Genomic DNA, 144,179 nt, shown 5'->3' with positions numbered 1-144,179 from the left:
TCTTATCCCCTACTGGTCGCCTTACTGTTGAGGATTCTGTGATGAAGAATGACATGATCGCTGTGGTGGTGGCCAAGAATGTTCTCACTCCCAAAGACAACAGACTACTTTCCAAACGGTCCGATGAGTTGGATGTTCAGGATTCTCTGGTTCTCAGTGTTTGGTGTGCAGGTTATGTGTCTACTATGGCCCAACGCCTATTTGCTCGAACCCACCAAGTTGAATCATTGGCGGCTGAAGTGATAAGTCTCAAACAGGAGATCATAGGGCTCAAGCATGAGAATAAACAGTTGCACATGCTCACACATAGCTATGCTACAAGCATGAAGAGAAAGCTTGACCAGTTGCAAGAATCCGAGGGTCAGATTTTAAGTGATTATCAGAGGTTTGTACGTTTGTTCGAAAAGCATTTATTGCCTTCGTCTTCTGGGGTTGTACCATGTACTGAAGCTCCAAATGATCAACCTCTGGTACCTCATCTTTCTGGGGTTTTGCCCAATACTAAGGCTCCAAATGATCACCCTCTAGTGCCTCCTCTTTCTGGGGCTCTGCCGAGTACTAAGACTTCTCATGAGAAACCTTTGTGAAGGCTCCTTCCTGTTTGTTTATTTTGATTCATGTGTATGTACATATCTGTAATTTATTGGAAATATCAATAAACAAGCTTTTCTTCATTCAACGTATTGTGTTAAATACATTAGGGCATCCTTCACTAAGTTCTTTGAATTTTTTCTTTTGTTGAAGTTTGCATGTTGAAACTTCGTGGGTGGACCTTGTAGGTTGAAATATTGCTCCCTTAATTTCTTGAGTGAGGAAAGGTTCTTAGTTAGGGACTTGAAAAATCCAAGTCATTGACTAGTCACAAAACTTTTGAGTACCGAGGTGTAGTAGCATATGGTAGGAGTCCCCCAAGTCTCCAGTTGAGGGAGTTGACGAAGGAGGTGTCTTACTAGTAGTCAAGTGATGAGCACAAATTATACTACTTATTTTGCTTGAAAAATTACATTTTTCCTATGATGTGTTGATTTAAATGAAAGAATTTACTTGTCTCTGTACCATGATGGCTAGGGAAAAGAGATGACTGAATTGCAATATAACTAGCTTGCTTTGTTTCATCTTTTGTTTAAAAAATAACCATTGTATAATTGGCTCACACAAAAGACTTGTTAGGCTCCATTTTAATCTTGGGAATTATTTGTCATCTTGTTAAGCTCTAGTATTAAAAAGCTAAATTTGTTTAAACTTTATCCAGGTTTGCCCTTTTGTCCAACAAGTAGCAACATTTCTATCATTTTGCAATAAAAGGAGGTTGACTTGTCAACCTATTAGTGCAATAAATTTGTGCACGTGACTACTAGGCTGGTTTTTCTTGAATTCGAACCGACAAAAGAAAGAAGAATTTGTATTGTTCTATCTCATATTCCTAGACTCACAACTGACACACCGAATTTCTGTTTCAATCTCTTGTTTTTGGGTTATCAGTGGACGAATAGTATGGGCATATTCAGTTTTCATATTTTGGCTACCTGTTCCGTTCACTTGCAGTGGGCAGTTTGGTTACTTCAAGATTTGTTGGAAGTGGAATTGGAAGATGAAATATCAGTTACTAATCAAGCGGAGAGTGAAAAGAGGCAACATGGGTGCTTGAGTGTACGAAGTGGCTGGTGAAGAATTCAATTTCCACTTCTTATCTGCTATTTTTTATCAATAAATGGGCGTTAAGGTCTCGACGGTTACGAAAAAGAAACGGTTAATTGGAGAGTTAAAGGAGGTTACCTGGTCATGATTGAAAAAGGGGAAGAAGAAGGAGACACGATTGGAAAAGGAAAGACAGCGGCAGCAGCAGAGCACAAGGATTTTTCAGTGTTTTTCTAAACCCAATTTTCTTCTCATTTTTATTATGAATTCAATAATATTTTCAATTATGTTTCAAAACTAATTTTCCTTAGCTAGGGCTACAATGTAGCCATGACAATGAATGCTTATATTCTCAAGTGAATTATTTCAAGTTTTCAGTTTCATTGAGTATCGTTTGCTATGCTTATATGCTTGGTTTTAGTCTTGCTGATTAGCTACCATCTTGACTTTTACTTGGTAAATTTGATGCAAGTTGTGCAAATGCCATGTTTTCAACTTGAGTGATAGCTTCTTGTAAATAGATACTATAAATTTCCTAGTAGTAGATGCCATACTCTAGGATTTGTGTAGTCTTTATATAAATTTCCACTGATCGTAATGAGTTTCATGATGTTAAACTATTCCAGATGCCATGGATGGTTGCAAATTAGGATTTACGTAATAGTCTAGATGCCATAGATATTACATGAATTAGGGAAATTTGACTATCAATGAGATTGAGTATTTGTTAATAATTCGTGGCAGGAAATAAGTAGGATTGGTTATGGTGAGTCGGACGCTCTAGTGTTTTACTTGATTGAATTACAACTTGTTTTTCTTGGCTGCCACTTTGTGCATTGTGATCAAACTTTCTTATTTTCATTTGTTTTTATTATTAATTTCAATTCTCAAGTCCATCTTTCATCAATCTTTGCCAATTTTACTTCGTGCAATTGGATTTAAGTTAGTTGATAAGAATTAAATCATTTTCTAAGGGATGATATTAAGTGCTTGATTTCTATACTATCGAACGATTCGTACGCTTGCGAGCATAAAATTTGGAACTAAGTTTGACTAATTTTGGTTAGTTTAAATTTTGCAATAAGTTTTTGACGCCGCTGTCCGGGATTGAAATTTAATTCTATCTCTTTCTTATTTTGATTGCTACGTGTTTTTGTTTTATTTTAATTTTTGTTTTCTTTCATTTTCAAGTGTTCTTATGAAGTTCATGCATGGTCGTTGTTCTCGAAGTCGAGCTTGTGCCATATAATCCTGAAATTGACAGGACGTTTCGACACCTATTGAGGAAGCAAAATAAGCAAGAACCAACCGAAAGGATGGCCCTTCAAGACCCAAATGAAAATTTTGCTCTTATGGATTATTCGGCTCCTACTGTTGGAGCTACATCGTCTTGTATTGTGCGTCCAGAAATAACGGCTAATTAATTTGAGTTGAAGCCATCTTTCATCCAGATGTTGCCATCATCTTATGGTCTTACTACTGAAGATCCAAATTTACATATCAGCGACTTTGTCGAGATATGTGAAACTTTGAAGATCGATGGGGTAACTAACGACGCTATCAGATTGCGGTTGTTTCCGTTTTCACTCAAGGACAAGGGAAAGTCTTGGTTTAATTCTATAACAACTTGGGATGAGTTGGCAAATCAATTCCTTCAAAGATTTTTTCCTCCTTCGAAGACTTCTAAGTTGCGGAATGAAATCATGACGTTTGCCCAGTTTGATTCTGAAGCTTTTTATGACTTGCTGGAATGGTTGCAGCTGCAATCATTTCATCAAGGATTGACTCCCGAAAATAAGAGAATGATTGATGCCGCTAGTGGAGGAGCTCTAATGACAAAGATAGTTGCCGAGGCGTTCGCATTTTTCAAGACATTAGTGACTCACTCTCAACAGTGGGGAGTAGAAAAAGGACCATCCAAACATGCTGGAGCGCACGAGATTGACACCATGTCTACCATGGCTGCACAGATTTCTAACATAAATAAAAAGTTTGATAATTTGATGACTGTTAAATCTGTGAAGTTTTTTGATGTGGTTTGTGAAATATATGCAGGTATACATGCAAGTACCGAGTGCCCGAACATTGGTTCATTTCCGGAGTATATGTAAGAGCAAGCAAATCAAGTGAATGATTTTTCTCGTCAACGGAATAACCCATATTCGAACACTTACAATCCAGGTTGGCGTTTTCATCCAAATCTTCAATGGAATAACAATCTGAATGTTATGAATCCTCTAGCTAGGCCACCAACTACGAATTTCCAGCCACAAGAAAAGAAGACATTGGTGGAAGACTTGATAGCTCAACTTGCTACAAACATAAATAACTTCATTCAAGCAACTCAGACAACGCTCCAAAATCAACAAGCTTCAATTGGGAAGCTGGAAGTTCAAGTTGGTTAGATTGCTAATGCTTTGAATGAAAGAGAGATCGGGAAATTTCCAAGTCAGCCGGAAGTGAATCCGAAGAACCAAGAGCACATTAAAGCTATCACATCAAGGAGTGGCAAGATCATAGAAACCGAGGGTGCAAAGGAAGCAAAGAGGCCTGAAGAACCTGAGAATGATTCACTCACATTGCCAGATTAGGAGCTAGCACAAGAAAAGATTTATTCACCACCCGTTCCATATCCTCAGCGTTTGCATAGGGCTAAGAAAGACAAGAACTTTTCTGAAATTTTAGATTTGTTTAAAAAGGTACATATTAACATTCCTTTGCTTGATGCAGTGAAGCAAATTCCGAGTTATGCAAAATTCTTGAAGGACATCTGCACTAACAAGAAGAGGTTTGTGGAACATGAAAAAGTGATGTTATTGGAAGAGTGCAGTGCCGTCTTGCAACAAAAGTTGCCCCCGAAGTTAAAAGATCCAGGGAGTTTTACTATTCCTTGTACAATTGGCAAATTTTCCTTTGAAAAAGCTTTGTTTGATTTAGGAGCCAATGTTAATTTGATGCCATTTACTATTTTTAAACAGCTTGGTCTTGGAGAAATGAAGTCAACTTCGGTATCTTTACAACTCGCCGATCGTTCGGTTACATTTCCAAGAGGAATCATTGAAGATGTTCTAGTTCGAGTTGATCAATTCATTCTACTGGATGATTTCTTGGAACTTGACATGTTCTTTATACAACAATTTGTAAGTGAAGAATCAACAATTTGAGGGCACTTATCCATGAGATGTCCTTGCATTGAACAAACGCCACAAGCTGCTACACTTTGTACCTTTGGTATTTCAACCACCTATGAAAGAAGATAAGTAAGATTAGCCATTTGATTTTGAAGTTCGGAAATAGCACTTACCTCATTTACATGTGGCTGCCATGGGATGTCTCTTTGGCCAACGCCTTCATATTGTTGAGCACTCAATGCTCGGTTAGCAATTAATGTCTTGGTAGCCATGGGTGTTTTGTCCACCAAAGCTTCTCCTGCTGAGGCATCTAGCATTTGGCGTTCAATAGGTAGAAGCCCTTCGTAGAAATATTAAAGAATAAGCTCCTCCTTCATTTGGTGCTGTGGACATAAAGCAACAAGAGTTTTAAAACATTCATAATAAGTTGGAAATGATTCACCTTGATTTTGCTGAATGTCACTAATCCTTTTGCGTAAAAGAATGATTCGAGAAGTTGGGAAAAACTTCTCCAAAAACGCCCGTTTCATACTCTCCCATGATGTGACAGTTCCGGGGGCTAGTTCATACAACCAATCTTTAGCCTTTTTCAAGAAAGAAAAGGGAAAAGCCTTCATCTTCAAAATGCTCCCATCAACATTCACTAGGGTCATGCTTGAGCAAACAACCTCAAACTCGTTCAAGTGTTTATTAGGATCTTCCATGGACAACCTATGGAACTTAGGAATATGGTGCAGTAGGCTAGACTTTAATTCGAACTCGTCGGTCTTGTCTGGGGCTGCCCTTGGATATTGAATGCATAGGGGCATGGCATTGTCCAATCCCGAAGCGGAAAGCTCCTTGATTGTGCAATTGTCTGCTGCCAGAACTTGTTCTTCCTAAAAAATCTGAGTCGTGGCCTCCTTTTCCACTTGTACTTTGTCTTCTTCAAGATCTGGTGCAGGTTGAGGTGGTTGGGGCTCTTGTTGATTCCTCTTCCTTCTCAAAGTTCGCTTGAAATCGTCGTCAAAGTCTAAGATATGCTCACGAACCGGTTGAGAACTCCGAGTCATAAACTAGTACCTAAAAACAAGAAAACAAAACAAGGTCAGCAACTAAAACCAAAACACACGAAAATAAACAAAAAGAAATAACAAGGGATTAGCAATGTTGCTAATCCCCGACAACGGCGCCAAAATTTGATGCGAAAATTAACTTAACGCACAAATTAAACCCTCTTTTGACAATTATAGTATATATGTAAGTAGGGATCATTCTTAAACCGGGGATTAGGAGGGATTGCTAAAACACTTTAAACTGACCCAAATAGATAAAACTAAGCTTTAAAACACTTAACTAGACTTAAAAGACTCTAAACAAGTTCACAAGACTCAAAATAAGCTAAAAACACTCAAAACTGCCTAAAAACACAAGCTGGGCAATTTCTGACTCTAAACATAAATTTGGATGAATTTTAGTTTTACCTTAACTCAAAACACTTAAAAACACAATCTAAAACAAATCCTAACTAGTTAGACACTCTAAAGTAAAGGGGATTTGGTTTTGGACGAAAATAAAGTAAACAAAACAAGAACTAAAACTAGGCAGATTTGCACGAATTTGGTGGAATTAGATGGATGATGGACTAGCTAGGAGGTTTAGTTCCTCATACTCATGAAACAAAGATTATTGAATTTAAACATTGAAAACAAAGAAAGATTACATCTAAAACGTTGCAGCAACTCCAATTCGAATGGCAGACACGTCTAAGGGCTCTCCTCATTCTTCCTTGTTGCGGCACAAGGTGTGGTTGGTGGTTTTGGGGGTGATGGATAGTGTATTCTTGTTTAGGATGATGAATGATGGCTGATGAGGGTGAAAGGTTGCGGCAGGTTGTATGTGGAAGTGAATGGATTGAATGAATGATGTAGAATGGTGTTTAGGGTTGCGGCACAAGGGTTTCTCAATGGTAAGGGGGTGGTCACGAATTTATGGCTGAAAATATGTATATATAGGCATGGTACAAACCCTAGGATGAATCATATTAGGTTTATGAGTCAAAACATTAAAAGTATTAGGGCCCTAGGGTGCGGCATTGAGTTTAAATCCACCAAGAAAAAGGATTTGTATAACCCAAATCCACAAGGAATAAGGCTAACAAAATTAGAATCTAAGGGGAATTGGATGAGGAAGGGTGTGGCACAAATTGGAGGGAAAAGGAGTGTGGATTGCAAGGCAAGGCAAGGCCTTTTAGAAGGGAATAGGCACCACCTTTGTAGGGTTTCTAGAACAATGTGTTTTGTGGCTGATTTGGGACTTCTAGAAGGGAATGCTTCTAGAAATAGCTTCTAGAAATAGATATTTAGGTCCCCTTGCAGCTAGATTTAAGGCATGATAGGATTAGGATAGGATAAGATAAGATTGGTTTGGATAAGATAAGGTTGGATAAGATTTTGGATAATGTTTCTTCTTTTAAGCTGATTCCTTATCTTCTTTGTTTTGAATTTAATTTCTTCATCTCCTTATTAGATTCCTAGCCATCTTTGGTCTTCAATTTCGTCCAACTCCCTTGCGCCAAGCATATGATATTAATTCCATGCCTAAAACTGCTCCAAAAAGCTCCAAAATGCACCTACTTGATACTTTAGCCCTTTGGTCCTACAAACACACGAAAATGACTTGAAATACTAATTTAACTAAGAAATAACCACATAAATGCATAAGAACAAGCTAACTAAGTCGCATATATATGCTCCTATCAATGTGTCAGTTTGGTATCAGAGCATAAGTTAGGCAACATTGCATCCATCACACGCATGATGAAAGAATTCTAGGTTCTTGAACCTAAATATCGAATCTTGCCACCTCGTCGACTGCGAAAAATGTGCTAGTTTTTCCTAAGTTTTGGGCAGTTTTGTCGACTTGTCGCATTTTGGAAGATTACTTTGGCAAACGCTTTTAGACTTAAGGCGACGAACTTCCCTACCAAGGAAAGATGTAGATTTGAGACTAGTTTATGGCCCTAAAGCAAGGTCAATGTATTGATAATGGTGTATCACCAGGGATCTATACATCAATTCCATCACTATTCTTAGCCATCATTATTAAAGCTTTTGAGATTGGAAATAAGAAAAAGTTTGGTTCCTTGGCAGTGTCCGTTAGAATACCACTTATTAGAATTCCTATGAAGTCTACTCTCGTCAAGACTCCAAAAATGTCCTAAGTGACAAGGGGGTGCTACAAGGGTAGCACTCGATGGAAGAACATCTTGGGACGATCACTCTTAGCCCCTGATAACACTAATCTTTCTGAACGCATTATGATAATTCCAGAATCTTCAGGACGAAGATCGACTTCCATTTAAGTTCGTCCTAAAGTAAATTGTCAGAAAATTCTTTCTCTGGCCTTAGGACGTTCCAACCAACACTAGTTTCAGAGTTATCTTTTGGTGCTATACACGTCATTTCGATGAGTATAGGCACATGTGTACGAGTTGTTACACTTGCGGTTAATAGAAATCCCCGAAGTAGAAAGTATTTTTCCTAGAATTAATGAACCACCTTACAGGACCAATTCCCTATTAATTGTCCAAAACCAACTATCCGGGCGAGCTCTAACCTGTAATTAACCTATGGTGGCGCTATCAATTGACGATAATGTTCGATATCTTGAAACTGTTAACCAGTATTCAAGCAATATGATTTCTGATACCAGACACATGCTAGTATCTGGAAGTGATACCCTTATGCCAGGACGCCGTTTACAGTTTTAGGGTAGCGAACAATATCAAAATATCGTATATGTGTCAATTAGCGGCGCGACTGGTAAACTGATATACAGTGACTACTTGAGCCGAAGAAACTAAATTGTGGAAACTTAGAAGTAAACCTTGCATTAAGGTAGTAAACTCACAGTTATGTTAACCATATTACCTATTTAGGTAATCAAAACTTCTTTGACTAGCCACCTCTCGATCACTTCCACAGATAAACAGTAGGATCGAAATATGAAATGACATCTTACTGTTAGAATGTTTTGAGTGTCGAGAAAACTGTGAAGACTTTTTAGTTCGTGGCGTAGAGTTAGTTAGTAGTTTAGTACATTTCGAGGATGTATATCTTTGGCGTCTCTTCTCAAAATTCTACTTAGGATGCCGCTGAATGTGAGAAATAGAATACACTAGTGAATTACTTTGTTAACACCACATTTATTCTCCTTATTTCTTATCGAACCACTCTTATATCAGTTTTCTTTGTAACTTTTCGAACAAATCCTACCTTATTGAGAGAACTTAGTCACTAAAGCTTACTGATTAGGGAATTACCTAATCAAACACTTTATCCAGGGAACTTCAAACCTATTCACAAAAGCGAAAGACTGAACCCTAGGTTTATACCTAGATTTTAGCAGCTTGATCGGGTGATGATTAAAAAAAACACCGTTATTCCCTACTTTGAGCAGATGGTCTAGCCGACCAACCTTTGTAATTCGAGTTTGCCTCCATGGTCTGATGAATTCATAGTGGTCTTATCGGTGATCTTCTTATCTACTTCGATAGTGAGACCAAATTCTTTAAGCTCTGTTAGTCAGCTTTATACCAGATTCCTCGATTGTATACTTTGATTAAATTGGTACTCTCCTTGGGAGACGTGATCTTAGTGGATGAGATTCTTTTCTTTTCCCAAAAAGGTTGTAGCGAAAGCAAGTTGAAATTCTCACATAGTATTGTGGAATTTCAAGATATCTATGGTCTTTTTGATTTTATCGACAATTGGTCAAAGATTTTTCGATTATAGTATCCTTTTTCACTTTTCGGCTGAGGAAAGTTAACTTAGTTGGAAAGTTGGATAGGAATAGAGTTTCTAACAACTGAACTATTGTCTCACCTCACAACCATTTTACACTCTTTGATTATGTTGAACATTTTGGAAATCCTTGATGATGCGTCCTTTGGATGTTTCGGCTGTGTAGAGGCAGCATGGCAGATTATCACTTATATTTTCAATGTGTAGAACTATTTTGAATAAGCCATCTTATCCATGACTTAGAGTTAACAATTACCATCGTTGTTTGAAAATCAAATGACATTTCTCTGTGGAGAACGTGTCCAAAATTTTTTTGGAATGAGCTAAGTTTCTGACAATGGCAGTAGAAGGATTAAATCAACATTTACAAGTGCATTATCATGTATTAGTCTGGTTGTACAAAAATGACATATCTACCCTTGAACACATTCAGCTTATCCTATTCTATTTTAGTTGGAAAATACGAGTATCGATATGGCGTTATCTTTAACCTATCAAGAAATAGTTTGAATGATTATAATGACTTTTTGTATCTGATCAAAGATGAGGAATTATCACTATAAGCTTCCTATATGAGCTATTTTGTACATGTAGAGAATGTGAAAATCTATAGTCATGATGCTAAACCAATTCTTCGCTCAAGTGGTGTTTCAATTGGTGGTAGCTTTACTTATGTGGGAAGCCGTATTCTTCCAACCCCAAATCTTAAAGTATTGGCGATGTTTTCTTTCCTTAAAATGGGCGCTAGACAGCAAAACACTTGTGAAGCCAACTAAGATAGAAGTGGGTTGTTGTTAACTTCTCTGCACGCCATGATCTAAAAGCCCTTGTTTGCGATTTAATCAAATGTGGAGATATGAAAGAAATTAAAATTGAGGCTCCATTTGAGGTGTTTGAAAACAATTCTCAGTCTAAGCGCGCCCCGCTTTTGGTTAGAGGTGAGAAAATGTTAAGAATATACAGTTTAAATTTTCTGGATAGCCACAATTTCTTCTCTGTTTGCTTCTAGAGGATGATGGCATTATGAGAGAGCTGCTTCTGGATTTCGACACTAGTTTAGACAAATAGAAATCAGACCAGATTATTATCTTGATATATTTATATTTCACCGTGTTACACATTTCACTTCTAAGCTTTGGGAAGTCTTTCTAAGGATTATGAGTACTAGATTTTGTCTAGTATCACATTACCAACCTGAGACCAAGGATTACTTTGAAACGAGTTACTCAGACCTTAGCAGACGTGTTGCATTTTGTTCGTCCCACCATTAGTTGGTTGCAACATAACATTATCTTTATTTTAGTTGCTTGTAACTACGTTTACAATTTTGGTTTAGCTGTGGTACCATTGGGGCTGATATATAGAGATTTTACACCTGGTACATGATTGGTAGACACTTACTTTTATTAGAGTTATGCATAACTACGGTTACATTCCTGGTTATGAGAATAACATCATTTGAGAAATGGTATAAATATTTATGCGCAGTATGTGATATTCAGAAGAGAATTATGAGCAGGTGTTTAAATGATCAAGATTATGACATGGAAATTTTATGATATTGATTATGTTACCTGAGAAGGTAGTGCGTGAGCGCAAATGAGGTTTTATTTTATCGATGTATGTGTATTTCCCAATGAGGGGCAAGACGGTAATATTGCACCCTCGGGAATTCCTTACTTGCTTGTCGAGACAACAGTGAGTGATTGGTATTGCAGGCTACAGACTGTAATATCAAAAACTTATTGCTGGGTTCGTTAAGCAAGTGGACAATTAGGTCTGTTTACGAGAGCATAGGTGAAATCTTTCGATGTTCGGTCTTTGATTTCAGTACAATTACTTTAACTTTACATTATTATATATATATACGTAATTTAACATTATGTTTTTATATATCTATTTTTTACTTGATGTTTTTGTAAAGGGTTTTATATTGAAGTATTGTACTAAGGGAGAAGAAAAGTATGAGCTTGGAGGCATGAAAGAGGAATAATTGCAATCCAATCACTACGGAACGACATTATCTTTTATGCAGCCACTCTAACTTGATATCTCTTTCACGTATTTATTTTTCTATCGTCTTTTCACTACTTTTGTCTAGCAACTGGTTTTAAATTTCGGTGACGAAATTTTTTTAAGGTGGGTAGATTGTAACGACCCATCCCTAAAAATTATAGTTTTTGTAATTTTAATAAGTGAATTTATGAAAATGCCCTTCGAGGCAAATACGTTGGCTTTGTTGACCACTTATTCGTGACACGTAAAATCTGTTTTCTTAGCGTATCCTCGTATTACTCGTCACTACGGACACGTGGGTGCAAGAAGAATTGAATTCGGAATTATAACGAAGAAGTTATTAATGATCGAAGTCGGGGGCAAAATAGACATGTTTCCATTTATTTGGAAGACCCCCGAAAATCTGGAGTGCCACATGTGTGGCTGATATGAAAAGAGAAGTAAGATGGGCGGTGGAGATGGAAGGACAAAGAGAGAAATGAGGGAGTGTGCGGCTAATTAGGAAAGGAGAGAGAAATAGCATGGCCAATCCGAGAGGGAAGAAAGGAGGGGAGGAGAGAAGAGAGACCCATCAGATCCATTGCCTAGTTTCCTCCTTTGACCCGACTTGACGGAATTGAAGAATTTCAACAGTTTTGATGCTATTTTTTCGGTGAATTGAGACCTCCCATCACCCGTAAACATCACCATAAGGTCTCGGCATCCAATTATAGCCTTAATCAACGAAGTTTCATCACGGTTTCCATGAAGAACAACCCACGGGTCCGAAGACCCATAGTTGGAAATCCTCCATTTTCTAAAATGTTTACCCTCGATCCACACCATCAAACAACTCCTCTTGGACCTAGGAACAAGCATTGGTTGGAGCGTCGGAGTTGATTTGAGTACAAATCGACGAACACCCATTCTAGGGTTTTCTGGTGGGTTTGATGAAATTGGGGCCTTTCTCGACCAAACCATCCTTGGCCACATATATGAAACTTACTCTACTCATTGAGATATTCATTCTAGTAAAATTTGAGAATTTTTGGAAATAGTTGATTTTTCCGACGAGTCAGGGCGGTCGACCACCACCCACAGCGGTGCTTGTCCAAGGGGTCGTCGATGCTACGTTTAGTCTAAATTAGATGCATTAAGTTCAGTTTTGATAATTGTATGACATAGGTTGATCGTTAGAACCTCAATTCTGTACGATACGTGAATAGGTCATTATATGAATTGACGATCTGACCGTTGGATCATCATCAAAATTTAATAGGTTATTATTCATAATATTTGAGGACCGTAGGAACTTATAGATTAGGAATCTGACATACGGGTCTTCTCGAATTGGATTTGTAAGTTCATAAAATAAAACGTCGGTCGCCAATTGGTTTTGGCAATTGGTGGAGATCCGACCGTTGGATCGTTCCGAAACTTTAGTATGTTATTCTAGAAACATAATGCGGATCTTTGGAATTTATGGATCGGAAATCTAATATGTGGATCTTTCGGATTGAGTTACGTACAGTTGTGGACTCTACCGTCAATCTTTGATCGACGGTTAACTTTTGGTCAATGGGTCTCAAATCATTCTAGATCGACCTTGGGGATATGCTTTATGTAAATTACGTGTTCTATCAGTAAGGATTCTGAGATGTCATTTGATATTTGCTCTATGCAACGATCGTTCGAGACATCTTGATATTCGTGCTAGGGAGTTATTGTGCGGACTCCAGGTGAGTGGGCTTTTGGGTTTTCTATATATATACGTATGTATGCTTTACGTTTTTCCCATAAATTTTATTAAATGAAATGTGGTTGAAATGCCATGTCATACTTGCGTTTTATTTTAATATATAATGTAGTTATGCATAATGTTGCATGATGTTGCGGAGGCCCAGGTAAGCTACAGGTGAGTATAGTATGATGTTAGTGGTTTTGATGTATATGGTTATGCTTGGATGCATTTAGTGCTCATTATCCTGCACCCCAGTGTTAGTGCTTCCGCCCGTGGCCATGGCTTAGTCCTTCACGTGATGTTCATCTCCCGCACCGCACGCTCACCTTAGATCCAAGTTTGGTGCACAGCCCTATGGTACAGACCACATTAGGTGGTTCCAACTCGTAGGTGACTTGCAATTATTCGCACATCCTTTGTGTGATTGTAGCACTTGAGCGTACATATTTACACCTAGCCTTGTCGTACATACCACATTAGGTGGTTCCAACTCGTGTGGAGGAATATATTATGAGCTATAGGTTCAATTGTATAGGTCACGTTAGGTGACTCTGGCTGACATATCATTTTACATTGATTTATATCACCTGGCTTACATATTTATTGTTGCGATAGTTGGCATGGCATATACCTTGTTTCCAATGCTTTCGAGAATGATTTCTATATACGTATGTAGTATTATTTTCTGGGAAATTTTACCAGTTTTACGGTGATGGGTTATTATATTTTCTAAAGAGAAAGATGTTTTCAAAAACTTTGTTTTTGCCCACTCACATTTTCTGTTTTGCGCCCCTCCAGGTTTTAGCTGCTGAAAGTTCATATTGGCAAGGATTCTTGACGAATCTCCGTATAAGTGGCTACCTCTGATGGTATGATCTTTACCCACACTACTATTCTTTACTTATGCTCTGATGACACGTATGAAGTGGGTGCATACCCGCTTACCAGCGCACTCTAGTATTTAGGCACTTTTAGGTTGAAATTTACTCACATTTTCTATATCACTGTACTTTGTGGCGTCGTCACCTTTTGGATCAGGGTGTGTCATCAGAAATATCATTCCAACTTGCACCCCTAATTGCAACACAGGATACAAGTTTCAAAGGGAAAACTAGCAATTAGTGTATCTCTCTTTGCGTAGTTGAAATATGAGATTTTTCTTTTTTTTTTTTGTATTAAAAACACTAAGATATTACAAAGGATAGCTAAAAACAAACAATTCAACACCAAGACCCCTTCCCCAATGTCATTTCGTACTACAGTCTAATGATATTGTTCTTCACTTGTATGTGAAATGTCTTAGATTTGCTTCCCGCCAAAAGGCAAATTTTGAAATGAAAAAGAAAATGTCATGGTTAAACCTCAAATTGTCATGAGGGAAGCGCATGGGGATTGGCAACGTGCACTAGCTGGATGTTAGACTGCCTACGTACGTAAAGACGAAATCATGCCATTCGTAGTTCACTTTTTAAATTAAATTTTTCTTTCCAAGTAGAAACTACAATTACCAATCTCCACCAACCAAATCTATTCATTCACAGCCAAAATTCCATAACCTTTAATTAGTAACCTAATCGATTACTACTAAAATTACTGAAAACGGGACTTGAATTTCCAAATTCAATGTTTGAAACCCACATTCACTGCCGTACATATTTTTATTTTATACACTAGGTTGGAGTGCATAAGACATTTTCAAAGTGCTAAGCACACTACTTTTAATCAAACTACTAATCTTTTCCTTAATTATGATTTTTCGTCAAATCACTAATCCTTACCTTTCTTTTAATGGTTTTCTTCGAGTTATCAAAAGTCATGCCACCAAGCTGTAATAAAACTAATTCTAACTTTGATAAACTTTTGTTAGTCGTGGAGGTATTATGTATATTAATTATTAATGAATCATGCGTAAACTGAATGCACTTCACCATATTCTTGTTGAAAAGTCAATGGTTCTTTCACAATTCATATCCTTGATCAACGTCAATAAGGGAAAGATCAACGTGAATTAGGGAACAAATAATGGAATTGATCATATTCCTTCTTTGTAACATATAGCTAGTTTATAGAAATCATTTGTAATTATATATAGATGTAGTATTATACAATTTAATTAATATGAGTGAAGTAAGTTCAGAAATTCTTTCCAAACCTACATTTAAGATGGTATTAGAGTCCCTCTGGGCTCTTGACCTATTTTTTTCTACTCCTTCCTCTCAGAAGTTGGACGTTTCTTTTTCACCATGGGAGATGCAACAAACACTAAGAGTGATTCAAATGACTCTTCTAGCCTGTTTTTTCATTCATCACTTTGATCATCCCAGAATGATGCTTGTTTCCAAACCCCTCACGGGCGATAAGTATGGCACTTGGTGCCGTTCCATAACAATTGCACTCGGTGGAAAGAACAAGTTGGGGTTCGTAGATGGAACCGTTACAAAACCATCTGCAAAGAAGGCCACTGAACTTGCTATTTGGCAACGGTGCAACGACATGATACTGTTCGTCGCAGGAATCTCCTGGCGGACGAGCACACAGCTCCCCTGGGAGAATGGCGTCGGTTGAGGGTATCTGTCGTACTTCTGCTTTCTTCTAGGGCTCGCTCGGGCAAGCCTTTGTCGGGCAGATCTTGGTCGGGCAAGACACACTTCGGGCAAGGCTCGTCGGGCAGTTCTGAAAGAGAAGGACAGAGTTAATTTGAAAGGGTGCCTTTGTGGGGCCTTAGATGTAGGCCTTAAGGCTCACAATCAAGATTAACTTTGTCGTGCTCAGGCGTGCCACTGCCATCTTCAGTATGGCAGATGTTGAATGGGTGTTAAGCTTTGATTGAATATGTATACGCCCGAGAAACCAAGTTAGATATAACAGGTGCCTTTGTGAGGCCTTAAGTATAGGCCTTGAGGCTTCCTGTCAAACTAAACCAGCACTTGGATGTATCATATTTGGTCTTTTATAGTTGCCAGAGTCTTATCACTATTATACTTTTGATTATCTGAATCCAAGAAGTAGGACGAACCCAAATGAGTACCTTTGTAGGGCCTTAGGTATAGGCCTTGAGGCTTCCCATCAGAGTTAATCCTTATACTCGGACCAACTAGACCACAACATGAAATGAAGCTAAATAGATGCCTTCGTGGGGCCTTAGGTGTAGGCCTTGAGGCTTTCTATCAGAATTCACTCCCTGCTTAAGCCCTTTCTATGAATCAAGATATAATAGCAACAAAACGGAGAAATAGGTTGATTACTTGCGCCCCAAGTAACTTCGGACTTCTCGCTTATCAAGGATTGTCGTGGATGGGTTAAGTCCACATAGAGTTCTTTTTTATGCCTTGAGGCCAAGGACTTTTAAACTGATCTTTAAATTACATGCCCGCGGGCTTAAGACTTAGATCGGATTTGAACTCTGACGCGATTTAGATCGGATTCAAGTGCTGAAGACTTACTTTCATTATGACTTTGCTAGAAATAACTTGTATATAACTGGGAATATATAACATGTTACTGTGCTTTTAAAAGAAAGAAAAGACAAAGGCAGAGCAAAGATAGTCGGGTAAGTTTGAACCTTATCGGCCAAGGCTGAACTTCTTACAAAATCTATCCTTGTGGCTCTGTCAGAGGTCTGAAAGCTTTTAGAGGGGTTGACGGGGGAGAAGAGGATACAAAATGAATCGATACCACCATGAACAAGGTAGCAGAGCTATTACAGGGGTTTGGGAAGGTTTATCCCGAATGGGATGAAGACTTGTGCTGACTACAGCTTTGTTGAAGGCAAATCTGGCTTGAGCAGAGTTTTGGCTTTTGTTTGTTTGATTGAGTGTCCTTAATTCTGTCTTCTCTTCTTCCTTTTATAGACGACTTCAGCTTGGGTTCCTGTAGCAATAGCGGTTGCCCGAATGCGGTTTGGTGATGACTCACTAGCTTTTTTACATGAATGCCACCAATAAAGTACTTTATTGGGCTGTGCAGTGACTGAATAACCTACCCCCTGTGGTCTTTGAGCAGGTAAGCAGGTGGCCTTTGTAACTTGTGCCCAGCCGAAAGCCTCTTTCCTGCCTCCTAAGTTTTCCTCTGGGCCTTGGGTTTGGGCCGGCTTTCTCTCTGGCCCAAAGTTCAGATTTTATCCCAAACAGTGCCCCCTTTAATTGATGTTAAGGTTGGGATCCCAAGCGCCAACATTAATTGAAAGAGACCCCTGTTCTAAACCCTTTAGAATTCTTAAAACCCTTGTGAGTGAACTTCTCCGTTCTCTGTGTTTCGTAAAAAGAAAACCTTCTCTGATACAACAAAACTTCCCCAATTCTTCCATCATTTCTTTCTCGTTGTCTGACGAGGTTGCATCTTTACCGTTCTCCTTGTTTTTCTTCCCTACGGCCTTCATTAAATGGCCTCAGGATCCGGCCAAACCCTACCATCCTACGAGTCTGGTGAAGGAATTGCCACTCTACGCCGTCTGCTCAACGGGCTGCATCGTCCGCGGGCAGGTCTGCATTCTGAACTCTTCTTTGAGATGCATGGGGTTCAATCTTTGGGTCCTGCCTGGACTTCTCGGGTTCCCTCAGTAGTAGAAAGTAATATGCCTAGGGGAAACTGGTTTACCCCAAATCCTTATTTGGCCGACTCGGGCATTTCTTCTTCTAAGTGGTCTTTTCATCGTCGAGGCTTTCCCTTGATGAATGATCTTGCCTGGGCCTAGTGGATTGACGAGTTGGAACCTTCCTTCAAGCAGAAATGGATGAATAATGGCATCTACGAACTGATTATGCTTTCGAAAATTTCAATTACTCCTAAGCCCGAATTGCTTGCTTCTGCCCTCCTCTTTTGGAATACGGGCACAAACACCTTCGATTTCCGTATGGGTCCCATGTCTCCTACCATTCTTGATATGGCTCAAGTCTTCGGGTTGAGGCCATCGGGAAGGGTGATAGATGTTACTCAAGATTGGATTCCATCCTCTACCACCGGGGGCTCAAGTTCTTCCACCTACTTCCTTCCTCTCAGCTACAACTCAGTTACTTTCAAAAATTATGGGACCTCCTTTAAAGGATTCATCCCTTTTGTCAAGAAGAACTTCGGGGCAGGCTCTCCTCAAGCCGACAAAGATCAAGAGCATATGTACTTTCTTCTTTACTGGCTTAACAAGCACGTCTTCCCCAACAAATCCAAGGGGGTACGGGTAGAATGGATCCCCTTGGTAGAGGTTCTTCATAATTTTGATGACGTTGCCACAGGTCCATTCCTTCTCTCCCATCTCTATCACCTTCTTTTTGACATGACCCGGGATGAGCCCTTTGAGACCAATTTGAACGGCCCCATCTGGATGATACAGATTTGGCTACAATGGTATTTTCCAGAATTTCGGGCTATTAATCTAGAATTTCCAGAGGGTGTGGCTCCTGCCCGAATCCTGGCTGAGGCTCCTCTTGTAGATCATTCCACCTTTGCATGCTTCTACTTTTTCCGAGTCTGCAGGACTCGATCAGACTTGGAATGGGGTACATCGGTCTTGAGGAGATATCCTTGGTTTTCTGACCAAGCCTTCCAAGATGCCCCTGGTGAGGATGCTGCTCCCTTCTGCAAGGAAAAGTTTATCAGCTGTATTCAGCCAAGAGACTTGGCCTGGGGGGTCCGGGGAAATCGGTATGATCGAGGCTTGGAGGTGTATCATCCTAACTTCTGCAGCAGGCAACTAGGATTTAGGCAATCCATACCTGTCCCATTCTTCGATTCCATCCATTGTGGCACCTCATTTCGGTTACAGACTCCTTCTGAAGCAATATTTCGAGCTGCCTGCCGTAGTTTGGACGTGATGAGCCAAGCAACCCGACATTCCGTTGTTCTTAATTTCGAATGTACCTCGCTGTTTTCCTCTTGGTGGGAGGAAAGGTGGACTAGAAAATACGGAGGAGACTTGAAAGTGAACCACGATCGCATTTTTAGCCAGCTTTCTCTTAAATCATATCCTAGCTCGGGCGAGCTTGCAAATTGGAAAGATATGATCCAAGAGAAAAACCGATTACTCCTAATAGGTGACTTTCTTCCCATCCGATTTTGCTTTCCCTGTTGTTTATCTTCCTCACTCTTTCCTGTTTCTGCAGCTTCAGTTGATACTGAATCCGAAGCCAATGAATCAGAGAATGATTCTGCTGATGCCGCAGTTCTTCATGGTGCTGCAGCAGAAGCTGAAAGGCGGGAAGCCGGAGAAGGGACAGACGTCTCAGAATCTCTTGGGGATTCAGGAGCCGAAGAAACAATTAAAGAAATAGCCAAGGATACGATCAAAGCATCTAAATGAAAGAGGGTGGCCATAACTAAAACCACAAGCTCTGATCCGGCATTTCCTTCAGCAACCACACGACCAATTCTTACCCGAAAGAGTAAGCGGGCAAGAGTCACCGTGCCTCCTAAACCAGCAGCCCCATCTACTCCTGTTTCTGAAGCGGGTAAAGAGACAGAACAATCTTCCAGTGAGTTTCTCCTCTTCTGGATCAAATGGCTACCTTTCTCCCTTATCTAATTATCCCTTTATCACTCAACAGGACCTCAAGCTTCTAAAAGGTCAACCCTTGCTTCTAAGAAGGAATCACGAAAAGCTGCTACACCTAAAGAGGTATGACTTCTATCTTTATACTTTCTTATTTTCAAACCTTTCTGAATTTTGAATAATTTGGCTTAGGCTACAAGGAAAGAAAGCCTTTCTCCGCAACCTGCCCTAGATGCAACCCCTTCTTCTCAATTTGATCCTTCCACAGGAATCATATTGCATTTTGTGGATGAGGATGATACTTTGGTGAGTTACTCTTTCTTTTCATTTCAACTTTGCACATTGCTACCCAAGTAACTCCTATCCATGTTCTTTGCAGCCATCCTCGGGATATGAACCCCTTCCCCCGTCAGTGGCCTTGGATAAAGAACCCATAGTTCCTGAGATCCCTGTAGCTTTAGACACAACTATTTCGCAAGCGCTTACTCGCCAGACGGTCGATGAACCTCCTTCTTCTCCTCAAAATCAACCTCAGGTGCTGGAATATTTTCTTCTTGTTTCTTCCTCTGGTGACCTTTTGCTGATCATAACTACTTTCTTCGGACACAACCAGGATGTAGGCACAGGTTCAGGCACAACTTTCCCATCTGTCGCTGGTGGTGAAAAATCTTCACCTCGACCAGGAGTTAGTGCATTCTCTGGTGAAACCCCGGGGTTAAGTCAGGTAACTTTCTTCTCTCCAAAGCCTCTTTTGCTTTGACTTGTGCATAGTTCATCTTGTCCTGATCCTGAAGTTTTGTAGCGAGCTTCCCCAAAAGAAACTTCCCCTCCTCCAATGGCCCGTAACCCAAGGTGCTTTCAACCTCTTTCTTCCTCTGGAGATGTTGACACCTCTCTGTCTAGAGATGAACCGATTGAACAAACAGAAATTGCCCCTTCCATAGGCATTATCTCACCAGAAGAAACTGTTATGCCGGACCCTTCTCCTTCCTCCTCTGATCCTGCCAAGTTGCCCAAACTCTTCGAAGCACTCGGGCGACTTGAGACGCGGTTGAAGTCTTCAAAGCAGGCTTCAACAAAATCTATGTCTTCGAAGCAGCAACAAATCTTTCAAACATGGGCAAAGAAAGAATTCACTGCATCATTTAGCCTCAAGGCTCTCTGTGACCTCGAGAGAGTCATTACTGAGTTCTTTAAAAACGATCGCTTATCCAAGCCTCAGTATGATTCTTTCCTTTCTTTCTTTGAAAACTTGAGGGCCCTCAGGGAGCAATATCAGAGAGCAGACAGGTTGGCTAACCGAGCAAAATGCTTCATAGAGAGAGAATCGAGCTCCTCTACCCAAGTTAGTCGGCTGATGGAAAAGAGTAAGCAGACCAAAGAACGGATTGAAGTTGTTTCTTCTGAAATTCAGAAGTTGGAGAGACAGCTGATGATCCTCAAGGCGGAGCAAACAACTCTTCTGGATAACCTTGAGCAACAGATCGAAGGGGTGGAAAAAGCGACTTCAGAGTTAGAGCAAACCAAATCTGAACTTGTAAACAGCCATACTGTTTTGGCTGAACCAAATAGGATTTTTACCATCATGCGAACATACCATTCTAGAATAATCACCTTATGTGAAGATGTAAAGTTTTTGGAATAGAATTACTTTGTAATCTCTTTTTGTTTTAGAATGGATATGTAACATTCCTCCTGTTCTGCTCCATTTGGATAGGCCTCAGGCAAATCTATGCCCTCTTGCCTACCTGCTTTTCTCCTCCATCCTTATTGTTGGCAATCTTAGCCCCTGCCCCCGGGTCCTTTCAATGGCATTTTACTCTGTTGATAACCCCGACTCCTTGAAAACGAGGTCGATCATGCTAATAGGAGCTTCGGGGAAAGGGTTAGTATCCACTATCATACTAGCCTGAGGTGAATCGAGTAGTAACTTCCCCTTCACTATAAGATCCTGTACCCAGTCCCTAAACTGGACACAATTGACTATAGAGTGGTTGAAGGTATAATGCAACTTACAATACTTCTTCCCCCTGAGTTCCTCGGGCTTGGGCATTTTTTTGGTGTTGTCGGGCAAAATGACTCTTGCCCGCACAAGTTCTTCATAGATTTCTGGCGCCTTGGTTAGATCGAAAGAATAACTTTGATACTTTGGGGGTTTCATGGGTACGAACCCACCATCATTCATCACGATCTTCTGGTCCTTGTCTGGTTGGACTAACCCTTTGATCGTCAATGGCTTGAAGGGTGTGGTCATCTTAGCAGCACACACATCTATACTCTTCTCCTCATGATCATCTCTGCATTCGGGTCCGGCTTCCCCTACCTCTACATGGTGAATAGTAGCTTTATTTTTGTAGAACATAGGAGTTTTGGAAGTATGTTTTACCTGCTGTTCCTCCTGTAACAGCCTCTCATACTTAGTAGCAGCAATCACCAACTCTTGTAGCTCATTAAACTGTGCATCATAGAACTTTTTCCTCAAAGGTAATTTTAAAGCCCTTTGAGCAATGGATATGAGCTGTGCCTGGTTGACAGGGAACTGACATCTCATCCTGGTCCTTCTGAACCTCATCATAAAATCTTCGGTGGACTCATGATCATATTGTTTCACTTCTACCAGATCATTAATGGTGAGCTCTGGCTCTATCCTGTAGAACTGTTCATGGAAAGCCATCTCCATTTGCCCCCAGTTAGCAATGGAATTGGGGGGTAATAGAGAATACCATTGAGATGCCAATCCTGCTAGTGAATTTCCAAACAACCTCAATTTGTAGTTTGGATTGTCCTCATACGCCACACAGTGATTAGAAAATTTGAAAATATGATCTCTGGAGGATACACTGCTATCTTCCCCTGTGAAAGTCGGGAATGCGGGCATCTTGAAATTAAGAGGGAATGGATTTAACTCATCGATATATTCAGGATATGGCTTTTGGTAGGTAACCCTGAATATTGGACGAACTCGAGGCTGGACGTTTTGAATCACCGTTCTTCTTAACTCAGCCAATTCTTCTCTTAGTTGCTGAGTAGCTAAATTATCATTCTGGCCATGGATAGCTGACTCAATCTTCGGACTCCGGTCATTGCCCGCGTTTGCTTCCCTCCTGGTTTCAGATTTTCTCCAGTTAGATCCTCCACCTTTGTTGACCATCGGGGGTGGCCTATAAGGTAGAGGTTTATCTGACGTAGTAGTGGTTGTTTCTTTCCCGCTAGTTTCTCCAGCCGTGGCTGGCATTCCAAACTTCATTCTTTCTTGTTCGCTCTGCCTCCTATTATTACATGATAATAATGGGAAGCTGGGAAACTCCTTTTCTGAAGCTGACTCCATCACTGCTTGACTTCCTTCAGGTATCACCTTCTTCTTTCCCCTATCCTTTTCTTCTTCTAGTAGTGGAAATAAAGGAATGATTGGCTCACTTCTTATAACAACTGGACTCATTCCACTTCCTTGAGCACCCTTTGGAGTAGAGAACTCCAAATCCAGCCTCCTTTGTAGATTTCCTGTAAGCATACAGAGTCTGCTTACTTCTCCCTTAGTCTCCAAGGAAATTCTTTCCATGCTTTTCAACACTTGGATCATTGTAGCTTGCAGTTCTTCATTAATCTCTTTCCCCTGTGATTTCTCAGATGTAGTCGAACTACCTGAGACCACCTGTCCGGATGGGGATAAAGGATTTTTTGATTGTTCTGTCATCTGGCAAAGATCCTTCTTGGCTTCTTTTTTGGCAAGTTTATAGCTTCTCTTTTTGGACATGTAAGATCTTAGAAGTGTAGCTGTTTCGAATCCCACCGGGCGTGCCAAAACTATGTTCGTCGCAGGAATCTCCTGGCGGACGAGCACACAGCTCCCCTGGGAGAATGGCGTCGGTTGAGGGTATCTGTCGTACTTCTGCTTTCTTCTAGGGCTCGCTCGGGCAAGCCTTTGTCGGGCAGATCTTGGTCGGGCAAGACACACTTCGGGCAAGGCTCGTCGGGCAGTTCTGAAAGAGAAGGACAGAGTTAATTTGAAAGGGTGCCTTTGTGGGGCCTTAGATGTAGGCCTTAAGGCTCACAATCAAGATTAACTTTGTCGTGCTCAGGCGTGCCACTGCCATCTTCAGTATGGCAGATGTTGAATGGGTGTTAAGCTTTGATTGAATATGTATACGCCCGAGAAACCAAGTTAGATATAACAGGTGCCTTTGTGAGGCCTTAAGTATAGGCCTTGAGACTTCCTGTCAAACTAAACCAGCACTTGGATGTATCATATTTGGTCTTTTATAGTTGCCAGAGTCTTATCACTATTATACTTTTGATTATCTGAATCCAAGAAGTAGGACGAACCCAAATGAGTACCTTTGTAGGGCCTTAGGTATAGGCCTTGAGGCTTCCCATCAGAGTTAATCCTTATACTCGGACCAACTAGACCACAACATGAAATGAAGCTAAATAGATGCCTTCGTGGGGCCTTAGGTGTAGGCCTTGAGGCTTTCTATCAGAATTCACTCCCTGCTTAAGCCCTTTCTATGAATCAAGATATAATAGCAACAAAACGGAGAAATAGGTTGATTACTTGCGCCCCAAGTAACTTCGGACTTCTCGCTTATCAAGGATTGTCGTGGATGGGTTAAGTCCACATAGAGTTCTTTTTTATGCCTTGAGGCCAAGGACTTTTAAACTGATCTTTAAATTACATGCCCGCGGGCTTAAGACTTAGATCGGATTTGAACTCTGACGCGATTTAGATCGGATTCAAGTGCTGAAGACTTACTTTCATTATGACTTTGCTAGAAATAACTTGTATATAACTGGGAATATATAACATGTTACTGTGCTTTTAAAAGAAAGAAAAGACAAAGGCAGAGCAAAGATAGTCGGGTAAGTTTGAACCTTATCGGCCAAGGCTGAACTTCTTACAAAATCTATCCTTGTGGCTCTGTCAGAGGTCTGAAAGCTTTTAGAGGGGTTGACGGGGGAGAAGAGGATACAAAATGAATCGATACCACCATGAACAAGGTAGCAGAGCTATTACAGGGGTTTGGGAAGGTTTATCCCGAATGGGATGAAGACTTGTGCTGACTACAGCTTTGTTGAAGGCAAATCTGGCTTGAGCAGAGTTTTGGCTTTTGTTTGTTTGATTGAGTGTCCTTAATTCTGTCTTCTCTTCTTCCTTTTATAGACGACTTCAGCTTGGGTTCCTGTAGCAATAGCGGTTGCCCGAATGCGGTTTGGTGATGACTCACTAGCTTTTTTACATGAATGCCACCAATAAAGTACTTTATTGGGCTGTGCAGTGACTGAATAACCTACCCCCTGTGGTCTTTGAGCAGGTAAGCAGGTGGCCTTTGTAACTTGTGCCCAGCCGAAAGCCTCTTTCCTGCCTCCTAAGTTTTCCTCTGGGCCTTGGGTTTGGGCCGGCTTTCTCTCTGGCCCAAAGTTCAGATTTTATCCCAAACAGATACTTTTGTGGATTGTCAATGTCGTCCCATCCGATATTCCATCCAGCGTTGTGTATTTGAGGACAACTAAAGAGGTGTGGGATGATCTCAAAGAGCATTTCTCTCAGCAAAATATATCTAGACTTTTTGAGATTCAACGTGATAGTGCACGCATAACCCAAAATCAGTAGCCCATCAATGTTTATTTCACCAAACTGAGAAGTTTATGGGATGAGATGGAGCCGTCCAGTTGGTGGAGCCATGTTCTTGTGGTGCTGCCAAATCTCACAGTGAACAAGCTGAAACTTCCAAAGTCTTGCAGATTCTCATGGGTCTTGATGAATCTTATGGGGCGATTCGTGGTCAGATCCTCCTGATGCAACCTCTTCCGTCAGACCGCAAGAGTTACTCACTATTGAACCAAGAAAAAAAGCAAAGAAAACTTGTTGTTGGACAATCCTTGATTGAACCCGCAACCATGGCGGTTCAGTCGTCGTGAAATGGTGGTAAGCAACGTTCGACAGAACGCAAGCCCTTCCACTGCTCATATTGTGATAAGGACCATCATACCTCTGACACTTGTTGGAAACTACATGGTTATCCTCCCGGTCATCGACTTCATGGAAAAATTGGAGGATCAAGCAGAAGCAATGGTGGTGAGCGGAGAAAGGCTGATACTGTTGATGCAAATTTCCACCGTTAGTCTCGACGAAAATGCACCTGCAAAACAATCAACACCTTTGATCAGAGACCTAAGCCATACGTGCCCACGAGGTGGGGGGTTAGGCCAATGGATCTCCGATGCCTAAGTCAATTTCCCTAAGGAGAATAAAGGTTTAGGGCTTTTTTTAGGGTAGCAAAAGCTTCTGAAATTTGGTAGATATGGGGTATTTATAGGGGATAAGGCTGGCCATAGTGTTAGGGTTTTACCCTACACATGGCAACATCCTATTGGCCAAGGTTTATGGAGAAATATTCTCAAGATATTAAATAGGAAATAATATCTTGAGATAATGAAGTAATTATCCCTAATTGATTTAAATTGGGATTACTTACTTGATTGGAGTCAATCTTCAATTGGGAATGTATTAAAGATAGGATTTGGGTAATTAATCCTTATCTTTAATGCTTTGACTTTTCCTTGCCAAGGGTAGGTGAGCTGTAGGCAGTCGTATTCAGCTGCTGGGACCTTCAGGGGTGTGAGCTGTGCTTGGGAGCATCTGAGAAGTCTGCCCATTTAGTGAGGGCAATCTTGTCTTTCTTGAGCAAAAGTCCATGTGTCGCTTCTAGAATTTTTGGGATTATTTTAGGCTCCACAGATACCAACAGCACACCAACAACAACCAACGTCTAGGTTGCAGGGAATACTGTTGTAGGACCTAGTCCAAGTAATGAGCAGTTCCAACAACTACTCACCATGATGAGTCACACTTGACAACAAGGTCAATATCGTCAATGCTGCAGGTGGGATTCCAGATTCACCACAAAAGCTTTCTACTCAATGGGTAATCGATAGTGGCGCAACAGACCATGTTTCTGGTCTTCCCTTGGCCCAAGCAACTATTAATCAACCATTTCCTCCAATAGGCTTACCCAATGGCACTAGGGTTCCCATCAATTCTATTGGAAATTTTCATTTTAGTTCCAAAATTTCCCTTCAAAATGTTCTTGGGATTGCTTCATTTTTATTAATTTGATTTCAGTGAGTCATCTCACTTGATCATTGCGATGCTCAATAACATTCTATCCCGATTTTTGTATCTTACAGGACCTGGAGACGGGGACGATGATTGGTTAGGGGCAACAACGTAATGGGCTCTACTATTTGGTGGATTCGAAGAGGAGTTCATCTCCACCACTTGTTCCATGTCCGAAGGCATTCTTTGTCACTTGGCATCGTCATTTGGGTCACCCATCACCATTGAGGCTTTAATTACTGGCTAAGAATTTTCCAAAAATTTCCCTTTCCAATAAACCTTATGAAGTTTGCCCTTTTGCCAAACAAACTCGAATGTCTTTTGGATTAAGTCATATTAATACTAAACATGCTTTTGAATTTATATCTCAGGGTTTAAACTATGGTATTCGGGCACAAATAGAACGAGAAACGGTGTTGGCATCATCGTGGACAAGACCTTGACACAAGATGTTGTAGATGTCAAGAGGGTAGGAGATAGAATCATGGCAATCAAGATTGTAATAGGACAAGAACTTATCAATGTGATTAGTGTGTACGCACCTCAAGTAGGGTTGGATACGAGTTCGAAGGAGAAATTTTGGGAAGACCTTGGAGACTTGGTGCAAGGAATTGCTCAGACGAAGAAGTTATTTATAGGAGGAGATTTAAATGGACACGTGGGCAGGGAGACTGGCAACTATGGAGGTTTTCACGGTGGCCATGGTTTTGGGGAGAGAAACGAGGATGGGGAAGCTATCTTGGATTTTGCAATGACATATGATCTCTTCTTAGCCAACACCTTCTTTAAGAAGAGAGAAGAACATGTGATCACCTACAAGAGTGGGTCGTCAAAAACACAAATAGATTTTCTTCTAATGAGGAAAGGGGATCGTATAACTTGTAAGGATTGCAAAGTTATACCAGGAGAGAGCGTGGCTAATCAACATCGCTTGTTGGTGATGGATGTACATATCAAAAGAGTGAGAAAAAAAGAACAAGACTTGGAAGTGCCCAAGGACTAGATGGTGGAATCTAAAAGAAGAAAAACAAGACATTTTCAAAGAGAAAGTAATCACCCAGTGTGTGTGGGATAGAGAGGGGGAAGCTAACCAAATGTGGGATTCCATGGCTAGTTGTATCCGAAAAGTAGCAAAAGAGGTATTAGGAGAGTCCAAGGGCTTTGCCCCACACCAAAAGGAATCTTGGTGGTGGAATGAGGAGGTACAAACAAAGGTGAAGGCTAAGAAGGAATGTTGTAAAGCCTTATACAAGGATAGGACCGATGAAAATGGTGAAAGGTATATGATGAGTAGATTTTATATTATATATTTTACCCTAATCTTAGTATATTTTGGTTAATATTTTGGAAGAATTTTGATACTTTGAATTGTATTTTCAATATAGGACTTTCGGCTTCCTCTGGAGCAAAACAGGATCAAATGGACGAATTTTGGAGTAATTCCAGTTGGAGGACGTTCGTGAGTCACTTAGCTTGATCGTATCAAAATTTGGGATTTTTCCACCAAGCGGTGATTTTCTGACGATGAAATAAAGAAGCAGTGCGCAGTGCTGGAAAGTGACGTTTTTGGGCTTAAATTGCGTTTTTGGAGCCCAAGATGACCTCGGATGGGTTCGTGGCCTTCTGGAAAAGTGTTCAGAATAGTCCAAACATTAAATCCAGCTATATTGGGCCAGTTTTGGAGCAGCTTATGGGCCAAAACGTGGCTGTTCAGATTTTAGACTAATTTTTATCATTTAATTTAGGGTTATGTTTTCTAGGGTTTTTGGGGTGGTGGCTTGGAAAATATATTGCTTGGCCGTCTACAGTTTTGGAGGACGCTTTATTTTATGCAATATTGGAGACAGAGAGAAGTGCTAGGGTTTTGAAGATTTTCTACTTGAAGGTGTTTTCAATCCTTTTCTTAATAGATATTTCTATGATTTCAATTATGAATATGCGGAACTAATTTCTTTTGCTAGGGCGAAGCCTTGAGCCTTAGCATGAATATGTGATTTTTATTTAATTGCTTATGATCGATTGCATGCGTACTTTGAATTGTTAATCACCGGGATAAAAACTATCTAATTGTCGTAATGCCTGATCACCATTAGGATCTTTAGAAAAGTAATTTGATGCAATTTTGGTCGGAAGGTTCCCTGAAATTGACGCTGGCTTCTTGTGATTAATAATTGTAATTTCTCTTAGGATGAATATCACGTCTTAAGGATTGCATGGTTTTTCAAAGGATTTTCATAAAGCATAATGAGTCTTTCATGTTCATATTTGATCCGAACGTCCGGACGGGTTGCATGTTAGATATACGTTCTACGTTGGAGGTTCCAAGTAGAATATGAATTAGGAAAATCTAACCTTCAAAGTGGTATGTGTAGATCATAAGTAATGAGTAAAAATTCATAGGATTACTAGGTGATGGTGGAACCCTAGTGCCTTCTCAATTTGATTTTCTCAAAACTGTTTTCTTCTCTCTAGTTTTAATATTGCAGATTGTCTTATCATTAATAGTTAAATTCGTTTTTAATTTAAGTAAATTATAAAATCAATCATCTAAATTTCTACTTTACAATCATTAATTGGAATCTGATTTGTTTCGAATTATTTAATAATCCCTGTGGAGAATGACCTTGCGAGATCCGTTTATACTACAATAACCTTGTGATTCTTGCAAGTAAAATAGAAGGTTTTTATCGCATTCACATAAGCAGTAAAAATCCTATCAAGAAAATGGCGCCGTTGCCGGGAATTATTTAAAATAATCCCTACGAATCAGATTTTCAATTAGTTATTGCTGTTTATACATATATAAAAAATAAAAAAATATTTAATTTTCGTTTTCATTTATTTTTACAGATTACAACAGTACAGATTTCAGAAATCTGTGCATGGTCAGCACCCGTTCAACAGTGCAGAAATTGATTCCATTTGATCCAGAATTTGAGCAGCATTTAAGGAGGAAACGCAGGGAGCAAAATTTGCAGCGGGTTCGTCCTCCGCAGGAGACTTTTCTGCAATCAGACTTTGACCTGCACAACAAAGAAAAAATGGCGTTTATAATTCCAGAGGCAGGTCTGCCCCTGAGTGATTCACTGACTGCCCATACCACAAATATACCCAGTTGCATCACATATCCGGCAGTGGAGGAAGGGACTGCATTTGAAATAAAACAGCACATGTTAAATATTCTACCTACGTTTCATGGGTTGTCATCTGATGATCCTAACATGCACATTGCAGAATTTTTAATGGGGTGTAAAAACATTTTGGTGAGAGGATTTTCAGCTGAATCTATTAAGCTGCGGTTATTTCCATACACTCTAAAAGATCAGGCAAGAAGATGGCTCCTCACACTCCCATCAGGAAGCATTACAACTTGGGCCCAACTCAGTGAAAAATTTTTAAACAAGTATTATCTGGCTTCTAAGACCCTTGACATGAGAACTCAGATTTTATCTTTTGCCCAAAAACCAAATGAAGAGTTTCATGAGGCGTGGGAGCGATTTAAGGAGTTGATTAGAAAATGTCCACATTCGGGTATTAACACTACTGATCAAATGCACATATTTTTCAGAGGGTTGAATATGACTACAAAAACTCTTGTCAACGCTTCATGCGGAGGTACGTACAAAGACAAAAATGCACAAGAGGCTTGTTTGTTATTTGAAAAAATGGCAGAAGATACTCAGCAGTGGGCAGTGGAGCAACCACAATCTAGGTCAGCTTTTGAGATGCCAAATGGTTCTCCATATGTTACAACACAAATTGAAAAAATGGAGAAAAGGCTAGAAGCAAAATTTGACATGTTATTACAGAGAATGCCAGGTTCACAGGTTGCTGTACAGCAGCCTTTACAAGCTGCCTGCAGCATTTGCAACTTGACAAATCATGATTTTTTGAGCTGTCCACATAAAGATGCTTATCCGGAATTTACAACAGAGCAGGTTAATTCATTTAACAATTTCCAGCGTCCCCGATATGACCCGTATTCTAATTTCTACAACCCAGGTTGGAGAGATCATCCTAATTTAAGGTGGGACAAGGAACAGCACACTAGGCCTCAATTTCAACAGCAGGTACAGCAACCTGCTGCACCTAAGGCTGCTTGGGAAGTTGCAATTGAAAAATTGGCAAATACTACCACTCAAGAAATTCAAAATCTACATGCAGCAGTGAAAAACATCGAAAAACAGATGGGGCAGATTGCTTTACAGGTTTCAGAAAGAGCTCCGGGTACATTTCCTAGTCAAACAGTACCTAATCCAAGAGGACGAGAAGAATGCAATGCTATACGGACTCTACGGTCTGGCAAAAGTTACAACAACAAACATGAAAATTCTGTTCGGAATTCACAGGCAGCAGAACTACCCCAAACTAAATCTGCAATTATTGAAGATTCTGAAATTTCTGCAGATTCTGGGCAGTCCCAAGACAGATCCGAAAATACTGCAGAAGCTTCCACAAAAACTGCAGAACGTGTTTACGAACCCCCTATGCTTTATCCAGAAAGGTTGAGACCTAAAGCTAAAGATCAACAGTTAGCAGATTTTATGAAAACTTTGGCTAAAGTTCAAATTAATCTGCCGTTAATTGATGCCATCAAGAACATTCCGTCTTATGCCAAGTTTTTGAAGGATGTTTGCACAAAGGAAAAGAAGCTTGTTGATTTTGAGAAAGTGATTCTTACAGAACAATGCAGTGCGGTCTTATTACATAAATTGCCTCCAAAGAAAAAAGATCCAGGGAGTTTTACTATCTCTTGCACCATTGGAAATTGTGATTTTAGTAGTGCTTTAATTGATTTAGGTGCTAGTGTAAACTTAATGCCATATTCTGTTTTCAAACGTTTAGGTGAAGGAGAGCTGAAGCCAACCTCCAGTATTATTCAATTGGCTGACCGTTCAATTACCTACCCTAAAGGAGTCATTGAAGATGTTATTGTGAAGGTTGACAATTTATATTTACCAGCTGATTTTATGGTGTTGGACATGGATGAGGATTTGACAACGCCCATTATTTTGGGCCGCCCATTTCTGGCAACAGCCCGAACTCTTATTGACGTTGAAGCCGGAACATTAACATTCCGAGTTGAAAATCAAACTGTTGTTTTCAAGTTGTTTGAAGCAAGCATACATTCAGGTGACAAGCAAGAATGCATGCGTGTTGATGCATTGGATGGTTTACCAAGTGCCAAGTTTATGAACAGATCATCAACTGACCATCTGTCCATAAAGCCCCCGAATTTAACTCCTGATTTTACAAGTCCTAAACCACAGCAGCAAAGGGTGCTACATGAAGACCAGCCAATGAACACATTGAAAAAACATGAAAATTTGCCAAGCAGCCCAAATTTTAAGAAAATACAGCCTGGTAAAGAAGTGTGGTTATTAAGTTCAGATTTCAAGTCATTTCCAGGGAAACAAGAGTCTAGATGGAAAGGCCCTTTTCTGGTTACTAAAGTTTTTCAGAATGGTAATGTGGACATTAAGGCTAAGGGCACAGATTTCTCATTGAAGGTGACCAAACATCAACTAAAACCATGCATAGAGAAATTTGGTGTAGGTGAGTCTTTGACTCTAAAGGCACCAATGATCTAGCCACCGGACTTCCGCAACGTCTAGCTACAGACTTAAAATAAAGCGCTTATTGGGAGGCAACCCAATTTTTCTAAACTCTTTCTTAATTTTAATTTTCGTTTGATTTTCTCTTTAATATAAAAAAATAAAAAATAAAACATACATAAAAAAAATAAAAAAATAAAAATAAAAAAAACAAAATTTGAAAAAAATGGAAGATTGCATATTGATTTTATTTACCCAGTTTATTTGATTTTATTTTAATTTTTAAACGCATATTGGTTAATTGCAGGTTGCGAACGTGGAAAATAAAACGCGTCCTATGCTGGAATCCTGCACCCAGCAGCAAGTCTATCGTTCACATCAACCACATCTACACTATGCTGGAAATTGAAAGCAGTCAACATAAAAAGTCATTCACAGATGCAAGTTTGGGGGTGATTGTTGCAGATCCAGCACATAAACAGAATTTAGAGCAGTTAATTTCTGCAGCTCAATTTTGCGATGCATGGAGGAAGCACAATTAAATCACAGATCCATACACCACAGAACTGAGTACAGATATTATTACCAGATCTACAACAATTCCACTTGCAAGGATATGAAATTTTACCTCCCAGATTCACCGATCTGGGTTCTTGGAAGCTTGTCCCGTTTTTGTCTATTGCAGCTGAGGTTTCGCCGTCCATTTTATTTCCCACGGATCTATCAGTGACCACATTTCCTGCACAGTTCACAACAAGAAGACTAATGACACTTTGATTTTCATGATCCAGGTTATGTATCACTTAAAACACACAAGCTTGTGAAAGTCATATTTTCTGAAGGTCTTATTAGTGTTGTTATTTGTTCATCAGTCTCCCGCACTTCAACTTCACTTTCATCATATCATGTTAGTCAGTATGTTGTTCGTTCGATTCATGTTCATACCCGCATATACATATGGTGTTTGTTATTATTTTTCAAAGTTCCATGGACGAAATAAATCATGACATTTAACCAAGAACAGGGATGAGTTTATACCTTCATAATCGAAAGATCAAAACCTTCATGATGGGCCATGCTTTATGTCCAGTGGAGTTTCAGTTTGAGAGTTCTTTCTCGGGTCTGTCACAGATCTGAGTGTTGTGCACACATACCACACCATTATAATTATATGCATAGGTGATGAAGCTATTTTTGTCATTAACCTACGGAGTACAAGATTTTTACCTTTTGCAGGAACCAGATCTGCATGGTAGCTGGTTTGCATTGCGTTTTCCTTGTCATGGCTAAACTTCCAGATCGAGAACCTGTGCACATAAACAAGATACCACATCAGTCTACACATGCAGTGTGGAGTATATGAGACGCAAAAATGGACAAGGTTTACCTCTGTGGTAGGGCTGTTTTCGGATTTTTGCAGAGGAAGGTGTGTGTGGTTGCGCGGCTAAGGGTGAAGAGGAGTAAGGAAATGAGAGACAAATGTGATAGAAGGAGAGCTCTTTTTCATTTTAGAGAGCAATTTCTGATTTTAGTGAGAGCGAGGGCTGAAAAATAAAATAGAAGATTGGTAGGAAAAGGAATGCAGAACTGAGATGGTTTAAAAGTTTTTTTAGCTTTTCTAGAAAGAGAGATGGACAAATGGGTTTATCTAAACCTTTTATTTGGAATCCTAAGGTGTGGTGAAACGGATGCGCGACACGTGTGCCTATTTTCAGCTTCACGGGCTACTCAAGGAGGATGGTTTTGCAGTGGTAGAGAGCCGTTGGCTCTGTGGTACTGACTGACACATAAAAAAATAAAAAAAATAAATCAAAAAATTATCACTGAGGACTGATAAGGATTTTTTTTCTGACAAGAGACATTGCTCACGCCATATGCAAATTCGCATGCCAGCTGCATGCCAATCAAATATCTCAGAGCATCCAATGCCATTCAAAATCTCAGAGTTTCTTTAATCCAATGGACGCCAGCTGCATGCCCTTCTCAGAGCAAGGCCCTGATGTAAGCCACGTGATGCCCTGCTGATTTCAAATACTGTGTACAGCAGGCGTGCAAGTGAAGGTGGCGTGCAAGTTGGTTTTCATTGCATGGGCTTTGTGTGGTTTTTATTTGGCCACACCTATATCAACCACAACGTCACTTCCAAAGCCAGGTAGTCTTTTTTCTTTTTCTTTGGTTATTGTTACTCATTTTCCTTGTTATAATTATTATTTGTTAGTTTAAGTTTATTTTATTTTTGTCATTTTTTATTTTAGTTTCTTTTATTTTATTTTCTACACCTTGAGGACAAAGTGTGACATAAGTTTGGGGGTGGGAAAGTAAATTTTAGTTTTTTTTGTTGTGTCAAGTTTAAAAATTTTCATTATTCCTAAGTTAATATCCATAGAGTATTTTAAGCGTTAGAACAAATGGACATGGTGAAAGTTAATCCCACATTAGAGTCTTTTCTATTTATCGTTGCTTAGACACTAATTCATGAATTATACTTTGAACTTTGCACATCACACCAACATGGTTTGTGGGGAGTGAGATTGAAATACTTGCTTTTAGTCTAAGTTTATTTTTAATTTTTAATTTTTATTTTAAGTAAAGTCAGTTATTAGTGTGAAAAAAAAAAAAAATAAAGTAATAATTGTCTCACCCGAGGTTCTGCCTAGTAACCGGGCCAGTCCTGCCTAATCAGCAGTGATTCTCGCGTCAAACGGTAGAGTTTTGGCATGAGGCAGGGTGGTTAGTTGGTTTCGTAGCCTTTTCAGCTTGGGTTAATAAGTCCTTAGGGGTGTTCTACACCTAGTGTCCTAAAGCCCTAGTGGTTTGGGAGTCATTGACCTAAAGCTTGCTACATGGGTTGGATCGAAAGCTTAAGTAAACCGACATTGCACGACCACTACTGTTACTGGAGAAAAAAAAAATTGTTATATATGAAAAAAAAAAAAGTGAAAAAGAAAAAAAAAAGAAAAAGAAAGAGAGTTATATTTAAAGTTACTATGTGTGAAATAAATAAGGACGAGAGGTAAGGGTTTTAGTCGAGTCTCCTTAATTATGTTGGTTCACTTTACACCAAAGGAAGTTTGTGAATTCTTTTCTAATTGATTCTAAATGGCTTAGACTCTGTGGTGGGATTGGTTGGAACTTTTGAAAAGATGTTCTAGTTTTTAAAATTTGCTATGGATTGCAACTTTGAAGGTGAAAATTTTTGTCAGTTAAGTTTAGCTAGTTGTCTAGTTTGTTAAGTTTTTATCTTTGTTTGAGTCTTGTTTTGCTTGAGGACAAGCAAAAAGCTAAGTCTGGGGGTATTTGATGAGTAGATTTTATATTATATATTTTACCCTAATCTTAGTATATTTTGGTTAATATTTTGGAAGAATTTTGATACTTTGAATTGTATTTTCAATATAGGACTTTCGGCTTCGTCTGGAGCAAAACAGGATCAAATGGACGAATTTTGGAGTAATTCCAGTTGGAGGACGTTCGTGAGTCACTTAGCTTGATCGTATCAAAATTTGGGATTTTTCCACCAAGCGGTGATTTTCTGACGATGAAATAAAGAAGCAGTGCGCAGTGCTGGAAAGTGACGTTTTTGGGCTTAAATTGCGTTTTTGGAGCCCAAGATGACCTCGGATGGGTTCGTGGCCTTCTGGAAAAGTGTTCAGAATAGTCCAAACATTAAATCCAGCTATATTGGGCCAGTTTTGGAGCAGCTTATGGGCCAAAACGTGGCTGTTCAGATTTTAGACTAATTTTTATCATTTAATTTAGGGTTATGTTTTCTAGGGTTTTTGGGGTGGTGGCTTGGAAAATATATTGCTTGGCCGTCTACAGTTTTGGAGGACGCTTTATTTTATGCAATATTGGAGACAGAGAGAAGTGCTAGGGTTTTGAAGATTTTCTACTTGAAGGTGTTTTCAATCCTTTTCTTAATAGATATTTCTATGATTTCAATTATGAATATGCGGAACTAATTTCTTTTGCTAGGGCGAAGCCTTGAGCCTTAGCATGAATATGTGATTTTTATTTAATTGCTTATGATCGATTGCATGCGTACTTTGAATTGTTAATCACCGGGATAAAAACTATCTAATTGTCGTAATGCCTGATCACCATTAGGATCTTTAGAAAAGTAATTTGATGCAATTTTGGTCGGAAGGTTCCCTGAAATTGACGCTGGCTTCTTGTGATTAATAATTGTAATTTCTCTTAGGATGAATATCACGTCTTAAGGATTGCATGGTTTTTCAAAGGATTTTCATAAAGCATAATGAGTCTTTCATGTTCATATTTGATCCGAACGTCCGGACGGGTTGCATGTTAGATATACGTTCTACGTTGGAGGTTCCAAGTAGAATATGAATTAGGAAAATCTAACCTTCAAAGTGGTATGTGTAGATCATAAGTAATGAGTAAAAATTCATAGGATTACTAGGTGATGGTGGAACCCTAGTGCCTTCTCAATTTGATTTTCTCAAAACTGTTTTCTTCTCTCTAGTTTTAATATTGCAGATTGTCTTATCATTAATAGTTAAATTCGTTTTTAATTTAAGTAAATTATAAAATCAATCATCTAAATTTCTACTTTACAATCATTAATTGGAATCTGATTTGTTTCGAATTATTTAATAATCCCTGTGGAGAATGACCTTGCGAGATCCGTTTATACTACAATAACCTTGTGATTCTTGCAAGTAAAATAGAAGGTTTTTATCGCATTCACATAAGCAGTAAAAATCCTATCAGTATAGAAAAGCGAAGCAAGAGGCGAAGAAAGCTGTGAGAGAAGCTAAGTTAGCGGCTTATGACGATATGTATAAGCGACTAGATACCAAAGAAGGAGAGTTGGATATCTATAAACTAGCTAGAGCAAGGGAAAAGAAGACAAGGGACCTAAACCAAGTGAGGTGCATCAAGGATGAGGATGGAAAGGTTCTTGCTACAGAGAACGCGGTTAAAGACAGATGGAAAGGTTATTTTCATAATCTTTTCAATGAAGGACATGAAATGAGTGCTTCTTTAGGGGAGTTGAGTAACTCAGAAGAGGGTAGAAACTACTCTTTTTATCGTAGAATCCGGAAGGAAGAAGTGGTTGTAGCTTTGAAGAAGATGAAGCATAGAAAAGCAGTAGGCCCAGACGATATACCAATCGAAGTGTGGAAAGTTTTGGGAGAGACAGGTATAACATGGCTCACTGACCTTTTCAATAGGATTTTGACAATGAAGAAGATGCCAAATGAGTGGCGAATGAGCACTTTGGTGCCTATCTACAAGAATAAGGGCGATGTACAAAATTGCATGAACTATAGGGGTATTAAGCTAATGAGTCATACAATGAAGCTCTGGGAGAGAGTCATTGAGCATAGATTGAGGCAAGAGACACGGGTTTCGGACAACCAATTCGGGTTCATGCCAGGGCGCTCAACCATGGAGGCAATCTATCTCTTACGAAGATTGATGGAAAGATATAGAGATGGGAAAAAGGATTTACACATGGTCTTTATAGATTTGGAAAAAGCGTATGATAGGGTCCCAAGAGACATTCTTTGGAGGATTTTAGAGAAGAAAGGAGTACGAGTAGCATATATCCAAGCTATACAGGATATGTATGAAGGAGCAAAGACTGTCGTAAGAACTCATGAAGGACAAACCGAAAGCTTTCCCATAACTGTAGGATTACATCAAGGCTCATCCTTAGGTCCTTACCTTTTTGCGTTGGTAATGGATGAGTTAACAGGACATATTCAAGATGATATTCCTTGGTGTATGCTTTTCGCAGACGATATAGTGTTGATAGATGAAACTCAGGAAGGGGTAAATGCAAAGCTTAACCTTTGGAAAGAAGTGTTGGAATCTAAAGGTCTTCGCCTAAGCCGATCAAAGACAGAATATATGGAGTGCAAGTTTAGTGCAAATGGAGGCCAAAACGAGTTAGGGGTGAGGATCGGAGATCAAGAAATACCAAAGAGCGACCGTTTTCGTTACCTAGGATCTATCTTGCAAAAGAACGGAGAATTAGATGGAGATCTCAACCATAGAATACAAGCTGGATGGATGAAGTGGAAGAGTGCATCTGGCGTGTTGTGTGACCGTCGTATGCCACTGAAGCTCAAGGGAAAATTTTATAGGACGGCAATAAGGCCGGCGATGCTGTATGGCACAGAATGTTGGGCGGTGAAGCATCAAGACGTACACAAAATGGGTGTAGCGGAGATGAGGATGCTTCGTTGGATGTGTGGGCACACGAGAAAGGATAAGATTAGGAATGAGGATATCCGGGGTAAAGTAGGAGTAGCCGAAATTGAAGGAAAGATGAGAGAAAATCGGTTACGGTGGTTTGGACATGTGCAAAGAAGGCCTACTGACGCTCCGATTAGAAGATGCGACTATGGGACAGAGGTTCAGGGCCGAAGGGGTAGAGGAAGACCTAGGAAAACTTTGGAAGAGACCTTGAGAAAAGACTTAGAGTACTTGGATCTAACGGAGGACATGACACAGGACAGAACACAATGGCGTTCTAAGATTCACATAGCCGATCCCACTCAGTGACTTGGATTTTCCAAGTCTCCAACCGAGAAGTTTTCCTCACTCGGGAAATTAAGGGAACACTACCTCAACCTACATGCTCCACTCACAAAGCTTCAACATACAAGCTTCAACAAAAGAAAATTCAAAGAACTTAGCGAAGAAGGCTTTGGTGTATTTAACACAATACGTTGAAATGAAGGAAAGCTTATTTATTGATATCCCCGATAAGTTACAAATATGTACATATACTTGAGTCAAAATAAACAAACAAGAGGGAGCCTTCACAAAGGTTGCTTAGGAGAAGTCTCAGCAGTCGGTAGAGCCCCAGAAAGAGAAGGCACCGGAGGGGGATCATTCGGAGCCTCAGTACTGGACAAAACCCCAGAAGGAGGAGGCATCAGAGGTTGATCATTTGGAGCTTCATTACGCGGTACAGCCCCAGAAGACGAAGGCAATAAATGCCTTTGGAACAAACCCACAAATCTCTGATGATCAAGTAAAACCTGACCATCAGATTCCTTCATCTGGTCAAGCTTCCTCTTCATGTTTGTAGCATAGTCATGTGCGAGCCGGTGCAACTGTTTATTCTCATGCTTGAGCCCTCTAATCTCCTGTTTGAGACTCATCACTTCAGCCGCCAATGATTCAACTTGGCGGGTTCGAGCAAATAGGCGTTGGGCCATATTAGACACAGAACCTGCACACTGAACACTGAGAACCAGAGAATCCTTAACAGCTAACTCATCAGACCGTTTGGAAAGTAGTCTGTTATCTTTGGGAGTGAGAAGGTTCCTGGCCACTACCGCAGCGGTCATATCATTCTTCATCACGGAATCCCTAACGGTAAGAGGACCAGTAGGGGAGGCGAAGGATGGGCGCCATATGTTGTCTAGAGAAGGCGGGGCTGCCTCTTCAACAAGGTTCAAGTCAAAACGATGGTCGGAGGGGCCAGACATTTTCAAAGGTGTTGAAGAGAGAAGAGGTCGGACAAATCAAGATCTTAGAAGTGCAAGAATGGAGCTTCTACTGGTGGATATTCAAGTGTGCTTTGGAACTTAATGTCAGCCCCTACAAAAATCTGCACTCGACGAAGCTTTAGAAATCGAAGAGGCGCCTGCTCAGAAATCGAAGAGGCGTTTGCTTTCTCAAAAACTGGGCTGCTCAGAGACCACGAGGGTCGATCTCAGAAATCGAAGAGGTGTTTACTTTCTCAAAAGCTGGGCTGCTCAAAGACCACGAAGGCCGATCTCAGAAATCGAAGAGGCTTGCTTTCTCAAAAGATGGGCTGCTCAGAGACCACGAGGGCCGATCTCAGAAATCGAAGAGGCACCTACTTTTCCAGCCTTGTCAGCACCTGTCACACGCACACTCAGCTTTGCGGAAATTATGGGCATTCTGTCGAAGATTTTTGGCGAAGTAGAAAGCACATGAATCGTACTGTTCAATCACCCACTTCCCACACGCAACAGTAACTCATGGGTACCACAGATAACTTTGCCAAAGTTCTCTGACAAAGTTGAGACTTGTGAAGCTTGCAGCTCCCGCTACATCGCTCTGACCAAGAAGAGTAAAAGAATTGCAAAGAAACAACACTAACAAAGTTTAGACACATAAATTTTGAAGGTCTAGCTACCATATTATTACCCACAAGGGTAAAGGAACAATACCACTGCTGGATAATTGGAAAGTCCCGGTGTGTCAACCTCTGTTCTTCGTGGCAAGGTAGACTAGCAAACATGCCCAACCTTTACTCACATTCGAGAAAACACTCCCAACAGGATTGCTTGCTCCAAAATCGAAGACGCACCGCCCTCCGAATCTCGAGAGCCAGACTCCCAACATGATTACTTTCTCAAAAATCGAAGAGAGGGTAAAGGAACAGTACCACTGCTGGATAATTGGAAAGTCCCTGTGTGTCAACCTTTGTGCTTCGTGGCAAGGTAGACTAGCAAACATGCCCAACCTTTACTCACATTCGAGAAAACACTACCAACAAGATTGCTTGCTCCAAAATCGAAGAGGCACCGCCCTTCGAATCTCGAGAGCCAGACTCCCAACATGATTACTTTCTCAAAAATCGAAGAGAGGGTAAAGGAACAGTACCACTGCTGGATAATTGGAAAGTCCCTGTGTGTCAACCTCTGTGCTTCGTGGCAAGGTAGACTAGCAAACATGCCCAACCTTTACTCACATTCGAGAAAACACTCCCAACAAGATTGCTTGCTCCAAAATCGAAGAGGCACTGCCCTCCGAATCTCGAGAGCCAGACTCCCAACATGATTACTTTCTCAAAAATCGAAGAGACACCGCTCTCCGAATCTCGAGAGCCAGACCCCCAGCAGGATTGCTTTCTCAAAAATCGAAGAGGCATCGTTCTCCGAATCTCGAGAGCCAGATCCCCGACAGGATTGCTTGTTCGAAAACCGAAGAGGCACCACTTTCCCAACTTCAAGAGCTGGATCACCTTGGATAAAGCTTGTTTGTAATCTTCACACGCAACATCAGCTTTCCAGATACCACAGACCACTTTTTCAAAGTGCTCTGACAGAGTTAAAACATGTGAAGCTGGCAGCTCCCACTACCGTGCTATGACCAAGCAAGGTAAAGGAATAGCATTATTACTTGATGTTAGGGAGACTCCTATATATGTCGACCTCTATCCCTAACGGACAGGCAGACCTGCAAAAATGCTCAACCCTTTCTCTTATCTGAGAGGGCACTCCCAACGAAGCCTTTCGAAATATTCAGCTTTCTTTCCCCCCGATAATACCTCTGTAAACAAGCTATACTAGAGCAAGAATATCTCATATCATCAGGGTTAAAAGCAAGAGTATCCCATATCATGCTTTTTCCCTGTCTTTTCCTTTGGCCTTGTTCTTACCTGCAAGACAAGGAGAAAGAGAGCAATTAGTCAGCACTTGGAATCAAGCTTCCAGCCAGGAACTGACTGCCTGGAACCCCTTACCTGATTACTTACCTGGCATTGCTCTCGAGTACTCATCTTCAACATCTTATGCTTCTAAGGAAGATACCGCATCTGCCTGTGAAACAGATAGGGCAAGTGAGAAGGATACAAGGAAGCATGTGGAGACAAGCGTAACAGCACACGTGCCGATACATCCACTACTCTGTCAAAAGAAAAAGTATCCCATATCAGCAGGGTCGAACGTACTCTAGATTTGATGGACTTGTTTTGACCCTCAAATTCTTCAGTCGGCCTTATACTCTGGAGGAAACCAGAAAACCCTCCAGCCCGGTTCAAGAATAAGCCTGTGGAAAGTTACTTCTTTAAAAGCAAAAGTATCCCATATCATCTCTTCTCATTTTTCTTCTCTTTATCCTTCATGCTGCCTGCAAGATAGGGAGAATGTGAACAATCAGCCGGAGCTCTGATTGCTTACCTTGTCTGTCACCTCTTTCAGCAGATCCTCTAGCCCGGCGACTTGGGGGACTCCTACTACATGGTTTGTATCGCGCTTGACCAAGCCTGAAACTACAAGTAAGCTTCAAGTGAAATTGATACATTACCTTGTGCATCTCCACCAGTTACAGATACCACCCCTGGATGGAGGAAGAGTACTTCCAGAGAAGATGCCACATCTACCTATGAGACAGATAAGGCAAGTCAAGACGATACCACACTCCGAGACTTAGAAGTTTCGTGGTTACAAGATCATTCTCCCACAATATTTCCTAATGTCATTTGTACTAAATCATTCACTTGTACTCACTAAAGGAAAGCTTGAACCTATGTACTTGTGTAAACCCTTCACAATTAATGAGAACTCCTCTATTCCGTGGACGTAGCCAATCTGGGTGAACCACGTACATCTTGTGTGTGCTTTCCTATCTCTATCCATTTATATACTTATCCACACTAATGACCGGAGCAATCTAGCGAAGATCACAAAAAGTGACCGTTTTCGCTACCTAGGATCTACCTTGCAAGAGAACGGAGAATTAGATGGAGATCTCAACCATAGAATACAAGCTGGATGGATGAAGTGTAAGAGTGCATCCGGCGTGTTGTGTGACTGTCGTAGGCCACTGAAGCTCAAGGGAAAATTTTATAGGACGGCAATAAGGCCAGCGATGTTGTATGGCACAGAATGTTGGGCGGTGAAGCATCAAGACGTACACAAAATGGGTGTAGCGGAGATGAGGATGCTTCGTGGGATGTATGGGCACACGAGAAAGGATAAGATTGGGAATGAGGATATCCGAGGTAAAGTAGGAGTAGCCAAAATTGAAGGAAATATGAGAGAAAATCAGTTCCGGTGGTTTGGACATGTGCAAAGAAGGCCTACTGACGCTCCGGTTCGAAAATGTGACTACGGGACAGAGGTTCAGGGCCGAAGGGGTAGAGGAAGACCTAGGAAAACTTTGGAAGAGACCCTAAGAAAAGACTTGAGTACTTGGATCTAACGGAGGACATGACACAAAACCGAGCGCAATGGCGTTCTAGGATTCATATAGCCGACCCCACTTAGTGGGAAAAGGCTTTGTTGTTGTTGTTGTTGTTGTTGTATGCTTTTGAATTTATACATTGTGATATTTGGGGACCTCATAGAATAGCATCTCATTCTGGTGCTCGTTATTTTCTTACAATTGTTGATGATTATACACGTAGTACAAGGGTTTATTTAATGCACCATAAATCTGAAAGTCAATAATTGCTCAAGTCCTTCTTTGCATATGCCAACACACAATTCAGCCACAAATTAAAACCATCCACACAGATAATGGGGGAGAGTTTCTTTCCACGCCCATGCTTGATTTTTTTTTTTCGCACTCATGGTGTTGTTTTTCAAAGATCATGTGTCTCCACCCCTCACCAAAATGGGGTTGTGGAGCACAAGCATCGACATATCCTTCAAACAGCCAGGTCTTAACAATTCCTATCAAATTTGCCTCTTAGTTTTTTGGGAAGATTGTATTCTTATGACGGTTTATCTCATCAATTGTATACCTACACCACTATTGTTTGGGCTCATGCTCTATGAAAGATTATTTGGTCATTCGTCATCTTATACACATCTTCATACTTTTCGGTGTTTAGTATATGCCACCAATGTTCAACCTATGCATAAATTTGACGTTCAGGCTAAGAAGTGTATATTCATTGGGTATCCTTTTGGTTAAAAAGCATATAAATTGTATGACCTTTATTCGAAAAAAATCTTTACAAGTCATTATGTTGTTTTTCACAAGGATATTTTTCCTTATCATATCCCAAACACTCAATCATCCCTAGTCCTACCCGCACTTGTTGAACCTCCAAACATTTTACCACCATTAGACATCCTCCCACAAATATCACCATTTCACAACATGGCCTATTCCTCTTCACCAAACCCAAAGCAACTAGTCATTGAGCCTACACCAACCCCATATGACTTGGTAGTAGCTACTTTAAGCCCAATGGACGTCCAAATTGCAAATGAACCCGCACCAGCTGCACAAACTGCAAGTGAACCCACACCAGCTGCTCCTTTACGATGATTTGACTGTGTATCAATTCCGCTAATAAAACTCCAAGGTTATGTTTTCTATAATATTACGTTGCCCCTTGCTCAATTCTCGTCTGCTAGTCCTAATACATGGTACCATCTTTTGAACTATTTATCTTATCATGGTTTATCTCACACTCATTTGGCTTTTCTTGCAAGCATTTCACCCATTATTGAGCTTACGAGTTAGGCCGAAGCTAGTCAAGATCCTTAGTGGCAGCATGCCATGTATTGGTTGTGAAGATTTTCGTGGGGAAGGGTCCTCGGCACCTCAGCACATCTCCCCAAGGGATTGCCACTTTGGATGTGCAGTAAGGCTTTTGCTTGTTGATGTGCTACAAGAAGAGGACAAAGTTAGTTTTGAAAGGTGACTTTGTCAGGCATCAGGTGTAGGCCTTAAGGCTCGTAATAAAAACTAAGTGCTAGGCATGCCATTGCTATCTCAGTATAGCAGATGTAGAACAAATGTGTTTTAGTCGATTACTTGCTCCCCAATTTATTCGGACTTCTTGTTATCAAAGGATTGTTGTGGATGGGTTAAGTCCACATTAAGTTCTTTTTCTTGCCTTGTGACCAAGGACTTTTAGTTCATAGTCTTGTATGTTCGAATGAAGGGAGTCCAGATCCCCTTTAAGCCATTTAGCCATTTGCTTGGTTCTTGATTGATTTTAATGATAACATATCCATTAAACTAACCAAATCTAGATGCAAATGAGACTGTTAAAGTAGGAAAACAGGTGAATATAACTTGAACACATACTAGAGATGAATTATGTAATAGGTCTACAAATATAAGTACAAACACATGGAAGTCAGGCAAGATTTCACCTTGTCTATCAAGGTTGAACCTCTTGCAGCCACTTCTCTTTGAGTTTACAGAGGTTTATATGCTGGAAAGGGATGGATGGTAAATAGGTTTACATAAGGGAATCGATACTATGCCACTGAGGGAGGTAGCAGAGCTCTTAAACTAGAGAAAGATAGGCTTTCTAAGGAGATCTAAACAAGAGATAACTTGTTGCTAAAAAGATTTGAGATCTAGGCTGATTACAACTTTTAGATGCAGATTTGGCTTGAGAGCATAGTTTGTATGTTTGTTTCTTTGATTGGTTGAGTGTCCTTGTCTCTAGGGCATTTTCTTCCTTTTATAGACCTAGCCCAATTGTTGTAGCTTTGCTCTTGCCTGAAAGCATTTGAAGGGTAGTGAGTCACCAACGTTTTACTTAGAATGCCACTGAAAAGTGTTCTTTAGCTGGTAGCAAGTTAGTCTCCATCAGTTATCATTTAAATCATAAGCACATGGCCTATACATTAATAGGAAGGCACCAATTTGTCTCTGGACCTGGTGCTGGGCTTCAGGCAAGTCTTTTTCTAATTGGCATCTTTGGGCTTTCTCACACTTGCAGCTCAATGTTCAAATATTAACCCCAACAATGCCTCCTTTAATGATTGTTGATTTTGCAACCTAGGACGTTAATAATGATTAAATAGTCGTTGCATGCACTTACTCGGGACTTGCACTAAGCAACCGTTGTTAACAAAACCTTTGCACTAACCCACGAACTCTATCGTTAATCATCCACTTACTATACAAACCTCACTTAACCTCTTTGGCAAAGTATGTTAGCCATTTCAGGCCTTCAAATTTTAGAAACTTCTCTTGTTCTTCAGTTCTTACCCCCCAATTCCGATTTTCTTCCCATCTTCTCCTTAAAATCATTCAATGGCACCCAAAGTTGCTTGAACTTCATATCCTTGCGAGACTAGTTAGGGGATTTCCACCATGTGCCGCTTACTCAACAGCCTTCATTGCCCTTGGGTAGGCCTGCAGACCTCTCTTTTCCTCGAGGAGGGAGGAATGCACTCCTTGGGACCTGCATGGACTTCTCAGGTCCTAATTGCTGTTGAAAACAACATGCCTAAGGAGAAATGGTTCACCCCGAACCTATTTTTGGCCGAGTTGGGCATCTCCTCATCCAAATGGTCAAACCATCGTCGTGGGTTCCTTCTGATGAAGGATGAAGGATGGATGCAATGGATAAATGAGCTCAAGCCAACCTTTAAGCAAAAATGGATAAACAATGGTATCTATGAGCTGATAATGCTCTCTAAGAGCATCGTGACCGTTAAGCCCGAGCTTCTTAATATAGCCGTCCTCTTCAGGAACTCAGGCGTCAACACTTTTGACTTCAAGGTGTGCCTCATGTCTCTTACCATCATTGACATGGCACAGGTCTTCAGGCTAAGGCCTTCGTGCAGAATTGTGAACGTTACCCACGATTGGGCTCATCTCTCTCAGCCGACTGCTGAGAGCTCGAGCAGTCCTCCCTCCTTTCTTTATTTGGAGTATAACTCTGGAACTTTCAAGAGTTATGGAACTTCATTCAAGTGTTTTATCCCGTTTGTCAAGGAGGAATTTGGCCCCTCTTTTTCCAACGCCAACAGAGACCAAGAGCATATGTATTTTCTACTATATTGGCTCAATAAGCATGTCTTCCCAAACAAGTCCAAGGGAGTAAAAGTTGAATGGATCCCTCTGGTGGAAACTCTACACAATTTCAATGTTGTGGCAACGGGCCCTTTCATCCTCTTACCTCTATCATCTTCTTTTCAAGATGACTAAGGGCGAGCCATTTAAGACCAACCTGAATGAACCTGTTTGGATTATCCAATTGTATAAGCTTCGGGCTCTTAATCTTGAATTCCTTGAAGGAGTGGCCCCTGCCCGAATTCTAGCTAAAGCCTCTCCTACAAATCATTCCACATTCTGCTATCTGTACTCATTCAGAGATAGTCGTCAAGCAAGATAAAGATGCAGCAGACACCTTCATCTTCCAAGAAGTCACAGCTCAGGCAGAAAGGCAAGGTGCTGGAAAGGGCAGAGATGTCTCTGAGTTGTTTGAAAACTCAAGATGGTGAGGTGGAGATTGTAATGGAGCCTCAGGCAACTCAAAGGACTCGGGCAACTGAAGGAAATTTTGTGAAAAACATGTTCATTTAAGCAACATCTATAGCATGCAATTAACAATTAAAAGGCGGAATCATGCTTATATGCACTTAAAAACAAAACATTAACCATGAAATTCAAAGCCTAGTAGATTGGTGAACCAAGACTCAACTCAAATCAAAGTGAGTTGAAAAATTTATACCTTTGTTGATTCCTCTTTGCATAAGCAAAGGATAATCACCCAAGAGATAGGGCCTTCATTCCTTGCTTCTTAGCTCCATGGATTTGGATGGAAGAATTGGTTTCTCCAAGTTCTCAAAGTAGAGAACCTCTAAGTCTCCACACCAAGGTAAGATGTGAAGAAGAGATGAGTGACCTTGGAGGAGAAAGATTACTAGCTAATCCCTCCAAGGGGGCCGGCCTCTTTAGAGAGAAAGGAGAGCATCCTTTCCCCAAAAGAAAAACCCTAAATGAATTTTGGCTATAAAGTCATATTTATACCTTTATTCATTAGAGTGGCAAACTTGTAATTAAAGCAAGTTCACTACCCTTCCTCTAAATGGCCAGCCATAGGGTTCTATTGGGCTTTTTGGGCCTTTGTGAATTAAGTTGTCATACAACTTAAGTTAATGGGCTTGACGTTCGAAGCCCATTGGGCCTTGAGGCCCAAAACTAACCCGTGGTCTTTTAACGAACTTTATTCGTTTGATTAATTAACATATTAATTAATCCTTGCCATAAATAAATAATCAAACCATTTAATTATTCTTACTCATCTCCTTTGTTTCTTCAATCTCTACCTTACACGGTGTACGATCCATTAGGTTCCTTTTAGCGAGGCAGTGGGCGATTAGAACTCTTTCAAATCGATTGTGAATTGAAACTTACTTTCAATTCTCCCTTTAGTGATTATACACGTTTAGGGCTTCCACAAACCATGAGTGACACCTAGCAGTATGTCATGGTTACCCAAGCTAATCAGAAGAGGTGGAGAACCTATTCAGTTTAGGATTACAATGCAATACGGTCTTTCTTTAATACAATACTCTTGATCACATTGTTTGGTTTGATAGTTTATTCATGTCTACTATCCAATGTGATTCATTTTACTTATATGATTACTTTGAATGTGATTTGGAATGACTTCCTAAATCTCATTCATACTCTGGCCAGAGATTCTTAATCATATCATATAGTATTCTCCCTCAAACGGTTTGAAGGTTAGAGATCCCTTGTTGCGCATTCACTTGCCTCCATGGCTAAGTGGCTTAACCCCAACTATGCCGTGGACACCCGCGAATGGAGTGACTTTGACATAATCAAAGATCAAGGACCTAACCACAAAATAACTATGATGTCTCAGGTCAAAGGACTACTTTGCATTATCCCAACCTTGAGTTCTCATGTGACATGAGTATGAGAACTCTTCGTTGATCTTGTTCAGTAAACTCATTCCTTATTGAGCACCTACGTACTTGTCTTGGTGTCAGTCACTCGAGACCAGTCACTCTCACTAAGAGAAGACATAGCACATACTGATCTTAACGGACTGTCAATGCCCAATTGGCAATCCTATGATCAGGAACGTTTAGGATATGTATACAAAAGAGAATGGTCTCATGAATCTAACTTCTTTAAATTACATTCTCCTAATTACATATTCCTTGGACTTATCGTTTAAGCATATAACATTTATATGAGACGGCTTAAAACAATAATCTTTGCCCTTGATATTAAACTAGATTAGTTTAACATGTGAAATGTCCGTAAATTATCATCACATGATTGGTTTTAGGGCACATTTCCAATAGCAACTGTAGTGGAGACTTCAAAGTTTGAGCCTAAAGAGCGACCTCAGGCTCAGCCCTCAATTCTTGAGTCGCAGGCAACCCCCACCAAGAATAGAACAAGGGCACAGACTTTAAAATCTTCCAAGTCTTCCACTACTGTAGCTGAGGCGGGTGTGGGTAGGAAAAAACAGAAAGTTTGTAATAAATAAACCTTGTTTTATTCCTTCATTCTTATTCTTAATTTTGTGAAAATAAGAGCTGACAACCCCATTTTTTCTTTTTAGGGCCCCGAGCAACCAAAAAGGCAACTGTTGTTTCAAAGGGAGATCCACTAGGGGCAAGATGTATCAGAAAGCCAAGGATATGGAAGAATCCACTCTTGCAGCACTGGAGGTATAAATTGTATCTTAAGCTTTACTCTTTTGAGTTCCCCCCTTTTCTTCTTTCCTAATCTCTTCTTGATTCTCTGCTCGATTTCTGAAATAGGCCATGAGGGAAGAAAGGATCTCTTCGCCCGAGGCCTTTTCACCTTCAACCTAGATAGTACAAACTTCTCGTCCACAGGCTAAGTCTTCAGAGGTATATATTTATTTTTCATTCTTTAGACTTGTATCTTTACTAATCTCAGAGCTTTAACACTTATCTTTTACTTTTGCAGTTTAAGGTTGGGCATCCTGTGTCCTCAATCGAGCAGGGCTCAACTCCCAAGTCCTCCATTCCTTCTCCTGCATTGGTGGTGGCCTCAACCTTTCAATTAAATCTAAAAATAGGAGAAATGCTGCATTTTGTAGATGAGGATAATAACTTAATGAGCATTTGTTAACACTTCTATGCTTGAAGTCTTCCTTTTTTTATACTTATTTTACTTTCGACTCTTTTCAGTCATCCCCTGTACTAGCCTCTCATCGACCAACAACATTTCCATTTGGGGAGCCTGTAGTCCCTAAGATCTCGGTGGTCTTAGAGGTGACTAGCTCGCGGGCTTCCCGAGCAGCTTCTCCAGATGTAGTTGTTACTCCCGAAGTGTCCATCTCTTAAACTCAGGTACATTTTTTGTTCAAGCTTTTTCCCCTTTTTGTTTTATAAACGATATTATTGACACTTGTCCTTTCTGTTGACGTGTGTAGGTATCTGGTGATGGTTCAGGGAGCGTCCCTTCATCTTTAAGCAAGAAAGATTCTTCCCAGCAACCAAAAGAAAGAACTCCTCCTCTTCCTTCTAAAACTTCGAGTTCAACCCAGGTATACCAACTTCTTTCTCCAACTTTGTTTCAATCTAAACTAAAGACTTACCTCTCAACGAACTCTTCTTGGTTTGTAATAGGGACCTGGAAAAGGCTTGGGCCAATCTCTTCCTCCCTTGGTGGGCAAAACATATCTTCCAAGGCCTTTTTTATCCTCTGGAGTGACTGAGACCCCCATTCCTTGACCTAAAAAGAAGGTTGAAGCTGCTGCTGCTTCCATTCCTGCTTCGATTCCTGAGATTCTTCCTATTCTGCCAACTAAAGCTGCCTCTTCTAATTGAAGGAAATTTTGTGAAAAACATGTTCATCTGAGCAACATCTATCGCATTCAATTAACAATTAAAGGCGGAATCATGCTGAAGGAAAATTTTTGTCCTAGCTAAGAACATGTGAGAATATTTGAACACATATGCAAACTATTAACACATTAAAGTAGGCATGCATTAAAAAACAATTCTAAAACCCAATAATATCAAAGCCTAGTGAATGGTGAACCACAAGACTCCTTAACAACATTAAAGAGAAAGAAGGTTTTAGAGATTCATTACCCTTGAAGCTCATCCTTGTTTACACAAGGGATTCACCCAAGTGCAGGGCCTTCAAGTCACCAACTAGCTCCTTGGATCTTCCTTGTGATTTTCTTCCTTTTGATGCTCCTTTGCTCCTTGAGGATGTGAGGAAAGGATCTCCAAAAAGGCCAAAGATTTGGTGTCTCTAAGTCTCCACACCAAGGATGAGGTGTGAAGATGAAATGGATGACTTAGAGAAGAAAAGATTGCTAGCTATATCTTCTCTAAGTGGCCGGCCTCCTTTAGAGAAAAAGAGAGAAAATGTTTCTCATCTTTGCCACAAGAAAACCCTAATGAGGTAAAAGCTATAAAGATGCTTTTATATCTCTTTTCTTAGGTGAGTGGCAAACTTGCAATTAAGCAAAACTTACCACTCCCTCACTATGGCCGGCATCTTTTAAGTGATTGGGTTATTTGCCCATATTTGTTTTAGTTGCCCATAATGGGCCTAGTGGACCAAATCCTTTCGGACCTTGAAGCCCAAAACTAACTTAAAAGCCCAATACGAACCTTTCGTATAATTAATTAACTAATTAATTAACCTTGACCATATTTCAATTAAACCATTTAATTGCTTATCCATTTCATTTATATTTCTTCACTTTCATCCTTACTCGGTGTACGATCCATTAGGTTCCAATTAGCGAGGCAGTGGGCGATTGTTACTCTTAACGATCGATTGTGAATTGAAACTACATTTCAATTCTCCCTTTGATTAAGATTAGTGTTTGCTAATCTTCAGGGCTTCCACAAACCATGAGTGACACCTAGCAGCATGTCATGGCTACCCAAGCTAAATAGAATTGGTTGGAGAACCTATCCAGTTACAATTACAATGCAATATAGTCCTTCTCTAATACAATACTCTTAATCACATTGTTTGAGTGATAATTTGTATCATGTCTACTATTCAATGTGATACTTCTCTATATGATTCAATTGAATATGATTTGGAACATACTTCCTAAGTCATATTCGTATGCTTTGGCCAAAGAATCCCGAATCATATCTTAGAGTATTCTCCTTCCACCATGAAAGGTTAAAGATTCCTTGTTGTGCATTCATATGCCTACATGACTAGATAGCTTGACCCCAACAATGTCGTGAACACTCTCGATGGAATGCCTTTGACATGATCAAAGATCAAGGACCTAACCATTAGACATCTATGATGCCTCAGGTCAAAGGACTACTTTGCATATTGCAACTTACGAGTTCTTACATGACATGTATGTTCGAACTCTCTTTTGATCGTTGTTCAGTGTACTCGATTACTCTTTCAAGCACTTATGTGTTTGTCTTAGTGTCCAACACTAAATGACTTGAGACTAGTCATACTCACGCTTGAGTTGACATAACACATACTAACCTTAGCGGATTGTCAATGCCTAATTGGCAATCCTATGGCTAGGAACGTTTTAGGAATGAACATAAGGGAAAGGTCTCGCTAATCTAACTTATTTAAATCACTTCTCTCTTAGATCAAATACATTCATTGGATTCCCTTATTGCTTAAACACATGATACAATAAATAGTGATTAACAATAAGCTTTGCCTTTCATTAAACATATAATAGTTTAATACAATAAGTATTCCAAAAGCTATTATATCAAATGAGTGGCTTTGTGGGCATACTTCCAACAATCTCCCACTTGCACTCAAAGCCACCTTCCCATGTATCTAATACCCATCTTTTCCATATGGCGGTCAAGTTGGATTTGAGACATTGGCTTTATCAGTGGATCTGCTACATTTTCGGCTGAGGCAACCTTGAGGATGTTGACTTTTCCCTCGGCAACATATCTTCTAATGATATTAAAGCGCCTGTCAAAATGCTTGTTCTTTTGATAAGCCCTAGGTTCCTTGGCTTGAGCTATCGCCCCACTATTATCACAGTACAAAGTTACTGGTGATGTAATGGTTGGAACCATTCCAAGTTCAGTAATGAACTTCTTCATCCAGAACGCTTCTTTGCCGGCTTCAGCTGCAGCAACATATTCTGCCTCCATCGTGGAATCAGCAATTACATCTTGTTTCTTGCTTTTCCAGCTAACAGCCCTACCATTCAGAGTGAATACATATCCGGAGTTGGAACTTCTATCATCGACGTCAGATTGGAAATCCGCGTCAGTATAGGCTTTCACTCGTAACTCTGTTGCTCCTCCATAAACGAGGAACATGTCCTTAGTTCTTCTTAAGTACTTAAGGACCGTCTTGACAACTGCCCAGTGTTCTGATCCTGGGTTAGATTGATATCGACTAGTATTGCTCACAGCATATGCGATATCAGGCCTTGTGCATATCATGGCATACATGAGACTTCCTATGGCAGAAGCATAAGGAATAGTACTCATCTGCCGTATCTCTTCAGGAGTCTTAGGTCCCATGGACTTAGAAAGGTGAATTCCATGTTTCACAGGAAGAAGACCTTTCTTAGATTGTTCCATCTGGAACCTACTTAGCACCTTATCTATGTACATAGATTGGGATAATCCAATTAATTTTCTAGATCTATCACGATAGAGCTTTATCCCAAGTACATAAGATGCATCTCCTAAATCTTTCATGTGGAAGGTTTTGGACAACCACACTTTTACAGAAGAAAGTATTGCAGTGTCATTCCTGTTGGAAATGTGCCCTAAAACCAATCATATGATGATACTTTATGGACATTTCAAATGTTAAACTAATCTAGTTTAACATATAAAGGGCAAAGATTATTGTTTGAGCCGTCTCATATAAATGTTATATGCTTAAACGATAAAGTCCAAGGAATATGTGATTGGGAGAATGCAATCTAATGAAGTTAGATTAATGAGACCATTCTTTCGTAGACACATCCTAAATGTTCCTGATCATAGGATTACCAATTGGGCATTGACAGTCCGTTAAGATCAGTACGTACTGTGTCTTCTCTCAGGGAGAGTGACTAGTCTCGAGTCATTGGTGTGTGTGACATCAAGACAAGTACGTAGGTGCTCAATAAGAGAATGAGTTCACTGAACGTGATCAACGAAGAGTTCTTATATTCCATGTCACATGAGAACTCATGGTTGGGATAATGCAAAGTAGTCCTTTGACCTGAGGCATCACAGTTGTCTTGTGGTTAAGTCCTTAATCTTTGATTATGTCTAATTCACCCCCTCGGGGTGTCACGGCATCGTTGGGGTTAAGCCACTTAGTCATGGAGACAAGTGAATGCGCAACAAGGGATCTCTAACCTTCAAACAGTTGAGGGAGAATACTCTATGATATGATTTGGAATCTCTGGCCAGAGTATGAATGAGATTGTGGAATGTGTTCCAAATCACATTCAAGGAAATCATATAAGCAAACGATTCACATTGGATAGTAGACATGAACAAATAAACTATCATACCAAACAATGTGGTCAAGAGTATTAGATTAGAGAAAGACCGTATTGCATTTGTAATCCCGAACTGAATAGGTTCTCTATCCTCTTCTGATTAGCTTGGGTAACCATGACATGCTGCTAGGCGTCAACCATGGTTTGTGGAAGCCCTATACGTGTATAACCACTAAAGGGAGAATTGAAAATTGTTTCAATTCACAATCGATGTAAAATGGTTTTAATCGCCCACTGCCTCGCTAAAAGGAACCTAATGGATCGCACACCATAAAAGGTAGAGATTGAAGATTAAACGGAAATGAGTAAGAATGATTAAATGGTTTAATCATTTATTTATGGCAAGGATTAATTAATATGTTAATTAATCAAACGAATTAGTTCGTTAAAGACTTCGGGATAGTTTTGGACCTTAAGGCCCAATGGGCTTCGAACGTCAAGCCCATTAACTTAAGTTGTATGACAATTTAATGAATAAAGATTCATTAAAGCCCAAAAGCCCATAAATCCCTATATGGCCGGCCATGAAGATGAATTAGGGTTGTTTGGTTATTTAGGTCACTTAAAGAAGTGACTATATAAATGACTTTATAACAAAATATTCATTAATGTGATTAAGGGTTTTTTTTTTGGGTGAAAATGGGTGAGAATTGTCTCTCCATTTTCTCTCTAAAGAGGCCAACACCTTGGAGGGTACATCTAGCAATCCTACTACTCCAAGGTCACTCATTTCTTCTACAATCAAACCTTGGTGAAGAGACTTAGAGGTTCTCAATTTTGGGAACTTGGAGAACCTATTCTTCCATCCAAATCCATGGATCTAAGAAGCAAGGAATGAAGGCCCTATCTCTTTGGGTGATTAGCCTTTGCTTATGCAAAGAGGAATCTACAAAGGTATTAATTTCAACTCACTTTGTTTTGAGTTGATTATTGGTTCACCAATCTACTAGGCTTTGAATTTCATGGGTAATGTTTTGTTTTTGAATGCATACAAGCATGATTCCGCCTTTAATTTGTTAATTGCATGCTATACATGTTATTCAAATGAACATGTTTTTCAAAATAAATCCTTCAAGTGGTATCAGAGCCTAGGTCTAGTAGTTGGTGAATCCTTTTGGGTTTTGTAGTTCATAAGTTTATGATTTAAAAGTTGTAATTGTTACAAGCTTTATTCTTGCTTCTTTGAATGTAAATTTTGTTTGAAAATTTGCCATCTCAAATGTTGTAGATGTAGTTCATATGAGGATGAATATTGGAGCTAAAATTTGGTGCCATGATTTTTGGGATTTTCGGCCAAATCCAAAGGGTGATTTTTTGGGTTCATGTTTGTCTTGTTAAAAATGTTTTAAGGTGACTTTTGGAACCCCTAAGTACCCTAGGATGTTAACACCATTTTGAATGGTGAAAATTTGAGTTTTATGGCTTGAAAACATTCATGGAGCTCTTATGGGTTTTCATGGATGTTCTTCATTGTTCTTGATGTTCTTGCCAAGAACAAAAAGGTTTTGTGTTTTGATTCAAAGTTTTGAATATTTCATAAAGTTTATGTTATATGTTTTTCAAATGATTTATCATGTATTTAAAGTGTTAAATATTTGAATAAATGATGATGGAAACATCAATCATCAAAACATATATTAATTTTATGAAAGTATTTAAAGTGTTAAATATTTGAATAAATGATGATGGAAACATCAATCATCAAAACATATATTAATTTTATGAAAGTATTTAAAGTGTTAAATATTTGTATAAATGATGATGGAAACATCAATCATCAAAACATATATTATTTTTATGAAAGGTGAAAGCACTACTTGATTGTTTTTTGACAAAACTAATAAATCAAAACACCCATCACTCATTTTTATCCCTAAAAACCGGCCACCCTAATAAAATAGGGTATTTTTGGGGCTTTTATGCAATTACATAAAGTTTTGATACTTTTGTGTATTTGTACTTTGACCCGAAAGTTTACGTTTTGACGTTAAGGCCTAAAAACGCTAAAGGACAAATTGTTTTGCTCCTTTAATGAAGTTTTTGAATTTATTTAAATTTTGGGTTCTAGTTGTATTTACATGAAGTAGTGACTTTTGTGTTTTTACAAAGTGACCCCAAAAGTTTATGTTTTCGCAATATGGCCCAAAAAGTTGTGGTTATTGCATGATGGCCCAAATAGGATGAGAACAAAATTGTTTTGTCTCTTTAAATGAGAATTGGATTTTCATTTTGTTTAGCTCCACTTAAATCAATTTTATGGATACAAAAACCAAATGAAAATGTTGCATTCAATTAATTAGTTAAAGCGTTAATTAATTAAAGGATGATTATGAACCTAAGCCTAATATAATTGAGCTATGTGAAAGGCGTTTCAAATTTGTTTGAACCATGGGAATGTGTAGATTAGATTTTGGTTGTAATTTGATTTAATCAAATGTTGTAAAAGGGCATAAGTCCTTCTTTACTTTAAGGTAATTTGTTTTATGCAAATGTTGTAATGAGCATAAGCTCATCCTTTACTTTGAAGTATTTCTTTCTTGCTTTATATGATATGCATGAAAATGAAGTAATTGGGTCCAACGCCCCTAAGACAACACGCCTTAATGTGATTAAACGCGTAACTAAAATCAATCTCCATCCCTAGACCGAGATTCAACACAAGGCTCGTGTTGAATCTAAACAAAGGTTCATAGTCATCCTAAGGCCCTAAGGCAACTATATAGTCCATTAAATGAATGCAAAGGTTATGATAGTAGTATCATATACTCTTGCTTTAAAAACCGTTTTATAAGCATAGTGGGAGTATTATATACAACTAAAACAATCCAATGGACCAATAGTTGTAATAGGACCAAAATTGTTTTAATAGAGATTAAAATGTATGTTTATATGTGATGAGACCAAAAACCCTCAACCAAACCAATATTAAGTTGATAAGCGGAGAGTGCTTAGAACACTCTTTCGTGGCCTTCCACCGTGGTGGGATCCAATCGTTTATGACTTGTACACCGGCTTCACCCTATCATGGGGGAGTACAAAGTGCATGCTTATACTCAGGAGGAATCCATATACATATGATGAGGTGAGTGTAGGCAACGAGGATAGCCGACATCGTATCATCGTGAGGCTATTCTTGAACCCCTTCACAAACTAAGCATGGTGGGAATGACTTAACTAAGTGCAATGGAACCAACATCATATCATTGTGAGGTTACATTCTCTAGAGGCCAAATAAGATGGGTACTTGCATTAGTTGCAAATGAGTAAGCGTACTCTCTCATTATTATTGTTGCTAGCCATATATCGTATCATCGTGAGGTGGGCTTGGTAATAGTGAGCCTCCCATAACCTACTAAGAGTTTCATCCAAAACTCTCGAATTCCAATGAGGGATATGGAATTTGCCAAAAATAGTGGGTGATGCTATTTGATTTAAAGACCCGAATCAAATGGCTTAAAATCAATCAATTTATATTCGTTATGTATTTGTTTACCAATATATTTGCAAACGCTATCCAACACTTGACAAAACCGAATGTTTTAGTTTCCGGACTTAGGTACCACAATCCCAAAGAATGTCTTAAAAGGATTGCATATGTATCTAAGTAGTCTCATCCTCACAATCTTACTATTGATAATGTATCATTAGAAGAATATGTTAGAAAAGGTCTATCATAAAGAGGACAACACTTTTAAATGTCATAATTCTTCAATTACAATTTGTTGTATGAAGAAATAGGAGTTGCTTTGAACAACTCTTAGTCAATGCAAACACTTAGTGCTTGTTTCTTTGTTAAATGAACAAAGAACTTGAGAAGAAAGCACAAAGGCATGAATACATTATGTGCCATGATTCTTCACTTACAAATTGTTGTATGAAGAAATGAGAGTTGCCTTGTACAACTCTTAAAGGTTTGTAATTATGTTTAGAACATAATGGTTGATTGACAAAAATAGTCCATTAACATGGACTTATGATGATTTTGAATCATTGAGTGTTGAAGTGTTAAACCACTTAACGAGACGGAAACTAGGCAAGGACTTTACCTTTGTTTCCCTATCCTAATGGTTCACTAAGTTTATGGTAAACTATGTAGTGAACAATAACCACATACTCTCCAAATTGTTTGATGTGTATAACACAATTGAAAAGGGTTTCAAGAGAGATAGTGGGAGTTTAGGGACCATGACTAATGTAGTCAAAGGTGAAAGTCAAATAAAGAAGATAAATAACTCCAAGGGAACAAACTTTCTTTATGAAAGGATGGACATTGGAAGGGGTATTTGCAAGAAATGTCTTGCAAGTGTCAAGAACACACCTTTCGAAGGTGTTGTAAAATGTTCTTGAATAGTTCAAAACAGTTGGTTCTTCTACTTGAATGTATGATTCCGTATTAGTAACTATGTTTTACAAATCGTTGTAAAAGTGTGACTAATAAGAAGTAGAAGATATATGAGAGAAGAAAAGGTACTTCACATACGGAACGTGAATAAGATATAGATCTCTGCGAAAGCAGATAGTACTTACTTCCTCATATGAACTACCAAAGAAATTGGATTATAGTAATCTAATTGATTGTCTCTATAGTAGAGATGATATGGTAGTGTTAACTGTTTAGAATATAATGATGCTTAAAACCCAAAAGGTTGCAAGGTAGTGACTAATCCCAACTAAATTGTGATACCTCTAAAACATAAGTTACGAGTTGGTGAAACAAGGATGCTTTGGATCGTTAGATCCGGATCCAATACCTTCTTGTTAAAATTGTATAGAGGCGAAATGTTCGAATCTTTATTCTTTTGGAAAGAAGAAAGAATCACAAAGTTGTTGAGGTTAATTCACTTAAATGTTAGTGGCACTTGTCCACAACATAATACTACTCATGTTATATGACATTCACCGAAGATCACTCTCGGTTGGACTATAGTTTATTTTGAATAAACACAAGTCCGAATACTTTGCAAAAGGTTTCAAAGAATTCAAGAAATGTAAATAGATGAGTAAGATATCTAAAGTATTTACCTCCTTAGATTTGATCCAAGGAAAGGTAACACTTTAGATGAGTTTCCTTGAAAGATATCAAGGAAAATAGCATCATAAGATAATGTATTTCTCCATTAGGAGAAGAACGAACTCGAATAAGATTTAGTTCGTTAAATGTTATCTATTACCCATATATAGGATATATACTTCTAAAACAATATGATTGTCAATGAGAAGATCTTCCAATATTTTCATGACTCCATAAGATGTAGTTGGAAAAGAAAGACAAATCTTAAGCATGTTAAAGATTTGGGGTTGTGTGCTAATAAGCAATATTCGTTTGATAACAATCTTGTAGGATATCCTTAAAATAACTTTTGGATATCGCTTCTATAAACCAACTAACAAATGTTGTTTTGTTGGGAAGTTCATTGTAATCCTACAATGTGATTTGCCTAAGAGCAAATGAACGAGAGATAGAACTCAAAGAATGGGTTCTTTGAGAAACAAGGAAGTAATCAACAAATATAACAACCTAGTTCCTATACCACAAGCTCCAAGGTAGTCGATAAGAATGAAAATCCTTATGACTACATTGAGTGCATATACGATATATACTCAAGGAAATGGTAAAGTACCATTTGACTCGAAATAATGAAACCTTCATAGCTAATTGGTAGCTTAAGGTAACTACAATCAAAGAGAATGGTTGACTTTGAAGAAACCATCTTTGAGGTAGGCTTGGTTTCAATTAATTCGAAGATTGCTAGCTACAACTAAAATGGTGATTCAATGTTTTGACATAATATGGGTTTCCGAAACCATTATTAAGATAGTCTTGATAATATATGTCCAAAACTATAAATCACAAGACATGTAAGTTGTAGAGATCCATCCATCATGGATCTTAGCAAGTTAGTGGGAGCTATTTGCATTTTATGAGGAAAAAGAATCAAATCGTTTGATTTCTCATCAAGATGTAAATGAATCTTTTGTTTACGAGTTTTACAAAAGATTAGTGGGAGTTAATCATGTTCCTAAAATTTAAGTATATATGATATATTAATTTTGGAAATAAAAAGAATACTTCTTCGTTAAAGTTATGACTTTAATACATTATATGAAGATAGAATGTATATGGGAGATATAGTCTAGATACATGGGATGGAAATCTATAATGATATATTTCATGATATAATTGGATTATATCAATCCCTAATAATAGACAATGGATGCTAGGAAGTTTCTCATATGATGATAAACTTCAATAAGAAGGACGATTCTAGTGAGACTAGCAAGTTGCCCTTCTCAAAGGGAACGTACCCTTTGACTCCCATAGAAATAATGCGTAAATTGAATACTTTATGCATAAGCAGAAAGGTGATTTATGTATTTCATATTGTATGAAAAACATTGATATGAGTTGTACCTAGAACGGTACAAGACGATATCAGTGCAAGCCCAGGATCAGAACCGTGGCAACTGTCAAGTGAGTCCTTAAGTATTTAAGAAATACTTAAGGATAGATTCCTCAAAGAATGAGGAAGAATTAGAGTAACGTAATGGAAGCGTAAATGTATTAGATTATGAATCTGATACATCATTGGATGTTTCTTCATTATGAATGAAGAGATAAACAAATATCTCTTTATTATGACTAAAGAGATATTTGGATGGAAACATTAAAGTAAAGACTTTAGTGTGTTCCATTATGAATGCAAGATATATTGCCATATAGAAGTTTACAAAAATGTTGTTTGGATGGGAAAGTTCATTTATGAACTCTCTATTCGATTCCAACCAGAAAGTGTATGACACTAATGGGGCGATAGCTCAAGCCTGGGAATCAAGGTCTCATCAAGATCTGAACACAAATGAGAGACTGAACCACATGATTGAGAATCATGTATAATGGTGACGTCGTTATTCTCACGGTTGCTTCTGTGGATAACACATATAGATATCCATTGACTAGGCCTACTACTCAGCCATTTATGAAATGACTACAGAAGAGGTATCATCACTGATGACCAATGCTGATTGGCTCTAGTGCAAGTGGGAGATTGTTGGAAATGTGCCCTAAAACCAATCATATGATGATACTTTATGGACATTTCAAATGTTAAACTAATCTAGTTTAACATATAAAGGGCAAAGATTATTGTTTGAGCCGTCTCATATAAATGTTATATGCTTAAACGATAAAGTCCAAGGAATATGTGATTGGGAGAATGCAATCTAATGAAGTTAGATTAATGAGACCATTCTTTCGTAGACACATCCTAAATGTTCCTGATCATAGGATTACCAATTGGGCATTGACAGTCCGTTAAGATCAGTACGTACTGTGTCTTCTCTCAGGGAGAGTGACTAGTCTCGAGTCATTGGTGTGTGTGACATCAAGACAAGTACGTAGGTGCTCAATAAGAGAATGAGTTCACTGAACGTGATCAACGAAGAGTTCTTATATTCCATGTCACATGAGAACTCATGGTTGGGATAATGCAAAGTAGTCCTTTGACCTGAGGCATCACAGTTGTCTTGTGGTTAAGTCCTTAATCTTTGATTATGTCTAATTCACCCCCTCGGGGTGTCACGGCATCGTTGGGGTTAAGCCACTTAGTCATGGAGACAAGTGAATGCGCAACAAGGGATCTCTAACCTTCAAACAGTTGAGGGAGAATACTCTATGATATGATTTGGAATCTCTGGCCAGAGTATGAATGAGATTGTGGAATGTGTTCCAAATCACATTCAAGGAAATCATATAAGCAAACGATTCACATTGGATAGTAGACATGAACAAATAAACTATCATACCAAACAATGTGGTCAAGAGTATTAGATTAGAGAAAGACCGTATTGCATTTGTAATCCCGAACTGAATAGGTTCTCTATCCTCTTCTGATTAGCTTGGGTAACCATGACATGCTGCTAGGCGTCAACCATGGTTTGTGGAAGCCCTATACGTGTATAACCACTAAAGGGAGAATTGAAAATTGTTTCAATTCACAATCGATGTAAAATGGTTTTAATCGCCCACTGCCTCGCTAAAAGGAACCTAATGGATCGCACACCATAAAAGGTAGAGATTGAAGATTAAACGGAAATGAGTAAGAATGATTAAATGGTTTAATCATTTATTTATGGCAAGGATTAATTAATATGTTAATTAATCAAACGAATTAGTTCGTTAAAGACTTCGGGATAGTTTTGGACCTTAAGGCCCAATGGGCTTCGAACGTCAAGCCCATTAACTTAAGTTGTATGACAATTTAATGAATAAAGATTCATTAAAGCCCAAAAGCCCATAAATCCCTATATGGCCGGCCATGAAGATGAATTAGGGTTGTTTGGTTATTTAGGTCACTTAAAGAAGTGACTATATAAATGACTTTATAACAAAATATTCATTAATGTGATTAAGGGTTTTTTTTTGGGTGAAAATGGGTGAGAATTGTCTCTCCATTTTCTCTCTAAAGAGGCCAACACCTTGGAGGGTACATCTAGCAATCCTACTACTCCAAGGTCACTCATTTCTTCTACAATCAAACCTTGGTGAAGAGACTTAGAGGTTCTCAATTTTGGGAACTTGGAGAACCTATTCTTCCATCCAAATCCATGGATCTAAGAAGCAAGGAATGAAGGCCCTATCTCTTTGGGTGATTAGCCTTTGCTTATGCAAAGAGGAATCTACAAAGGTATTAATTTCAACTCACTTTGTTTTGAGTTGATTATTGGTTCACCAATCTACTAGGCTTTGAATTTCATGGGTAATGTTTTGTTTTTGAATGCATACAAGCATGATTCCGCCTTTAATTTGTTAATTGCATGCTATACATGTTATTCAAATGAACATGTTTTTCAAAATAAATCCTTCAATTCCCGAATAGTAATATGTCATCTACATATAACACTAGGAATACAACTGCATCCCCAACGACCTTTTGATAAACACAATTGTCGTCTTCGTTTTGATTAAAACCAAACGTTTTGATTTCAGTATCAAAACGAATGTTCCAGCTCCTAGAGGCTTGCTTAAGCTTTGAAGCTTGCATACCTTAGTCCTTTCAGACTTGGACACGAAACCTTCGAGTTGAGTCATATAGAGCTCTTCCTCTAGGTAGCTGTTCAGAAAGGTCGTCTTCACGTCCATTTGCCATATCTCATAATCATGGTACGCAGCTATAGCAAGCAAAATCCGAATGGACTTAATCATGGCTACATGAGAGAAGGTTTCTTCATAGTCAATCCCTTCTCTTTGCTTGTAACCCTTGGCTACGAGTCTAACCTTATAAGTCTCCACGCTCCCTTCAGCGCCTATCTTCCTCTTGAAGACCCATTTGTTTCCAACAGGTACTATACCTTCTGGAGGGTCTACAAGAGTCCAGACCTGATTTTGATACATGGAATCCATCTCGGATTTCATGGCCTCTTGCCATCTCTTTGAATCAATGTCGGACATTGCTTCAGTGTAGTCTCTAGGGTCTTCCTTTGTGTCATTGTCACCTAGAAGGTGCAATTCCCCAAAGTCATTATCTAAGCCATACCTCTTAGGTGGCTTGCTAACCCTTTCAGATCTACGTGGAGCTAGGGGTTCAGGAACAGGGTTGTCAACTTGTCGAGTGCTTGTTTGTGGTTCATCATTAATCTCATTAATTTCCATCGTTTTACTTATAGTTCCTTTGAGAACAAATTCATCCTCTAGAAACTTAGCAGTTCTGGCGACAAAAACCTTTTGGTCGTCAGGATGGTAGAACTCATATCCCATAGTTTCTCTAGGATATCCCACAAAATAGCACCTAACTGATCTCGCTTCAAGCTTAGTAGCTTCAAGCTTCTTGACATATGCTTCACAACCCCAAATCTTAATGTGATTAAGACTTGGCTTTCTTCCATGCCATATCTCATAGGGCGTTTGTGAAACTGACTTGGAAGGTACTCTATTAAGCAAGTAAGCTACTGTATATAGAGCGTATCCCCAGAATGTTACTGGTAGATCTGCGGAACTCATCATAGAACGAACCATGTTCATCAAGGTTCGATTTCTCCTTTCAGAAACTCCATTAAGTTGTGGAGTTCCCAGTGGAGTCTACTGTGATATTATTCCACACTTTTTGAGATAATCTAGGAACTCGGTACTTAGATACTCTCCCCCTCGATCTGATCTTAGGATCTTTATCTGTTTCCCAGTTTGCTTCTCAACTTCATTCTTGAATTCTTTGAACCTTTCAAAGGATTCTGATTTGTACTTCATAAGATACACATAGCCAAACCGAGAGTGATCGTCGGTGAATGTGATATAGTAGGAGAAGCCTCCTCTCGATGTAGTAGACATAGGTCCACATACGTCAGTGTGGATTAACCCTAGAATTTCAGGGGCACACTCTCCTTTCCTAGTGAATGGAGATTTGGTCATCTTCCCTTTTGAGCAACATTCACAAGTACCCATTTGGTCATTACCTAATGGGCGGAAATATCCGTCTTTCAACATCTTGCGAATCTTATCAAGGTTCACATGTCCAAGTTTAAGATGCCACATCTTTTCTCGGTTAACTTCTTCTCTAGCCCTTTTGGGTTTCGAGGTATTCCTGCTTTCAATACAGTGCATCCCACTACTTGTCTCTAGGTGAAAAAATCCCTCTATCATATTACCATGAGAGATAATACGACTGTTCAAGTATAAATTGCAACTCATTTTGTCAAACAATATTAAGTGCCCATCTCGTAAAACCTTAGAGATAGAAATCAAATTCTTTATACATGAAGGAAAATATAAACAATTTTTAAGTTCCAAGACTTCCCCAGAGGGCAGTTTAAGCATGTAGGTGCCTATTGCTTTAGCAGAGATCTTAGTGGCATTCCCAACTCGCACAATCATCTCCCCATTGCGCAATGTTCTGCTCTCTGTTAGTCCCTGCAACGAATTGCAGAAATGTTGACTAACGCGTGAATCAAAAATCCAGGAAATGGAGCTCATTGTAAAAGCACTCTGTATGACAGAAATAGTCCCGTCAAAAGTTCGTGTCATAAGGCTCGCAATGCGCACCTTGTATTTCTTCTTCCAACGTTCATCCTTTCCACAATGAAAGCATGTTCCTTTGGATTTTATTGCCTTATTCTTATGTAACCTTTTCCTTATGATTGCAGTCTCACTCCCACTGTCCTTTTTGAAACCTTGTTCAAACTTACAGCACATGTCAATCATCTCGGTAAAAGTATGATTGAATCTATTCACTTTATAGTTTACAATAAACTTAGTGAAATCATCCGAGAGAGATGCAAGGAAAAAGTCTTGGGCCATTTTCCCATCGATGGAAGTTCCTAAACTTTCAAGATCTTGAAAGATCCTTTCCATCTTTTGTCCATGTTTTTGGACCGATGCCCCATTTGCCATTTTGGCATTCAATAGATTACAAACATTTGAGAATCGTACGTTACTAGTCTCAATGTCATGCATCTTATGCAAACTATCAACCATGGCCCAAGAAGTGTCCATGTACTCATGTAGCTTCTTAAGCTCCTCACTAAGTGAAGTGAGGATTAAGCATTTGGCTTGTAAGTCATCCTCGTAGTGTCTTGCATAATTTTGACACTCCTCCTTTGAAGCTAGTTTTGTAAGAGGTACATGAGGAGGGGATTGCTTAAGCACATACAATATGTCTTTCACCTTTGAGACATTCTCAATGTGGCGATACCAAGCAAGGAAACGTTGGCCCCTAAGGCCCCTTTTGTCAAGTATAATGGTGGGTGTAATTTTAGGCATGTCGTTAACTACATAACATAACAGAAATCGCATTAGATTGTTGATTTTAAAACTACTTGATTGGGTCTTAAATCAAATAGTACCACCCACTATTTTTGGCAAATTCCACATCCCTCAATGGAATTCGAGAGTTATGTTGAACTCTTAGCGAGGTATGGGAGGCTCACCATTACCAAGCCCACCTCACGATGATACGATGTTGGTTAGCAAAAATAATGATGAGAGAATAACGCTTTAGTCATTTACAACTCTTCTAATTACCCATCTAGTTTGGCCTCTAGAGAATGATGCCTCATAATGATATGATGTTGGCACCATTGCACTTAGTTAAGTTATTCCCACCATGCTAGTTCGTGGAGGGGTTCAAGAATAGCCTCACAATGATATGATGTCGGCCATCCTCGTTGCCTACCTCACCACATCATGTATGTACATATGGACTCCTCCTGAATGTAAGCACATACTTTGAACTTCCCCATGATAGGGTGAAGCCGGTGTAGGAGTCACAAACGATTGGAGCCCAACATGGTGGAAGGCCTACGAAGAGATGTTTAAAGCACCTCTCGCTTATCAACTTAATATTCGTTTTGTTGAGAGAGTAATGTTGGGCTACATCAATTTTATTTTAATCTTATTAAAAGAACTTGGGCCTATCACAACCATTGGTCCAAGTTAATATGAATTAGTAGTACACAATACTCCCACTATTTCGATGAAACAAGCCAGACTATATGGAACTACTAACGAATGCATTGCATCCTCATATGGACTATATAGTTATATTAGATCTTAGGATGATTATGAACCATTTGATTTGATCTTACACGAGCCTTGTGTTGGACCTTGGGTTTAAGGTAGATAGTTTTTTATTTTAGTTACACGTTTAATCTAATTAAACCATTATTTCCTATTGGGCGTTGGACCCAACTATTCCAATTTGCATACATTTAAACAAAAAGGAATACATGAAATAAAGAGAAGGGCTTATGCCCTTTTACAACAAATTAGAAGGACTTATGTCCTTTTACAACAAATTTGAACTAATCAAATTACATTCAAATCTAAACTACTTAACCCAAACATTCACAATGTAAAGCGGCCAATCACATAGCTCAATTATCGAGGCCTTTGGTTCATAATCACCCTTTTCTTAATCAATCAAATTAACTAAGAAAGCAACTTAAACAATTGGTTTTCGGATTCATAGAATTGATTTAAATGGAACTAAATGAAATGAAAATCCAATTCTCATTAAAGAGACAAAACCATTTTGTTCTCATCATCTTTGGGCCAAAAAACAATGACCACAACAATTGGGCCATAAGATTAAAACATAAACTTTTGGGGTCACTTTGTAAAAACACAAGAGTCCACAACTTCATGTAATTACAACTAGAACCCAAAAATTTCAACAATAGCAAAAACTTCATTAAAGGAGCAAAACAATTTGTCCTTTAGCGTTTTTGGGCCTTAACGAAAAAACGTAAACTTTTGAGCCAAAGTACAAATACACAAAAGTATCAAAACTTTATGTAATTGCATAAAAGGCCCTAAAAATACCCCCATTATGGGGTGGCCGGTTTTGGTAGTGAAAAAGGAGGGGGGGAAAGGTTTTGGTGAAAAATTCAAAATTTGAAAGTGTTTTGTGCAAGTGGATGGGTAGGTGAGGAAAAGTTGATAGGTATAGGTTGTAAGAAAATGTTTTGTCAAACAATAAAGACATAAATCATCCATCACCAATTAATTATAAACCAAAACTTTATGAAAAACACCAAACATTTTGAATCAAAACTCCAAACCTTTTTGTTCTTGGTAAGAACATCAAGAATATTGAAGAACACACATGAAAAACCCATAAGAGCTCCATGAATGTTTTCACACAATAAAACTCAAATTTTCACTACACAAAAGAGGGTTAACATCCTAGGGTACTTAGGGGTTCCAAAAGTCACTTTAAAACTCTTTTAACAAGACAAACATGAACCCAAAAATCCACCCTTTGGATTTGGCCGAATTTCCCAACATACATGGCACCAAATTTTAGTTCCAATATTCATGCTTAAATGAACTACATCTACAACATTTGAGATGCTAACTTTTCAAGCAAAATTTATATTCAAAAGCAAGAACAAAGCTTGTAACATTTACAACATTTAAATCAAAAACCATGAAAAACACAAAACCCAAAAGGATTCACCATAAACTAGACCTAGGCTCTGATACCACTTGAAGGAAAAATTTTGTCCTAGCTAAGAACATGTGAGAATATTTGAACACATATGCAAACTATTAACACATTAAAGTAGGCATGCATTAAAAAACAATTCTAAAACCCATGACCTTCAAAGCCTAGTGAATGGTGAACCACAAGACTCTTTAACAACATTAAAGAGAAAGAAAGTTTTAGAGATTCATTACCCTTGAAGCTCATCCTTGTTTACACAAGGGATTCACCCAAGTGGAGGGCCTTCAAGTCACCTCCTAGCTCCTTAGATCTTCCTTGTGATTTTCTTCCTTTTGATGCTTCTTTGCTCCTTGAGGGTGTGAGGAAAGGATCTCCAAAAACACTAAAGATTTGGTGTCTCTAAGTCTCCACACCAAGGATGAGGTGTGAAGATGAAATGGATGACTTAGAGAAGAAAATATTGCTAGCTATATCTTCTCTAAGTGGCCGGACTCCTTTAGAGAAAAAGAGGGAAAATGTTTCTCATCTTTGCCTCAAGAAAATCCTAATGAGGTAAAAGCTATAAAGATGCTTTTATATCTCTTTTCTTAGGTGAGTGGCAAACTTGCAAGTAAGCAAAACTTACCACTCCCTCACTATGGCCGGCCTCTTTTAAGTGATTGGGTTATTTGCCCATATTTGTTTTATTTGTCATACAACTTAAACATCATGGGCCTAGTGGACCAAACCCTTTTGGACCCCGAAGTCCAAAACTAACTTAAAAGCCCAATACAAACCTTTCGTATAATTAATTAACTAATTAATTAACCTTGACCATATTTCAATTAAACCATTTAATTGCTTATCCATTTCATTTATATTTCTTCACTTTCATCCTTACTTGGTGTACGATCCATTAGGTTCCAATTAGCGAGGCAGTGGGCGATTGTTACTCTTAACGATTGATTGTGAATTGAAACTACATTTCAATTCTCCCTTTGATTAAGATTAGTGTTTGCTAATCTTCAGGGCTTCCACAAACCATGAGTGACACCTAGCAGCATGTCATGGCTACCCAAGCTAAATAGAATTGGTTGGAGAACCTATCCAGTTACAATTACAATGCAATACGGTCCTTCTCTAATACCATACTCTTAATCACATTGTTTGAGTGATAGTTTGTATCATGTCTACTATCCAATGTGATACTTCTCTATATGATTCAATTGAATATGATTTGGAACATACTTCCTAAGTCATATTCGTATGCTTTAGCCAAAGACTCCCGAATCATATCCTAGAGTATTCTCCTTCCACCATGGAAGGTTAGAGATTCCTTGTTGTGCATTCATATGCCTACATGACTAGATAGCATGACCCCAACAATGTCGTGGACACTCTCGATAGAATGCCTTTGACATGATCAAAGATCAAGGACCTAACCATTAGACATCTATGATGCCTCAGGTCAAAGGACTACTTTGCATATTGCAACTTACGAGTTCTTACATGACATGTATGTTCGAACTCTCTTTTCATCGTTGTTCAGTGATCTCGATTACTCTTTCAAGCACCTATGTGTTTGTCTTAGTGTCCAACACTAAATGACTTGAGACTAGTCATACTCACGCTTGAGTCGACATAACACATACTAACCTTAGCGGATTGTCAATGCCCAATTGGCAATCCTATGGCTAGGAACGTTTTAGGAATGAACATAAGAGAAAGGTCTCGTTAATCTAACTTATTTAAATCACTTCTCTCTTAGATCAAATACATTCCTTGGATTCCCTTATTGCTTAAACACATGATACAATAAATAGTGATTAACAATAAGCTTTGCCCTTCATTAAACATATAATTGTTTAATACAATAAGTATTCCAAAAGCTATTACATCAAATGAGTGCCTTTGTGGGCAAACTTCCAACACATGCTTGTATGCACTCAAAACCAAAATATTACCCATGGAATTCAAAGTCTAGTAGAAAGGTGAACCAAGACTCAACTCAAGAACAAAGTGAGTTGAGAAATCTTATACCTTTGTTAATTCCTCTTTGCATAAGCAAAGGCTAATCACCCAAGGAGAGGGCCTTCATTCCTTGCCTCTTAGCTCCATGGATTTCTTGGATGAAGATGGTTGAAAGGATTCTCCATGTTCCTAAAGTTGAGAACCTCTAAGTCTCCACACCAAGGAAGGATTTGAAGAAGAGATGAGTGACCTAGAGGAAGTAAGATTGCTAGCTAAAATCCTCTAGGGTGGCCGGCCTCTTAGAGACAAAAGGGAGCTTGTGTTCTCATCTTTTCTCCAAAAGAAACCTTAATGAAGAAAAGGCTATAAAGTCATATTTATACCTACCTTCATTGGAGTGGCAAACTTGTAATAAGTCCAAAACCCACTCCTTTATCAATATGGCCGACCATAGGGTTTTATTGGACTGTTTAGGCCTTTGTGAATTATTAGTCATTAAGATGTCATACAAATTAAGTCAACGGGCTTCACGTTCGACGCCCATTGGACCTTGAGGCCTAAAACTAACCCAGACGTTCGAAGCCCATAGGGCCTCAAGGCCCAAAACTAACCCGAGGTCTTTAATGAACTTTATTCGTTTGATTAATTAACATATTAATTAATCCTTTCCATAAATAATTATACCATTTAATTATCCTTACTCATCACCGTTGTTTCTTCAATCTCTACCTTAACGGTGTACGATCCATTAGGTTCCTTTTAGCGAGGTAGTGGGCGATTAGAACTCTTTCAAATCAATTGTGAATTGAAACTTACTTTCAATTCTCCCTTTAGTGATTATACACGTTTAGGGCTTCCACAAACCATGAGTTACACCTAGCAGTATGTCATGGTTACCCAAGCTAATCCGAAGAGGTGGAGAACCTATTTAGTTTAGGATTACAATGCAATACGGTCATTCTCTAATACAAAACTTTTGACCACATTGTTTGGTTTGATAGTTTATTCATGTCTACTATCCAATGTGATTCTCTTACATATATGATTACCTTGAATGTGATTTGGAACGATTTCCTCAATCTCATTCATACTCTGGCCAGAGATACTTAATCATATCATAGAGTATTCTCCTTCAAACGGTTTAAATGTTAGAGATCCCTTGTTGCGTATTCACTTGCCTCCATGGTTAAGTGGCTTAACCCCAACTATGCCATGGACAACCTCTGACGGAGTGACTTTGACCTAGTCAAAGATCAAGGACCTAACCACAAGACAACTATGATGCCTCAGGTCAAATGACTACTTTGCATTACCCCAACCATGAGTTCTCATGTGACATGAGTATGAGAACTCCTTGTTGATCATGTTCAGTGGACTCATTCTCTATTGAGCACCTACATGCTTGTCTTGGTGTCAGTCACACCAATGACTCGAGACCAGTCACTCTCCCTAAAAGAAGACATAGCACGTACTGATCTTAACGGATTGTCAATGCCCAATTGGCAATCCTATGATCAGGAACGTTTAGGATATGTATACAAAAGAGAATGGTCTCATGAATATAACTTCTTTAGATCGCATTCTCCTAGTTACATATTATTTGGACTTATTGTTTAAGCGTATAACATTTATATGAGACGACTTGAAACAATAATCTTTGCCCTTTATATTAAATTATATTAGTTTAACATGTGAAATGTCCGTAAATATCATCATATGATTGGTTTTAGGGCATATTTCCAACACTACTATCGCTGAAGGTGTTGGAGAGATTCCCCCACCTTCATCATTCTCTTCTTCAGCAACATATTTGCCCAACTTGGTCAAGAAGTTCGGACAGATCAAGACCAAACTGCAATCTCCTTGACCTTTATCCAAGTCTCATCTTCTTCAAAATGCTCGTCGAGCCTTCATGGATTGGATGGAGAGAGACTTCACTGCTTCTTTTAGTCTCAAGGTTCTTCACGACGCTGAGAAGGCTCTCATTAAACTTTTCAAAGTTCAGTTACTGACAAAGGCTCGATATGAGTCCTTTCTTAGCTTCTTTGAGAATCTACGAGCACTAAAGGAACCAAAAAGCAGAGCAGGCATCCAACAGAGTAAAGTGTTTTCAGGAAAAACATACAAAGACCTTAACCACTCTTCAATAGTTAGTGAAAAAATGATCAGTGATGGAAGATAGGATCGTGGTGGTTAATTTTAAAATCCAGAGGTTGGAAGAGCAGTTGTCTTCAGTTAAGGCTGAGAATATGACTCTAACCAATCATCTTTTCAAGAAGGTAGAGGAGATGGAGAAGCTTTCTCAAGAAGTGGAAGACTCAAAGAACCAACTTACAAATAGTAATATGTATCTAGGAGAACCAAATAGAATTTTCAGTGTTATGCAGACTTATTTCTCCAGAATAGCTACCCTAGCCAAGGATACAAAGTTGTTAGATTAGGTTTCTTGTAATCTTTTTATGAAATGAAATGAATCCTTTCTCCATCTTTACTTTTCTTACTTGTTGCTTTAAATTGAAGTCTTCCTGCGCCATCTATCTTTAATTTTAACCTTCTTCAATATAACAATCCCTAAGATCTCACCAAGATAGATGATATTCTTTTAAAAACTTATCATTAACTGGATGCCTTTGTAAGTTTTCCTCTAAATCTGTCAAGTAATATCCTCCCTTATCCAATGCTTGGTGAATAACCAAAGGACCTCCCATTTCCCAAAGCCTCTAACTTGGGCTTCTAAAGGTAGGATTGCCTTGTATATAATTTCTCCTTCCTTGAAGTTTTTCAACCTCACCTTCTTATTGTATGCTCGGGCAATAGCTCTCCCTTTCTTGCTTCCCCTCTCTTTCATACACCAATAGTCTTTTAATTAAGGACTTGACTGCAACTACTTGGTCCTTTCTTCTTTGTTCTGTCTTACTGGTGTTGAGAAGTTAGGACAATATGGGGCTTATTTTATTCCTCATTGGTGAGCAATAGTCCTTGTTCCAGAAGTTTTTGGGCCGTCACCTTAGTCGGGTAGCCATTCTCATCAGCTTCTAAGCACTGGAGGATCCCAATACTAGGATTATAAAAGCTAGCTTCTACAACATTAGCTGTGGGGAGGAATGGCCGTGACTCGGCCTTCACCATTTCCTAAAATCCTAGCCCAATGGCTCATTCCTCGTGGTAAACTGCTACTTGTTGATGCAAAGTTGAAGGCACATTGATACTCTAATGAATCCAATCTCGGCCTAGTAGAGCTCCATAAGTGGAAGTGTTGTCTACCACGAAAAAGGCTAGCATGATTTGCTTGGAACCCAAGTCCACCTCTAATGGCAATATCCCATGAGTTCTAGTGATGGCTCTAGAGAAATTGGAAACTATTAGATCCATGGGGATGAGATCCTCCTCATTTCTACACATCATTTTCATTTTCTTATATGGAAACACATTTACCGCAGCTCCTCCATCAATCGAAACCCACTTGAAGGATACTCCCTCCAGATGAGCAGTTACATAAATAGGCTTGAGATGGTTAACTAGGGTTAAGTTCGGGCGGCTGAAGACCATTCTATCTCTGTACACCCTCTCAAGCTCTTTCTTTGTGCGTTTGGGCAAACTTGTTCAGCCCAACTCCTATTTTCCTACTTCTTCAACACTAACATGCACCATCATAGGTTCTGTTGCCAAGTAATCACCCTTCATTGTGGCAGGTTGATCATGTTTGGGACAAAACATGGCAGATAAAATATATGTCATGTTTACATGGAAGTTGCTAGGTCTAGGTAAGTCCTCATTCTTTCTCCCAATGTGGCCCATGAATTCTTCTAACCAGGCCTGTGCTTCTTTGGGTAGCATTAGTTCGGGCAGTGCTTCCTCTTAAGTTATGCCAAAGTTTGGCATTTGTTTTAGGACTTCACAAAGAGTATTAACCAAAAATGGTGTGGGCAACACCCTTTCAGGTGAGATAGTTCCAAAACATATTGGCTCTGGGCTCCATCTTGGTGTTGGCATCATTACTATGTCTTCCTGAGCTCTCCTCAAGATTATGTATTTCCCAAGATGAGGGTTTTGTGGCACGTGATCTCTTTCCCCTTCTGTTTTACTATTAGCCTTTTATACCTCCTTTTTAGTTCTCCAATAAAGTTGATTTCTTCCCCCATGAGGTACTTGCTTAAACTTCACATTTTCAAAAGTTTTTAAGGCAGCATGGAGGCTCCCATTTCTTTAATAGGTCGTTCATCCTTTCCAACCACATACCATTTCCGCTCAAGTGGGGCATGATTTTTCTTCATGACTGGATTCGCTATCCTCTGCTTTATTCTAACATCTCCCCTGACATAGCTTGGCTAGGGTGGCCTTACATCTACCCATTTTGGTATTTTGGCTTCTCTATCTTCTCTTTCTTCAGAGGCTTCATAATTTCTGAACACCTCTGACAAGCCATTTGGTTGAAAATCTCCCCCCAACAATTGGAAAACATTCCTGGAAGTTTCTTTCTCAGCTGCCCGCATGATGCTTCTGCGGATTTCTTGTTCTTCTTTCTTTTTTCTATTGATCAACTCTTGATCAATGATAACTCCTGATGCTAAGACTTCCAACTGACATTCACACTGGTACTTGCTACACAACACCAACCCTTTAACTATGGCTGTTTTGGGTTTTTCGAGCAACTTGATACCACCTTCAGTAGGCCTATTATTTGATCGCCTTTCAGCCTTTACTTCCCACGTGGCTTTTCCCTTCCCTTTCTCAGCCCAAGTCAAGTTGATCATGATAATTGGGACTTCTGGAAAGGATTTGTGTCAATCATCATATTGGCATGGGGTTTCTCCAATAACAACTTTCCCTTGACTATGAGGTCTTGTATCCAATCCCTGAACTGGACACAGTTGGCTATAAAGTCGTTAAAAGTGTAGTGCAGCTTGTAATACTTCTTTCCTCTCAATTCCTCGGGCTTGGGCAATTTTTTAATGCTGTCGTGCACAAGCACTCTTGCCCGCATCAACTCTTCATTGATCTCCGAGGCCTTGGTTAAATCAAAGGAATAACTTTGGTATTTAGGGGGTTTCATAGGGACAAATCCACTGTCATTAACCACCACTTTCTGATCTTTGATTTGCTGAACTAACCCCTTCACTATTAAAGGCTTGAAAGGGGTAGTCATCTCTACAGCACATATGTCCATCCCTTCTCTTCCATGGTCATCATTTTGCCTTGGCTCAGCTCCTTCAAACTCTTGTTGATGAATTGCAGCTTTACTTTTGTAAAAATGAGGAGCCTTAGATGAGTGTTTCACTTACTGTTCCTCGAGCAATAACTTCTCATACTTTGTGGCAGCAATCACCAACTTTTGCAACTCATTGAAATGTTCATCATAAAACTTCTTCCTTAAAGGCAGCCTCAAGGCTTTCTAAGCAATGGAATTGAGTTGAGCATGATTGATAAGGAATTGGCATCTCATTTTTGTCCTCCTGAACCTCATCATGAAGTCTTCTGTAGACTCATGTTCGTATTGCTTCACCTCTACCAGGTCATTAATAGACATCTTGGGTTCTATCCTATAAAACTGCTCATGGAAAGCCATCTCCATTTACCCCTAGTTAACAATAGAATTGGGAGACAACATAGAATACCATTGAAATGCTAGGCCAACCAAGGCGTTCCCAAAAAATCTTAACTTATAATTGAGATTGTCCTCAAATGCCACGCAATGGTTGGAGAACTTGAAGATGTGATCTCTAAAGGATACACTGCTATCATCCCCACTAAAAGTGGGAAACGCATGCATCTTGAAGTTGAGTGGAAAAGGATTATGCTCATCAATATACTTCGGGTATGGCTTCTGGTAGGTGATCCTGAACAGCGGGAGAGCTTAGGGTTAAGCATTCTGGGCCACCATCCTCCTTAACTCGGCTAGCTCATCTCTGAGCTGCTGGTTAGCCACATTGTTTTATGCGGTATGTGGGGCTTCCCACTTCGAGCTGCGATCATTGCCCGAGAAAATCTCTTTCCTTGGATCGGGCTTTCTCCACTTGGCATCCCCTCCTTTAATGGCCAATGGTAGGGGCCTATAAGGAGGAGGTTTGTCTACTTTGGTGGGCTTGCCCTTTCCACTGGATTCTTCGATTAATTAGGGCATCCTATATTTCGTTTTTTTCTTTCTCACTCTACCCCTACTATCTAGTGAAAATAATAAGGGGTCGGGCAACTCCATCTAGGATCTCCTCCAACACTGGTTGACTGGCTCTATATCTTTCCTTGTTTTTTTTGCTTTATCCCTTCTCTATTCAAGTATAGGAAATATGGGGATAATTGGTTCTTTCTCAGGACTAGCCTCTCTCATCACTTCCCTATCATGACCATTTCTTAGAGTAGAGTACTCCAAATCTAATCTTCTTTGCAAACTCCCCGTTAAAGAACAGAGTCTGCTTACTTCTCCTATGGTATCCAGAGTGATACTCTCCATATTTTTCGGTACTTGTATCATAGTGGCTTGCAAGTCTTCATTGGTCATTTTCCCTCCTGACTTATTGGATGAGCTCAGGCTTTCTAGAATAGCTGGTCCTTTGAGGAAAGGAAAATCCTCTGGGTGATTTATCATGATTGGTTTTGGTGAACATTGGGGTGGCTCGTATTCTGTGTTCCACCTGAAGGTTTTCTCCTTCCTTCTTCTTCTTGGCATACAAGACTAAATGAGTCCCACCGGGCATGCCAAAACTACGTTGGTTGCGAAGATTTCCATGCGAAAGGGTCATCGGCACTTCAGCACAGCTCCCCAAGGGATTGGCACTTTGGATGTGTAGTCGGATTCTTACTTGTTGATGTGCTACAAGAAAAGGACAAAGTTAGTTCTGAAAGGTGCCTTTGTTATGCCTTAGGTGTAGGCCTTGAGGCTCACAATCAAAACTAACTAAGTGCTAGGTGTGCCACTGCTATCTCAGTATAACAGATGTAAAACAAGTGTGTTTTAGTCGAATACTTGCACTCTAAGTTATTCAGACTTCTTGTTATCAAAGGATTGTTGTGGATAGGTTAAGTCCATATTAAGTTCTGTTTCTTTCCTTGTGACCAAGGACTTTTAGTTCATAGTCTTGTATGTTTGAATGAAGGGAGTCTATATCCCCTTTAAGCCATTTAGCCATTTGCTTGGTTATTGATTGATTTTAATGATAACATATCCATTAAACTAACCAGATCCAAATGGGAATGAGACCCTTAAAGTAGGAAAACAGGTGAATATGACTTGAATACATACTGGAGAATGCATTACGTAATAGATCTACAAATGTAAGTACAAACATTAGGCAAGATTTCACCTTGTTTATCAAGGTTAAACCTCTTGCAACCACTACTCTTTGAGTTTACAGAGGTTTGTAAGCTAGAAAGGGATGGATGGTAAAGGTTTACATGAGGGAATCAATACTACGCTACTGAGGGAGGTAGCAGAGCTTTTAAACTAAAGAAAGATAGGTTTTCTAAGGAGATCTAAACAAAAGATAGCTTGTTGCTAAAAAGATTTGAGATCTAGGTTGATTACAGCTTTTGGATGCAAATCTGGCTTGAGAGCAGAGTTTGTATGTTTGTTTGTTTGATTGGTTGAGTGTTCTTGTCTCTGGGGCCTCTTCTTCCTTATATAGACTTGGAAAGCAAGAAAGAAGGAACATTATCCAAACCTTATCCAAACTGTAACTAACCTTATCTTATCCTATCCTATCCTAATCTTTTCCTAACTTAATTCCTGCTGCAAGAGGGAGTTTATTTCTGATTTAAATCACCTAGAAACCTTTCTAGAAGGCCTTATCTGTTCCTACATTGGTGCTGCATGTTTTTAGGCCTTGTTCTTCTAGAAATCAGCCACATAACATTGTTTCTAGAATTCGCTACAAAAGTGGCACCCCAAACCATTCTAGAAATCCTAAAATCTGCACAAACCCTAGTTCTTTTCCCTTTTGGATTGAGGTCCAAGCCTTTGCCGAAAATCCTAAGCCTTTTCCCATTAGAATTTGTCAAAACCCTAGGCTATAAATATGTGTTTTCAGCCATAATTTTGCACCACCACCCCCTATATAATTCTACACCCCCTTTCAGCCGCAAAAACACCACCCACAACACCATAATTCGTTCTACACCACCACCCATTCAGAAATCCATATTTTTCCACAGAGGAGAGAAGATAAGACCTTGTCGTGGCTTCCATTAGAGAAGAAGAAGTGTGCCGCAAGCCTACCTGCATCCTTTGGAGTTTCTAGAGTTCTTTCTTCCCTTGTTTTGTTTCCATGTTTATTTTAGATTGCTTTTCAATTGTTATGAACATGTGTAACTAATTTTCTTATTAGTTAGAGGTGAATTCGAAGCCATGGACATCTGTTTGATATGAATTGATTACCTTCAGTTTTTGTTTCGTAAAACATGAATGTGGTTTACTTATCTGATTGATTGAGAACTTATTTATGTATGTTGATTAGGGGTGCACACTTAATTTGCATGCATGAATCTGATGCTAAAGTATAAGGGAGTTTCACCTAGTCGTTATGAACCTATATTTACAAGTAGTGGAGGTTGCTAGTCACAATCGTGTTAGATAAATCCATGCCAGGAGTATCATGCAGTTCATAGTTACGAATGTCATGTCAATGCTTATGATTTTCATAGAACTTAATGATCTTTCATTGTATCTCTATCATGTTGTTCATATAGCGAACTTGAGAAGAATAATTTGGTTGCCGATGCGTGTTCATCCAATTCAATGAACTTAGGAAAATCTGAAAGTTAATTTGTGCTTTTCACGATTAATTTGGGGCATTGTCGTTCATGGTTTAAAGAAACAATACTGGAAATCAATTTATGTTGCATATGTTTCCTGTGTGGAGAAGAATCCTTTAGCTAGCTTTTCACCATTCAATTCACCTAATTTCGTGCCTAGTTTGATTTAGTTTTGCAATCTGTTCAATTTAATTAATTTTGTTCAATTCAATCCCCCCTTTACTTTGGTGTATTAGATTAGTGCAAAAAGTGTTTCAATCTGTCCAATTGAGTGTTTTGAGTCTTATTAGTCTTAAATTCGTTCAAATAACTCCTTAGAGTCTGTTTTAAGTCTAATTGATTGTTTGTTGCTATTTTAAGTCATTTAAGTCATTTTTGAGTTTATAGAGTCTAGTTTAGTGTTTTTGAGTCTTATTTGCATTGATTAGCAGCCTTAGTTAATCTCCGGTTTAGAACGATCCCTACTTGCTTAATACTACAATTACATGTTTAATAGGGTTTAATTTGTGTGTCAAGTTAATTTTCACATCAAGGCTCCATCAATTGTCATTTAAATCGTAGGCACATGGTCTATGCATTAATAGGGAGGTGCCAATTTGTCTCTGGATCTCGTGCTGGTCTTCAAGCAAGTCATTTTCTAATTGGCATCTCTAGGCTTTCTCTCACTTGCACCCCAATGTTCAAATATTAACCCAAACACCATGGATGAGGAAATTAAGGCTTTAGAAGCTAATCACACATGGAGCATTGCTCCTTTGCCACGTGGTAAGCAACCCATTAGACGTAAATGGGTGTACAAAGTTAAGTACAAATCCGATGGTAGTATTGAGAGTTACAAAGCTCATTTGATTGCTAAGGGGTATACTCAACTTGAAGGTATTGATTATCATGACACTTTTTCTCCCACTGCCAAACTAGTCACTTTCCCCTGCATTCTTGCTCTTGTTGTCACTTATTCTTGGCCTCTTTATCAACTTGACGTTCATAATGCATTTCTCCATGGTGATCTCATGGAGGAAATTTACATGACTCCACCTCCTGGTCTTCGGCGACAGGGGGATAATTTGGTATGTCACTTCAACAAGTCACTTTATGATTTGAAACAAGCCTCTTGATAGCAAGTTCTCCCAAGCCATTAAGTTTGCTAGCTATGTTCAATTCGAAAGCTGACTATTCACTTTTCACCAAACAAGAAGGCAAGTCATCCACTGTTCATTTTATTTACATTGATGACATTCTAATTACAGGAAAATACTAAGTTCCTTATCAAAGATCTTGGTAATTTAAAATACTTTTTGGGCATACAAGGGGCACTCTCTAAGAAAGGGATTTCTATTTCACAAAGGAAATACTGGTTGGATATTCTTGATGACGTGGGATTTCTAGGATCTAGGCCTATTAAATTTCCTATGGAGCAACATCGAAAATTACTTCCGATGAAGGTGAGATTCTCAAAGATCCGACCAAGTATAGGAGGTTGATTGGTCATCCAATTTACATCCCTATTACCGGGCCAGACATCACATATTCAATCCACATGTTAAGTAGATTTATGCAGGCTCCTTGAAAGCTGCATTATGAAGCTGCCTTGCGTATCTTAAAATATTTGAAAGGTGCATCTGGACAAGGTATAATGTTATCTTCTCAAAGTTGATCTTAAGTTGAAAGCATATTGTGATTCGGATTGGGCAGGATGTCCTACCACTCAATGGTCCACAATTGGTTATTGTGTTTTCCTTGGAGACTCTTATTCCATGGAAAAGTAAGCATCAAAAAACCATTACTTTGTCGTCTGCCGAAGTAGAGTATAGGTCCATGGCAGTAGCATGTTATGAGTTAACATGGTTGCAGAATTTGTTTCGTGATTTACAAATCCACAACAAAGGGGTGGCTACCTTATTTTGTGACAACCAAACTACTCTTCATATTGCAGCTAATCCAGTGTTTCAACATGACAAATTGAAATTGATTGTCACTTTGTTCGAGATAAAATCATGGAAGGAAAAATCGTCATGGGATTTGTTCCATCCATGTCATAGGAAGCCGACATCTTTACCAAATCTTTGGGCAAGGAAAGATTTCATTCTTTGTTAGTCAAGTTGGGTGTTCATGACATTCACTTTCCAACTTGAGGGGGAGTGTTGAGAAGTCAATGGTTCTTTCACAATTCATATCCTTGATCAATGTCAATTAGGGAAAGATCAACGTGAATTAGGGAACAAATAATGAAATTGATAATATTCCTTCTTTGTAACAAATAACTAGTTTATAGGAATCATTTGTAATTATATAATGATGTAGTATTGTACAATTTAATTAATACGATTTAAGCAAATTCAGAAATTCTTTCCAAACCTAAATTTAAGAGACATTACATTATTTTGTCAGAGAAATCAATCAATTATTGGGCTTACACAGGATGGATCAAATATGGTTTTTTGTTTTTTTGTGGAAAGATAAGTTTTATTAAACTCAAATTGCGACATTTACATTGGAAGCCAGAGTATTGAACAACCACTCTGGCTAAAAAACATCCTATGTATGAACACCACCTATACGAGAGATAAACGAAGCCACTAGATGTGCTTCCCTATTACAACTTTGGGGAGCAAAAATAAACTCTACTGACTGCAATTGCATTTGCACGCACTTAATGTCAAAGAGAAGACTTTCAATAACAATGTTTGGTTCTGTTGTTCCATTGATCATATCCACAAGCCCCTTAGAGTCTGTTTCCACCTAAATCACATCAAACCCTCTATTCAAACAAGCAAGCAAGGCTGCTCGTACACCCTCTGCATCCGCCATCAAACTTGATTCACATGGGAAATTTCCCATTCTTCCTGCCGCCTTAAAAATCCTTGCAAAGTCCCGTGCCACCCAACTGTAGCCTCCCTGCCCTATTTCTTTAAGCCATGCGAAATCACAATTCACCTTAATCCTGTGAAATAAGGGACCTATCTAACATGAAGGCAGCATCTGCTCCTCCCTTACATACCTTGGCATCCCTTCCAGCGGTGCACCCTTGATTGCTTTTGATTCTTCAATCTCATTCCTTTGTTGTTTTAGCAAATGAATAGCCTCAACCAGCTCCACCGATTTCTTCTCAAAGATCAAGCTATTTCTACATTTCCATAACCTTCATAAGCCACACACCACCCACCTCAATAACTTTCCATTATCATGCTCCAGTCTGTACCGCTTGGCAATGTTGGAAATGTGCCCTAAAACCAATCATATGATGATACCTTATGGACATTTCACATGTTAAACTAATCTAGTTTAATATAAAAGGGCAAAGATTATTGTTTGAAGCCATCTTATATAAATTTTATATGCTTAAACGATAAGTCCAACGTATATGTAATTGAGAGAATGTGATCTAAAGAAGTTAGATTCATGAGACCATTCTCTTTTCTATACATATCCTAAATGTTCCTGATCATAGGATTGCCAATTCGGCATTGACAGTTCGTTAAGATCAGTACATCTTATATCTTCTCTTAGGGAGAGTGACTGGTCTTGAGTCATTGGTGTGACTGACACCAAGACAAGTACATAGGTGCTCAATAGAGATTGAGTCTACTGAACGCGATCAACAAGGAGTTCTCATACTCATGTCACATGAGAACTCATGGATAATGTAAAGTAGTCCTTTGACCTGAGGCATCATAGTTGTCTTGTGGTTAGGTCTTTGATCTTTTTGTCTATGTCAAAGTCACTCCGTCAGAGGGTGTCCATGACATGGTTGGGGTTAAGCCACTAAGCCATAGAGGCAAGTGAATGCGCAACAAGGGATCTCTAACCTTTAAACCATTTGAGGGAGAATACATTATGATATGATTAAGAATCTCTGGCCAGAGTATGAATAAGATTTAGGAAGTTGTTTATCTAGGTCACTCATCTCCTCATCAATGTTCTCCTTGGCGTGGAAAAATTAGAGGTTCCCTATTTTGGGAACTTAGAAAATCCTTTCAACCATCCTCCTCCAATAAATCCACGGAGCTAAGAAGCAAGGAATGAAGGCCCTCTCCTTGGGTGATTAGCCTTTGCTTATGCAAAGATGAATCAACAAATGTATAAGATTTCTCAACTCACTTTGTTCTTGAGTTGAGTCTTGGTTCACCATAACTACTAGGATTTGAATTTTATGGGTTAAGGAACCCATGACAAATGATATATAGATATTTGTGGGAAGTCCTCTCCTCCTTCCCCTCAGAAAAGAGAGAGATTCCGGAGATCCCTTCCCTTTTTTTTTCCTTCACCACCGCCTTCCCCCACTTCTCGATTCCTCCTCCCCTTTTCCTTTTTCTTTTTCTTTATTTTATTATTATCTATTTGTTTATATATTCTATCTATTATTATTAAACTTGTTTATACCATATTTAGGGCCTCGTATTTAGACCTCGTATAAATACTCGGGGGACTTAAATGTAATTATGTAATAAAGGAAGGGGCAAATATGTAATTAGGTGAGGAGCCCTTATTCTATAAAAAGGCCTCATCACCCTCACAAACCCTAAGTCTCTCCTATCTAGAGCAAAGCTCTCACAATCTCTCCCTCACAAATGCTCTCTGATAAATACAATCAATGTGGACGTAGCCCAAACCTTGGGGTGAACCACGATACATCTTGTGTTATTTGCATTTCTTGCAGATTCACGGCCGGATTTATGTTGTTCCAAGACCTCCAGTTTTGTGCATCAACATTTGGCACCGTCTGTGGGAATCGATACGAAAAGTTGTGTCGGTTCTTTCTCAATTTTGTTTTACCTCTGCCGTGGATCTGCAAAACCCACACAAAGACAAAACACCTACCACGCTTTTCTGAGCCTTCTCAATTTTGTCTTTTAAATTTCTGGTGTCAAGAAATGGTTGGTGATTTGTTAGCAAGAGAGTCCATCAATCCCTACCTACTCTCATTCCAACAGCTCAAGGTTGAAGAATCACCATTTTGCAACCCCATATAGCTCTCTGGATTTCCATTACCCTGGCCCTCCAAACCCAGACCCGGATCCGAATCCAACCCATTACCTACAGCATCCAAGTTCTCCCCATAATCACCCATTTACATCAGTTTCAGACCCGACCCATTTGGATTCAGACCCTCTAGAAGCAATCCAAATTGCCCATTTGAAGCTAGGAGTGAGCTGAAGCTCCCTAAGATATCCATCACCCCGCGGTCTTGGTCGACTTTCGGGGCACAGACCTGGGTCCGATTAGGCTGCGAATTCGGGTTTTGAGCTGCTGCTGCTGATGAGCTCGACAGTGACGATGAGGAGCGTTTCGAAGCTGACGACGATGATTTCTTCATGTTCTTCCTTTTTTCGCCGTCGACAGGGATGTTTCTCTGAGCACCGCCTTTGGTCCAGTACCGCTTACAGTCCTTGCAGAAGTGGCGCGGCTGCGAGAGGTTGTAGTTGTTGTTGTAGCAAAACTTGGTGTTGGAGGACTCGCAGTGTGGACATTTCAGCTGCTCTTACTCTGGAAATTAGGGTTTTATGGGCTGAAACGTTGTAGGGTCCTGCATTTTTTGAGACCCCAAGTTCCTGGCCGCTACAATGGCACTCTTAAAGTCCGATGCTCCACCAACAAAGCCCTCATCGTATCTCTCTCCCTCCCCTCCCTCAACCTCCGTATAGTGTTCTGAAGCCTATGTTCGTCACGGAACGGCTGCAATTAAGAGAGCCGTGAAGAGGGAGGAGGAGAAATTTGATGATGAGCTGCAAGTAGACAGAAAAAAGAAATGAGGCGTGAAGAGATCGTCGTCGTCCGTGTCATCCAGCAGAGGAGGAGGTGGCGCAATGAGATGGTGTCAGGCGGACGGGTGCACAGCTGATTTGAGTGAAGAAAAGCAGTATCATAGAAAGCATAAAGTTTTGTGCTTGTCTCTGGCCTCCACCAAAGGTTTTGCCAGCAATGCAGCAGAAAAATGCGGAGTAAGAATGGATGGGCACGACCAGGCTGTCCAAGAAAAGCTCTCTCTTTTCTTTCACATATTCCCCAAAGTCTCTTTTCCTTTACAGAAAATAAAAATGAGAAGTAAGAATGGATGGGCACGACCAGGCTGTCCAAGAAAATGGAGTGGGTTTGCAAGCAAAAGATACCTTACAAAGCAACACCGGTGGACAGAGAATGAGCGGGGAGATCAAGAAAAGCAAAAAACAAAAGCAAAAAGAGAAAGTAAAAGCAGATAGCAAGAGCAAGGAATAAACACCCCACCAGAATGATGTAATTTATTTTCCTTATCTTTCGGAAACATGTGTATAAACCCTATCAGAGGGTAATATGTATAAACCCCATCAGAGGGTAAAAAAAAAATGGCAAAGCCCAAAATAAATGGGCTGGAATGTTGTGTGAAGGGCGAAGGGCCATAAGCCCAAAATAGCTCCAACCAAGCGATCAAAAGTACGCCCAATACTCAACAATTATTCGGCAACCTGCCACTATTATCACCAACCAGGTGACCAAAAGTACGCCTAGTACCCCACAATTATTCGGCAACCCGCCACTATTACCACCAACCAGGTGATGAAATGTACAACCCGTACTCTAATATCATTTGGCAACCAGCCATTCATGCCACCAACCAGGTGATGAGATGTACAACCCGTACTCTAATTTGGCAACTAGCCATTCATGCCACCAATGAGGTGATGAAATGTACAACCCGTACTCTCTTTCATGCCACCAACTAGGTGATCAAAAGTACGCCTAGTACTCTAAATTATACATGAGCACTACTCATGTCATTCATACATAAACATTCATGAGCATCACTCATGACAATCATACATAAACATTCATGACCATCATTCATGTCAACATTCATGAGCATCACTCATGCTAACATTCATGAGCATCACTCATGACAACATCCATAAGCATCACTCATGTCAATCAACATAAACATTCATGAGCATCACTCATGTCAATCAGCTTCAAAAGCTTCATTTACAGAGCTTTAGCTTTAAAAGTTTCATTTACAGAGCTTTAGCTTCAAAAGCGTCATTTACAGAGCTCTAGCTTCAAAGCTTCACTTGCAAAGCTTCACCTACAACGCTTCAGTGCAGGGTATACAAATACCGCCTCCGAACAACCGCTATTTCGGCCCATACATGGATTCAATTTGAAGTCTCTAGCCAACAGACTCTATTGACCGAAGACTTGGGGGACTACATTAGGTACCATATATTGGGCCTCAACTGGGCCTTATGAAAAATACTTGGGGGACTTAGCCCATTACTTATGTATTGAGGAGCGAGCCCTTATTCTATAAAAGGGACTCCCTCACTTTCATTAGAGAGCACCCTTTATTCATGTACTGAGGATCGAGCCCTTATTTTATAAAAGGGACTCCCTTACCACCATTAAAGAGCATCGCCGCCTACTGAGCAACTGCCTCGCCACGAGCATCAACTCTAGCCCATCATTTATGTATTAAGGAACAAGCCCTTAATCTATAAAAGGGACTCCCTCACCTTCAAACGCTGCATGCCGAGCTAACCAAGGCAACATAAGCCACGAGCCGAGCAGCCGAGCAGCGTGTGCTACTTCTAGTTGAGCGACATTTCAGATTGAGCACAACCTCATATCGAGCATCAGTTCAAGACATCATCTAGTTACTTCGGCCCACACATGGACTGAATTTCAAGTCTCCAGCCAAAAGACTCTTTTGACTGAAGACTTGGGGGACTATTGTTTATACCATATTTAGGGCCTCGTATTTAGACCTCGTATAAATACTCGGGGGACTTAAATGTAATTATGTAATAAAGGAAGGGGTAAATATGTAGTTAGGGGAGGAGCCCTTATTCTATAAAAGGGCCTCCTCACCCTCACAAACCCTAAGTCTCTCCTAACTAGAGCAAAGCTCTCAAATAAATACAATCAGTGTGGACGTAGCCCAAACCTTGGGGTGAACCACGATACATCTTGTGTTATTTACATTTCTTGCAGATTCACGGTCGGATTTACGTTGTTCCAAGACCTCCGGTTTTGTGCATCAACAAAACTTACCCCTTATTCTTAAAATTATTAAAATATCCTTAACTTTCGTGTTTTGTAACCTTCTCGTTCTAGCTCCAGTTTTTGTTCCGCTTGCTTTATACGTTATTATGAACGAGTACTATAAGGCTATACTAGTTAATATGTCACATGTGTCCCAACTACGAAGTCAACACAAATATACACATACTACATGAGCATTTTGGCCATTTCCCACATTGAGAATTCAAAATACTATACTACAGGAATAGGTTGTTATAAAGTCACATTCACCCTCCTATGGGCATTTTGGTCTTTACACATTTTATAAAGTCACATTCACCCTACTACGGGCTATAACAGGTTGACTATGAGACTTTGAGCAACTTTATTTAATATTAAACGAACATTTTGGTTCAAATTCTTTCACAACATAATTGTCTTACATTGGCTTCATTATTAAGTTAGCCTGTGACATCATCTCTCAATAGGGTCATATGGTCAATTTAGTGACGGCCAGCACATCTCGACCTCATAACTTGTGTTATTGGGGCTCAAAGTGTGTCAGTTAGAATTATGTTTACTAATAAGACATATATCACGAGTGCACCATTAATCTATGTGCTAAATGTTTGTATCATACTTCACCAATCTCGAAAGTACCGAGCACCAGTCAACTTTATTCCTCTAGAGATCCACTAAAGGGTTCATGCTAAGGCACCCCTGCCAAAGCACATGAGTTCATCTCCAAGCAAGAGGCCAATCACAGCATGACATGTGTCAACTTCAGAATAAAGCTCATAGAGTCCCACATCAACTGTGGACTCTCCTCAACTATAAAAAAGATCATTCTCCTACAACTAATCCCAATGTCATTATTGTACTTCAATTATTATTAAAACTTACTAATGATGATTATGCTTAAACCATTGTATCATGTAAACTGTACATTTTTAATGAGAACTCTTCTACCATCGTGGACATAGCCCAACTTAGGGTGAACAATAGACATCTTGTGTTTGCTTCCTTTTTTTATGTTTCTACATATTATCATCACTAGGTGACTGGAGCAACCTTGTGAAAGTCGCAAACTGGATACTTTACGTGCTTAAAGTGTCCACGACATAGTTGGGACTAATCCATTTAATCATAGGGATATGTGAATGTGCAACAAGGGATCTCTAACCTTCAAACCGTTCGGGGACAATACTCTATGTATGATTAAGGATCTCTCGCTAGAGTATGAACAAGATTTAGGAAGTCATTCCAAATCAGATTCAAGGTAATCATATAGGCAAGAGAGTCACATTGGATAGAAGACATGAATAAACTATCACACCGAATAATATGATCAAGAGTATTGATTTAGAGAAAAATCGTATTGCATTCGCAATCCCAAACTGAATAGATTCTTCACCTTCTTCTGATTAGCTTGGGTAACCATGACATACTACTAGGTGTCACTCATGGCTTGTGGAAACCCTGAATATGTATAATCACTTAAGGGAGAATTAAAAGTAATTTTCAATTCACAATCGATTAGTAAGAGTTCTAATCCCCTACTGTCTCGCTAAAAGGAACCTAACGGATCGCACACCACATAAGGTAATGTTTGAAGGATATGATGAGTATGGAAACTTAAATAGTTTAATTTGTTGTGGTTAGGATTACTTAATATGATAATTAATCAAACGAAAAATTTCATTGTAAACTTGGGATTAATTAATGTTAATTAATTAAACAAAAAATTTTGTTTAGACCTCAGGTTAGTTTTGGGCCTCAAGGCCCAAATGGGCATTGAAAGGTCAAGCCCATAAGCTTAAGTTTTATGACAACTTAAACACAAAATGGCTCGGTTTAAAAAAAAAACACAAAATGGCAAAAGGCCTAACTAGAGTGAGGTTGGAAATAGAGAGGAAAGAGTGAGGCCGGATCTTATTACAACTTATAGCACTCAATTGTAAAGGGCTATATAAGTGACTTTATAACCTTACACTTATTAGGGTTTCTTTGTGGAAAAATGAGAGAACAAAAGCTCTCGCTTTCTCTCTAAGAGGCCAGCCACATTAGGATATTTTCACTAGCATAAAACTCTTCCAATGTCACTCATCTTCTTCTTTCATCATCCTTGGGGTCAGAACTCAGAGGTCTCTAACTTTGAAGACTTTTGGAGAATCCATTTCTCCATCCAAATCCAGAAGACATAGAGCTAAGAAGCAAAGTTTTTCCATCTTATCCATAGACCCAAGGAGAAAGGAAACAAAGGAAAAAGGGCCTTCACATGAGTGATTAACCTTCACTAATCAAAGAGGTGCTTCAAAGGTATAAAGTTTCTCAACTCACTTTGTTCTTTGAGTTGATTCTTGGTTCACCACCACTAATAGACTTTGAATTTCATGGTTTAAGTTTTGTTTTAATGTGCATACAAGCATGCTTCTGCCATTTAATTGGTAAATGCATGCAATATGTTTCTTAATGAACTTAATTTCTCAAATATTCTCCTTCATTACGTTGTTCCAAAATTTCACTGATTCTATGTATCAACGCTAACAATATAATTTCATTAGCATAGAAACTAAGTAGTCAAGTACCGTTGAACTGTTATCATCCCTAAAAATACATAATTTAGAGGTACTCAAAACGAATAACATTATAGACCAAATTTGAAGGCAGTTCAAAGCATAAATTTAAAGAAAAAGGTGGACGAGAGCTAAACATAGTTGTTGTGAGATGATGAACTGTTGATAGAATGCCTTTCCGACAAAACAACAAACAAGTCCATTAAATCTACATATCATAAAACCAACAAAACAAGTCACTTAAGCCTACACAACATGTTCATAAAACCTACACAACAAGTCCATTAAAATGAAAACAACAACAAACAACATTAAGAAAATTCTACTTTGCAAAATTAACTTAAAAACAATAAGCACAACAACATCACTTAAAAAAATGAAAACAACAATAAGCATCACAAGACATTTATCAAATTCGTATTGCAAAGATGAAGAAGTTGAGGTTCCACCATAAAACCAATTGGTTATACGGACAGTAGACCAACCTCTTATAAGTCCATGCAAGGTCCCTCATCTCATCAATGTGGGATTCGTTCTCAACATGCCCCCCCACGTGTGGCGATTTTTCAAGCCTAACACATGGGCAACACAAATCGGGTGATGTAGAGCACGTGTGGCCGTGGGGATTCACATGAGGGACTGATAGGAGCATATTTATGCGACTTAGTTAGCTTGTTTCTTGGCATTTATGTTGTTAGTTCCTAGTTATTTTATTATTTTAAGCTATTTTCATGTGTTTATAGGTCCAAAGGGCTAAAGTGGCAAGAAAGTGTACTTTGGGGCATTTTGGATCAGTTTTGGGCTCGGAATGGATAGTACATGCATGGAGGAAGGTGGATGGACGAATTTGAAGACCAAAAGAGACTAGGAATGTGCTAAGAAGATGAAGGAATTAAGTCATGAAGGAGGGAAGAATTTGGAGCCATGTGTTCCCTTCCATATCTCCTTGTTGCATCAAACTTTACCTTTCACTTTGTGACATAATTTTTCCTTTCCCTTTCCCTTTCACTTTGTGTCATAACTTTCCCTTTACCTTTCACTTTGTGTCATAAATTTTCATTTCCCTTTCACTTTGTGTCTTTCCCTTTCCCTTTCACTTTATGTCATAACTTTCCCTTTACCTTTCACTTTGTGTCATAACTTTCCCTTTACCTTTCACTTTACCTTTCACTTTGTGTCATAACTTTCCCTTTCCCTTTCACATAACTTTCTCTTTACCTTTCACTTTGTGTCATAACTTTCTCATTTCCTTTCACTTTATGTCAAAACCCTTCCTTGTCCCCTTTGCCTTTCCTTCTCCTATAAATAAAAGCCTTTGCCACACACCATTCAAATAATCCATGCTTCACCAGATTTCATCCATCCTCCACCACAATCTACCACCATTCAACACAACCAAAAACACATCCACACACCATCCCTCTACTTTGTCGCACCCCCTTACCAACCCAAATCCATTCCTAACCCAGAAACACATCCAAAATCATCCCTTAACCTTTGTGCTGCAGCAAGGAAAATAAGAGAGATGAGCTTGAAGGTGCAGGGCATTCAAGTTGATTCGTTGGGCATTTTAGGTGTAATCAATCTTTTGTTTTCAATGTTTAAATTCAATTTTGTTTCTTTTGCTGTGAACATGAGAGGCTAAACTTGTTTTAGCTAAGGGAGACTTTTTTTTTTTTTTTGGTGAACGAGATAATGCATTACCTGGGCAGAGATGCCAAAGAGAACAAGAAAGCTTACAACAAAGCAAACAGGCCAGCTACGACCAAGCAAGAAACGAAGTACAAGGAGGAAACATCCGACACCGCATCAAATGCTAAAAGTGTCACTCCTTGCACCAAACCTACAAGCCTAATGGGGACAAAGGAGGCCGTCATTACACAGAACATGAACAAGGGAAGATGGGGGCCGGTTAACCCAAACAAAATCACATACCTCCCTACTTTGCCGCGACGCCAAACTGTCCGCTGCCTTGTTGGCCGATCTTGGAACCCAAGACCAGCGGCAATCTTGGAAAGCCTTCCCCAGACTTGTGCACTTAGCTAGCAAAGGAAAAGCATCCCAACTGCCCATCGAATTAAGATCCTGAAGACAAGACACAGAGTCCAAAGAATCTGATTCAATGATAATATCATTCCACCCCATATACCGCCCCAACAAACAGCCATGCAAAATTGCCTTAGCTTAACCATTGCCACACTCGAGGCACAGATCTTCTTTCTGCATGCAACCACAAACCTGCCATGATCATCCCAAGCCACCACACCCACGAAGCCCACACTCTCCCTAGCATTCCAACTTGCGTCCACATTTATCTTGATGAAACTCGAGCCAGGAGGAGACCAAGATAAGTCATTTCCCTGATCCAGATCATTGATCCGAGGCCTACTACTTGGAACACGATTGGCCTCTAGGAACATACCCACCGAATGATGAACAGCGGGGATAACCTGCCTTGGGTAAATTGGTTGCTGCTTAAAGATAAAGTTGCACCGAGACTTCCAAATATGCCAACAGGTAATAGCAATATATGAGAACGGTTTGATCATTTCACCCCTGTTAGCAAAAGTCGCATCATAAATATCATTTAACCAATTTACCCAAGAAATTATCCCCTCCCTGCCAATACCGCCAGTCAAACTTCCCTCATTCCACACCGTCTCTACCCACGGACATTGGAGAAAAAGATATTTCGTTGATTCCTCAGCCGAGTTACAGAGAAGGCACATGGGGGAATGAGAAGAGAGCCTAAAGAACAGGTTTGCCATCGTTGCCACTGCCGTATGAAGAGACTTCCACATGAATACCCTTATTTTTTTAGGAACCTCCAAATTCTACATGCACTTCCATAACTGATTCGGTATCATATCAGACCTATCCAGGTTGACATTCCTGTGAATATGGGTCCTGGACAAAGCCCAATGATAACCAGATTTTACCGAGTATGCTCCCTTTTTTTCGAAAGGCCACACCAATCTATCCTTTAAGGTTAGATCACCCAAAGGGATTTCCAAAATCACCTTGATCTCTTCCTCCACCACAAAAGGTTTCAAGAAATCAACCTCCCAATCCCCAGACTCATTACAAATCAAAGAGTTGACCCTCAAATTCCTAGAGACTTGAACCGTACCCAATGGAGAAGGTCTTCCCGAGGGGATTGAAGGAAGCCATCTGTCCACCCATACCCGAACCTATTTGCCATTCATAATCTGCCAGTGTGCACCTCCGAAAATAATATCTCTTCCAACAAGGAGACTTGACCAAGCCCACGAAGCTCTTCCTCCCCATTTTGCATCTGAAGGATGATTTTGTGAAAAACATGTTCATTTGAATAACATCTATAGCATGCATTTAACAATTAAAAGGCGGAATCATGCTTGCATGCATTCAAAAACAAAACATTACCCATGAAATTCAAAGCCTAGTAGATTGGTGAACCAAGACTCAACTCAAATCAAAATGAGTTGAGAAATATATACCTTTGTAGATTCCTCTTTGCATAAGCAAAGGCTAATCACCCAAAGAGAGGGCCTTCATTCCTTGCATCTAAAATCTATGGATTTGGATGGAAGAATAGGTTTCTCCAAGTTCCCAAAATTGAGAACCTCTAAGTATCTTCACCAAGGTTAGATTGGAGAAGAAATGAGTGACCTTGGAGTAGTAGGATTGCTAGCTACACCCTCCAAGGAGGCCGGCCTCTTTAGAGAGAAAGAGAGAGACATGTTCTCTCCAATTTTCTCCAAAAGAAACCCTAAATGAATTTTGGCTATAAAGTCATATTTATACCTTAATTCATTGGAGTGGCAAACTTGTAAATAAGTCCAAAACCCACTCCAAAACTAAATGGCCGGCCATTGGGATATTATTGGGCTAATTGGGCCTTTGTGAATCATTATTCATTAAGTTGTCATACAACTTAAGTCAAAGGGCTTGACGTTCGAAGCCCATTGGGCCTTAAGGTCCAAAACTATCCCGAGGTCTATAACGAACTTATTCGTTTGATTAATTAACATATTAATTAATCCTTGCCATAAATAATTAAACCATTTAATTATTCTTACTCATCTCCATTGTTTCTTCAATCTCCACCTTACACGGTGTACGATCCATTAGGTTCCTTTTAGCGAGGCAGTGGGCGATTAAAACCATTTCACATCGATTGTGAATTGAAACTTACTTTCAATTCTCCCTTTAGTGATTATACACGTTTAGGGCTTCCACAAACCATGAGTGACACCTAGTAGCATATCATGGTTACCCAAGCTAATCAGAAGAGGTGGAGAACCTATTCAGTTTAGGATTACAAATGCAAAACGGTCTTTCTCTAATACAATACTCTTGACCACATTGTTTGGTTTGATAGTTTATTCATGTCTACTATCCAATGTGATTCGTGTGCTTATATGATTACCTTGAATGTGATTTGGAACGCCTTCCTAAATCTCATTCATACTCTGGCTAGAGATTCTAAATCATATCATAGAGTATTCTCCCCCAAACGGTTTGAAGGTTAGAGATCCCTTGTTGCGCATTCACTTACCTCCATAGCTAAGTGGCTTAACCCCAACTATGTCGTGGACACCCTCCTGATGGAGTGACTTTGACATAATCAAAGATCAAGGACTTAACCACAAGACAACTATGATGCCTCAGGTCAAAGGGCTACTTTGCATTATCCCAACCATGAGTTCTCATGTGACATGAATATGAGAACTCTTCGTTGATCGTGTTCAGTGAATCATTCTCTATTGAGCACCTACGTACTTGTCTTGATGTCACACACACCAATGACTCGAGACTAGTCACTCTCCCTGAGAGAAGACACCGCACGTACTGATCTTAACGGACTGTCAATGCCCAATTGGCAATCCTATGATCAGGTACGTTTAGGATGTGTCTACGAAAGAATGGTCTCATGAATCTAACTTCTTTAGATTGCATTCTCCCAATCACATATTCCTTGGACTTATCGTTTAAGCATATAACATTTATATGAGACGGCTCAAACAATAATCTTTGCCCTTGATATTAAACTAGATTAGTTTAACATGTGAAATGTCCGTAAAGTATCATCATATGATTGGTTTTAGGGCACATTTCCAACAGCATCAAGGAAAGAACAATTAGGGAAGTATCGGGCTTTAAGCACCATCGCCCACAAAGAATTTGGTTTCGATAACAACCTCCAACATTGCTTTGCCAAAAGAGCATCGTTGAAATCTGTGAAGCACCGCAAACCAAGTCCACCATCTTGTTTTGATCGGCCCAATATTTCCTTAGAGACCCAATGAATACGGTTCTCGCCCTCTTTTTGACCCCACCAAAACTATATCAAAGCATCATGTCAATTGCAAAGAGTCGAAGGAAATTTGAAGAGGTTCATAGGATACGCCAGAATTGCTTGCGCCATCGCCTTGATAAGGATTTCACGCCCCACCTAAGAGAGAGTAGTACGCTTCCAACCTTGGATTTTTCCTAACAGACGACCTTTGATGTAAGCAAGTCCGTTCTTTTTAGATTTACCCCAGATAGCTGGAACACCCAAGTACAATCCCGGATCCCCAACTATTTCCATACCAAGAATGGTAGCTAGCTGGATTGAGAGAGACTCCGGTACATTTCCCCCGAAGTAAACACTGGATTTTGACTTATTGACCTGTTGTCCCAAAGCCAAGCAGTACTCATCCATTACCTGAACTAAATTCCTGCAATTTCTCTCATCCGCCTTCATGAAAATCAGAGTATCATCGGCAAAAAATATATGAGAGATCATGGGACCGGCAAGGCCCATTTTTACCCCTTCAATCTATTTTCTTTCACCCGCCTGCTTAATAAGAAGAGATAGCACCTCACTGACCAGCAAAAAGAGATATAGGGACAGGGGATCCCCCTGGCGAATCCCGCGAGAAGGAGCGAACCGAGGTCCAGGTTGACCATTTAGGAGAATGGCGAAACTAACAGTGGAAATACACCCCAGGATTAAATTTCTCCAACGACTATCAAAGCCCATCTTCTCCATAACTGCCAATAAGAAGTCCCATTCCACCCTATCATAAGCTTTATGCATGTCTAGTTTAATTCCCAACTCCAGCTTGCATTTCGTCTTTCTTGTTTTAAGGAAGTGGAATAGCTCATGCGCAATACCAATGTTGTCTTGAATTTGTCTACCTTCCACAAAAACATTTTGGGTTGGAGAGATCAGATCTGGTAGAAACCTTTTTAAGCAATTAGCCAGAACCGTGGATAGAATTTTGTAAGAAAAGTTGCAGAGGCTGATGGGGCGAAAATGAGACACAGACTCCGGGTTTGGAACTTTTGGAATTAGAGCCAGGTGAGTCGCATTGATTCGCAAAGGTTGTAAAGACCCAACCATCAGATCCTCAATCATTTTATTTACGTCCGCAGCTATAATATCCCACTGTGACCTATAAAAGATGCCTTGGAAACCGTCAGGGCCTGGGGCTTTAAGACCACCCATTTTCAAAGCAGCCTGTTTTATCTTGTCCGTCCGCAGAAACCGGAGCCGATAATATAGCATTCATCTCCTCCGAAACCTTAGGAATGACGCAGTCAAGGATGCCACCCCAGTCCCTATGTCCCGAAGAAGAGAATAGATCCATAAAGTGTTCATCAAACAGCCTACGAACCTTATCAGGATTATCCACCCACTGCTCGTTACCACTCTTAAGAGTTACCACCTTATTCCTCCTTTTTCTTTGTAAAGTAGACTAATGAAAGAACTTTGTAATGGCATCCCCTTCCTATAACCATTGGACCCTTGATTTTTGTTTCCATACACATTCCTCCTAACTCCACAAAGTGTCAACAGCTTTTGATAAATCATCAATTTCTTGAGAGTTGCTTCTCTAGTCCATTTGAAGCCGTCCCAGGTGGCGCATCATCTCCTGAATTTTCCAGCGTCTCTGACTAAATTTCCTTCCACTCCACCTAAGAAGCCGAACGCGGCAGTCAAAGATTTTTTTGTTCCATCTCTCAACCGAGTTGCCTTCCTGGGGTTGCACCCAGACTTGTTTCACAATCTCCTTACAATCTGCCTCGTTCGCCCAGTATGCCTCAAACCGGAATATCTTTTTCCTTTTTTCCACCTTCAGAACACAGTGCACAAGAACAGGGTTATGGTCAGAACCCAACGTCGTGCCAATAGAAACCAAACAATTAGGCTAAAGAACCTGCCAATTTTCATTCCCAAGCGCTCTGTCCAATCGTGCCTCCACTAACTGCCCATTTCGTTTCCCTCGCCAAGTGAATTTAGAGCAACTCCAGCCTTGCTGGTTGCTCGGGCGTCAGGCGAGGAGAAAGGGCCCTCGGGCCGGTGGGAGCAAATCCAGCGGGGAAGGGCCCGAGTGAGGGTGGGAGGTCGAGCGAAGGGGGGGTGAGGAGTCGACGGGCCTGTGGCCCGAGGGTTTTGTAATTTTTTATTTTTTTTGTGTCACAGAGAGAGAGAGAGAGAGATAACTTTTGTAATTTTTTATTATTTAAACAAACATAAAAAACTATTATTTTTATTGCTTATTGCCAGGGGGAGGGTTCCAAGGGTGGAGATGTAAATGGCAATTACTGTTCATTAATGGTAATTACTATTCATTTAAGGCAGTTACTGTTCAATGGGGTGGATTGAATAGTGGATTGCCAGGGGGGAGGGCTCCATGGCTGGAGTTGCTCTTAGGGCCATTATAGCCCAAGTCCATTATCTCCAATTTGGTCATAAACTCCTCTAGATATCTTGTTCGATTATATCTCACTTCAACTCCTCCTGATTTCTCATGATCCCATAGAAATTCATTAAAATCCCCACCACATATCCACGGGGTATCATCCGAACCGAAATTCTGTATCATTCCCCTCCAGAAGTCAACCTTCTCACTATTGTAAGACGTTCCGTACACCCTTGTAAACCGGAACACACATTGCAAATCTACAATGCAACAGGTCGCATCAATGAAATGTTTCGAAGAGTCCCTCACATTCACCTGAACCGAATCATCCCACCAGAGACTGAGACCTCCACCCCTTCCAACCGGAGCAACATCAAAACCATTGCAGTACCCCATTCTTCTCCTCACTCCTGCTATTCTATGATCTTTCATTTTTGTTTCAGAGAGAAAAATCATAGAGGGTCTATGTTCCCTAATTAGCCCATGTAGAGCTCGAACTACCGTGTCTGACCTGAGACCACGGCAGTTCCAAAACAGGTGTATCATGGAGACCGTGCGACTGTTGAAGGCCAGCCACCACCACCTCGGGAAGAAGATCCCGGTTGCTTTGCCATTAGATCCTTTGCCTGGACTGTATCTTTCTCTATTCTAGATTTTTTCATGGATGATTGACCTCCCTCCTTTTCCAATCCATCCAACTCACGTTTGTGGTTACTACCAATACCCTGCACCTGGACAACCTTGACTCCCCCCTCTTTACTGATTTCCATACAAAATTTCTACATTGTTACAACTCCTTCCGATTGAGCAAGATCCTCTTCCTGAATCTCTTCTATCCTAGCAGACGGAGTTCCCAAATACTCATTTCTTAATTCCATAGGTGCAAAGTCCATCACAAATCACTGTTTTTCCATAAACCCCCGACCTTCCATCACCCACTGGGTCGGGTTAAGTCTCAAACCTTCCTCCCATCTTTAAGCTCTATGCCATTTTTTTTTCTCCTTACCTTTGCCAGGATGAAGGATTTGTAGGGTCGGTTCTCCTTCATTCTTTTCAGTATTTGTGCTTATTTCCCCCAAGGATTCCTCCCTTCTTTGCTGACTCGAGGACCTTGAGCCTATCTGTGTTGCCCCAGCATGCCTTCTTTCGCCCCCATTAATAGCCATTGGTCTTGGAAAGTCAATGAAATCCCAAACTAGAGCCGCCTTAGTCCATTCTCCGTACCCTGCCATTCCCCCCTTAACGGCTTCATAAGAACACTCTATATTGGAATGCCCAATCCTTCCACATTTATAACAAAAATCCTGTAATCTTTCATATCTAAACTTAATCCATGACTCCTTTTCATTTGTCCTTGGGAGCCACACCCTGTTGTCAATGGGTTTGAAGTATTAATAGCCACTTTTACTCTTAAAAACCCCCGCGCTTTAGCAGTATCCTCAAGTTCCTCAAACTTGCCTATCTTTGCAGCCAGGCGCCTCACATTATCTTCTGAAATAAAGTACAGTGGAACACCTCTAATTTGAATCCAGAACAAAACCTTGTACATGTTAATTTCCTCCAAAGCTAGCTCCTGATTCCATCTTTTGACTGAGAAGTTCTGGTTCATGACTGCCCACGGGACCTGGTTGAGAATCTTAGTAGCAGTGCATTCGTCATGTACAGTGATGATGAATGTGTTGTTTTTAACCCACTTGACATCAATTTCCCCATACTCCTTCCACGAGGATCTTAGGATATTTCGGATTCCCTATTTGTTTAGATTTTTGTTGACCAATGCCATGCCAACCAGTTTAATTCCTTGCTCCATCATTGATAGGTCCATATTTCTTTCCAGGTTAACCACCAGCTCCTCAATTTCCTGCGCTGCCATTTGGTTCCAGTTTTTGTTAACCTTCCCTGACTGCTTTAAGCGAAATATGTAGTAGAGAGACAACTGAGACTCAATCCAATTCCTAGCTCTGTTCTTCTTCTTTCCGACTATGCACCTCCCAATTTTTTTAGACAAAATGTGAAGACAACAGTACCAACAACAAAATTTTAGGTTTTGTGACTTTCTCTTACAAAGTATCTCGACATTATTACCCCATTTAATGTATGTTGAATAGTTGATCTGCACAACTGAGATTGTTCACGTCTGAGGGAATATCTGCCTCCTTTTAATTCCTGGGACTGCCCTCTTGCCTTTAAACCTAAACCCCCCTTTTTGTACACTAGATATGCCATCCTCTTTAATTGATCAAATCCAGTTATGAATTTGTGACTCGTGAATGCAATTTGCTTAACTGTTTTATTCAGAACTTATTCTTATATGTTAATTAAGGGTGCACACTTAGTTTGCATGCATGAATTTGATGCTAGAATATAAAGGAATTTCACATAATCGTTAGGAACTTATATTCACAAGTAGTGAAGGTTGCTAGTCACGATCGCGTTAAGTTAAATTCCTAGCATGAGTATCATGATGTCATAGTTACGAATGCTTTGCCAATGCTTATGATTTTCACAGAACGTAATGATCTTTGATTGTATCTCTATTGTGATGTCATCTAGGGAACTTTTCAAGAATGATTTGGGTTGTCGAATGATGTCATCTAATCCAATAACTAAAGGAAAATCTGAGGGTTAATTAGTGATTGACACGGTTAATCTGGGGCATTGTCGTTCATAATTCAACAAAAGAGTAACTGGAAATCGATTCATGTTCATATAAGTTATGTGTGGATAAGGAACCTCTAGCTAAGCCCACAAACCATCCAAAAATCCAAATTCGTACCAAACTTTGTCTAGTTTAGTTTCTATCTTGTTTTAGTTCAGTTTTGTCAAAACCAAAACCTCCCTTTATTTTAAGTGTCAATTGGGTTAGAATCTGTGTTATTTTGTGTTTTTTGAGTGTCTTGAGTCATAATCAAATCAATTTTCGTTCAAAGTCATCTCTAGTGTCTAGTTTGAGTCAATTGGATTGTTTGAAGCTGTTTTGAGTCTTTTAAGGTTGTTTGAGTCATATAACCTTAGTTAGAGTTTTAGAGTCTAGTTTTTATGTTTTTAGGTCAGTTTAGTTTAGATTAGCAATCCCTCTTAATCCCCGGTTTAGAACGATCCCTACTTATACACATACTACAATTGTCAAAAGAGGGTTTTAATTTGTGTGCTTGTTTTCAATCGCATCAGGGACAACTTGCTCTGCTACCATGAAGAAGTTGAGGTTCCACCATAAAATCAAAGGAAAACTAATGAAAAGGGCTTGAAAACTTTGAGTTTTAATGATAAGGACAAAATAAAGGGTAAAGTGAATAGTACCAGGATTGACTTTTTAGTGTAAAAATGTGGTTTTTCGTTAAAGTGAACAGTACCAGGTGCTTTTCGTTAAAGTTTCCTAAAATCAATTGGTTGTATGAGGACCTCTTATAAGCCCATGCAAGGTCCCTCCTATCATCAATTTGGGATTCATTCTCAACAAAAGAGATATCAATGATGTGAAATTGAGAAGATGTATGCAATGGAATATAAAATAAATAAGGCATAATATTTACAAGATTCGGTAAATGTGCCTACATCCTCACGGCAGTAGTAATGCTTTCTCTCATTATCTGAAATAATAGAAGTACAAAATAACTCTCACTATTTTACTCTCTTCTCTCTAGCCTTATAGCTTACTGATGTGTTTGTCTTCAACGTCTCCAGCTACTTCTTCTCCTCTTAGTTTTATAGGTAAATGGCCAACTATCTTTTCTTCATTAAACTTCCATTTCCAATTTGACAATACATAAAATATAGAAGCTAGGAAACCAATACCTACCAACCCATGATTTGATGTCCAAAGTCATCATGTGGATATTCACACTGATTTTACAATGGCCATTTACATTGCTTTTACAGTACTCCCCATTGGATATCCATACATCAGTATCGTTTAACTCATTAAAACCTTGCTAGGAGAAACTTAGTTGGAAAAATCCTAATCGAAGGAAAAAAAAAGTACAACACACGTGTGTCTTGGATACTCCCCCCTATTAGTATCTCCTCCTTATTCCACATTCTTCAATTTGACTAACTATTAAGTCGACGTAAATTGATACTATGGTGCAACTTCTGGAATGTACACTTTGGTAAAGATTTGGTGAAGGTCTTTCAAGTTATCATTGGAACATATTTGTTTGACTTCAATAACTTTGGCCTTCTGAAACTCATGTGTACTGAAAAACTTTAGAGATATGTATTTCTAAGAGATATGAAGATAAGTGTTTGCTTTGTTAAGCGTTGTAGGATCAATCTATTTTCATATGTAATACAAATGTTGTCTATGAGCGTTTTGTATACAGGTTAGGAGATATTCAGATTTTGCTTGCCTAATAAAACCATGACTTTAGCGACTTCATTGGAATATAACAAGTGCATGTCTATAATTTCTCAAAGATAACAATAGATAAACTTTTTCATTCCAATGCCTATATCTTGGTATTGTTGGATAAATATCAACAATCAACGATAAATTTATTTATGCTAATAAATAATAAATGTGAATAAATTATTTGACAAAGTATGAACAAAATAAAATAATATTAAACAGACAAACGGAGGATCAAAGCTTGCGTACCGCAATGTCCTTGAAACAGAATTTCGTTCCTATTATCTGCTTGTAGTTCGATGGACGTCTGTTTCATCAAGATTCAACGATCTAAGTTAAGATTCTAGCACCGGATAACTAGACTTTTGGCGAATATCTTTGTGGTTATCTTAGTAAAAAGGTTTTGGATTGTGGAAGGAGAACTTGTTTTTTCTATGTTCTAAATGTCATGCAGATGGATGTATATATAATTCATTTATGCCAGTTCTCAACAAGTATGAGTATGTGATGCGTCTGTTGGGAGATATCTTCTCAGAGGGATGGTTTGCTCTTTGGCGTTCTTTCATCGCTTCCGACTTCATATGAAAAGATGAGTTTATTGGTATAAAAATTAATTAATTAATTATTTAATTTAATTATTAGAGCCTGAGCCCCAAGGCCGAAGGCCCATCTTTGATAATTAATTATATATTAATTATCAATTAATTAGCATACCCTAAAGCCCAAACCCAAGGTTGAGCCCAATGTTATTCTCCATGGTTCATCACTCCAATCACTTTCTAAAAGGGACAAAGCCTTGTAAAGTGAGGGAACCTTTTGGTGGTGACCAATGTGGGACAATCAAATATCTACTCAAAATTTCTAACAGGCATTGTGTTTCAGAGGAAATGTAACATTTCATTTAGTGTATTGTGCTAAATAGAGCAAGGCACATACTTCACTAAGATATGGTACTTCTGGACCAAGTATTGTTTCATCATTTCCCTCATGAGGATGAATAATTATTTTCGTGTCTAAATATTGATTAATCATTTGAGTGTTCAACTCATGATCGTCAATCCATATGGTTCTTTAATACCATAAATATTTTGGTGGATAAGAATCATTGTGGCATTTTGTTCATACGCTACAATATCATAATAAAAATACTCTCTAAGGCAATTTATACCATCAATTGGTATTAAGTTCATAATTTGTGCTTTACCCTTCCAAGGCTTACTTTAAGCAATTTAAATCCTTCAAGGATTTTCTACAATTCATGACACATTCTCTTTTGGAATTTATACAGAGCACTTTGCCTCTATGTATACTGGAGGGATTTACTTATAGAAATATGCTTCAGGCATTTCATAATGACACACCCTGACCCGAAATGTCCACCTGGACTCCGTATCGAGTTGTACTGGCCGACACCAGGAAGGTAACAAAGCCATAAAGTGTAGTGATGTGGAAAACGTGAGTAAATTTAAACCTATAATGACTAAATGCAAGAGTGTGCATGTGAACAGGATTGAACCCATTTCACACGTGATGTTAGTGCATAAGTAGTACAGTAAAAGTAGAATAAGAATTATACCATTGGAAGTATTCTCCTATATCAACAATTGCCATGAATCCTCATCGACACAAAAACTCTGCCACTAAAAGCTAGAGGGGCGAAAAACAAGGGTGAGTGGGCCTAAACATAAAGCTCTGTAAAACCTTTTTGAAAATGTAATAACCCCTCGTCATAAAACAAGTATTGTTTCCAAAAATAGCATACTACGTGTAGTATGAAAATACTTACAGTAAACAATAATATCTCAAGAATGAAAAACTTCACAATATTTCGTAAATAAACACATAACATCTGGTAATCATGATATCTTGCATAAATGAATATATCATATCGACTGCTCACTGACATATGCTAACACACGTGTTTATGTAGAGATATTCTGACATGAACATGACTGGGTGTAATAATGATTTACACTCTAGTACCCCAATCATGTGAAGACTGGCGTTATACTCATCACATACAACTCCTAATTGCCTATAGCAATCTAGGACAGAACTGGAACCTACAATGGATCTAAAGTGAGCGTACGGTGCGATGTGAACATACACGTGAAGACTAGCCCTGGACCGAGCGAGTACTAACACCAGTGTAGAACATGATGAGTGGATAACATAAACATGATCATGCAATGAAAAATTGATAATTCTAGTCGACATAATACTATTTATGGCCATAAATATAAGTAAGGCATCCCGTAGGATTTATAATGATCTCATCATTCTCATCATTATGACATTTCTTATAACCATTAATTTAATTATGGTATCACGTAGAATATGCATTATTAATATGTATGGAGATTGAATAAATATATATATATATACAATATAAAAGAAAATACCCACTCACAGATACTTGTGAAGTTGTAGTCGTTCGAACTAGTAAATACGGATCGCCAATGCTAATCGTACCTAAGCATAAAAAAGACCCATCAGTAAAACTCAATTTAAACATTTGAATTTGGAAAAATGGACGATGGATTCAAAATCAGTGTGTCGAAATACCCTAAGAAGAAGGGTCCCAAGAATATTCAGGATTTGGTTTCTTAAACGGGTCGAGCCAGATCCTGGGTTTGGATCCCTTTTTTTTTTGGTATCGGATCAGGTCAACCAAATTCCTATCACGGGTTTGATCGTTGGTTTTTGGGAATTTTGGTCGAAAAACTTCTCAGGCTCCATTTAGCTTTAAATCTTAACCATTATTCACATTCTACCTACCAAAATGAAGCTTAAGAGGAGAGAAAGAGAAATATACCAGCATGAGGTCCTGCCGTGGCTGGAAAATGGCTCGAAAGCCGTCCGATTCTCATCGAAAAACAAGGAGAGTTTCCCCCAAATTGATCTGCACCAAAACTTCGACATTTCTCTCAAATAAGGCAAGAATCATATACAAAATAGTGATCTAAGATGATTGACATCAATTTCTAGGTTTACCTTAGTTAGAATCGTCGATAACTCACCAGTGGTTCGTCGAATGAGGAATGAACAATGGCCTTTGCCACTACGCAGAAAGGGGGATCTCGGTCTAGGGCTTCCGTTCATGAACTCGCTGTCGTTTCTGGGTACAGAGTGAGGAGAATGGTGGTGTGGCTCGCCGACGTGGTGAGTGACGGTAGATCGATTTCTCTGCGTTTGTAGAGAAAGATGATGAATGAGAGTTGAGGGAAAAGAGTTCGAGAGTCCCTAAGAGTGTGGAGAGAAAATGACACGAGGTAGAGAAAAAGAGAGTTTGAGTGGGGTGTGGGCCTCATGAGCCTAAAAAATTATTAAAATATTCAAATTTCAAATTTACTAAAACACCATCAAGTTTCGTAATTCTGTAAAATCCTCTTCGTAGCTCAGAATTCAATTCCTCTTGGGCCTATGTGTTCATAGCGATGAGTACAACACAAATAGCTAAAATAATGTTTCCTACATCTCACTATACAATGGTCAATGAAAATCAAAATCCTCACCGCATGGGTATTTTCGTTAATTCACTCTTTTAGAAATAAAGTGTCGTAAAATCAGGGATGGGTCCTAACACATAAGTCGTCATATAATATATATATATATATATATATATATATATATAATTGAGATGAACAAGTTTCACAATGGGAAATCGTTTACAGGAATGTATTACAACTCCATGTTTCGACTAGGAACCTTGTGTCATATCATAGGAGTGTATTTCATTGTATTAAAAAGCCCATATGTAACCTTCTAGGTTCAACATCATTTGGTGATTTGAACTATAAGTCCATTTTTTCACGTTCTTACTAAATAGTATTGGAATTGCCCTTCCATATCTACACAGCTCATTGATGAATCTAGTAGCTATTGTAAAATCAGAATTATTAGTTATCATCAATTCGTGATCCCATAATTATCCTTTGCATGTGCATGCGCATGTGATGAGTCAATATTTATCTACATTTTTACCCTATTCTTAGTATTAATTTATTACTTATTTTGGTGAGATTTTGATACTTCGAATTATATTTTAAATGTAGGACATGTGACTTTCTATTGGGCATAATGTGATGAAACGGTGGCTTTTCAAGTATATTCAATTGGAGCAAGTTCCTGACTCTATCAAGAAGGTTGTGTCAAAATTTTAGAATATAATTCCAAGGCACATGATCGTGGCAAATTAATTAAGGCCCAGTGTGCAATGCTAGCAGACTAAGCTACAATGCTTAATTGCGACTTTTGGGTTGGAATATGACAATTTTTGGTGTTGGGCTCTTTATAAACTTGAAGAGGACGTTCTAAACTTTAAATCATGTTGTTTTACACCTTATTTGGAGTTGTAAGGGTCCAGAAACGTGATTAAGTGTTAGTTGGGCAGATTTCCCAATTAGATTAAGAGTTTGTTCCTTAAGTTATCCTTTTATTATTTTGTTTCCTAGTTTTTAGAAGACTTTATAAGCACTCAACTAACCATTAGGGTTCTCTACGCACTACTTTGGAGAACTTGGTTTAGAGAGCTTTTGACAATTCAAGATTAAGTTACAAGGTGTTACTATTCATACTCTTAATAATATTTTCTTTGATTTTAATTATGAATATGCACAACTAATTCCTTTTTGCTAGGACGAGGCCACAAGCCCTAGTAAAAATATGTAGTTCTTGCCCTAGCAAGAATATGTAGTTCATTATCATAGATACAAAATTTGCACAAAAAACTAAATTTAGAACTACAAAATTCATAAATTTATTTTGATGCAAACAAAAAAATGAATCAATGAAAAGTGTTAGAAATATGAAATAGCACTTGAATCAAATGTATAAACAAAGGATGTTAAACATGAGAAAACCTTTTACAATTATTCTCTATTTGTACATAAATACAAATAGATTAAAATCCTAATTATCAACATAAACATATCATTTCCTTGCAACTACTTCAAATTGGAGTTTCAAAACAAAATTCTATTGATGCAAAATTCCAACCCATTTTTGTGGTATAGAAGATAGTGGGGAGCAGGGCAACATACTACACCTTCAGTTGAAACACTCGAAATTTTTGTGTTAAGCTCCGCAAACTCAGCGTGGTGGTCGCTGAAAGCGATGATCTCTGCAAGGTGGGTTCATAAATTTTAAACAAATTAATCAGATTAAGATAAATTCATTCATCATCAAATAAAGATTAAAATTTGTTTGCAGAAATGCTGAATGCAAAAACATGCTTACCTATAGGACAATCAAATATGAAGTCCAATGCGTACTTCCATAAGCCTATTAAAGATATTAGAGAAATAGATGATACTAATCTGCTTCCTAGTTCCATTTAGTAGATAAATGGTTATCATAAATTCCATTAATTTTCTCTTCAATGATAACCCGTTGGAACAATATTAAAAAAATATGAAAATAACACAAGAATTTCAATGATAATAACCATAAAGAAAATCACAACATCAATTATGTATGACATTAATATAAACAACCAGGGAGAGAGTAAGAAATATTGACAAACTTGGAGATTGAGGCTTGCATAAATGCAATGTCCTAAAGATAGAATTTCGCCCTACTCTTGTGCTTATAGTTCGGTAGGAATTCATTTCCTAAGATTTAACAATCTATAATCCAAAGTTAAAGCACTTCAATCCTCGAACTTTGGCAAACCAATATATTTTGTATTCTCAAGACACAACTCATAATTTGACTATCAATGAATGAGAGAAACAGAGTGGGGAACCATATTTCTCAAGAGTAAAAATTAACTCTAATTTTCTACTTAGAAAATGATAATAGTTTTGTGGGTTTATATATATAGCACCCATTGCACTGTTTGATGAGAAGATCCAACCTATTAGAAAATATGCAATATTTCAAACCAAAACCGTTGATTCTTCACTAATTGGCATCATGTTTGCATGTGGAACAATGCAACCATTCATACATATTTTCATTCACATATTAAAATTAAATATTATAATATGTAATTTCCAACAATCCTTCACATGAATGACAATCAGAAATAATATGAGAGTACAGGCGGACAAGAGATGCATTGGGAGAGGTGTCTTTTGGACTTGAACCTACCCTAGTGAATACTTATCGGATTTACTTGGTGGTGCAGTGGATGTGAAAGATCTTAAACTAATCACCCCAGCAGTAAACCAAGACAATAAGCAACATAAATCACTAATCCTAATATATTGCAGTTTATACGGTTATGTTCATTTTGGTCTTGAACAATTTCCGGATTCATGAGAGCTTTAAAGAATTTAGCCATCCCATTCTCATAGAAGCTTCCCACTTCAACTCTCACATAGGTGACAACTGATTAAGATTATTCAGCAATATTCCTCTCATTTATAAGATATCAATGTCACTAAGTATAAATTACACCCTAAAACTTTTGGAGACAACATACTTCTTCCATCATAGAAATGAGGTATATTGTGTGTTAACTTCTTTGAATCATGCCCAACCAGTTTGCCTATTGAACTTAAGACCATAGGATCTCCAATCAAGTAAGTTAGGTTTCCGCCCGGTTGATTCATTAGTTATGTTGGCTTTAGCCTCATTCCCTTCAATGATCAACTTACTCTCTAGTCTAACCTTTAATAATTGAATCCACTACTAGGTTGACTATTTTTAATGGTGTGCACAATCCATCTTATGACATTATATTTCTACGAGCGTAGTTATTTTACAATGTCAATTCCTCAAAAATACATGTTGGGACTTTAGTAAGTAGTTTGCTAACACTTGGGCATATTCCCTCACATTTAAGGTATTTGAAAAATGGTTTCTAACCTTGCCATACCTTAAACAATCATTCATTACAAGAGATGACATTTTGATTGTCTCATTCAATTAGCAAATTACATTTCCATTCTTCTTAAGTAAATTTCATATCTCAAAAATAAATAAGCTACCCCCACAATTCTTTGATAATTGTTGTTAGTTTTTAACGTTATTATTAAATCGATCACGTTTTGTACTTTAAGAAGTAGGAAACAACTAAGATAGACCTTATATATCTATCTTCTTAGGCCTTCATGCCTCACTAGCCATTATGGAAAAAGCACTTCTTGGCTTTCATCCTTCCCTTGTTATGACTAACGTGCATGACCATTCATATACTTACTTAATAAGCATCATCATGTCTAATACATATTTCCAAATATCCCACATTTTAGTGTTTTGTCTTTTACTTTCCCAAAGACTCTCACACTTTCAGGGTATAATTGCTCTCAAAGGAATTTCCTTTGGTTTTATCCATAACTAACTCTGGGCTTATGAGCAAAACTCATTTTTGTTGTTGCCTTCACTGCTTACTCCTCTTTCAGGAAGTACTCATCATCATTCTATAAATATGTTAACTCAATTAATGAGTTTGCAGAGCATACAACCTTAACGTCATATAAGGCTTATGGCGTCTGTATTTCTATAGATGCCTAACAACAACATTAAAGATTGCATCATGATCGTGTGGCTAATTGGGAAACAAAACTCAACATTTATCTTTCCGTATCACTTTAGCTTTGAAGCCTTCACGTATCAGCCCGTTTAATTTCAGTGAGCTTGAAATCAAAGGTTCTTTTTGTCACAACCAAAATACTTAGCCACATACATACATAAGAAGGGTTATCTTCTCTTTCTTGAAGACAGAACTACAATATAATGGATTAAATGCATCAATTCAGATTCCTTCCTAGAAAAGGAACCTAATTCTTTCTCATCATTATTAAAAGCCAATAACTGATAAGTAGTTAGTTTGGCGACCATGTTCATATACACATCTCCCATATCATCACAAAATCAACTAATGATTTCTTAATAGCATTGTATTACCACTGTAATACTTTTCACTACCTAATACTACAACACTCCAAATGATATTGCTTTTCTTTAAATCTTTATTCAAGTTGTGTGGTTTGTTTGTCAATTGTATCGCACAAATAATCTAGAAAAATGATTGGCATCATACCATACATTACATACAAATGAACATCCATGCTATTCTTACAACAAGGATAAGTGAATATTCCAAATCCTTTTGACCAAGCCACAAGGAAAATTGATCATAATTTTGAAGGAAATTTTGTGAAAAACATGTTCATTTGAGCAACATCTATGGCATGCAATTAACAATTAAAGACGAAATCATGCTTGTATGCACTCAAAAACAAAACATTACCCATGAAATTCAAAGCCTAGTAGAAGGGTGAACCAAGACTCAACTCAAGAACAAAGTGAGTTAAGAAATCTTATACCTTTGTTGATTCCTCTTTGCATAAGCAAAGGTTAATCACCCAAGGAGAGGGCTTTCATTCCTTGCTTCTTAGCTCCATAGATTTCTTGGATGAGGATGGTTGAAAGGATTCTCCAAGTTCCCAAAGTTGAGAACCTCTAATTTTTCCACACCAAGGAGAGACTCGAAGAAGAGATGAGTGACCTTGGAGGATGGAAGATTGCCAGCTAATCTCCTCCAAGGGGGCCGGCCTCCTAGAGAGAAAGGGAGAGACATTGTGTTCTCATCTTTTCTCCAAAAGAAACCCTAATGAAGAAAAGGCTATAAAGTCACATTTATACCTACCTTCATTGGAGTGGCAAACTTGTAATAAGTCCAAAACCCACTCCTTTATCAATATGGTCGGCCACAGGGTTTTATTGGGTTGTTTACACCTTTGTGAATTATTAGTCATTAAGTTGTCATACAACTTAAGTCAATGGGCTTCACGTTCGAAGCCCATCGGGCATTGAGGCCCAAAACTAACCCGAGGTCATTAACGAACTTTATTTGTTTGATTAATTAACAAATTAATTAATCCTTGCCATAAATAATTAAACCATTTAATTATCCTTACTCATCTCCGTTGTTTCTTCAATCTCTACCTTACACGGTGTACGATCCATTAGGTTCCTTTTAGCGAGGCAGTAGGCGATTAGAACTCTTTCAAATTGATTGTGAATTGAAACTTACTTTCAATTCTCCCTTTAGTGATTATACACGTTTAGGGTTTCCACAAACCATAAGTGACACCTAGCAGTATGTCATGGTTACCCAAGCTAATCAGAAGAGGTGGAGAACCTATTCAGTTTAGGATTACAATGCAATACGGTCTTTCTCTAATACAATACTCTTGACCACATTGTTTGGTTTGATAGTTTATTCATGTCTACTATCCAATGTGATTCTCTTACTTATATGATTACCTTGAATGTGATTTGGAACGATTTCCTAAATCTCATTCATACTCTAGCCAGAGATTCTTAATCATATCATAGAGTATTTTCCCTCAAACGGTTTAAAGGTTAGAGATCCCTTGTTGCGCATTCACTTGCCTCCATGGCTAAGTGGCTTAACCCCAACTATGTCATGGACACCCTTTGACAGAGTGACTTTGACATAGTCAAAGATCAAGGACCTAACCACAAGAAAACTATGATGCCTCAGGTCAAATGACTACTTTGCATTATCCCAACCATGAGTTCTCATGTGACATGAGTATGAGAACTCCTTGTTGATCGTGTTCAATGGACTCATTCTCTATTGAGCACCTACATGCTTGTCTTGGTGTCAGTCACACCAATGACCCGAGACCAGTCATTCTCCCTAAAAGAAGACATAGCACGTACTGATCTTAACGGACTGTCAATGCCCAATTGGCAATCCTATGATCAGGAACATTTAGGATATGTATACGAAAGAGAATGGTCTCATGAATCTAACTTCTTTAGTTCGCATTCTCCCAATTACATATTCCTTGGACTTATCCTTTAAGCGTATAACATTTATATGAGACGGCTTCAAACAATAATCTTTGCCCTTTATATTAAACTATATTAGTTTAACATATGAAATGTCCATAAAGTATCATCATATGATTGGTTTTATGGCACATTTCCAACAAATTTATCCTTTTGAAACTGATGGTAATGAAACTTATGTGAAGATTAAAACCTTCCATCATTTGGATCACATTCACCTATATAGTGGATGAGTCTTATAATTTTATCCTTCAAAGTCTCAAACATTTTACTAGGCAACCGCCAACCAAAATACTACATCAAGGAGGCACCATTTGAATCTTGCAAATGAAAAGGCACCTACTCGTTTTTTATTTCTTTTACTGCCCAAACATTCCAAAAAGTTTTAACTCTGAAAATTTCATATTTTCAACAAATATCCATGCCTTTCATGTTGATATTCAATCACATAACACAATAACAAACTCAAAGATATATACAGGTCATTATATTGATAACATCAGAAATAGATGGAAAATGCATCTAACTATGGCCAAACATGTAGGGTTAGGAAACGTATGCGTTCAATAGCCAACCAAAACTAAATGGTTTTGATAAACCGTGCAAAACTTAAATTACAATTCACATGCATAGAACACTATCATGCATAACCAAGTTTTAAAGCATGTCTTTGTCTGATAATAAAAGCACCATTATGCAGATATCAAGAACAGTACCTCCACAACGATATGCATGCGTTTCAAATTAAGTCTAAATTTTTTAAAGGCAATTTTAGTAACATACTAGGAGGAATGCCCGCGCTTTGCTGCGGGTATTCAAACCATGTATAATATTCATAAAAGAAAAAGTAAAAGATAGGTGAATTGATACATAAAATAAGCCATTCAATTTACATTGCTACTCTATTAAGTTGACATCGAGAGACAATATACAATCGAAATTACTTGAAGGAAAGTTTATAATGACAAAAGTTGCAAATGATAAAATATAGTGTCTTTGCATCAAAGACTGAAATACCATGCAGTTTACACATATTTTGTTTCTGCATGCAACATAACAAAATACATGTTCTGCAAGGCTTTCTATTGTTCCAACAGTTGCATAAAATAATAAGACAACTTTAGTAGTGGAATGCCCAAAAAGTATATATTTATAACAGTGGAATAGCCAAAAAATACATATGTTCGATCCTTTGCAGCAGTCCATGATAAAGTCTTCTATAGCTCATTTCTTTTGCGAATGAACATCTCCAACACTGAGCAGCAAATAAGAACAAAAATTCAATAATTGTTCAAGTTGGCATATATTATTGTAAGCAATAACTCATTATACCTGTCCTTGATTTTCTTTGCTTGTGATCTACTTCTTAATGTACTGATCGGCGTTTTGTCTGCAGGTTCAACTTTTGGGACAACCAAGTTAGAGATTTCTGCCGAGATTCTGGTTGAATTAGTAGACAGTGGTTGGCTCCCCTCATCATGTTTGCTGTGAAAACATCTTAAATTTAAAAAGGATGGAAATGAACGTTATAAAGTGCATGCATGATGTTTTTATTTAATGGAATACCAACATTATGTGAAGGGGAAACTTAACCTGTGAGTTTTTGAAGTTTCATTTTCAACAAATAGTGTCCTCTTTACATTCTTGTTTGTCGCAACTGATTTGATTTGTCGGATTTGGGATTCCAGGGTAGTAATAGGGATAGGGGTTGCTGCATCAATAACTTGTTTCCCGGTGTTGGTAGCAGGTGTACGTGGTACAATCGAACTAAGTTTTGGGTGAACTAATGCTTCTTCCTCAATTATTCCATGAACAACAAAGTCGGTGTTGCCAAACTCATTGTTTTGATTACCAAAACGGACTTGGAACTTTTTTGTGCTGCCAACCAATTTTTGAAGGTGCGGTGGTAACACAGAAGAGTCATCGTAGCCTTCTTCTATGACCAAAGAGTGGCAAGAGATACCCAAAAGTTTTTCAGCAGTCCTTCCGATCACTAAGAAGTTGAATTGATTTGTGGCATCATCCACAATAAAATTCATCTTAAACCTAAATAAATGACAAAGATATAATGATGTAAGTTTAGCAATTTAAAAAAAAATCTTGGAATAAAAATCATGTTCATTGCAAAGAGATATAAAGAGTGTAGAAAAAATAAATTAATAAATTACCATGGCTCAGGCATTTTTTCGAGTGACCCATGTTCAAAGCACTGGAAAGTTCCATATGTATTCTTGACACTTTTGTGGCAATACGGGCACGACTTGTACCACCATCCTTTGGTCAAATCGTAATCGACAATTGTTGCTTGGCATACGAAACTTGTATTCTGATATGATATTAAATTTTCAAATACAAAAAACATTTAAGAATAAACTCCCAAACATGACACTTGTACCTTAGTATATGCATTTCCACCCAAATTATAAAACAGAATTCATATTTTGGACATGAGGTAACATTTTGGAGAATGTACATTGAATCATGAAAGATAAGTTGTATAATTTTTTGCACAAAAGCTTATAAATGAACAAAGAAACAAACAACACGACACTTTGTATGCACAACACAGTATAGATTAAGAAACAATTTGTCATTTCCAAATGACAACAAACAATCAATTGGAAAGCAGTTGTAAAATAAAATCGACAAAACATGAGACGATTTAGTGATAATGGATTGACCTTGTTTAATGCCGGATCAAGAAGAAGCAGTTGTTCAATTGTCTTCTGTTCAGAATCAGCTATAACAGCACCCTTTCCATACTTTTCAGCAGAAGTTTGTAGAATTTCAATGGGTGTTTTGAGGTGTTCAAACCTGATTTTCACATTTTTTGGTTCAAGAATATAGATGGTAAAAACATAAACAAAAAAAAAACATTAAATAAGATTTGTTCACCTACTGTTGTTTATATTCTGAAAGTTGTGGGATATCAGGATTGAAAATACAAACTGTTGAGCCTGTGCTCCCCAAAACAGGTTTTCCTATAAATAGAAAGATAACAATTATCAATACAAAAGTAAAGTGATCACATATAGATTTTGTTAAGGTATAACCTTTGTATTTCTTCACTTTGAGTGAAGTCAAAACAATGAAGAGAGGCGACGAAAGTGACTGCAATGCATCGTCTTGAAAACTTGTTGCAGTTTCTGCCCATAGTGTTACTGTAACTTGTTCACCTCTACAATTATAAAATAAAGTCAGAACTTTCTATGTAATTTTTATATGACTATATTTGTATAAATATGCAATAACAGTGTATGAGTAGTATGGTTCACCTAGTATTTTGAAGTTTGAGGTCTCGCTTTTTCTCAACTCTAATATTTTGCACAGTGATTTCCTCAATCGGTTGTAAAGCCATCAAACAACCAAAAACATCTATGTATGATATAGTTATAAGAACCAGTTTAAGCTAAATTAAGTTAAAAACTAAGAATAATAATTTTAGAGTAGTGGCAATAGTCAAAATTAGACGCTTTACCTGTAAGGTTTACATCTCTATCGACTTTCTTGTGAAGCTCATCAAATTCAATTAAATTAAACCAATGCATCGGGATCAGTTGATTTGGTTTCTCAACTGGGACTATGGTAGTGTTTTTGTTCAACTCAACCATGGCATCATGAGGGACAATTTTGTTTGACTTTCTGTTATTGATAAGACGAAATTTATCTATCTCGTACACGAACCCAACTTTTAGACGGTCCAAAAAGAATTGGATGTCCCAGGGTTTCATGGTCGCCTGAATTGCATGTCCCTTTTAGAGAGGAAAAACAAAATTAAATTAATCATTAAAGTAGTAAATAAGCTCGTGAACAAATTATCATTTCCAAACTGCCATGAGAGTTTACTAATCATAAATCTATGTAGAAGTTGAAATTCAATCCAAAATAAACATTAAGCACATCATCAAAAAACCAACAGCACAACTACGCTATTGAAAAATGCCTATTTCACAAAACATTTAATGAATATTTTACTTCAGAAATTTCTGCAAACCACAATTGAACACAAAAAAGATGGAATGTTAATCAATGAGAAGGAAAAATCGAATTAATACTGAAAGTATGATAGATGCATTTCGACAAATATAAAACTGTGTCTATATAACAATGAGAAAAATGTGTAAAGATGTAACCTCTTTGTCAACAAAGACACAATCCAAACTTGCAGGTTGACGATCAGCTCCAATATTTTTTGTCACCCAAATTCTGCATATCCTAATTTGTAGTTTTCTTGTTGGCTTGTATGGTAACAAAAGACGAACTGGCATATGCTCCATCAATCTATATAAAGTAAATTTAGAAGCAAATAAAATCCTCAAAATCGTGCAACACACATGAAACAAAGAATACATTAGAATTTTGAAAAATAGACAAAAAGAGAAAGAAAAAAATGAATGGACAAACACAAATCAACACACCTTCATGTAAACAATTCAAAACATCTTTATAAACAATGTTTTTTGTGTATCCATAAGGCATATCACTATCATGAGCAATCACAATTTTAAGACCTTGTTTTGAGGTGACCCTAGACAATGCAACGTAGAGCTGTCCATGAGAAAAAACTGTTTGAGATAGAAATAACCCAACAATCTTCAAAGATTGTCCTTGACTCTTATTAATTGTCATTGCATAACAAATTCTAAGAGGAAATTGTCTTCGCCGCAAAGTAAACGGATATTTATTTTCTGATGACTCCGTAATGATTCTTGGAATGTAAACTTTGTCACCAATTTTGCTACCCGTTATGATCTTTGCTTCCACAATTCTATCAGTTAACTGCATCACCACCAACCTTGTCCCGTTACACAATCCACAACTTTGATTTAAATTCCTAAGCAACATTACTGGCATACCAACTTTCAATGCTAGCTTGTGGTGCGGCAAACCAGGTAAGTCAAGTTGGTTCAAAAATTCTAGCGGATAAAGTATATCAAGATTTTCAACATTTTCTGTCGAAGAAGACACAGAATCAAAACTGAGGTACGTGCGAGCTTCGCCAGGCACCATAGTCAACATAAAATCATTTATCTCAGTTACCGTGTTGTTTCGCGGTGTGACAATGGCTCTTTCTTTCAAATATGATACATCATGAAAATTTGTTTTAAAATCTGTGTACACCGCTGAAACCATATTTTCGATAGGATCATCATCAAAATTAATAAGAAAGTCTTTTGAAATTTCAACCCAAGAACTTTCTTCATCAGTTGACAATATAGAATTAGCAACATTACCGTTTCCAATTTGTAATATCCAATTTGCAAAATCAGCTAACTCCTGTTTTTCCTGCTCATTCAAACCAGTTTTTGAAAGCCTCATGTTTTCTTTGAGAAAAAAAACAGTTAGATAAGGCCAAAGATAAGAACTTGTCAATGAAGCTTCAACAATGTCAGCTTTAGTTCCATTTGGAACAACAGGCAAAATTTGTCTAAAATCACCTCCAAAGAGAATTGGCTTTCCTCCAAATGGCAAATTATCAAAACCTGGTTTAGACCCTTTAAGAACATCACGAAGAGATCTATCTAAAGTTTCAAAACATTGTTTATGATTCATTGGTGCTTCATCCCAAACAATAAGAGCTGCATTACTAATTAATTGTGCTAGATGAGTTCCTTTTTTTATTTCACAAATTGAACAATCCGTAATGCTGATAGGGATTTTAAATCGAGAGTGTGCAGTTCTTCCACCAGGAAGCAAAAGGGAGGCAATTCCAGACGAAGCAACCGCCAAAACAATACGGTTCTCTGATCTAATCTTAGCTATGATAGTGGTCCACAAAAAAGTCTTACCAGTTCCACCATGTCCATGAACAAAAAATAGACCAGGCTTGTTGCCATCAACAACCTCTATAACACTATCATAAACTATTTTTTGCTCTTGATTCAACTGTGCCATCAATATTGAATGTTGTTCTTTAAGTGATTCAGAGTCATAGTTTAACTCCTCTCTTAAACTTCTATTCTTAAGTCTATCCATCAAATCTTTGTTTGGAACTGGGAGGTGATGTTTAGACAGAGAACTATTTGAAACTACAAACAACTTTTCTAACTCATACAAAAGAGAATTTCTAAGTTCATCCTCATACTTAGACATATCCTGCAAGCCAAAAGCATTAACCATCTTTGTCAAGATGTCATCACACATCATTTTCCAATGTGTCTCAAACAAAGTTGTTGGATCAGCAACATCACAAAACAAAACTAATGTAACAAACAATTGTCGCAATTGATACGATGATGCAGTAACCATCGCTTCTAACATTGCGTTGTTCCACTCCTTATCATCTCCTAACAGACCTAGTGAGTTGCATGCAGCTTGAAATGTGGGTTGAAGAACACCTTTAATTGTTCTTAAATCATCAAAACAAAAGCCACCTTTTTGATAATTAAGCAATAATCTCAAATAGTATAATTCACCAGCAGCAGGGTGAACATACGCAACTCTACCTAGACATCTACCACTTTTCCTTCGAGTCCACTCTTTATTTTCACTATTCCAAACATATTTCGAAGGAAATTCAACATAAGATAACTGGCATGCATCAGGATCTTGAGCATTCATTTCAAACCATTTTGTTAACATTGTGCTTTCAAGATTAGGTTGATTAACAACATAGTTTAAATTATCATCCTCTTGAAAGACAACATTTTGGTCAGAAGGAAGATGGACACACAATCTTTGAACAGCTGGTTCTCTAAAGTGAATATGAAATTGTAACAATCTCCAAACTGCTTCATAAGGGCATAAATATCTGCAATTTAGATAAGCCACAATTTCATCAAACTCTTGATCCTCAAAAACAGCTCTGGCCCTATCAACACCCTTGGTTATATACTTGAAAAGATATTTAATAAGCATTGATTGACAACACGATTCAACATTTATATGTGCTTGATACTTTAATAACAATTCACGATTGTAAGGAACAACAAACGCATTATTAAGCTTCACTCCATTTTTTACAACAAAACAATTTTCCATTTCTCTACGCTTGTATTTCACAAAACCATCAGATTCAAAAGTAGTTTCATTTGAAAAATGTTTTGGGAATCTCTTTAAACATTTTTTTTCTTTCATGCAAGGGGATTTTTCATTTGCAAGACCGCATGGACCATGAATCATGTACAGCGCAACAACATCATACCCATCTTTGTCAAATTCTGGGTTAGGAATTTCAGCCGAAATGATTGAATCCACATCAGAAGGAGAATGACACTTATACTCTTTACTGACCCAAACCAAGATGTGGCAATGTGGGAGACCTCTTTTTTGAAATTCGACTGTGTAAATCACTGTTTTGAGAAATATAAGATAAAAAAAAAATCAAAACAGAACGCCTGATGTATATGCTTATAAGAGAAAAGAAACAAATAATCTTGAGAACTGAGAAAAGACAATAACTAACCAGATTCAACTTTGCCAAAAGGTTTTCCTGATTTTATATACTTAACCATATGGTCAAGTTTTGCTTTGAAAATTCTGGATACAATGTCTGGTCTGTCTTCAACCCTACAACCAAGTCTTTCACGTAGATCTTCGATAATTTCAGGCCACTTAGCATTGCATGTAAATGTGATAAATAAATCAGGATTTCCTAAGTGACGGCATATAGCCATAGCATCCTGATAATTATTTATCATGTATCTAGCACTGCCAGTAAATGAAGTTGGCAAGATAATCCTCTTACCAATGTCGGAACCACTTGCATTTCCTTTTCTCAACGCCTCATGAATTCCCTTAAGATGCTCAGTTCTCAAGGAATTTTGATTTGCCCTAATGAAATCAAGTCTATCTTCTTCAAGTGTGGCATATGCATCTACTAAATATTGTTGAAATAATCTGCCACCCTTTAACAGGGTGCTATCCTGTCCTGGTCTATCCTGAATTTGGTAACCCACAAATGCTCTCATAGACACTCCGCCAGTCTTGGGTTTTTTCCCTTTGAAATCTGGATTCCAAGGGAGACCTTTACTGTATCCATCTTCACCATATGGGAAAAGAAGAGGATATTGAAGGGCCATATATTTTGGATGCAACTTTGTTATCCTTTGTAGGCCAGTTGCCCTGTGTTCAACAATAATATCTCTTTCGGTATGAAACTGACCGATATCCCCAACTATTAACCCTCCTATCCCATCACATGTTGGCAGATTATATTGCGCATCATGGTTGCTTGGTGTGCCGTGTAAACGCAAGCGCAGAGAACTTGTTGACTGTTCATTAATCCTATCCCTTGCGACTCTAAATAACTGAACCAACTCATTACACTCATCTAACATCTTAATGAGCCCACTAACAATTTGTTCGTCAACCTTCGAAGATTCTTCTGAATGAGGAAAACAACTCATACGATTGTTGATTTCATTTTGAGTGTCATAAATGTAGAGCTGTGCAAACTTAGGGCTCTCACCTTCAGGAGGCAACAAAGAACCCATTAAATGATGCACTTGACCATTAATCTTAAAAACGTAAGGACCTTGACCCTTGTTTATCGATGCATCAACTTTAGCCCCCATTGAAGTGAATGCCATCATTGAATTATACAACCTAACATTTGTTTTGAAATGCGAACTTTCTTGAGAATTTGTTGAATTTAGCAGATGTTCCAAATAAGCAGGAGTGGGCTTAACAGGTGGGAATTTAACTTTTTGACTCATACAGCATGCAGTGAACTGTGGCCTTCTAATAGAAGAAACGTTTGTTTTTAACCGCTCAGTAGACCAAAACAAAGCGCCACAATATTGACATTGAGAATTTCTAGGGCCAAAATCAACATAGTCTGGATCAACACCTATGAAAAGAAAGATGACACAATCATCCCCAAAGTAGCGAACCAAAGTTAACTTCTAAAATAAGTTTAAAAACAATGCAAAGAGGACTATATTGTCAGAGAGCGCATACGTTTTCTTTTTTTTTGATAAGCGGCCTGGCCAATCACATGTGAGCTTCTAACAGGATGATCGTCTTGAGTATCAGAGATCAATATACCACGCAAAGTGGCATCATTGGCAAGGAAAACAGGGATGGTAATTTCATGTGAAGTGCTAGCAGCGGACGAAGATGAGTTGAATCCATTGGCAATGAATGCATTTTGTTTCAAAACAGATGTATTGGGTTGGACATGATTGGTTGTATTGTTATGAAACAGTAAAGAGTGTGAAACTTTGTTATATTCTTGATCATAAGAAGTTGGGACATCTTGCAAAATCACATCATCCGAATAAACATCGCCATTGAAAACGCCTAAGTTGGCGTGTTGAATTTTAGCTGCCCTCCCAGATATTCGGACTTTTCTAGGCATAATACTACGCAAATAAAAACAAAAAGAACATGCGAATGACTAAGCCTTACTTACAAATCAAATCGCCACACGTAAAGAATGCACTATTAAAAACACAAATACATCCAAAATATAACCACAAAAACAAAATCCTAATTAAATCATCTAATTAAATTAGGTCAACACCAGCAATAAAAACCACTTAATATTAGCGGTCTTGTCAAACATTCTCAAGTTTTTAGGCATAAATAACAAAATCAAAGAAACCACATGTAAACTATGGTAAGACCTAAAACATTCATCCACATTTACCAAAACTAACTACTTTTTTTAATCCTCTAAAATAAAATAAAGAAAGTAAATGAGATTAATGTTTAATTTTAAAACCAATTCATATGTAAAAATCGAGAAAGCTAACCAGTTTCAGTTGCAAAAGGAATCACTGGCAAGCGTAAGCAATTAATTGCGAAAACCTGGATAATAAAAAAATAACCAACCAAAAAAGGCTAAAAATGTAAGCACATACACAACACAATGGAATAAAAAATAAGAAGAACAATCCTAGCTAAACAATGGATTAACCAGCTAATAAAAATAAATAACAAAAAAATCAAAGTAAATCAAAGCAGAAGCAAAACATGAATCACCACTGAATAATGTGATTATTTTTGTGATTTAGTAAATGGAATATGAACATCAATTTTGTCAAATCACAAAATCAGGGAAAAATTGCATTAAGGTAGAAATGATATATATTTTTTTTTGTCAAAGGCAAAAATGAATTAATCAAAGCCACAAAGGTGTGAAAATGAGTAGCAACAACACTTAATTATTAAATCGATAAGGGTGATCATTGTTTACATCATTATGCTTGTAAGCCAACAAAAAAGTTTACGCAACCTTTTTTATAAAATTCAAAATTCCACCCATCCCTACATATTTAAAATTCAAAAAACCACTTCATCGTTTACATCATTATGGTTACCAAGCAACCAAAAAGGTTTACAAAACCTTTTTTAAAATTTAAAATCTAGATGATCCCTACATATTTTTTAAAATCCAAAAAACCACTACAGTGGAGATGAACCAGAGAAGGAGCATCCCAATCTTCTTTGGGCGATCAAACTTGCAAATCCAATTGTACAACCCAAAAAAGCTCTTCTGCCCATTTTCTTTCGGTGGATTACTACGATTTCTAGGTGAATACATAGTGTGAACCACTAATTTGTTTCGATTGACACCTTTTCCATAGACACGTAAACCCATTCTTGTTTTTTCTATTTTTCGTGCTCTTGATGTGCTGGGTCCTGGACCAGTCTCTGAATAAAACAATTTTGTCCCTCGAAGCTGTTCTTCTTTTCGAGCTATTACCAAGCTTCTTAAATCTTTTACCAAAACCCCTCCTAAAATTTGTTGTTCTTTTCGATCGATCTCTTTCACCATTTTATTTTCTCTGAATCACAAATTAAATATAATGTTAATGAACCAAATAATTCAATTTTTTTTTTATAAGTAAACAATACGCGAAGGCAAATATTTATAAATCTTTTTGAATAAATCGTAATGAAACTAAACTGTTTTTTTTTTCCATACATTACATACTTACTCACACTGATCAAATGCAAGTGTTAATTTATGCTGAAATTAATAAAATAAGATGATCTGCATGTTTTCACTTAGCCACAAAGGAGATTCGTTTTTGCAACAGAGGCTGATTAGCATAATTAAGTCTACATTGAACATGTAAATGAGGATGGGAAAATTGTTTATAAGTCAACACTATATTTGCTTGTAACAGTCGACATATATTCCAACTCCATATATATATATACAACACACCTGTTTTTACACCTTTAAATGTGAATTACAACCATGGCAAAATACCAAAAATATTGGAAATGAATGCTATTCTATAGTTAGAAAACCGCCATTAATGAATATACCTCAAAAAGCTAAAGGCCCAAGTGTTTCCTTCGAGTATCCAAATTTCTGAAATTCACAAACATAGCAAATCCATCACCACTAATCCTGTAATAGTAACCAACTTAGAAATAGTAACCAACTTAGAAATTTTCCCCAAACATTAAAGACCACACTCCACACACAAATTATCTAAACCCTAAACCTTACATATACACACATCTACATGTATATACACACACACGCATACAGATGCATGCATGCATACATATACATGTACATACACAGACAGACGCATACAGATGCATGTACACATACATATACATGTACATACACACACATCATGCATACATACATATACATGTACATACACACACAGATGCATGCATGCATACATACATATACATGTACATACAGACATACACACAGATGCATGCATGCATACATACGTATATACATATAGTTGTACAGGTACTTATACATGTACATAGATATAAATATAGTTATACAGGTGCCCATACATACATATACACATGTACACAGATATACATATAGTTATATAGGCGCCTATACATATATCTAGACATATACTTAGGTATACACTGACACATATACTTGCACATACATTTATACACATGTACACATATAAACTGCACTTTTCAGCAAATGGGAGTGTTTCACAGTTATAAAAATGTGTAGTGAGTTACAGAGTTTTTTACATGTACACACACATACATATAGATGTGCACACTCTAAAAACATGTGTAGTTAAAGGGTTCCAATTAAAATCACCCAAAAAAAAAAAACCTCTTCAAAAAATAAAGGTTTTTAATGCCAATCACCAAAAAATGGCAGCAACTTAACAACAAATAACAACACTCTAAAATTCATTGGCCAAAAATAAACACATACGGAAAATGAAACCAAGATTAATCCGCAAACAGTTAAACTTCCCATCGTTTTACACACTAATTACCAATTCAAATCACAGCAAAAAAACTTCTTTAAAAAAAAACAAAATTTTACACTAATTATTAAAGAATGGCAGCAACCTAAAAACAACTAATAACAGTCTAAAACAGAAGCTAACGATACGCTCAAAAATATTTGCACATACACACAGACATGTACATACACAGTCACAGAGGCAAAAATACAAATAATTTAAAACAGAGCTCAACCTAAATATGGCATTTTTAAAAAAAATCACAGATTGTAAATCAACCTGTTGTGTTTACTGATTTTGTTCCAATTCAAATCACAGAATAAAAACTTCTTTAAAAAAAAAAACATTTTAACACTAATTACCAAAAAATGGCAGCAACTTAACAACAACTAACAACAGTCTAAACAGAAGCTAACAATACACTCAAAGGGTTTATTACAGCCATAAATATTGTAATCAAACACGAATGGCAAAAGCTAAGATGAAAAATTAGAAAACGTAAAAAAAAGGTAAGGAACGAACGCTGGAAAAATTATTTGACAGAGAGAAACCGAGAATGAGATGCAAAACCCAAAAGCAACCATGCAAAATCCCGAGTTGGCAGTACGTTTCCTGCAATCCATAAAAAAGAGAAGAAAAGTTAGTTTTCTTGTTCTTAAACAATCGAAATAAAAATATCGCATTAAAATTAGTCAAAGGGTTTTACACACTAATTACCAATTCAAATCACAGAAGAAAAACTTCTTTAAAAAAAAAACAAAATTTTACACTAATTATTAAAGAATGGCAGCAACCTAACAACAACTAATAATAGTCTAAAACAGAAGCCAACGATACGCTCAAAAATATTTGCACATACACACAGACATCTACATACACAGTCACAGAGGCAAAAATACAAATAATTTAAAACATAGCTCAACCTAAATATGGCATTTTTTAAGAAAATCACAGATTGTAAATCAATCTGCTGTGTTTACTGATTTTGTTCCAATTCAAATCACAGAACACAAACTTCTTTCAAAAAAAAAAAAAACATTTGAATACTAATTACCAAAAAATGGCAGCAACTTAACAACAACTAACAATAGTCTAAACAGAAGCTAACAATACACTCAAAGGGTTTATTACAGCCATAAATATTGTAATCAAACACGAATGGCAAAAGCTGAGATGAAAAATTAGAAAACGTAAAAAAAAGGTAAGGAACGAACGTTGGAAATATTATCTGACAGAGAGAAACCGAGAATGAGATGCAAAACCCAAAAGCAACCATATATAGAGACCCAGAAAATCCCCAAACGGATTAAAAAAATACAGAAGCCTAACCTAACCAAATATGGAAAAAAGATTTGCAAATTTTTTTTGACCTTTCAATCACCACATGCAGGTAACCATAAATGCAAGAAACAATTAAAAAAAGTAAAATTTGGTACAAAATTAAATTTGAAACAACACTTATCTGACGATGCAACAGAGAATGAGCAGTGATCCGAACCCCCACCTCTCTGACGATGCAACAGAGAATGAGCAGTGATCCGAACCCCCACCTCTCCCCTCTCGCTCTCTCTATATATATCTCTCTCTATCTCTCTTTCTCTCTCTCGATCTGTCTCCATCTCTCTGTGACGGCATGGATTGAAGCACAGATGGGCAGCCATCCCGCCCTTACCGCTCCCCTCTCCCTCTCCCTCTCCCTCTCCCTCTCTCTCTCTCTATCTGTCTCTATCTATCCTTCTCTGTCAGGGCTCCTTATTTCTTTGTGCGTCACGGCTAGCCCGAAGAAAGAAGAAGGAAATGATGGGAAGTGGGAAAACCTAACCCCAATACCTGTGAAACCCTAAGAACGAAATGACAACTCTACCCCTTTAACTTTAATCCTGATGGTGAGCCCAGATGGGCAGTGTCGTCATTTAGAACCCCAAAGGGCCGGCCTCACACCAGCAAATGACAAAGCCCAGCGAAAGCTTGATGTGCGGCCCAAAACAACTCAGCCCTAACACCAGGCCGAATGTGATGGGTTCTTCTGTAAATAAGGTGAAATTGGATGGCAAACCTGTGACTGTAGGCAAGCTACAGTTAATTCACTCCTCAATTTTAGAATAGATAATATTCAAATCGTTCTTTTCTACTTCCTTAATATAATAATCTCTGAAATCCATATTTTTATAATTATTGTATAAGATTTATGTCTTTAGATTATTGGAACAATATTAGAAAAATATGAAAATAACACAAGAATTTCAATGATAATAATCATAAAGAAAATCACAACATCAATTATGTATGACATTAATATAAACAACTAGGGAGAAAGTAAGAAATACTGACAAACTTGGAGATTGAGGCTTCCATAAATGTAATGTTCTAAAGACAGAATTTCACTCATACTCTTGTGCTTGTAGTTCAGTTGCATCCATCTCCTAGGATTCAGCAATCTATAATCCAAAGTTGAAGCACTTTAATCTTCAGACTTTGGAGAACCCAATATATACTATATTCTCAAGACACAACCCAGAATTTGACTAACAATGAATGAGAGAAACAGAGTGGGGAACCCTATTTCTCATGAGCAAAAATTAACTCTAATTTTCTACTTAAAAAATGACAATAGTTTTATGGGTTTATATATATATAGCACTCATTGTACTAATTGATAAGAAGATGTAACCTATCAGAAAATATACAATATTTCAAACCAAAACTGGTGTTTCTTCCCTAATCGGCATCATGTTTGCATGTCGAACAATGCAACCATTTCAGAGACATAAGCTTAAGATTAAGAAAGACACCAAATACAATTGGGGTAAAGTTCAAAAATTTACCAAAAGGGGTTTCAAAAGAGGCGCTGAGAGGAGGAGATCGGCCTATCACTGATGTGATGGCATCGAGAGCCATCGTTTCATGTGTGGATGGGTGATTTGACCTTTTATTGATCCATACTGCTTCAATTTCTACAAGGCAATTGATGATTTTGATCATGCTTCCTACGCTCTAGCGAGAGAGTTGGAGAAGCAAGGTTCTGGTTTTTTATTAAGAGAATCAAACATGAATCAAGAAGAAGTAGTGGATTGAGAATGGTGGTGTAAGATCCCACATCACCCAGGGGTAAGGATCCTGTAAGCCTTATATGTATATTCCCATCTCTACCTAGCATGACACCTTTTGGAAGCTCACTGGCTTCGGGTTCCACCAGAACTTCAAAGTTAAGCGAGAGTCAATCCCTGGCCGAAAGTGTGCCGATGAGGATGTCGAGCCACTAAGGGGGATGGATTGTAAGATCCCACATCGCCCAGGGGTGAGGATTCTGTAAGCCTTATATGTATATTCTCATCTCTACCTAGCACGAGGTCTTTTAGGAGCTCACTGGCTTCGCGTTCCATCGGAACTCCGAAGTTTAGCAAGTTCACGCAAGAGCAATCCCATTATGGGTGACCCACTGGGAAGTTCTCGTGTGAGTTCCCAGAAACAAAACCATGAGGGCGTGGTCGGGGCCCAAAGTGGACAATATCGTGCTACGGCGAAGTTGAGCCCGGGATATAGTGAGGGCCCGGGCCGGGATGTGACAATTTGGTATCAGAGTCAATCCTTCCTTGGAAGTGTGCCGAAGAGGACGTCTGACCCCTAAGGGGGTGGATTGTAAGATCCCACATCACTTAGGGGTGAGGATCCTGTAAGCCTTATATGTATATTCCCATCTCTACCTAGCACGAGGTTTTTTGGGAGCTCAAGCTTCGGGTTCCATCGGAACTCTAAAGTTAAGCAAGTTCGCATGAGAGCAATCCTATGATGGGTGACCCACTGGGAAGTTCTCGTGTGAGTTTCCAGAAACAAAACCGTGAGGGCGTGGTCAGGGCCCAAAGTGGACAATATTGTGCTACAGCAGAGTCGAGCCTGGGATGTGGTGGGGGCTTGGGCCGGGATGTGACAGGTGGTGTAGAGAGTTCCATTGGGAGAGAGTGAGAGAAGCTTGAGACAGGTAAATCAAGTGGTATTGTTGCAAAGAGAGGTAATAGAAGGTAAATTATGCAGAAATAAAGAGTGAATTAGAAGATTTCATTAAAGAGCTTACCTTTGCAGTTGTTGCCAACTTGAACAAATCAAGCATCTATAGCAACCTTCAAAACACAAAGCTGAGAGATTTGGTGGAAGTGAGTCGGTGGGAGGAAAGTGAGAAAAAAGCGAGACAAAAAATTGAGAAGGAAGAAAACTTTGCAGAAGGAACAGTGATTTGAGTCAGTGAAGACCCATGCATCACCATTTTTTCCTCACAGGAAAGCAAACCGACAATGTTAAAATAACAAAAAAGAAGTGGGGGTAAAAAAGGAATAACACTATAGAATGAACAGTGATTTGAGTTTGTAAGGACACAATAAGAATTAACATGAAAGTTTGAGTTTTAGTATATATATAATTTGATGCAATTTCTATTGGAACATCATCTTGAAATTGAGGAGAGCTTCTTGTGATTGATAATTGTAATTTCACTTAAGGTAAACATCATGCTTTTAAGGATTGCATGGTTTTTCAATGGGTAAAGCTTAATAAGTCTTGCATATTCATATTTGATCTGAACATTACAGACGGATTGTGACACACCTAACCCCAATAACACAAGTTACAAGGTTGTGATGTGCTGGCCGACCCTAAATTAACTATATGACCCTATACGGAGATGACATCACAAACCAACTAAAAAATGAAGCCATAGTAAGATAATTATGATGTGTAAGAATTTGAACCAAAATATGTTCATTTCAATAATAAATCCAAAGATGCTACATAAGTACTTATCATCCTCCCCACTTGGGGACACAAACTATATCAGGTTTAACCCCATTATTAATCATTTCACATTAAAGCAACTAGAAGTTTCACACAACAGTAAATACAACAAAGTACAATGCTATGCATAATCAAAAAGTACGATCATGTAAATGTTATTACAACTCATATAAAATTGCAGTAAAGGAGCCATCACCAAAAGTCCAAAGGATGAAACCCACTTGTCCCCACCAGTGTTCTCCTTAATCTCATTACATCCTAAAAAGGTCGATAAAACAAAACGTGAGTGGACCAGTTATATCATAGTTATAGAATCATCGTTAAATAGAATAACCCCTGTTTTGAAAACATATATAGAGAAAAACTATATAATATAATACTACCATAATAGTAAATTCTCATTCATCAATATCAACCAAAAACCATCAAGTCAAGTCTAGAACTCATACCTTCGGTCAATCAATCATGCTAGCATCCACTAACATAAGTATAGCAAGCAGGAAATATACTAGCACCAACTAGTTAATTTCAATACCAGTAACACTCATCAACCCTAGCGTCCATTAGGCTAATATAACCTATAAATAAATCTACGGCCAAAGATAGCTATCCAATCATCACATGATGACCATGTGGTGAAAATAGATCATGAATTATCTAAAGATAATATCGTCACAAGTCTAGCACAACAATATGCATCCACATAATAAGCACTAAAGCATATACGTAAATATATAACGTAAAAACATTTGGTTTTTTGAAGAGGTCCACTCACAGGTAAGCAGAGCATCCCTCGCAATCAGACTTCTACCTGTATGTTTATGATCCTCAATCAACCTTGTGAATGTCAATATAAGCTAATATAAGCTTAAATCATCATTTTAATGGAACATAGTCTAATTCAACCATTTAGGCTTCAAATTCGCACAAATGGAGGGCACCGCGTGATATAGAACAGCGAAAAACCTAGAGGTAGGTCTCGGGTCTGTCACGCGCCACCGCACGTGCCGTAATCCGGCCAAGCACCACCACAATGGTGTCATGCACCGCCACGTGCCGTCGTCGCCAATGAACGAACCGCCGTACTCGCAGTCGTGATTTGGAGAATAGACGTCTCACTCGCCATCGCCGATGAGGTGAGGTTTATAAGTGAGTTAACAGAATATACCTTCTCTGTTATGAGATTCCATCAAAGTTAACGAAATCTCAGCCTTTGTCGTTAAATCTAACGGTGACCGTTGCAGGTCACCACTACCGGTCGTCGGAGTCTACCCAAAATCTGCAAATTTAAGCCCAGAGTATGATTAAGGGCTCCCCAAGCTCAATTTTATGGATTTCAAAGCTAAAACTTAGTCAGTTCAGTCCTAAATTTACAAGGAACTCACCTAGGATCTTTTTAGGACAAAAAGGGGTTGAATCTGTCTCAGATTCAATAGCTTAAGCTATGTGCAACTTGCCAGATTCTCGAAATGGGAAGAACAGCATGCATTCAAGTTAATCTTGATAATGCTCAACCAAAACCCCACATGCAACTAGGTAAATTTATACCTGGGTTCGACTCTAGGGTTGGCAATGGTTCGGATTGGTGACGGAAATGCTATATCCATCCCCATAACCACAAAAATTAACCATATCCATAACTGCAAATTAACGATCGGGTATTATCCATAACCATACCCATTGGGTAATGGATTCCCCATCGGTTAACAGGTATATCCATCTTTGTAAATACAAAAAATATATTAGTTCAATTAAGACATTATAAGTTAGTAGATATTAATTTCTTCATTAAACATTTAATGTATAAAATGATCCAATGAATGGATCTTGTTGAGTATAAAAATTAAAACACTGATGATGTTGGCTTGTCTTTGATATCTCACATAAGCACCATTGAGTTCACATTGATTTTGATTCAAAACTTTACTTTCCTACAAAATGCAACTTTTGTATTCTCAAGGTAATGGTTCGGTGAATAATGGATATACAAATATATATATATATATATATATATATATATATTATGCTATTATATTATATATAAATTATATTATTTACTAATTGGGTCAGATTTGGTTATGGATATGGTTTGGGACCTCTATAACCATATCCAAAACCATAACCGAATAATATAAACGGTCTCCATGTCCAGAATATACCCAAACTTCCATACCCAAATATGTTCCATTCAGACGATTATCCACAATTATCGGGTTTAACGGTTAGAATTGTCATCCCTATTCGACTCGTAAAGGGTCTGTGCACCCACAGCCACGAACTCGTCGGAGTTCATCCATTCAGCTCGTTGAAAACTTGGAAAAGAAGCATATACATGCATGTAGAGGTTAGAGCTCAAAATAGAGGTACAGAGGAAGACATTTGATGTGCAAGAACACCCTCCAACTTTGAACTCAACTACATTTTGCCTTAGTTCGTCGTCGGGGTTGAGTTCGATGCACATAGATTAACAGAGGTAAAACCCTCGAGTTAATCACACAAAATCATCATCGCGAATTAAAAATAACAAGAATAACCCAGAAATAATAATAGGAAAGCACAGTTTCACCAGGGTTCGAGTTTGAGAGCTTCAAAGCTTACGACTTCAATGGTGATTCACCCCATAATGCCCCGATGATGCATGCAAGTACATTGCAGGGTTCCTCCAGTCTCAAGGATTCCAAAAATATAAATTTTGGGCTTGATTTGTTGTTGTTTCAAAGATAAGAGAGGGTGGGAGCTCTCGGAGCTTAGAGAGAGAAGGGGAGTGTCAAAAGCTTAAAGAGAGATGTTTAAAAAATAAGGAAGAAGAGAGAGACCGAGAGTGGGTATAACCCCACTTAAAAATTGTTTTAAGTGAAATTACGGTTTTGTCCCTCTAACTTCAATTAATTACAAATGGACCCTTGAGGTCTCATTTTGTAATTTGATTTTGACATGAAACTTACATACGAAAACAAGATTATAAAACTTAAGAAAGTACGAGGATATAATTCTCGAGTTGAGGCCCGATAAATTAAATAAGACACCCACTCAGGGTAAAATAGTCATTTCACACATCTCGGGAATAAAATACAATATTTTAAGGAACGGGTTGTAACAGATTGCATGTTAGATATACGTTCTTGCCTGAACGTCATGAGGAGAATATGCATTAGGAAAACCTAACCTTCAAAAGCATGTATGTAATAATTCATAAGTAATTGATAGAATTGCATAAGATTGCTAATGGCGATGGCTAAACCTAGTGCCTTTTACATTTGGTTTTTCCTAAAACTATTTTTATTTTATTATTACTACCAGTTTTAATAAATTTCAATCATTTGTTTTCTGCTTTCTTTGTTTAAATTCACAATTTCATTTACTTTTCTCACATTGTTTTTAAATAATGAATTAAGGATTAGTTTTAAGTGCAAATTATTCATTCAATCACTATGAAGAACGACCTTACTTGAGGCATTATACTATATCTTGCAAGTATTTTTAAATGTTTGTATCCCTACTTTTGCAGGTGGTAAAAATTTCATCCAGCATGCATGGTTTATAAGCATTTCATTACTTTGGATATCATTGTCTCTTCAAGGGTTTTACATTGTCTCTTTTAGGACAATCATCTCTTATTAGATGAATTGTTTGGTGAATTTCGATCATAACATCCTCTAGAGCGTTATAGAGCTTGTATTTTAAATCTCCACTTTCAGGAAGTTGAATCATTGGAACATGTACGCCTATCATGCTTTAGGCACAAGATATATTAAAACTGACATATTAATGTGCGACGACTGTCATGCTTCAGGCATGCAACCGTTTAGTAGTTCCAAGTCCACGGATAGTCTTATTGTGACTTCAATCCATGCGGCATCTTTATAACTTGTTTATGCATATGGTAATTAATTAGTAATTTTCAAAATTTGATTACCTTTTTGTACATCATGAATGATATAAACCGATGAGACAGGATAATAGTTGTAGTCGTTCTTGTCTTTTGGTCGCCATAGACTCTGGTAGAGATTGATGGGGATGTGACTAGGATTCCTATCATTGAACTTTGGTATTCCATTCACTTAGTCAACCACTTCTTTTCTCCCTTTGAATTTCTATGGGTTTATTGTTGATCATTCTACTCCAGCCTCTTGCACAACAGAAGTGGTGCGCAACCTTTTACCTTTGAATGATCCTTCAAAACATCACTTCTTAGAGACTTACCCATGCTTCACAGCTTCAGTGTAAAAAGCCAACACCATATCAACTATTCTAAGGTGTTGATGACTTGAAATCCCGCACAAACAATAGTTGAAGATGACTACTCGGGAGTAGTGCAAAGTAAACAATCAGGCAAGGTTCCAGGAAATCAGTTCCAAACTAGAAATTTGATTTCAAGTTTCGACTAATTGCTATCTTTCTCCTTGTCTTATAGGCAAGAACAAGGACAAAGGAAAAGATAGGGAAATACTATGGTATGAAATACTTTTTCTCTTGATAATATGAGATACTTTTGCTCTTGAAGAAAAGTAGTTGAAGAATTTAATGCTGATGTAAAACTTCTCTACCAAAAATATTTTCTTATTGCGTAAATGAGTTAGGCATTATGTGAGACTTAGTTAAAGAAGTATTCTCATAAAGGATGAAGCTGAGTATTTTGAGATTGGTTGAAAATGCATTCTCGGCAAGAAAGAGGAGTTAGGCATTCTTGGAGGTTTGCCTTGTAATGGAGGACAAAGCTCAACATATATAGAGATTTTCCAATAGTGGAGTGGTGTCGTTGTGGCCTTGACATCCATACGTGTCGGCAACAGTGGTGGAGTTTGAACAGTAAAATTCACGCGTTTTAACTTGTCAGAGATATTTTAATAGAGTTGTCATTGATATCTGAAAACATGAGATTGCATTTGAGAAATGCTAATGAACTTTATTCAGGAAAATAGGGGCTTTTGAAATTCGGGGAGGGATGCCCTTTCAATTTTTGAACAAGTAGCCATGTTGCCTCCCCTTTTTTAGAGGCATTAATGGTACCCATAATGCACGCTCAGAAAGTTGACTCAATTGCATTTTTGAGATTTCAATTTATCTGACTTCTTTTTCTTTCATCATTTTTAAAAATGGCTTGACCATCTAACCGTTGTTTTCATTTGAATGTGTGGAAGATGCACAAGTGCCTCTTCAGAACAATATACGATGCTCATCCCTCTTATCCTCTAATGGCTCTCTTACGATTGGAAACTCCATGATGAAGAATGATATAAACACCATAATTGTAGCTAGGAAGCTTTGATCACTCCCAAAGATAAAAGAATACTTTCAAAACGGTCCGATGAATTAGCTGTTCAAGGCTCTTTGGCTTTCAATGTTGAGTATGCAAGTTTTGTATCCAAAATGGGCCACATCTACTTGCTCGAATTTGCCAAGTTGAATCATTACTGATTGAGGTGGCAAGTCTTAGACAAGAGATTGGAGGATTCAAGCACGAGAATAAAGAGTTGCTCAAACTTACAAATAATAATGGATGAACATTAGAAGAGAGCTCGACTAGCTACAAGAATCCGAAAGTTGGATTCAAAGTGACCACCAGAGGTTTGTGGCTATATTCCAAAGGGACCCAATGCCTCTCCTTCTAGAATTCTACAAACTCTTGGAACTTTGCAAAGCTCTCAATATTTTTTTTTTGTAGTTGTAACTCATGTGTACGCACGCGTATGTATACAAAAGTTCCCACCCTTCTAGTTTTATACATGCATGAAACTTCTAGTTCAGCTTGTTAAGTATAGGAAACTATGGAAACTTATGGTTCCATTATATGAATCAATGAGTTTTTTAAGCAAAGATGTTTCCTAATATCATATGTTTTCACATAAATTATCAGGCATAATGAATCCATGAAAGTATTTCTTGCCTAAGATATTGATGGTAGCTAAATCGAGTTTTGCTAAGTTCACCATTTTCTTACTCCCAAAAGAGGAAGAAAGTGTGATATGATGGAATTTGCGATAATTAATTCAGTCCATATTAACATATGTCCACATAAAGTGTTAGAACTTCAAGCTATTTACATTATTCATATTTTTGAACTTCAGGTCAAAACATTATACATATGTCCTCGAAATTTATTCTCGATATTGACATTATTAGAACCTTTAGGTTCATATTTTTGGAATTCATATTTTTTACTTATGGTCCTCATTTGCATGAATCAAGGAACTTCTGACCCTCATTTATTAGTATGTTGACATAGGTGCTTATGGCCATCATTTTAATTTAGTTGAATGAATCAAGGAACTTCTGACCCTCATTTGCATGAATCAGGAACTTCTGACCCTCATTTATTAGTATGTTGACAGAGGTGCTTATGGCCATCATTTTAATTTAGTTGAGGAAGCGTTGTTTTATCAATTGATTCAAAAACTTCAAATTTTAATTTTAATTTTAGTCAAGGAACTTCAAGTCTGATCTTTTTGTATGATGAGGATCAAGGAACTTCAGTCTGGTATATACTCATCATAACAAAATGTAGTACAATAAATAAATTGCTTTAAATAAGTAAAGATTGTGACAAGGACTTTAATTAAGCATTCACATAGATATCAAAACTTAAAGCTAATAATAACTATAATAAGAAGGGCGAAGGTGACTTGCCATTCACATGTATATATTAATATAGGAAGGGTGAGGGTGTTAGTATATTGTGACAGCCCGTCCCTGATTTTAAGAGTTTTTAAAGTTTTAATAAAGGATTTTACAAAAATGACATTTGAGGCACGCGCATTATTCGAGGTTAATCATTGTATCGTGCCATTTAAGATTTGTTTTCTTGACATATCCTCGTAGTAATCGTCGCTACGGAAGCGTGGGCACAGACGGTTCGTGATTTGGAGTTATAACGAAAAAGATTTTAAAGTTTAAAGTTTGGGCATTTTATGAATTTTATTATAAAAATTTTGGTGTGCCATTTGGATGGCCCAGATTAAAGGAAATCTGAAATGGATGGCTTGGATGTAAGGGAAAGAAAATAAAAATAAAAAGATGAAGGAAGGTTTTGTGTGTGTGTGTGTGTGCCTGATTGGTGAAGAAAAAGAAGAAGAAGAGATTGGGCACAGCTGCCCAACCAGAGGAAGAGAGCAGGAGCTCCGGGAGAGAAAGGATAGAGAGTTGGGGGAATGGAGAGAAGAGAGAGAGAAGCCCGGCCAATCGGAACAGAGGAAAGGAGGAAAGGAGGGAGAGAGTGGTGCGGGGGATCGGCCGGATCCCCTTGGCCCGTTCTTGACCCGGTCGGCACCCAAGCCTATTTTTGATGATTTTCACCCGTTTTTTCGGCGAATTTCTTCAAGAAACCTCATGGGAAACACTCTAGGAGCCTTCCTCTATCCATTCCATCTCAAAATTGGAGAGATTTGGCTTTGAAAATGGAGAAAATCGCAAGAAGGGGGTGCGGCGGCTTTGGCTTCGAATCACCCAATCCCGAAGCAATTCCTTCCAATTGTTACCACCCATAGCATCCTCTTGAGGCCTAGAACAAAGCCCAAGCATTGGTTGGGACGGCAGAGTTGATTTGAGGACGAATTGGAACTCACCCATTTCTAGGGTTCTTCACGGGTTTGATGGAATTGGAGCCTTTCGAGACCAAATTGGCCTTGCCCATAGGTATAAAGTTTACTCTACTCATTGAGATCTTCATTTCTGTAAATTTTGGTAATTTTTGGAAATAGTTGGATTTTCCGGCGAGCCGGGGCGGCCGACTGCCACCCGCAGCGGCCCGTGCGGCTTCGAGTGACCAGTGACCCGCCAATGTCATTCTTAGCATGTGTTTAATTTTCTAGGTTCAGTTATGATAATTGATTGATGTAAATTGAGTAATTGAACCTAAGTTCGTTACAATTCGTGGTTAGGTGAAAATGTGAATTGACTATCCGACCGTTGGATCTTCACCAAACTTTGATACGTTGTAATACGTAATATTTGAGGATTATAGGAACTTATAGATTGGGAATCCGATTTACGAATCTTCCAAAATTGGAGTTGTAAGTTCATAAAATAGAATGTTAACCGTCACTTGGTTTTGACAATTGATGGAGATTCGACCGTTGGATGGTAAGGAAATTTTAGGATGTTGTTCTAGAGATATATTGTGGACCTCTAGAAGTTATGGATTGGAAATCTGAGTTGCAGATCTTCCGGATTGAACTACGTAGTGACGTGTTTTATATAAGTTATATATTTTATCGATATGATTTCTGAGGTTTGATTTGATGATTGTTCTAGGCGCCGATCGTCATGACGTCTTAATGTGTTGTGCTAGGGAGTTGTAGGGCGAACTCCAAGTGAGTGGGCAGTTATTTTCAGTTTATACCTATATACTACTGATTTTTCCCAGAAATTGAATTTAAATGAAAGTATGTTTTAAAATGCCATGCATACATAATATATGAATTATATGAATTAGTATTTGATGCATATATATGAAATGGTGCTGTGGACGAACAGGTGAGTATCATGTGAGTTTTATGTGTTCATGTGAATTATTAATGATATGAATTATGTTGAGAGCTCATAACCTACACCCCTGGTGTTAGTGCTTATATTATTCACCCCGCACCATACGCTCACCTTGGATCCAAGTAGGTGCATGTCGTATAGACCACGAGAGGTGGTTCCGACATGTCGTACAGACCATTAGAGGTGGTTCCAACTTGTAGGTGACTTTAGATTATTATACAGTTGTTAATGAGATAAGCACTAGAGCGTATTCTTACACCATTTTTGTCGTACAGACTACTTCAGGTAGTTCCGATTTATGTGCAAAGTAGTGCCGTACAGGTCACAGTGGTGACTCTGGTTGGATTGGATATTGAGCTATAGAATTAACCGTACAGGACAGCTGCAGGGTCTTCGGTTGATTCCTTAGTTCACCTCTTATATTGATGCATCCTTATCATGTTTTGAAGCATAGCATGACATATTTCTTGAAAAGTGTTAAAGACTTGTGATTTGGGTCATTTACTATTATATATGGTTATATATATACTATTTTTCTGGGAAAGTATACGGGTTTTACAGCGATGGGTTAGCGTTTTGATAATGAGATGATTTTTGAAAAAACTTTGTTTTACTGACCCACTCAACTTTGTTTTGCGCCCCTCCAGGTTCAAGATAGCAGGGCTTTGGTGGCCACGGGGAATCCAATGGTATTCTGACATAATTCACAAAAGTAGGATTCACCCTCGGGTGTTACATCTTAGTAATTGTATCTTTAAAGCTTCCAAACTGTGTAAATGGTTACGTCACTCTCACGTAACGGCCAGCATGCCCTCCTTCGGGACAGGATGTGTCATATATGATGGGCGATTATACGAACCAATCACATTAGTAACAAAATAATAATAATAATAATAATAATAATAATAATAATAATAATAATAATGATGATGATGATGATGATGATGATGATGTTGATGATGATGATGATGATGATGATGATCATAATCATAATGATAATCATAATAATAATCACAATAATAATCATCATAATAATGATAATCATAATAATAATCATGATAATAATCATAATCATAATAATAATCATAATAATAGTAAATATAACTTACTATCCTCCCTTTCTCCTTTCTAAAAGTGGTCATGTATCAAGGGTAGTGTCTAAGAATTATGGAAAGATCAAACCATTATATCTGACCCAAATTTTAATATGGTATGTTTACGAGGGTAATGAACAACTTCAATGAAGAAACCATTTCCATTCAAGGTCAGGAACTTCGTGTATAAAAGTCGCTAACATGGCTATCAATTTTTTTGATGATTTTGGGTCTATATGAGTATTTCTAAAATCTAGAATGAATTAACTGTTGGATCTTTTTGGGATTTTAATATGTTAGGGAGAGAGGATAAAGAACAACTTTTATGAAGGAAATGTTTTGTTTGAGCATAGGAAGTTAGAGTTTCAAAGCTCGTAACACGATTGTTGGTTATTCTGCAAATTTCAAGTTTGTACATTTTTTTTTGCTTCTGCAAATAATGATAATAGTCCTACGACAAGATATATTGTTTCTTTAATAAAATTAGTCATACAAATGTATGAGGATAAAATAAAAGGATTTTCATATATGTGCAATTCTAATTGACTGAGGTGAAAGGTAGGTAGTGCTTCATTGGATTCAAAGCATTGTGCTTTCCACTCACACGAGTGCTTGTCGTGCTGATAACGTGTTGTGAAATTGAGGATATGTATGCAATAGAATATAAAGCAACTAAAGAAACTAAGGCACAATATTTGCAAGGTTTGGTAAACGTGGCTATGTCCTCGAGGCAGCAATAATGTTTTCTCTTATTATTTGAAATAATAGTACCCCATGTTCACACCATAGCGGCCTGGCAGAAGAGTTCATAAAGTGCCTTCAAGGGATCGGTCGGACTTGGTGATGTACACCAAGCTTCTAGGATATGCCTAGGGCTATTCAATATTGCATGCAACTGTGTTGGTCCACTCGAGGCCAACCGCTACTAATCCTATTCATAGTTATAGTTGGGTACTAGGTACGAGCCTAAAGTCTTGCACTTACGTATGTTTGTATGCATAGTTTATGTGGCATTGCCACTACGTACTAAAATGGGTCCTTAGCGAAGAATGAGATTATGTATCGATTATGATTCGCCATCAATTATTCGTTATTTAGAGCAGTTGACAGTCGATCTCTTTACTCCACGTTTTGCAGTCCTAATTTGGTTAGGAATGTGATTATGTAAATCCTTTGGGATTCTATTATATCTTTTAGATAGTGTCTGGATTCAGTTGTAATACTTAAAGAGTAAGGAATTCACCTTGTAAATAAAGGCACAATGGGGTAAGGTAACACACCTTATAATTCACCAAATCTCTCTCATTCTCTATGTGCAATACTTCTCTCTCTCCCTCTCTTTAGTTCTTCAATTAAATAGGTCTACAACATATGCATTTAATGAAAATATTATTTTAACAATCATATGATTATATTAAATACGTATATGCGAAATTTTATTTCAACCCATATAACCTCACTCTGCACCCAACTTAAGCTTTAAATGTGAATTGTCTTTTTTTGCCCTATTGGATAGTTACCATCAAGTACAAGATAAAATTAACAATACAATTAAAATTTATTAAAAATATCCCCACCCAATAATCAAATCCTTCACATGAAGCTTCATCTCATTTAGGAGAGTTGCAACACAACTAGCACCTAACACATAAGAATAGATACATAATTCACCTTATATCACACTAAGCCTCACTTCCTTGTTGTTTAGTAAGACTAGGAAATAAACCAAATAATAGCACATTAAATACAAGTGTACGTATGTTTATATCATCACACATCAACTCTAGTTTATTGCAAAGAAGAAGATGGAATGTCTAATTGTTGACCTTAAAAACTACCAAGCTTACGTGGCGCTCATGCCGAATAGCTTATGAGCTAACTACGTTCTTTGGTTGGATGTGGGGCGTGCCAACTTGTCGACTGAGCTCGGTCGGTGAGTAAATTAATATGGTGGTGGTGTCGAATGCGCTACTGACTTCTTATCCAAGCGATTCGGGCCGAGGAAGGAACTTGTCTGGGCCTTTAGGTTTTAGAGCTTGAAGTCAAGGCTGCTAGTCATTGTGAAGTTCAAAGATTGTTGACACTTGGTTCAGCTACTTCAATTATATTCGTAATAATATAAGTGTGCTGAATCAGTACCAGACTGTAAGGACACAAATACTTAAAAGAGATAAGTGCCTTGATTGCGAATGTGGTTCATCTGTAGGAATGCCTAACTCTAAAATACGTTGGTGAGTATCCAATCATAAAATCGGTTCATCTTTCAATGTGTCGAACAATGTCAATTGGTAATACCCCAATCGCTAAGAAGCTAATGAGATGACATCTTCCAACAAGGACTCAAAGATTCCTCGCCAAGAGATGCTTGGATAGATAGTCAACAAAACTCGGAGTAATGTTGTTTCTACAAAGTGGAAGGTGCTCTTCGATCCCTTGATTCTATGGCTTGAGTGTTGTTTCTACAAACTGGAAAGTGCTCTTCAAACTAAAGTAAATTTATCATGAAGATTACAGATTTCACTACTACTTGATATCAAAACCCTAGTAATAAGAGAAATCCCAAAAGGAACCTGTTGTAGAAATAATGTTGCTTCCTTACAGAAATATCATACTTGATATAAAAACCTTAGCAATAGGAGAAACCCGAGAAGGAACCTGCTGTAGTTATCTCTTGCAGCACTTGAGCTTTAAGTCCACCGTCAAATCTTACCCTAAGCATATTAACTGTATGGCAGTTTCTGCCTCCGCCCTTTTATTCCCACTCATCCAACTGCTCATCCTTCTCTCTCTGTTTTCCTCTTAGTTTCCCATCAACCAAACACCATTACATATGGATTGCCAACTGTGATGAATTGGGTTTAACTGGGAGTAAAGATGAATTTATATTGAATTGGATTTTTTATGGTAGTTTAGGTAGTAAATTTGAGTTTAAAAACATATTGATAGTTTAATTAAAAGGGTGATTCTATGAAAAATCAATAAAACGTTACAATATTAACAATAGATCAACAATGTTTATGTTATATCAATCATGTATTGTGATACTTAAATGGATTTAAAATAAACAAAAAATACAAAATACAAGTCTTATATTTCAACTAACACTCTCTTTCTCATAGTCTTATATTTGGAAGAAGTCAATACGAATCAAACACTGCAATGCAAGTGTCTGTTTCCTGATTTTGTTTTTTACATTTGGATTTAGACACTGAGTTGCAGTGTCCATTTATTGGTTTCGTTTTTTCCATCACTCACATGCCCCCTACATGTTCCTTTGTACATTTGGATTCATACAGTGCAATGTAGTGTCTGTTTCCTAGTTCTATTTTTTCACTTTTGGATTTAGACGCTGCGTTGTATTGTCCGTTTCCTGGTTCTATTTTTTCCATCACCCACACGTCTCTTACTTCACACCTCACGCAACTCCTGATTTTAGATTTAGATTCAGACACTGTAATACATTATTCATTTCTTAGCTCTATTTTTTACATTTAGATTTAGACATTGTAATGCAGTGTTCATTTCTTGGTTCTGTTTTTCTACAATTGGATTCGGACACTGCAATGCAATGTTTGTTTCCTGGTTCTGTTTTTTACATTTAGATTCGAACACCGCAATGCAATGTCCTTTTCCTAGTTCCCTTTTTTTTTACTTGAGTAGACTCCTTTATGTAAACGAAGGGCGAGAGGGAGTGATAGAATATACATATTCTAACAATTTATTGGATTCAAATCCTCTCAAGATCAGTTCTATAGGAATAGAAATCCAACGGCCAAAGCCTCGTCCCCCGCCTCTCTTCCCCCTTAACTTTTATTTCTCCTTCGAACCCCCACACCCCATCGTTGTTAGCAAACCCCATATCCAATTGCAGGTCATCTATGCTCGAAGTTTGATTTATTTTTTCGCTATTCCTTATTGTTTTAGTTTCTTCTTCTTCTTCTTCTTCTTCTTCTCCAATTGCAGGTCATCTATGCTCTAAGTTTGATTTATTTTTTCGCTATCCCTTACTGTTTTAGTTTCTTCTGCAGGTCATCTATGCTTTAAGTTTGATTTATTTTTTCGCTATCCCTTACTGTTTTAGTTTCTTCTTCTTCCTTCACACCCCCACACCCCACCGTTGTTAGCAAACCCCAAATCCAATTGCAAGTCATGTATGCTCTAAGTTTGATTTATTTTTTCGCTATCCCTTAGTGTTTTAGTTTCTTCTTCTTCTTCTTCTCCAATTGCAGGTCATCTATGCTTTAAGTTTGATTTATTTTTTCGCTAACCCTTACTGTTTTAGTTTCTTCTTCTTCTCCAATTGCAGGTCATCTATGCTCTAAGTTAGATTTATTTTTTCGCTATCCTTTACTGTTTTAGTTTCTTCTTCTTCTTCTTCTTTATTTGTTATTCTTTCTTCTTCTTCTTCTTCTTCTTCATCTTCTTCTTCTTCTTTGAGATTTCTCTCACTATAATTCTTCCATAATTATTAAAAAATCTCTGCAACCAAAAGACATTGGTTTGCGTGACCCCTCTCTTTGTTGTTTCATTAACATCGGCTGAGATTTTAAGGTCAAGGGACATGCAATTGAAGGATGTGGCGGTGGTGGGGCTAATTTTGGAGATGGTAAGGTGAGAGACCTACAATTAGTGGTTGTGGGTTGGGTGGGTTGTGGTGGTGTTGGGGCTGATTTTGAGGTGAGGTTGAATTTAATTTGGAATTTGGGGAGGTGGTGGTTTGAGGTTGAGAGCTTGGAAGTGAGGGAGAAAGAGAAGAGTTGAGGGGAAAAGAGGAAGGATAACAGATTTTAGCTGTTGGATTTGTATCAATTGATGAGATCCATCGGTCAGGAGGATCTCCACAAATTGGTCTGGAGATGATCTAAATTCATATTTATAATAGCTTAAGCCCAAAATGACATTTATAGAGAGAGAGAGAGAAAGTGAAGGATAGAATAGTCAAATTGTAATTATTTATAATAACTTAAAGGCTATGTAACATTCATCATTGACCTATGTCTAATTATTAAAAATATATCATTGATTAATTCCAAAACAAAAATATGTCAATGATATATGGCTTAATAGTAAAGTTTTTATTGACTTTTGGCTAAATTACCTTAATTAAAAACTAGTATATGCCCACACACAAAGTATGGATTTTTACTTTTGTTTTTAAAATTGAAAGGGAGAGAAAGAGAGTGAGAGAGAATGTGAGAGTGGAGGGGGGGGGTGGTGGTTGGGGGAGTGGGGGCAGAGGGAGAAATGTTTGGTTTTATATTTAAAAAAAATTAGAGATGATAAAATCATCTGCTTGTGAGGTTTATAAAAAAAAAGTAAAATTTTGTTTTGTGAAATTACTTTATTGTCTTTAACTTTTTTTTGTAATAGAAGATAAAAATGTCTTTTCACTCTCTTTTGGTTGACAATGAGAGTTTCATTAATATGTAATTTAAATAATATTGATGTAGATAATAAATTGGTATAAACAAATATTATATTGGTTCAAATTAAATTTGCTACGTATACTTGCACGAATTATAGTTAGATAATAATTATTGTATTTACTATTTACTCTCCAAACACTTTGTCAGACGACATCACACTAGTTTCATATCACGCGCTCACAATAATTCCACTTTCCCTTCTTCAATTCACAAAAATCACTGCCTTCCTCCGTCTGTTTATACATATACTATCATCATTCATCTTGGTTGTACCTTCTTCTCTCCAACGACATCAGAGGGTTTGGTTTTTTTAAAAAAAAAAAAAATTAGAAATTATAAAATCACATGTAGGTGAGATTTAAACAAAAAAAAGTAAAGTTTTGTTTTATGAAATTATGTTATTGTTTTTTGCTTTTTTGTCATGATAGAAGACAAAAATGTCTTTTCACTCTCTTTTTTGTTGACAATGAGAGTTTCATTAATATGTAATTTAAATAATATTGATGTAAATAATAAATTAGGATAAATAAATATTATATTAGTTCAAATTAAATTTGCTACGTATACTCACACGAATTACAATCATATAATAATTATCGTATTTACTACTTACTCTACGTACACTCTATCAGACAACGTCACACTAGTTTTACCGCTCACAATAATTCGACTTTCCCTTCTTCAATTCACAAAAATCACCGCCTTCCTCCGTCTGTTCATACATATACTAGCATTTTGTACGCGCCATGAAACTCCTCAAAACTAACGACATCTTGCATGCGTGTCCAGTCGTCGTCAATGAATAAGATCATCATCCATCTTGGTTGTACCTTCTTATGTCCAATGACATGAGTGCTATGCAGCAGTTAT

The 144,179-nt window shown here is 38.2% G+C and overlaps 3 protein-coding genes, 3 long non-coding RNA genes, 1 other non-coding gene and 1 pseudogene across 7 annotated transcripts; 2 read left to right on the top strand and 6 right to left on the bottom strand.

Annotated features, from left to right (window-relative positions):
- Positions 1 to 30,312: 30,312 nt before the first annotated feature.
- LOC126598250 (small nucleolar RNA R71) lies at positions 30,313 to 30,417 on the bottom strand. Its single transcript, XR_007614764.1, has one exon. It is a non-coding gene; the product is annotated as a small nucleolar RNA R71 (small nucleolar RNA).
- Positions 30,418 to 33,220: 2,803 nt separating this feature from the next.
- LOC126596921 (uncharacterized) lies at positions 33,221 to 33,971 on the bottom strand. Its single transcript, XR_007614068.1, has 4 exons — positions 33,827 to 33,971; positions 33,667 to 33,746; positions 33,478 to 33,572; positions 33,221 to 33,331 (listed from the first exon to the last, which is right to left on the bottom strand). It is a non-coding gene; the product is annotated as an uncharacterized LOC126596921 (long non-coding RNA).
- A 13,306-nt stretch (positions 33,972 to 47,277) lies between these two features.
- LOC126595466 (flocculation protein FLO11-like) lies at positions 47,278 to 50,726 on the top strand. The gene is made up of 6 exons (XM_050261750.1): positions 47,278 to 47,409; positions 49,208 to 49,396; positions 49,861 to 49,935; positions 50,085 to 50,225; positions 50,330 to 50,443; positions 50,643 to 50,726. Exons 1-6 carry the CDS (start codon positions 47,278 to 47,280, stop codon positions 50,724 to 50,726), a joined length of 735 nt encoding a protein of 244 aa, XP_050117707.1.
- Positions 50,727 to 81,750: 31,024 nt separating this feature from the next.
- On the bottom strand, positions 81,751 to 84,541 carry LOC126595465 (dof zinc finger protein DOF5.7-like; annotated as a pseudogene).
- Positions 84,542 to 91,427: 6,886 nt separating this feature from the next.
- Positions 91,428 to 92,377, bottom strand: LOC126595464 (uncharacterized). The gene is made up of 2 exons (XM_050261749.1): positions 91,966 to 92,377; positions 91,428 to 91,690 (listed from the first exon to the last, which is right to left on the bottom strand). Exons 1-2 carry the CDS (start codon positions 92,375 to 92,377, stop codon positions 91,428 to 91,430), a joined length of 675 nt encoding a protein of 224 aa, XP_050117706.1.
- A 20,165-nt stretch (positions 92,378 to 112,542) lies between these two features.
- LOC126597018 (uncharacterized) lies at positions 112,543 to 121,125 on the bottom strand. Its single transcript, XM_050263768.1, has 11 exons — positions 121,073 to 121,125; positions 115,508 to 115,655; positions 114,853 to 115,126; positions 114,650 to 114,749; positions 114,428 to 114,552; positions 114,274 to 114,355; positions 114,056 to 114,188; positions 113,543 to 113,700; positions 112,968 to 113,420; positions 112,707 to 112,859; positions 112,543 to 112,629 (listed from the first exon to the last, which is right to left on the bottom strand). Exons 2-11 carry the CDS (start codon positions 115,649 to 115,651, stop codon positions 112,599 to 112,601), a joined length of 1,653 nt encoding a protein of 550 aa, XP_050119725.1. The 5' UTR covers positions 115,652 to 115,655; positions 121,073 to 121,125; the 3' UTR covers positions 112,543 to 112,598.
- On the top strand, positions 112,598 to 112,988 carry LOC126595897 (uncharacterized). Its single transcript, XR_007613751.1, has 2 exons — positions 112,598 to 112,685; positions 112,771 to 112,988. It is a non-coding gene; the product is annotated as an uncharacterized LOC126595897 (long non-coding RNA).
- Positions 121,126 to 121,763: 638 nt separating the features above from the next.
- LOC126595896 (uncharacterized) lies at positions 121,764 to 125,011 on the bottom strand. Its single transcript, XR_007613750.1, has 3 exons — positions 124,043 to 125,011; positions 122,598 to 122,643; positions 121,764 to 122,107 (listed from the first exon to the last, which is right to left on the bottom strand). It is a non-coding gene; the product is annotated as an uncharacterized LOC126595896 (long non-coding RNA).
- Positions 125,012 to 144,179: the final 19,168 nt, after the last annotated feature.

The sequence above is a fragment of the Malus sylvestris genome, chromosome 13 (assembly GCF_916048215.2).
Source record: "Malus sylvestris chromosome 13, drMalSylv7.2, whole genome shotgun sequence".
Lineage (NCBI taxonomy): Eukaryota > Viridiplantae > Streptophyta > Magnoliopsida > Rosales > Rosaceae > Malus > Malus sylvestris.
The sequence above is the reverse complement of the archived record's forward strand: the minus strand, read 5'-3'. Positions and strand labels throughout refer to the sequence as shown.

Bases quoted from the DNA above. Each gene is read 5' to 3' on its own strand.
- LOC126595466 (XM_050261750.1), top strand. From the start codon at position 47,278: ATGCAGCAGACACCTTCATCTTCCAAGAAGTCACAGCTCAGGCAGAAA. The intron at 49,397-49,860 runs GTTTGTAATAAA...TTACTTTTGCAG, and splicing joins TGGGTAGGAAAAAACAGAAA to TTTAAGGTTGGGCATCCTGT. The intron at 49,936-50,084 runs GTGGTGGCCTCA...GACTCTTTTCAG, and splicing joins CCATTCCTTCTCCTGCATTG to TCATCCCCTGTACTAGCCTC.
- LOC126595464 (XM_050261749.1), bottom strand. From the start codon at position 92,377: ATGTGGAAGTCTCTTCATACGGCAGTGGCAACGATGGCAAACCTGTTC. The intron at 91,691-91,965 runs GTAGGCCTCGGA...TCATTGAATCAG, and splicing joins GGCCAATCGTGTTCCAAGTA to ATTCTTTGGACTCTGTGTCT.
- LOC126597018 (XM_050263768.1), bottom strand. From the start codon at position 115,651: ATGGAGCATATGCCAGTTCGTCTTTTGTTACCATACAAGCCAACAAGA. The intron at 114,356-114,427 runs GTTATACCTTAA...TTCTATTTATAG, and splicing joins CAAAGTGAAGAAATACAAAG to GAAAACCTGTTTTGGGGAGC. The intron at 112,860-112,967 runs GTTAAGTTTCCC...ATGTTTTCACAG, and splicing joins GAAACTTCAAAAACTCACAG to CAAACATGATGAGGGGAGCC.